General features: G+C 40.5%; 2 protein-coding genes across 3 annotated transcripts; one reads left to right on the top strand and one right to left on the bottom strand.

Moving 5' to 3' along the window:
• Positions 1 to 25,789: 25,789 nt before the first annotated feature.
• RIOK1 (RIO kinase 1) lies at positions 25,790 to 56,523 on the bottom strand. The gene is made up of 17 exons (XM_004450879.4): positions 56,238 to 56,523; positions 53,736 to 53,949; positions 51,182 to 51,272; positions 49,777 to 49,846; positions 48,571 to 48,613; positions 46,317 to 46,409; positions 44,372 to 44,484; positions 44,189 to 44,269; positions 42,509 to 42,595; positions 41,953 to 42,090; positions 41,574 to 41,677; positions 41,257 to 41,363; positions 39,322 to 39,387; positions 37,590 to 37,709; positions 36,545 to 36,598; positions 35,441 to 35,593; positions 25,790 to 33,569 (listed from the first exon to the last, which is right to left on the bottom strand). Exons 1-17 carry the CDS (start codon positions 56,306 to 56,308, stop codon positions 33,459 to 33,461), a joined length of 1,716 nt encoding a protein of 571 aa, XP_004450936.2. The 5' UTR covers positions 56,309 to 56,523; the 3' UTR covers positions 25,790 to 33,458.
• A 31-nt stretch (positions 56,524 to 56,554) lies between these two features.
• CAGE1 (cancer antigen 1) lies at positions 56,555 to 128,516 on the top strand. 2 transcript variants are annotated; one of them, XM_058285194.2, is made up of 14 exons: positions 56,555 to 57,193; positions 58,683 to 58,900; positions 61,055 to 61,142; positions 64,724 to 65,244; positions 67,324 to 68,382; positions 78,041 to 78,187; positions 80,819 to 80,929; positions 83,805 to 83,885; positions 88,084 to 88,191; positions 114,953 to 115,057; positions 115,736 to 115,806; positions 122,742 to 122,810; positions 126,111 to 126,150; positions 127,538 to 128,516. In XM_058285194.2, the coding sequence occupies exons 1-14, from the start codon at positions 57,178 to 57,180 to the stop codon at positions 127,601 to 127,603; spliced, it is 2,700 nt and encodes an 899-aa protein (XP_058141177.1). In that variant the 5' UTR covers positions 56,555 to 57,177; the 3' UTR covers positions 127,604 to 128,516. The 2 variants fall into 2 exon arrangements, with proteins under 2 accessions (XP_058141177.1, XP_058141179.1); XM_058285196.1 differs by lacking the exon at positions 127,538 to 128,516 and having other exon boundaries at positions 115,722 to 115,806; positions 126,111 to 126,242.
• The last annotated feature ends 1,510 nt before the right edge of the window (positions 128,517 to 130,026 follow it).

Genomic DNA, 130,026 nt, shown 5'->3' with positions numbered 1-130,026 from the left:
AGATATAGATCTACCATGTGCCCTGGCAAGACAACGGTTACTGGATTTTGTCTAGGTTCTTGGCTATGCTGCAGAAATGAATTTCAAGAGTGAGTTAGGCCAGTAATTTATTCAGGTAGGGAGGGAAGAGAAATGGGAGAAAATAACAGATCATGGATCCCAGGTAGAGAAGAGGGGACTGATGATTGATAAAGCAGGCTGACTCACAGGCTGCAATTTCCCATGAGAGATTATAAATCCCAGGGTTTTACTTGTGTGTTGATCCGTGCGGGGGAGAAGGCGGTCAGAGTCAGGGTCCAGAGAGCACGAGTTCAGGCCTTGCACCTGCTTTTTGAACCATTAATTATTCTGCCTCTTTGCTAATGGTGTAGGAGGAGTCCCAGCTGTTGGCTGTTTTGATTGATCACCCCACCCATCAATCCCCCGGGAGGGCCCAACGATAAAGTCCCCGAGGAATATCCGGCTTCCCGAGGAAGTCTTGTTCTGAATGGCAGAATCTTGGCGGGGGGGAGGGGGGGGCGGTCTTCCAGCAGCCCTCTTGGGGTTACTGATGTCCACGTGGACTTCTTGCCAGGTTTCAGATCCATCTGTTGATTCTCTATCTTACTAGCCTGCTTCACAACTACTAGGTATATACCCAGAAGAACTGAGAGCAGTGACATAGACATCTGCACACTGACGTTCTTAGTGACCTTATTCACTGCTGCCGAAAGATGGAAGCAACCCAGGTGTCCATCAACTGGCAAACTGATAAACTGCTGTATAGACACATGATAGAATATTATTCAGCGGTAAGAAGAAATGAAGTGGTGAAGCATATGACAACATGGATGAAATTGGAGGACATTATGTTGAATAAAGCAAGTCAGACACCAAAAGGCAAATATTGTGTGATTTTGCTATTATGAGCTAAATACAATGAGCAAACTCATGGAATTAATAGCTAGAATATAAGTCACCAAAGAATGTGGTTGATGGAAAGCTGAGGTTTAATCTGTGCGGAACTGGTAAAAGCTGTTTGTAAATGTTTGGAAATGAATTTAAATGGTGAAAGCATATCATAGGATGTGTAATCAGTAGTGCTAACATATGGCTATGATAGTGGTTTATTTTTTTGTTGTTTTACCTTTTTTTGAGTAATGAAAATGCTCTAATATTGATTGAAGTGATAAATGTGCAACTCAGTGATTATACCAAATGCCATTGATTGTATGTTTTAGATAATTTATATGGTTTATGAACAAAAAAATATAATAGGGTGGATTTGGGGGAAAATTGCACCAAACGTAAGATTCAGGCTATAGTTAGTAGTAATAGTTTGATGATTTCTTTCATAATTAGTTAGAAATGTTTCACCACGATGCAAGGTGTTGGTGGTGGGGAGATGTACAGGAGCCTTGTTTATGTTATGCATGTTTGTTTTGTTAGTTCACAACTTTTTTATACACTTACTGTTTGTGTATGTTCATGTATGAATGGTATACTTCAATAAATTATTTTTAAAATGAAAAAAACTCCCTGCTTTTTACTATCTCCCTGTGCAGACTGTTCTAAATGATGTTAGTGATAAAATCCTACTACCCACTTATATAAATATATGGTAATTCTGAGTGTATTATTAAATTTAAAAAGTAATCGTGTATCTTTAACTGTGGTGGTTAAAATAAAACATTTGTAAGTTACAGCCTAAAATAGCAATTTGACTTTTGTTTGCTCTTCATAAATAGCCAAAATAAAATCAAATAGTGAAATTAAAAACCCTACTACTGGGAAACAGGTGTAGCTCAGTGGTTGAGCACCTGCTCTGTATGTATGATGTCCAGGGTTAAATTCCCAGTACCTACTTAAAAAAAAAGAAAAAACAAGATAAAAATCCTACTATCCCTTCTGCCTACCAAGTAACCCTTTCCTCTTGTGTCTATTTTTCATTGCCTTAAGTGAGGGTCTGTATGATTTTTAAAGCTTTATTAATTAAAAAGAGAGAGACCAGATAAAGCTATGATTGACTTAATATTATCTTCTCTTTTTCTCCTTTATTTACCATTGTTGGGCTGCTTGACCAGAATCTTTTCTTAAGAGAATACAGAAATAATAGATTTAGACATTCATCTAAATATAATATTTTTTTATTTTCTTTCACTTAGGGGCATACACCAAAGGAATAAAAGTTTTGTAGGCCATTTCTTCAATGTTTGTATATCTTGAACTACAACAAACAATTTTGTTGGAACATGCAGAAATGACGTTCTGGGTAAAGATAGGTACTAAACACGTCCAATTTCAGCTACTCCTGAAACTCTTAAAACACACACACAGAGTCAGGGAGAATGAGCTAGGGAAGAAAAAAAAATCTTTAGAGGGTAGAAAACAGATGGAGCGGTGGTAATTGACTGAGCGGACCTGGAAAAGCTGAATGAATGCTAAACAAATGGGAGAAAGCTGAGAACAACTCAAGTTACATCAGAGAAGTTTTTTAAGAGACTCCGGAAATGGCAACCTCAAGCAGCTCCTGAATTAAGGATAAAGGAGGTAGGATTTCCACCGGGGGGGGGGGATTAGGGTGAAAGCTGCTCAAGCAGCAGGTGAATCCACAGATCTGCCCCTCACACCATGCCATGGGGGACGGCTCCTCCCCTCCGCGGAAGGCTGCAGATTGATTCTCAGGGAAGGGTAAAGGAGAGGTTCGCTTGTATTGGGGGACACCAGGCACAGCTGGGGACCTGGAGACGCTGCCGAAACAGGAGGACGGCGTGCGTGTTTACAAATGGAATGATCAGACCGGACAACCTCTCCCTGCGCTGGCCTTGCAGATGCCGGCAGCCAGGCTGAACCTCCTCTGCGTGTAAGTACAAGCTCAGGCGCCCAAAAGAGAGACCTAAAGATACTGATGTAAAGGGTGCCCCATCCAAAGGCCTATCTGTAACAAGGCGGCCGACGAGGAAGCCTCCACCAGGCCCAGCCATGCTCTCAGGTTCCGGTCAGAGCCGAGCCAGGGGCCAAGAGGCAGACAGACGTCGAGGAAAGCCTCTAGCATAAAAGACAGAGGTCACAGCAGACAAAAAAGCGGGGAGCAAACTGGGGAACTAGGAATGCTGCAGGGGAAGATAATTCTCAGGCACCGCTCTAGTATTAATTGACATCCTTCAAGATACAAAGAGACAAGAGTGGGCTCGTGAAAAATAGGATGATATATAAATTTGGGGGAAGCGGACTTGGCCCAGTGGTTAGGGCGTCCGTCTACCACATGGGAGGTCCGTGGTTCAAACCCCGGGCCTCCTTGACCAGTGTGGAGCTGGCCCATGCGCAGTGCTGATGCGAGCAAGGAGTGCCCTGCCATGCAGGGGCCTGCGTAGGGGAGCCCCACGCGCAAGGAGTGCGCCCCCTAAGGAGAGCCGCCCAGCGTGAAAGAAAGTGCCCCCTGCCCAGGAATGGCGCCGTACACATGGAGAGCTGACACAACAAGATGATGCAACAAAAAGAGATACGGATTCCTGGTCCCATTGACAAGAATGCAAGCGGACACAGAAGAACACACAGCGAATAGACATAGAGAGCAGACAACAGGGGAAGTGGGGAAGGGAAGAGAAATAAATTTTAAAAAATAAATCTTTAAAAATAAATAAATAAATAAATAAATTTGGGAAGAAAAAGCAGCATCGAGGAAAAAATGAAAAAGAAAGAAAAATTGGATACTACAAATATATCAGAAAAGAAGAATTCAAGATAAAATTGAAAATCTCGCCGAGCGAAATGGCAAAGAGGTGACAGATGAGTCGGGGAACCAATGCAGAGTCCCCACTCCAGGCTGACGGCTGTGCACCCCTAAGGGGCAGCCGGCCCGGAGCGTTTCTGAAGATGAAGCAAATAGGCCATCTGCTGGAGATGAACCTACGGAGAGGGGTTTTGGACAATGAGCAGAGAGTTTGGAGTCCACTTAGTCATGACCACACAGAAAAGGCAGCAAATAGAAACCAGTCACTGGGGGGGTTTTGGCTGCAGCTCAGTGGTTGGGCGCCTGCTTCCCACTAACAGATCGCGGGTTCGATTCCCGGTGCCGCCCTAAAACCCTGACTCACTGAGGCAGGCGTGCTCCACCTGGGCTGAGGCACCCTGGAAGGAAGCGCAGAGCAGGGGAAGGGGAAGACCGAAAACCAGAGGGTGGCAGAGCAGGAGGCGGGAGAGAAGGCTGGCACCCGCGAGGATACTGGTGGCGTCTACACAGCACGCCTGCGGGCGCGCGGGCGCAGCCCCTTCCGCTGAGGACGATGGACTCAGTTACGTGCCCGGGTTTTCCTGCGCCCACCTCAGCGAGAGCCTGAGGGCCGAGGTAGCTGGGGCTCAGCTCTGAGACTGACCTCTGGCTTCCAAGCAGGGCTGGACGTTTCCTCGTTTCCTCGCTGCTGTCGGGGATCCTGCCTGAGGGGCGGAGAGCCCCCCACTTTCTCTCTCACCTCACACTAGAGTGATAACGATGACCCGGGCAAGCACTTTATTGTGTCTCCGAGCAGGAGTCTCTTGTGAAGGCCCAAACATGAAAGTTCTCCTGTGTGTGCCGGACTGCGGCCGCTTATTCATACTAGCGTGGTAATGGCTGCTGCAGATGCCTGCTCTGTCCCCTTTGACTCGGGGCTGCCTGCCCTCTTGTCCAGCGGTCCACTAAAAACGCCACTTCTTTTTTTTTAAGCCAACTCGTTGCATGGTATTTGCTTTATTTTTTTCCATTTATTTTTTTTATACTTTTAAAATTAAAGTTAATAGATCACAAAGAACGCTACATTAAAGAAGATAAAAAATCATGAGGTTCTCCTATAACCCTCTTCCCACCCCCCACCCCACCATTTTTGTAAATTGTATATTTTTTGAAGATATATACATCACACACAAAAAGTTACGTTAAAAAACATGAGGTTCCGTATACCCCCAGCCCCCCCACCGCACTCCTCCCACACCAACAACCTCCCCCATCCTTGTGGCACACTCCTCGCACTCCGTGAACACATTTTGGAGCACTGCTGCACCACATGGGTGATAGTTTACCCTGTAAAAACTCCACTTCTTGGACCCGGGGATGGGTCTTTACCTCCACCTAGAGTGATAATGGCTACTCCAGGCAAGCTTGTCCTGTTTAGCCACAGGTGAGGGCAGCAGCACCATCCTTTTTATTGAGAGAAAGTAGAGGGGCAGGGGAGTTACTGGAGTGGGATTGAGTTGGCCTCTTTCCAAATGTATTTGTAGAAAAGAAAAAATTACACGTGTTTTTATATGCTTTTTAGTTTCTGGGGAGGAGGGGTTTTGGGGCACACGTCGACTTTGATCTCCTCGTGTCCCATTCACTCACCCCGACTCCATCTCCCTGCCTCGGAGCCCATCCCCCTTTCAAATTTACATCAGTCTGCCTGCGGTGGAGACCTCTGTTAAACCCATGTCCAGGGAAGCGATGTGGCTCAGGCCATAAGGCCTCCGCCTACCATATGGGAGGACCTGGGTCCAATCCCCGGGTCCCTCTGGTGAAAAAGAAGAAGAGAAAGCGTGCCTGCACGGCAAGCAGGTGCCCACGGGGCGAACCAAGTGCCCGCGCGGTGAGCCGACTGCCCACATGAGAGCCCGCGTGGTGAGCCAGTGCCCGCACAAGTGAGTCACGCAGCAAGATGATGAAGCAACAAAAGAGAGACAAGGGGAGAGTCAAGGTGAAGCACAGCAGAGACCAGGAACTGAGGTGGCGCAATTGACAGGGAGCCTCTCTCCACATCAGAGGTCCCCAGGAGCAAATCCTGGTGAATCTAGAGGAGAAAGACGAGAAGACAAAAAAAAAAAAGAGAGAGAGAGAGAGAAATAGATACAGAGCACACAGCGAATGGCCACAGACAGCAAAAACCAGCAGGACAGGGGAGGGGGAGGAGAGAAGAAAAACAACCGTGTCCAGCTCTTCGCCTCAGAGCCCTCCCTTATCCTTTCAGAGCTTCGCTGCCTCAGCCCCCTCATCCGCTGGGGGAGCATGAATGGAGCCGCAGGAGTCTCCCCCCTCCAAGGCGACAGGCCGAGGAGGCACCTGGCGGGCAGGTGGCCTGGGCACATGGGCGCTACGTAAGTGGGCAGGACAGGGCCTGAAGGTCCAGCTCTCAGGCCACAGACTTCGAGGTCCCAAATGAGCACAGGCTGTCCTCCAGACTGAGGTGGACAGCCGTGGGCAGGCACGCAGCCTGAAGCACCTCGAGGCCATGACCTGCAGCTCCGCGAGGAATGCGCCGCACCCGAGGGCCCGTTCCTCGGCTCCCATGCGCCGTCGCCCGTGGACATCATTCCAGGACATTCCAGCTCCCCTGCTGCTGCCTCTTACTTGACTGTACTTACTTGATGACGGGGTGGGCCCACTGGAGAGCCCAGGTGTGGGGGGCTGAGGGGGCCAGAGGAATGGGGGTGACCACCGAGCGCCCCCTTCCCAGGCTCACTATGAGTCTGCCTACATCTCTCCCATTTGGCTCACTGGTTCTCTGGCTATAGGCACCTCCCGTTAGGGGCCCGGAGATCAGCATCCCCACGGCTGAACCCCCACGTTGTTGGGGGACCCCTGCAGTAGCATGGGTGGGATGGGGCGACCGCCTGCTTCACCAGGTGTGAGGCCGTGACCCAGCTCGGGCTGGGACACCAGGGCTGCTGGGGAGGAGGCGAAGTCCCAGCACCTGGGTCCTGATCGTCCCTTGCCGGCGTGGTGGAGTGGCAGGTGGGGTCAGGCACAGCCCCTGGGGGCAGCTCGGGAAGCTGCCCTCTGCCTGCCTGGGCTTCGGAGCAGGGGCAGGGCGGGGAGTGCAGGTGGCATTAGGACTTCCCTTTAGACACGGGCACCGCACGGCACCGCTTAGATGGGCTCCCATCGCCCTATTAGTCACAAAAGCACAGCTTTCCCTTGTCCTATGGGAGCCCCAGGGCGTGGTCTGCCTCGGCCACACCTACCCGACCCTCCTGGCCCCTCCCCAGCGCCCTCCCCCCGGCCTCACCTGCGCCCTGGTGAACTTTAGGCACTGGCACCAGTGGCACTTTATTTTTATTAAAAAAAAAAAAGATTTATTTATTTATTTATTTTTATTTCTCTCCCCTTCTCTGCCCTCTGTGTCCATTCGCTGTGTGTTCCTCTTTGTCCACTTCTGTTGTTTGCTTCTGGTGTTGTCAGCGGCTCGGGAATCTGTGTTTCTTTTTGTTGCGTCATCTTGTTGTGTCAGCTCTCCGTGTGGGCAGCGCCATTCCTGGGCAGGCTGCACTTTCTTTCGCGCTGGGCGGCTCTCCTTACGGGGCGCACTCCTTGCGCGTGGGGCTCCCCTACGCGGGGGACACCCATGCGTGGCAGGACACTCCTTGTGGGCATCAGCGCTGCGCATGGGCCAGCTCCACACGGGTCAAGGAGACCCGGGGTTTGAACCGCAGACTTCCCATGTGGTAGGCGGGTGCTCTATCCATTGAGCCAAATCCACTTCCCAAGAGGCACTTGAGAACCTGTCATTGCTGCTGCTTGTTCGAGGAGGCAGGCCTGCAGCCAACCTGCAGCAGCCATGCCGACCGATGGCATGTACGGCTGCAGAGCGTGGGGCAGCAAGCCTGGCTCTCCCCGGGAGCTGGGGTGGCAGCACGGTGCCTTTGGACTCTGCGTCAGCCCCAGCCGAACCAGCACTAGTCCTTCATCAGACCCCTGTCGCTGGGCCTGCCCCACCCCATTCGTTCATCATTGTTTGCTCCTAGCCCTGCCTCTGCTACTCTCGATTAGCATCCGCTTGGCCATAGATGAGCCCGGGTTCCTGCCGATTCCTTATTAGCTCCCCCAGTGTCTACTCATTGGACACTAGTCACCAATAATGAATGCATCTGCTGGCCCTGCCAGCCCTGGCACAGCACCTGCACATCCTGTGTGAGGACAAGGCGCCATGCCTGCCAACTGCCCATCAGTTCCACTAGTGTCTGCTCGCATTGCCAGGCCTGGGGGTCCCCCCGGCCCCTTCCCCTTTTGGATTCCGGCACAGCCTACACCTCCCATGGGGGTCCCCATCATCATGGACAGAGAATCCTGGTTTTAGCAGGAATTTCTCTCCCACAGCTTCCAACCAAGAGGGCAATGGATTATGCGTTTATTTTAGAGGACTTCTTGGAGCGTGGGGTAGATTCAATCCTGCCCACCGCACAAGACGTGCTAAACCCTAACTCCAGGGCCTGTGGGTGTGAACTCCTTTGTAAAGGGGACCTTTGATGATCCTATTGAGAGGAGGCCAAATGGAATCAGGGTGGGCTTTTATCAATACGGCTGGTGTCCTTATGAGCAAAGGAGATTTGGACATGACAGTGCAAGGAAACAAGGAAACAGAGGCCGTGTGACGGAGCAGAGAGCGGCTGTCAGTGCGCCACCACGAGAACGCGACGGCTTCCGAGAACGCTTGGTGCCAGTGCCTGACTTTGGACTTCCGGTCTCCAAACTGGGAGCCAATAAATTCCTATTTAAGCCAAAAAATAAAAATTATTATTATTTTTCATTTTGGGGGATTTAATATCTATGCAGAAAAGAAGAAGGAATTGTGGTATACCCCAAGGCTCTGCACGGAGCAGCAAATCACATGGGCGTAAATACTGTAAATTGATGTAAAATATAACTGTATTGGGAGGATTAGGGAGAGGATAGGAAATATAAGTATTTGGATGGAGGCTGGAGGCGAGGCATGTCGCATAGAAGAAAGAAAATAACTAATGCCTTACACTGAAAAACAAATACCTATGCAAGCAAGTTATTTAGAGATACAGAGGTAAATACTAAAAAACTCCGCTGAAATAAAAAACATAGTTTCTACTAGGGAAGTTGAAATGGGGGTGGGGGGCAAGGGAAGTGGTCTAGAACTTTTTTTTTAGCTTGATGATTTAATTGGCTTTTAAAAATAAGTACATACTTAAGTTCAACAACAACAAAAAAAGGGATTTATTTGCAAGGGGAAAAATGTTTCTTCTAAACCAAAGAAATGTATTACTATGAAGTTTAGAGATCCCCTAGCTGACACTATTTCAGCCTGAGCAAGGCTGAGCCAAGGGTTACCAAAGGCTACCCAAAGCTTCTCCTTCCCAAAGCCACTAAGTCACTCTGTCTTTTGGTCTAGGTGAGAGTTACAGACCAGGCCTATTGGGCAAAAACACAGAAATAGTTTTATCCAGAAATTGAATGCTAACTGAAACGACTGAAGGCTCCATCCCAGCATCCTGCCGCGCTGACCCCGGAGGTCTGCAGCCGGCCGGGCATCCAGTCAAAGGTCATTGCCATCCTCACGTCCAGTTGGAGCACTGAGTAGACCCTCAAGGCTCCCAAAGGCCAGGGCCCGTGTCTCCAGGTGGCTTTCCAGCTGGGGACAGTGGCGTCTTCAGAAGGCAAAGCAGCACATTCATCCTCGCACAGGGATGGGCAAAGTGGACAACTCGTGTTCAGGAAGCCGAAGCGTTGTCTGGTTTTTAGCATCCTTCATCCGGCAGCAGTTCTAACGGAGCCTCACACTGACTCTGGACCACACATATTCATGAAAGCCTGCCAAAATGCAGGTGAGGTAAAAGTGTTAGCATAGGCTGTAAATAAATAGGATTTTATTTTAAGATGGAATATAAAATGGCTATATCCCTGTTAATGTTGAAAATCATCCCATCAGGAGGCGAAGGCAAATTATAGCACTCTCACTTTAATAAGTCAAGTAATTCCCAACAGTAAAAGGCACCTTGGGGAAGTCTTGCAAGGATTGAGATAGTTGCCTAGCTCCATGAAAGGTGTGCAATACATATTTATAGAAAAAAAACAATGATAACATAAAAATAATTTTTAAAAGAGATCAATGATAATATATCAGGTCAACTCAGCACCATGGTTTAAAAGTCTAGTTTTTGACCTTAACACATTTTAGGTCATGACTTCAAAGCTCTGGAACAACAAACCTTCCAAGAACAGGATACGTTTGATCTGTCTTACTGTCTTCCATCTCAGTAATCTAAAAGAACAGAAATATTTTCTTCATTAAACCACTGGTGTAGGTCTCTATGAAGACGAAATCAAAAGGGACAACTATCCTGACATTATTCTAGTGTTTGACATAATCACTTCCTTGCTTTTCTTTATTATTTACCACCTTCTACTAAGTAACACAGTAGAGTTTTGCATGATTTTGAACTTCATATGAATGAAATCATTGCATGATGATCCATCTCTAGCTATTTCCTCATGCCTTGTTTCTCTTGCTCATTTTTATGCATGTGAGATTCACCCACTTTATTGCAGGAACTTCTCTTTGCTCATTTTCATTTGCATAATATTTCATTATATGAATAAGCCACAATATAACTCTCCCATCTGCTGCTGATGGGCACTTAAGTTGTTTCCAGTCTTGAGCCGTTACGAGCAATGCGGCTGTGAGCCTTCCTGTACATGATTCCAGGTGCACATGTGCATAATTTCCTCTAGGCGGTGCTGTCTAGTAAAATTCTCTGCAACGATGGGAATGTTTTCCATCCGCTCTGATCAATTCAGTAGCCACCAGCCATATGTGGCTATTGTCCATTTGAAGTGTGGCCAACCGAGGAGCTTTTTATTCTGTTTAGTGTTACTTAACTCAAATTTAAATAGATCCAGGTGACTAGAGGCTACCATATTGAACAGCCCAGGTCTAAGGGGTACACGTCATAGTGAATTGGAGTCACGGTATCTTAGTTTCCCAGCTGCTCAAACAAATAGCACACAACGGGCTGGTTTAACAACAGGAATTTATTGGCTCACAGGTTCAGAGGCATCAGCAAGATGATGCTTCCTCCCCAAAGACTTACATGCTGGGACTGACTCCTGGCCATCTCTGGGGTTCCTTGGCTTTTCCATCACGTGGCAAAGCACATGGAGGCATCTTCTCCTTTTCGGGCTTCTCTTGACTTCCAGCTTCTGCTCTGTGTCCAATTTCCTTTGCTTATAAAACTTCAGGGAGCGGATGTAGCTCGAGTAGTTGAGCACTTGCTTCCCATATACGAGGCCCCGCGTCTAATCCCCACGACTTCAGCCACACTGGATTCAGGCCCGCCCTCGTTCAGCCTGGCCTCACCTCAACCAGTAACATCTTCAAAGGTCCTATTTACAGATGGGTTCACACCCACAGGACCAGGGGTTTGGCACCTTGATCATGCCTTTTGTGGGGAGCATGATACAATCTCCAACACATGGTATGGAAACTGCAACCCTACTAGTGCCAAACTGCTTTCCAAAGTTCCTGGTCCAACTATACATGTGTTTAGGTGCAGAAGAAACTTTGTAGCTTTGCCAAGCACTGACTTCTTAGGAGAAACCCAGATCTGGAAACCTCAGGAAACTCAAGTGATATGCTAATTTTAGTTTTTGAATGTTGTACTTTATTTTACTTTTATCCCCCCCCCCCCAGTTGTCTGCTCTCTGTGTCCATTTGCTGTGTGTTCTTCTGTGACCACTTCTATCCTTATCAACGGCACGGGAATCTGTGTTTCTTTTTGTTGTGTCATCTTGTTGTGCCAGCTCTCCATGTGTGCGGCACCATTCCTGGGTAGGCTGCACTTTCTTTCGCGCTGGGTGGCTCTCCTTACGGGGCGCACTCCTTGCACGTGGGGCTCCCCTACGCGGGGGACACCCCTGCGTGGCACGGCACTCCTTGCGCGCATCAGCACTGCGCGTGGGCCAGCTCCACACGGGTCAAGGAGGCCCGGGGTTTGAACCGTGGACCTCCCATGTGGTAGGCGAATGCCCTAACCACTGGGCCAAGTCCGCTTCCCATGAATGTTGTGTTTTAATAACACTTACTAACCCCCTTAGCAGGTTACCAGTATGTAGCCTTAACCATATTTAACAATAAAAATCTTTGAGAACCAAAGACAGGATTCAGGCTTATGGATCAGGAAGACATTTGAGAATTACATGAAAATCAATGACATAATAGAAAGAAATGTTGGGATGCAAGAGTCCTGAGCTAGAAATTCAATGTGGCCTCTTGGTTGTTGGACAGCTAACAAGCCATGTAACTTCTGAGGCCCAGTTTACTCTTGATTTCTACAAATATTCACGGGTACTGTGGTGGATGCTAGGGATACAAAAAAGACAGTATCTTGTATGTACCTCATTGTGTGTTTGACAATATAGCCATAAGAATAAATAGACGATTTCAGTAATAGTTTAAAAAGGATCTCTCTTCTGGGGAGTGGATGTGGCCCAAGTAGTTGAGTGCCTGCTCCCCACACGGGAGGGCCCAGATTCAGTTCCCACGCCTCCTTTTTTTTTTAAAGATTTATTTATTTCCTCCCCCTTTCCCTCCCCCCGCCCCGCTGTCTTTGCTGTGTCATTCACTGTGTGATCTTCTGCACCTATTTCTCTTTTTGCCTCCTCTTCTCATTTTTTCTCCTCTAGCATTCACCGGGATTCGATCCTGGGGACCTCCAATGTGGAGAGAGATTCCCTGTCAGCTGCGCCACCTCAGTTCCTGGTTTCTGCTGTGCTTCACCTCGACTCTCCCCTTCATCTCTCTTTTGTTGCATTACCATCTTGCTGCACGACTCACGCAGGCACTGGCTCACCACGCGGGCACTGGCTCACCACGCGGGCACTTGGCTCACCGCATGGGCACTGGCTCACCGCCCAAGAATGTTTTCTCTTCTTCTTTTTCACCAGGAGGCCCCGGGGATCGAACCTGGGTCCTCCCATATGGCAGGTGGAAGCCCCATCACTTAAGCCACATCCACTTCCCCCAGTGCCTCCTAAAAACAGAAAAATTAAACAACAAGCAAACAAACCAAAAAGCTCACCAAGGGAGCTGATGAGGCTCAGTGATTGAGCACCACCTTCTCACATGCGAGGTCCCGTGTTCAATCCCTGGCCCTGGTACCTAAAAAAAGAGAATCTGTCTTCTGAGTTTCCCTGCCTGTTGTAAGGAGGTATCAGAACGGGGTGGCTGAGCACAACATCAATTCATTATCCCTCGGCTGTGCAGGCTGGAAGTCTGAAATCTGTGTGGAGAGTGCCCCTTCCTAGCTCGGGTAGCTGCCAGCAATCCTTGGGCCTCAGCCTCAGCCTTAGCTGTCACGTGGGCTTCTCCCCAGGGTCTCTGCCGGGCCCTTCTCTTCTTCTCAGGACACTGTCAGAGTGGATCAATATCACCCTAACCCAGTGTGACCTCATCTCAATTAGTAAGACCCTCTTTGCAGTCACAGGTCAGGGGCTTAGGACCTGAACAGATCTTTTGGGGGGATACAATTCAACCCACACCACTATCCCACGGGATTCTTTTTTTTTTTTTAAAGATTTATTTTTATTATTTTGTCTCTTCCCGCCCGCCCTGCTGTTTTTGCTGTCTGTGCTGTCTTCTCTTCACATTTTCTCTCCTCTAGGATCCACTGGGATTCGATCCTGAAGACCTCTGGTGGGGAGAGAGGTTCCCTGTCACTTGTGCCACCGCAGTTCCTGGTTTCTGCTGCGCTTCACCTGGGCTCTCCCCTTGTCTCTCTTTTGATGCGTCGTCATCTTGCTGCGCGACTCACTCTTGCGGGCACTGGCTCACCACGCGGGCACTCACGAGGGCACTGGCTTGCGTGCGGGCATGTTTTCTCTTCTTTTTCATCAGGAGGCCCCGGGGATCGAACCCAGGTCCTCCCATATGGTAGGCGGAAGCTCTATCACTTGAGCCACATCTGCTTCCCCCCACGCAATCCTTCTTATTCCCGCTTGATTATTGCGAGAATTAGCTTAAATGATGAAGGGCTTCGCACATAACAGAGGCTCAGAATTTGATTTCATGGTGATCCATCTTTATCACTACACAGCTACATCATTCCCAGAGTTTCCTAACCAGTATCCATGTCACGGATCGGTCTCCCTCCCTTCCGGTCTATTCCACGCAGCACTGAAATTATAATGTCAGTTCCATTACCTTACCCACCCTTGCTCTGCTACTTCAAGCTGTGTGCCCTTGTGCAAGGTACATAACCTCTCTGATCCCTACTTCCATCATTTCGGTTTTTGTGAGAATTCAGTGAGATAACGCATGTAACATCCTTGGGCAGGACACACAGAATGTGTGCCTTAAATGGTCACCATCATGATGCTGATTGTTTTACTGATTAGGCCCAAACTTCCCCACCTGGCCAGGAAGGCCTCCTCTTATAAAACGGCTCTATCTTCGTGTAACCAGCCCTGTAGACACTGCTGCTTGCCTACCCCACTTCCTCATTCCTCCCGAGATAACTGTGAGTTCCTCCAAGCACACCTCTTCCTGGGGGATGCGGATGGATGGGGCTTCGACATTTCCCTCACTGATAAAGAGAAAAATTAAAAGAAACCAACTTTTCTTTTCCCTGCCTCTGGATGTTGTCATGAGAACGGCACGCTCTAGGGACGACAGGAGAGAACAATAGAGTCAGGCCCTTTGTAAACATCAATTGAAAGGAAACTAGAGAATAATCTAGGGACTGTGTAACACAGTGATCTGGGGGGTGGATGAAGACTGTGGTTAATAGCATAAATGTAAGGACGCTCTTCTTTTACAAAGTGCTAAGAATACAATGACACGTGGGAAAATTACAACTAATGTGACTTATGGACATAGCAGGAACATTGTAATATTTTGCAGTAATGGCAATCCTAAGGGAGTAAGGGGTCTGGATTTTTCCTTCTGGAGTAATGAAAATATTCCAAAATTGGCTGAGGTCATGACGGCACCACTCTGTGATGAAAATGAGAGCCACCGAGTGTGCACTTTGAATGGATCGTACAAAGCACGGAGCTGTATAACACAGGGAATCCTGTGCTGGAAGATGGACTGCGGGTAACAGGACAAATATGAGACCGTTCTCTCCGGAACAATAACAAATAGATACTGCTAACGTAGGATGTTAATAATTGGGTGGGTTGGGGGGAAAACACATCAAAGGTAGGATACAGGCTACAGGTAGTAACATTTTGGTGATGCTCTTTCATAGTTTGTCACAAATGTTTCAGAACAAGGTGGTGGTGGGGAGATGTATGGGAGCCTTGTAGGATGACATGCATGCTTGCTTTGTAAATTCACCACTTTTACTATATACTTATGTTTGCTCATGTATGAATGAAAAGAGCTAGGTCCTTTTTAAAAAGATATCTATCTATCTATCATCTATCTATCTATCTATGTATCTATCTTTCTGTCTGTCTGTCTGTCTGTCTGTCTGTCTGTCTATGTATCTATCTACTTCTCCACCCAGGTATCTGTCTGTCTGTCTGTCTGTCTGTCTGTCTGTCTGTCTATCTATCTACTTCTCCACCCAGGAACTGAACCCATGGCCTCCCACGTGGGAGGGAGGCGCGCACTCGCTTGATCCCCCTCTGCTCCCAGGGCCAGGTCCTTGAGGATGTGCTTAGACCATTGAACTAACCATCCAGAACACCCGCCTCTAAGCTTCTTGCGTGAGATGACACACGTTTCCCTCGTTCTGCGCGGTACTCCGCAGGTACCCACTTGTCCAGCCGGATCGATGGCTAATGTGCTGAAATATCTGTGCTTCGTTCACAGCTGTGTCGGGAGCCTCCTGGCTGCCCCTCCCACCCACCCCCAGGCTCCAGGGGAAGCAGCAGGTGAGCCTGCCCTGGGCCATCCCGGGGACTCCCAACCTGTCCCCAAGAGCGGGGTGTTGTAGAGAGATGCTGGGAGAGCCAGTCCCGCCAATGGCCCAGGCATGCTCACCTGCTTCCCGGGTTCATGTAGCCTAAAAGCAGCAGCTGGATGCTCTTGGCTGAACTGAAAAAGCAGCAGAGAAGCTGCCGCAGGAGGGGAGGGAAACCCTAACCCGAGAGCTGTGCTTTCCAAACGCAAGGCGGAGCAGCCGCCTTTTGACGTGACACACAGCTGGGTAACTAGAAGCGCCACAGGCGGCCGCGAACCTAAACGGGCAAAAGACAAAATGAAAAAAATCCCCCAAACAAAAAATCCGCTTGGTTCCACTGCAGAGTCTGAATGACTTGGCCCGCCCGCCCAGGGGGAGCCTGCCGTCCCGGCGTGGGGCGCGGCCTGGCGCGGAGCTGCTTGCCCGGCCTCTGCTCGCGGCCCTGGCCTTGGCCTTGGCCTGAGCGCGCGCCCCACCCAACTGGGCAGGCGGCACCGCCAGGTGTGGGCGGCCGAGGACGTGTCCCGCCCTGCCCATCCCACCAGCCCGCGCTGAGAGCCCGTGTCCCACATAGGGAGTGGTTTCCCCACGGAGGGAGGGACGGCCGACAGCCGCCTCCCACGGCTCGAGGCCAGGGCTGGCCCGAGTCACGCTGTGCAGTCAGCAAGTTTGGCTCTTGGGCTGGTCCGCCCTCCCCGTCCTGCAGTGTCTCTTCACTTCCCATTGTGCCCCTCTGGCCACTCCACTGACCGCCACTGCGTCCAGATCTGCTCAACAGTTTAGTGTGAATTTATGTCCAATTGAAATAAAACTCCTCGTAAAAACATATTCCCACAGTATGTTTGTGGCAGTGAAGGTCATTTTCACAGCACTCTCCACTGCCTCCCTGTGGGCTGAGCCTTAAAGAACTGTTTGCTCTGGAGTTCTGTTTTTAAGTTCCAAATGAGCCTCTGTTAAAGATATATGTATATTTATTTTGGAAGAGAGTAATAGAAATAAAGTGATGCCACAAGTAACTTATATAGAATCTTAGGGGAAGCAGATGTGGCTCAACTGATAGAGCGTCTGTTTACCATATGGGAGATCCAGGGTTCAAACCCAGGGCCTCCTGACCCGTGTGGAGCTGGCCCGTGCGCAGTGCTGCTGCGCGCAAGTAGTGCCGTGCCACGCAGGGGTGTCCCCACATAGGGGAGCCCCACGCGCAAGGAGTGCACCCTGCAAGGAGGGCCGCCCAGAGGGAAAAAGCACAGCCTGCCCAGGAGTGGCCCCGCACACACAGAGAGCTGATGTAGCAAGATGATGCAGCAAAGAGAGACACAGATTCCCGGTGCCACTGACAAGAATGCAGGCGGACACAGAAGAACACACAGCAAATGGACACGGAGAGCAGACTGGGGGGGGGGGGGGGGGGGGAATTAAAAAAAAAAACAACCTTGAAAAAAAATTCTTAGGATTTTTAGGGGAAACCCACATTTATCGAGTACTTTACAAAGGTAAAGCTTTGAACTTCTGCTGATGTCACACTGGACTTTCATACTACCCTCATTCTCAGATGAAGGAACAAATTCAGAAATTTATTTGCCCTAGTTCAAATACTAGAAATGGAATTTAACCCTTTTCATAATTCAAATTGGAGACTTTTTAAATTGTAGCAGGTGGCCTCCTACTAACACCTGCATAAATGTTCATAAAACTGTACATAATCTTGATACAGTGTAATTTAAAGTATGTTTCCCTGACATGATCAGTATCTTCCAAGTCTAAGACAAAATCCTTTAGCCCCATATCCTTCATTTTATAGAGTGGAACCTATTAGCAGCCCCTTGAAATAATAACCTCTACTTATATTTTATAAACATTTAATATGTGCTAAATGACCTACCTGCATTATATCTCACTTAATCCTAACTGCGATATCATAAAATAGATACTATATTCTCCAATTTACAAACGATGAAAAAAAAAAACACAAAACCCTGCCCCATTATACTCACTAGTTCCAAACCTTAAAATCCCAGGCCCAGGAAACCACAGGTTAAACACGGGCACAACTTTTTGGAGTATCAAGTGTACTTGGTGGTAATTGAAACTTCAAAAAAATTTTAACACGATGTAATATAAAATGGAATGAAAAATTTGCAGTTTTTTTTTTAAGGTTGAAACCAGCCATTTGAAAGAAATGTCCTGGAGGTGGAGTGGAAGGTCACTTAGGGTCCTGTGCTTCTGCCCTTGGGAGGACCTTCAGGAGAAAAGCTCGAGGCATAAACAAGCAATTAACGAACTACTGTTAGGGAGGATCCCAAGTATTTATGCCCCCCTTTCATTTATTTCTTAAGAAAGCCTCCTTTCCCTTGTACAGTTGTGTTTTTTCCCTCCCCAGCCCGGCCGCTTGTGCTTGCTATCTGCTCTGTGCCCATTCGCTGCACGTTCTTGTGTCTGCTTGTCTTCTCTTTAGGAGGCACCGGGAACTGATCCTGGAACCTTCTGACGTGGGAGAGAGGCACTCAATGGCCTGAGCCATCCTATGACCCTGGTTTGTTGTCTCTCTCTCCTCTGAGTCTTTTTTGTTGCATTACCTTGTTGCACCAGCTCTCCACACCGTGCAGGCCAGCTTGCTTTCACCAGGAGGCCCCACGAACCAAACCCAGGACCCTCCATTTGGTAGACGGGAGCCCAATCGTTTGAGCCACATCCGCTTCCCTGTACACTCTTTATATTGGCTGCATTTAAACCAAATGGAATGGCAATTTTACCCTCTCTTGCATTTGATCTTCAGGAATAATAAGGACTATGAAATAAATGTTGAGAAGATTGATTTAGACAAATGTAGAGGAAAAGTTTGCTCTTTTCTTCCTTTGTATGTTGCTCTATTCTGTGCAAGAGATGACAGGGAATGATATGAAGAAAGGAGGGGAGCAAAGGATAAGGAGTCTTGCAGGCATCCCCTCCCACAATACTTTTTAAAACCTGGAGGAGTGTGCACTAGGAGTGCCACTCAAGATAAATCCAATGCCAGCTGCAAAGCAAGCTGCATATGTAATCAAAACCGTTCTACAACCTAAAGCAAAGTAAAAATAGGTGAAATTATTTTATTTGCCCCAATCTATGCAAAATATTCTTTTCATTTATAACCAATCTTTCAAACACTAGAGATAATTTACATTCTTCTTTCTTCGTACTGTCTTCAAAATTCATTGTATACTTTACACTTAGAATGTATTAGCTACATTTGAAGTGCTCAGGTGTCACACGTGGCTGGTGGCTACTAGATTGAATAGTGAAGCTCTAGAACCATCAGACACTTTATCTATGGGTCCAATATCTGTGATAGATAAGGAAACTGAGGCCCAAAAAGATGAAGCGAGTTAATGGCATAGCAGATGCTCAAGCCATGTTCCTTTAGAAGTTTATATATTTTTCTATTTTATTCTTTTATTGAACTGCGTCTACTATTTTAAAGTAAAACAATTCCTGATTACAGGACCTACAGCTTCTAGAAAGTGTTCCTGAGGAGCTCCTCAGGAGTACTTAATGAGGGTTAGTTGAAAAATCGACCATCAACTTACCCTCCACCATCACCACAATGAGTTATTTTAACAGTCCTAAGGGGAGTGTAAAGGACAGATGAACTTGACTATTCTTGTGCACACTGTGCAGTCTTAACAGCTATGGCGATCAAAAGCCCACCACTCTTCATGCTGCATGCAGTGCCTGTTAAAAATTAGAATCAGGAGTACATCTCCCTCTAGAGGAACAAAACTTATTGTGAGGACAATTAACAGGATCCTATGAAAAAAACAAAACAGTACACCGTAAAAGTTGAGCTTGCATATTCTCTGAAATTTTCTTTGTAGTTACCATGGAGCTTAAATTTAACATCCTAAATATATAAGAATTTTGCTTGCTTTGATAACGTAATTCAATAGTATATACAAACTACGTTCCTATACCTCTTGGTCCCCCAACTTTCTGTAGCTCTTGTTGCAAATGACATACATTGAGTCCAAACCACTGATTCCTCATTGCATTTTATGCATTTGCTTTTATATCCTGTAGGATTTTAAAAATGGAGTTGCAAAGCCAAAATACCACTGTACCAATATTTATATTTACCCATGTCGTTACCCTTACCAGACATCTTTATTTCTTCATGCAGCTTTGATCTACTGTCAATTGCTCTTTTTTTTTTTCAACCTGAAGAATTCTCTTTAGCCTCTTTGTAGGGCTGGTCTTGTGGTGACAAACTCCCTCAGCTTTTCTTTATCTGGGAATGTCTTACTCTCTCTCTCATTTCTGAAAGAAAGTTTTGCTGGTTATAGAATTCTTGGTTGGAAATTTTATGCTTTCAGCACTTAAATATGTCATCCCACTGCTTTTCTGTCTTCCTGGTTTTCCTTCTTTTTTTAAAGATTTATATTATTTATTTATTCCCACCCCCTTGCTGCTTGCGCTGTCTGCTCTCTGTGTCCATTTGCTGCACATTCTTCTGTGTCTGCTTCTCTTCTAGTCTTCTCTTTAGGTGGCACTGGGAACCGATCCTGTGACCTTCTGATGTGGGAGAGAGGCAGGCAATCACTTGAGCCACCTCAGCTCTCTGGTTTGCTGTGTCTCTCATTGTCTTTCCTGTGTCTCTTTTTTGTTGTGTCATCTTGTTGTGTCAGCTCGCTGCATGGGCCAGCTCACCTTTCACCAGGGGGCCCCGGGAACTGATCCTGGGACCTCCCATATGGTAGACGGGAGCTCAATCACTTGAGCCACATCCATTTCCCTCTTCTTGGTTTTCAATGAGAAATTGCCACTTAATTTTATTGAGTCTCCTTTGTACACTACATGTTGCTTCTCTCTTGTGGCTTTCAGAATTCTCTCATTTTTGGCATTTGACAATTTGACTATAATATACTGTGTTCAGAGGGGATTTGGGTTTATCCTGACTGAAGTTCATTGAGCATCTCAGATGTGTATGTTCATGCCATTTGCTACATTTGGGAAGTGTTTAGCCATTGTTTCTTAGAATATTCTCCCTGCCCCTTTCTTTCTCTTCTTTCTGGCACTCCCACAATACATATAGTGGCCTGCTTGATGATGCCCTCCAGGTCCCTAGGCTCTTCATTTTTCTTTATACTTTCTTTTTCTCCTCAGACTGAATAATTCTAATTGTCATATCTTCAAGTCTTCTTTCTTCTGTCAGCTCCAACATGCTGTTGTAATTTAAAATTTTTGTTACTGTGGTTTTCAGCTTTGTTTTTCATAATTTCCATTTCTCTAGTGATATTCTCTTTGTGTTTATCATTTTCCTGATTTCCTTCAGTTCCTTGCTCATGTTTTCCTTTAGCTCTTTTAATCTATTTAGGACCATTAAAAATAATTTTTTAAAACAGCTTTATCTGGAACATCCCATGTCTGGTCCTCTTCACTGATGGTTTCTTATGCTTTTATCTTCTCCTCTGCCTGAACAATTATATCCTATCTCTTTGTATGTCTGTTAATCTTTTGAAGTTGGATATTTTGATATATAATGCTATCACTGGAATTTAGACTTCAAGACATCTGGTTCTTCAAGCTTGCATCCAGCTGGTGTTATGACAGAACCTTCTTTGAATGCCAGGAGCTAAAAAAAAAAAAAGGGTGGTGGTGGTGGTGGAATCACCTGATGCTTTCTGTGCCTTCCTCTAGTCTTGGCACCTGCCTGTGGCTCTGAGATTTCCTCCATTTATACTAATATGAAGCCCCCTCTCGCCTTGGAAACAGATTACTCATGGTCCCGGGCACTGTACTGTGTATGCTACCCCAGCAGCCCCTTTACCCCAGGCAGCCACTGGGCTGCTCTCCCCCAGCGTTGTGTAGGAGAGCTTGGTGAGTTCTGGGACAAGGAAGGCCAAGTTCTGAGACTGAGTCCTTCCAGCCACACCAGACAGACTTGGCCAGAGAGACATACTTCCATTATGTGCGTAAGGGTTCCTCGGCTTCCTCTGGGCCAGCAAGGAGACTCAAGAGCCTACCACTTTAAAGCAGCCTTTTCTTGATTCGGCACTTGCCCTGTTACTGCAGTCCTTTAACTGTTTTCTGGAGCCTTGAAAAAGATGTTTCTGCCAGTTCTTGCTGGTTGTTCAAAGCTTCTGTGGGGTGATGGAGCCTTGAGCATCTGACCTGATTGGGGTGGGGTTCTGATCTGACACTTTTAAGAATAACAAAATTTTAAAGAAGAAAACTTTATGACTATCTGGTCTAATTCCCTCAATTCATAGATGAGGAATTTTTCCAAAACTAAAGTGACTTATCCAGTTTGACAGCTGGATACCAGCAACAGCCAAGGGTGAGTTCCAGGGCTACAGTTGGCTCCCCCAGACCCCTTGAGTAAGTCTTGTCAGTGTGTATATGCTAAGGCAGAATGTATTGGGCCAGAGCAAATACCTACTAATAATCACACGAATCCCCCAGACCTGGGGCACTATTTCAAGCCCTGTTAAAGTATCATGATGGTTTCGCACTGCTGTGGGAATTGGTCAGCTGCTCAAGGAGAGGTCTTATTTAAATTCAGGATCATCTTTTGAAATCATCAACATATCTCAAAAATTTTCAGTCTGTAACATCTGGGAAGAGATGGAGAAATAGAAGCCTTTCAAAACGTTTCCCATTTGATTGTGGTGATTCGGGATTCAGTAATCCATTAGTCAATACACTTTTTTAAAAAAAATATTTATTTCTCCCCCACCCCCAATCCGGTTATCTGTTCTCTGTGTCTATTTGCTGCATCTTCTTTGTCTGTTCTTGTTGTTGTCAGTGGCACGGCAATCTGTGTTTCTTTTTGTTGCGTCAGCTCTCCGTGTGTGCGGCGCCATTCCTGGGCAGGCTGCACTTTCTCTCGCGCTGGGCGGCTCTCCTTATGGGGAGCACTCCTTGTGCGTGGGGCTCCCCTACGCGGGGACACCCCTGTGTGGCAGGGCACTCCTTGCACACATCAGCATGTGCATGGGCCAGCTCCACACGGGTCAAGGAGACCCAGGGTTTGAACCGTGGCCTTCCTATGTGGTAGATGGACGCCCTAACCACCGGGCAAGTCCACCGCCTCAACACACTTTTTGACAGCACTCTGAAGTACAGTCAAATGGTCTCACATTGTCACAGTCAAATTAACAGTTATATTACTTAGTCTTAGTCTAGTTTAAAATGCATCTGTTCTGATTTATCCCAAGTATGCAAGAGTAGTTCATCATAAGAAAATCAACATTAAGAGAAGGAAAGAAAACACACGATCATCTCAATTGACACACAAAAAAAGCATCTGACAAATTCTATCACCCCTTCTTGGTAAAAGCATTCAGAAAACTAGGAATAGAAGGAAACTTCGTCAATGTGATAAAGGGGATACATATGAAAAACACACAGCATACACCAAACTCAATGATTAAAGACTGAAAGCTTTTTCCCTAAGATCAGGAATAAGACCAGATGCCCGCTATAACCACTGTTACTCAACACTTACTGACAGTTCTAGCTAGAGCAATTTAGCAAGAAAAAGAAAAAGCATCCAAATTGGGAAAGAAGTTAAACTTTCCTAATTTGCAGATGGCATTACCTTATATATAGAAAATTCTGAAAAATCTCCAGCAAAACCACTAGAGCTAATAAGCAAAGTGGCGGCGTCCAAGAGCAACACACAAAAATCAGTAGTGTTTCTACACAGCAGTAATAAACAAGCTGAAGGGGAATTAAAAAATTCCATTTACAAGAGCGACGAAAAGATTCAAATACCTAGGAATAAATTTAACCAAGGATGTAACAAAGGACTTGTACACAGAAAACTACAAAACATTGCTGGAAGAAATCAAAGAAAACCTCAACAAATAGAAGTACATTCCAAATTCATGGATCAGAAGACTAAACATAGTTAACAGGTCAATTCTACTCAAAATGATTTACAGATTTAACATAATCCTGATCAAAACTCCAACGGCCTTCTTTGGCAGAAATGGGAAAAGCCAATCATCAAATTTATATGGAAGGGTAAGGGACCCCAAATAGCCAAAACTATCTTGAAATACAAGGACAAAGTTGGAATGCTCATGCTTCCAGATCTTAAAACTTCTTACAAAGCTACAGTAATCAAAATAGTATAACAACCTTTCACATCTATGGCCAATTGATTTTTGACAAGAGTGCCAAGTCCACTCAGTAGGGGAAGAAGTCTCACCTTCACAAACAATGATGGGAACATTGGATGTCCATATGAAAAAGAATGAAAGTGGATCTCTACTTCACACCATATACAAAAATTAACTAAAAATGTATCAAAGACCAAAATATAAGAACCAAAACTATAAAACTCCTAGAAGAAATATAAGGAAGCATCTTCAGGTCCTTGTGTTAGTCAATGTTTAGACTTTACATCAAAAAAGCCAAGCAACATGGGGGTGGGGGGTATACGGGGGCCTCATTTTCTTAATGTAATATTAAAAAAATAAAGACAAAAAAAAAAAAAGCCAAGCAACAGGGGAACAGGATGTGGCTCGAGTGGCTGAGCACCTGCTTCCCACATGGAAGGTCCCAGGTTTGATCCATGGTACCTCCTAAAAAAAAAAAGGAAAAACAAGCAAACAAACAAAAGGACCAACTTAAGGGACCCGATGTGCCTTACTGGTTGAGTGCAGGCTTCCCCCACACATGAGGTCCTGAGTTCAATCCCTGGCCCCAGGACCTCAAAAAAAAAAAAAAAAAGGAACAAAAGAAAAAAATAAGACTTCACTGAAATTAAAAACTTTTGCGTATCAAAAGACATCAGCATGAAAATGAATAGACAAGCTATAGAATGGGAGAAAGTTTTTGGAAACCACACATCTGATAAGCATTTAATTGCCAGAATAATGAAATCCTACAACTCAACAATAAAAAGACAAACTAATTTTAAAATGGGCCAAAGACTTGAATAGACATTTATCCAAAGAAGGTATACAAATGGCCAATAAGCACATAAAAGACACTCAACGTCAATAGCAATCAAAGAAATGCAAATCAAAACCACAATGAGATACCATTTTACACTGACTAGAATGGCTACTATCTAAACAAATGGAGAATAACAAGAGAGGATATGAAGAAATGGGAACCCAAATTAATCGTGGGAATGGAAAATGGTACAGCCACTGTGGAAAAGTCTGGCAGTTCCTCAGAAAGTTACGTATAGTATTACCATATGACCCAGCAATCCCACTTCTACATATATAACAAAGAGATGACAGGGACTTGAACAGATATTTGCACACCAAAGTTTATAACATAGTATTCACTATTGCCCAAAGATGGAAGCAACCCGAGTGCCCATCAACAGATGGATAAACAAAATTTTCGTTGGCCATAAAAAGGGAAGTTTTGATACATGAGACAACATGGCAGATGAAGACATCACATTGAGCAAAATAAGCCAGACACAAAAGGACAAATATTGTATGAGCTCAATGAAACAGAAGTACAGAAATTTAGAGTCAGAAACTAGAATACAGGCTACCAGCGGCCAGGGTGGGGGTAGGGAATGGGGAACGTTTAATTGGTATAGCTTGTTTGGGATAAAAGAAAAGCTTTGGTAATGGATGGTGGTGATGGTAGCACAAAATTGTCAAGATAATTAACCACTTAATTGTATACTGGAATGTGATTAGAGGGGGAAATTTTAGGTTGTATTTTATGTTACCAGAATTAAAATATATTTAAAAAAACATAGAACTGTACAATACAGTGAACCCTACGGTAAACTATAGATTATAGTTAGTGGTACAGTACTTCAACAATTGTACTTAGGTACCACACCAAGTGTTAGTAATAGGGTAAACTGTGCGTGAGGGGCATTTATTTGAATTCTGTACTTTCTGCATGATTTTTGGTAAACTTACAATTTCTCTAATAAAAAAAAAATAATGCATCTGTTCTGCTGGTGAGTGCTAGATGAATGTCATGCGGCTGATGACAAAACTGACTTGGGTGCGGGGGCATCCCTCTGCCCGACAGCTGCTGCAGAGGCTGGGCATTACAGAAGGGGTGGCCCACATCCAAGGATGTGGATCAAGAGATCCACATCTGCTTCTCTTCATTTTTATGATCAAGAGGGATGTGGCCAATTGATGCAAGAGGCTCATCTTGGTTCAAGAAACACAGCGTATTATTCATTCAAGTGTTTATTGAGCATTTACTATGTTCCAGGCACTATTGTAGGGTGCTGAGATACAAAATAAAGACAAAAATATCTGCTCTTATGGAGCTTACATTCTAGTCAGAGGTTGGGGGTTGAGGGAAGACACAGCATATATATAAATAAATTTAGTAGTCAAGTAGAATGTGAGAGGAGCTATAGAAAAATTATGTAAAGGTAGTAAGGCGTGTGGGTGAGGTGGGAAAGGGGGCAGGCTGCAATTCCAAATGGAGTGGTTAGGAGAGGTCTCACCCAGAAGGTGACGCCATTTTAAAACAAGCCATCAGATTTGGCAAAACTTAGTTCTACTGGCCATTTGCTCAATATGCAAATTCTCTAACTGGACCTGCTTAGCAGAATCTGAATTTCAGAACCCAAAGGGCCTTTCAAGGGACACGAAGCCAGGCCAGCACCAGTCGACATGACCATACTGCCCAGACACATCTCTTTAGTCCACAAAGTAGACAGCCACTCATATACTATGTGAGAAGTCCTGCAAGAGCGTAATATACCTTACACTTCATTTTTTCAGAACAATTTCTTGTAGCAATTTTTATACACAGAAATCGAAATATAACGTACCCATTACTCAGCTTTAACAGTTACGATTCTGCTCTTCTTGTTTCTTCTACCACCACTACTTTCCTTTAAGGAGGGATGGAACATTTTAAAGCTATTTCAGACATCCTATTCATTTCACCCACAAAAAGTCCAGGACTTCCTCTAAATACAACTACATCACCACCATATCCCATAAAATTCCTTAGTATCATCTAATACCCCACTTTAAAATTTTCCCCACTTGTCTAAAAGAAACCCACCTTTTTACCAAGGGTTTCATCCAGCTAAGATCCAAATGAAGTCCATGGCACTGGGATACATGTCTCTCACATTTCCTTAAATATTTTCATAATTGTTCCCCCTCCATTCCTTATTACAGAATTTCCCTTATTCTGGGTTTGGCTGATTGTATCCCCCTAGCATTGTTTAGACTCCTCCTGTGTTTTCTATGAATATATATAACATTTGTATATAATATCTAGAGAAGACACAAGTTCAGGTTCAATACTCCTGGGGAGAGAAGAGGTACTTCACCGTCCCCTGTACTTCCTTCGCGTCACATCAGGAGCACGTGAGCGTCTGCTATCCCATTCCTCCTGACCAGCAGCTCATGACCGGTGCGATCTGCCCACTAGGTCAGGTCCCTACCAGCTTTTCGCATTGTCCATCTCAATAACTATGAGATGGGGCTGCTATGACCACTACAGCAATCACAGCATTTGTCCACGTAATGGCATCAGGGTCTGAGAAACCAATGGGCCAGCACCTGGGGGCAAATAAAAAAGGAGACCGCCTTTTCTGTCTCTCCTGAAACCCCTCCATGGTGCCCTTGGGAACTTATGTTGGACACCAGCAGGAAAATCACCTTGTTTCCTCAACTAATGTGTGAGGGTTCCCTTTTCCTGACTCCACCCAACTCTGGATCCCCTCTGGGCCACTGCTGCCCCTACCATCCTCTTCATCTCACATCATCAGGCACCACTCATGTCGCCTCTTTGTGCTGCTCCCTCCTCAGGGCCCCCCAGTTTCCGTCCTCACTCCCTCTAAGCATGTGTCTCACTGACACTCTAAAACCATGCCTGCCACAATTCCTGGTGATCTAAACATCCATACAGAGGACCCTTCCCAAATCCCGGCTTCAGCTCCTTGACCTTCTAGGTTTCTATGCTTGTGGGCTACCTGGCTGTAGCCACTCACACACAAACTGCCCTGTCAACACTGCCCACAAAAGTGCAACCCTCAAGAACGGAAATTTTAAAGAGCCCACCCTCTGACCTCCTTTCTCTCCAGCTTAGTCTAGCATCCTGACTCCAACAATTCTTTGGTCCCAAAGGACCGCTTTTCACTGCCAAGTTATATGACCCCAAGAGAGCTATACCCAGGCTTTGTAAAGGCCACAAGTTCAACTGACGAAGGAAAAGTTGACCAGCCTTTAAATAAAACTAATATGAAGCACCCATACAAGCCATGCATACCTACCTCAGAGATCTGGAGCTAGATCTCCTCGTACATTAGAAGACAGCCTTACCATGCTGAAAAAACATTAGAGAAAGACCGTGTGGCAGCATGGCTCCTGGAACTGTAAGAGGGCTAGCTCCCCTTCGAGACCACAATCAATCTGTGGTCTCACAATCTGTGGGCAATCAAGGCAGAGGCATGTGGAGTGACTCAGAAAATGAAGAAGCAGAAAACCAAAGTCAAGAATTCTCCAAATTCAAGTCCAGATTCTCTAAATCCAAATCCAGAAGCTCCCACACCACCATCAACTGGGACTAAGATCTCTGGAGGATACAGATACAAGAGAGCCATCTTTCCCTTTGGAATTTCCTTAAATGATTTGACACCAGAAATTAGGATTTCCTCTGGAGCATTTATAAAAAGCCTTTTATGTCCAAGGCAACACAAACCCAAAGGATATGGAAGTTAAAAACTCCAACCAGCACAAATGTCACCTTGTTTGAAAACTATAGTTTTGGAATCTGTACATCAGTTTCAGGAAATATGATATGAATAAGTTAAAAGATTATTGCTGTGCAAGGGAAAAGGTTTTATGGTGGATCTGGGGAAATACTGTATATTGTATATATGAATTTCGGTGATCTAAGACTCTTCTGAAGCTGACATTATGTTGGGATTCACTTTACGGGAAGTTTTGGATCACAGAGTGGTTCAACAATGGCAGCGGAGGAATACTGATATGGGATGTTATTGACAGGATATATATGGTTGACAGGGAGTTATACAGGGCATATGCCCAGGGTATATGGTAATGTCTATATATACTCATAGTGGAAACAAAAACAACAGCTGGGGGGGTACTGGGCTCCTGGCCGGGGGGTCACTGTTGTGGGCCCTGGGAGAGCAGCGGCAATCCTCCAGGTGCAACGGCAAGAACCAGGAAGGAAGGAGGGCCCAACAGTGGGCTCGTGATACTAATGGTTACACTTTTGAGCCTATACACCTGCAATAAGAACAAGGCCTCGAGTAGCATTGTGCCTGGGGGTTTCCTCCTGACAGCCTTCATGTTACTCAAATGTGGCCACTCTCACAGCCAAACTCAGCGTGTAGATGCGATGCATTCCCCCCAGCGTGGGACACAACACCCGGGGATGAGCCTCTCTGGCACCGAGGGATCACTACCACATACCAGCTGAAGAAGCAACTAGAAAATGACCTTGAATTAAAGATTCAATGCGGAACAGCAGAATATACCTGTCTACATATAATAACATGACTTCGGGAAGCTGTTTGACCTAATGTAAGGGGGAAATGGAAAGGAGAAATGAGATTATAAGGCTGTGAGTCTCTAAAAAAGTCTGGAGGTTGTCAGAAGGAATACCCCTATGTACAACTGAACAGAGTCTAAGAGACAGATAAGGTAGATACAACCCCAGGTATTGGTTCTTTTGAGGGATAAAGAGACCCACGGGTTCTATGGTCATGGCAGAAGGGGTTCACTGCCATGACACATGGCCCTTCTTTGGAGCTGGTGTTTCTGCGTGATGGAATTGGACTCAGAGGGGATCTCTTTTCACAAGACTTGCATGCTACTTTATTGGAATTGTAGTTGGTGCTGGGTTTAAGATATATGTAGGGGATTTGAATCTCTGGACTGATAATATGACACCCAGGCCCACAGCCTCAACAGACTTCAGCTCCTACACTTTGATTTACTGGACTTACTCCACTCAGCTAACATGGAGTTGAAGAAGGTCAACCACCACAACATGGAGCCTAGAGTGTCTACAACTGGAAGCGGGAGGAGTGCATCCAGTACCCATGTGGAATCTAAGCCCTCACTTGACATAGATGTGCAATGGACACAACCAATCCAATGTCCACAGAGAAAATGTGGAATGGGTGTGGGAACGGTAGCCATGGTGGCTGCTGGGTGTGGGGAGGAAGAGATGAGATGTGGAGGCGTTTTCGGGACGTGGAGTTGTCCTGGATGGTGCTTCACGGACAATTACGGGACATTATAGATCCCCCCAGGGCCCACTGGATGGAACGTGAGAGAGTCTGGGCTATGATGTGGACCATTGACTATGGGGTACAGTGATGCTCAGAGATGAACTTACCAGGCGCAATGGATGTGTCATGATGATGGGAGAGAGTGTTGCTGTGGGGGGAGTGGGGGGCGGGGGCGGTGGGGTTGAATGGGACCTCATATTTTTCATAATGTAATTAAAAAAATAATAATAATAATTAAATTAAAAAAAAAAAAGAAACTGGAAAAAACAAAACAAAACTCCAACCAAAATGCAGGCAATGTGGTAACTTAATCCAAGGGGAGGAACATGGTGAGTACTTGTTATAACCACTGATGGCTGAAACCTCAGCCATTCCACGTGGTCACAAAAAATCTTCACGGGAAACTACGCATGAGGAATAGAATTTGCTCAAGCTGCTGATCCTTGCAACTCTTTCATCATCAAAAAGTAAATCTCAGAAGTCAAACTAAAGCTCTGAATGTTGAGGATCTTTACTATGCTTTAGACAAAAATTAGAAAAACTGTCGTGCTTCGAAAACGAAGGTTTTAGAAATGTCATCATACAGAGCCTATAACACCTGAGATCTTCAAGTGAATTTCCACCAGCTTCTGGATGGATTTTACTTGAATCCTTCCTTAATTTTCTGAACCATATGGTTAAAGAAATCACAGCCACAGAACAGGACAGCCCCACAGCCAAGAAGCAGAAATCTATTCGCACTGAATTCAACAGACTACTCTTGAAAAGTAGAGATCTTCTCAGACTCTCAGGACCAAGTACAAACATTTTCAACCTTGAGTTCATCTTCATCAAGTTCATCATGAGTTCATCCTCATCAAGTTACAGCTACAGCAGAAGATAACTTGATGTCGGTTGAGAACCATGGATTATTATTTGATCAGATCTAGGTAAGCAGGTGCCACGGTTCTTCTCTCCTCAAAGACAACGCTCAAATGGTGGAGCTCTGGGCTCCTCCTCAGGCTGACAGAAGGTCTGCTTTTATCAAAGAAAGAGAACTACCCCAGCATAGCAAGTAAACGATGCCTTGTGCATTAAGGAAAAGTATCCAGATTTCTCCCAGCAAACTTGTAGAAATATCAAATTTGGAGGGATTAGAAACCCAACAAAGTATGAGGAAAGATACATCTATACCTGACAAAATTATGTCCCAGGCTTTGGGCCCAGAAACCTTGTCTCAACAAATGGAAAATAACTGTACAGCCAATAATCCATTACCACTAATATCCTGTCCAGCAATTCAAGTTCAACTGCAATCCAAGTCAGTGAGTAGCCCTGGAACTCGGCCTACGAACAGACTACTTCTTCCAAGCCTTCTGGATGAGAAGGGTAGAAACAAGGGAAACGCAACCCTAGACAAGTTTGGCAAGAATTCTGCCAGAGATCATTACCAAGCCACAGCCTTATAGCCCAGGATTCAAATATAGCCCCGGAAACCCGACACATCAGCAAGAAGGGTATCATATCGCTCACGTTAAAATCACTCTACAACCCCATACCCTGACATTTTACAAGCAACTTTCCCTCAGTAGCAATGTAAAAAAGAATGAATTGTCCCTAAATCTTGACACAAATTTTGCTTAGTTTTGTGTTTGTGTGAAATTGACTCCAAAGTTAGAAATTGCACTTGGCTCACCAAAAGACAGCTCTGAGGAGCTTGAGCCATCTGATGAGGATACACCTTGTCAGAGAGTAAGACCGAACCAAATACAAGGTTTTGAGGATCTTGAAGACAGAACCCCAAATTTGAGCAGGATTGCAAAGTCTGTGTTTGACTTTTGTTTTGTTGTGTTTACTTGTAGGGTATTTTGAAGGGCCTACTTTAGTGTTTCAATGAAATTATATTTTGTATTTTTAACTTCTGTAAAGTCAGAAAGGGAGGATATTATAAACTTAATAAAATTTGACAAAATTTTATAAATCCAGTTGATGCCCTTTGCCCTAAACCCCACTAACACTCAAAGTGCAAGTTTCAGTTTAAGTGGAAAGTAAGGCTTATTTACAGTAATCATTTCTGAACGCAATGGCTAAAAAAAAACCATTTCTAGCATAAAGTATATAGTGAAAAAAAAAAGTTTTTAAATAGATCATTTCTTTCGACATGTGTGCTTTGTCTCGACAGAAGATTTCATCACTCTCCCATCCCCCAATCTGCTCCACCCATTCCTTCCCATCGTAGGTGGCAACTCCATCCCTTCAGTTGCTCAGGACATAAACCTGGAAGTCATCCTTCCCTCTTTCTACCACAGTCCTCAAACATCTCTGTAGCACATCCAGTAGATTGTGTAGCATATCCAGTAGTCAATCTATCTTTGGGCTATGTTTAGAAGCCAACCACTTCTCTCCACTTTCACTGCTACCATCCTAGACCAAGCCATCATCATCTCTCACTTGGATTACTATAATAAACACCCCACTGATCTTCCACCCTAGATCCTTGTTATCTAGAGGCCAGAGAAGTCCTTTTAATAAAGAGTCAGCTCATATTCCTCTGCTCAAAACCCTCTATCACCTTCCCAACTCAAACTCAGACCTAAAAGGCCTATGCTATCTGAACTCACCTACCACTTCCTCCCTTAATTATGATGCTCCAAGCCCTGATTCTGGAACAGTCAGTCACGTTTCTGCCTCAGGACCTTTGCACTTGCTGTTTACTCTGCCTGGAACGCTCTTCCTCCTGATAAGCACATGGCTTCCTTCTTCCCAATATTACCATCTTGGTATGGCCTTGCTGAGAACCCTACTTAAAATTGCAAGCCTTCACATCTCCTTGCATTATCTCTCGCTGTAGAATTTATGGTTTGCCAATACACTGCTTACTTATTTTGTTTAATGCTTACTAAAATGCAAACTACCTGAAGGCAGTAAATTTTTGTTTTGCTTACTCCTATATCCCCAGTACCTAAAAGACTCAAATATTTGATGAAAGAATGAACACACTAAATGGTTCTAAAGAACCATACTGAAATGTGAAATAGCTTACGAACTGGGAAGTCCTAGTTCAAAAAAGAATTACAGATGTAGAGTAAGTGTATTACAAATTATCGTCAATGGAACAGATTTTCAGCAGTTGATTAATCAATAGCCAAGGGAAGTCTCATATATAGGTGAAACTCCCTTACATTTAAAGTATGGTCTTATAATCAATTGATTTCAGAAGGGTCTTTGGCAAATACAAACAAAACAAAACCAATTTTTCCAAGTTTGTCCAAAATGCCTTCACACTTAAATAAAGGTTATGGGTAGTCACTACACTTACATATTTACAATGCTTCAAAATCACTTATCTGCAGGAAAAAAGTATAAAAATAAAAATGTACAAAGTTCTTCATTAAAATAGTAGCTTAAATAAATCTCTCATCAACACCAGGCAGAGCCAGGGACTGGACCTACACAATAGAGCTTAAAGCTTTTTACATAATTACATGAAAACAACTGAAATCAGTCTTTAGAAACTGTCGTAATAACAATTTGTCTTAAAGCACTAACTGATCTTTCAGGTGCAGCTCAAAGTTCAGGTAAGAAAAGTAACTGATGGAAAATGACTGTACACAGGACAGTTCTGGTTCTATTTGCCTTTTTTCATCTTGGCTGTCTTCTCCTTTCTTTTTTTCACATGTTTAGGAATTTTGCTTTTCCTTTTCTCTCTCTGCGCTTCCTTGAACATCTTTTTTCTTTCCTGTAAAAGTGCAAATTCCATTAAAAGCATTCATATAGATTTTTTTTTTACTTAAAAATATTTTTATTAGAGAAGTTGTGGGTTTACAGAATAATCATGCATAAAATACAGGATTCCCATATGCCACCCCACCACTGATACCTTGCATTGGTGTGGAACATTTATTATGACGGATGATAGCATATTTTTATTTATTCTGTTGTATTGTTTCGTTTTTTAACATTAGTAGCCAGCATTTATTGAGAGATTCTATGTGCTCGGGAATGTGTGAAGCACTTTACATGGATTACCTCATTTAAAATACCCAATACACAGGTCTGTAAAATATGTCCTATTTTTAAAAATAAATTTTAATTCAAGAAATTTTAAGTATGCAGGGAAAGTATACAGGAAAATCATAAAAAATACAGCATTCCCATAAACATCCATTGTTGACACTTTGCATTAGTGAGTATTCATTTATTTTATTAAAATTAAATTAAAAAGTATATAAAAGGATAAAAGGGGAGTGTAGTATGAAAAAATGGAAATAAGTACGGTTTGGTGGTGGAATTTCAGATGAAAACTGTCTTTTAAGCTTTCCTTGGTAGAAATTTGAAGATAACCAAAAAGAAATACCTTGGGGGATGTTATTAAATGGCTTGCAACTACTGTCCTTCACCAGTTCCATAGCTAACTGAAATATAGGTTGGAAAGAAAATGTTTCTAGTAGGTATAGAAAATGTACCAGTGAGTTGAGTATGCCCCTCAGAAGTCTCAGCACACACAAGGTCTAAGGTTTAAAGGGTAAAACTAAGGTGTAAGGATAACAGTTACACAGCAGTCAGGTGCACACTCAATCAGCACGGTCCCTTACTTCAACAGCTAATGGTTGAACAAATCGTGTTTGGTTGATTCTGGAAACTCGTGGCTACAAATCTTCACTGAAATGATTCTTTGGTATATCACCGTGGGTCAACTCCAGCATTGTTTTTAATTCGCATGAACGGTAACCATTTCTAATCAATGTACTGAATATATTGTGTTCTCTCTTTTTGCAGTGCTCAAAAAGCTAACAGAAAAGCCCAATAATTACCAAAAGCAAGGTTCATACTTAGGACTCGAAACTAAGATCACAGGCACTTACAATGTTTACAGCCACTGTAATCTAGCTGGATATCCAAACAAAAAGAAATGAAGAGTGACTGCACTTACAACAATGGAATAGTATTCAGCTGTATAAAGGAATGAAGTCCTGATATATATGACAATATGGATGAACCCTGAACACATCATGTTGAGTGAAATAAGACAGACACAAAAGGACAAATATTGTATGATCTCACTGATTGGAAATGATTAGAATAAGAAAACTCATAGAAACTAGAAGATAGGTTACCAAGGGACAGGGTGGGGACAGGGAATGGGAAGTTAAGCCTTCAAATGTACAGGGTTCCTATTTGGAACGATGGAAATGTTTGGTAATGGATGGTGGTGAGGCTAACATGCCATTTTGAATGAGATTAAAAACACTGAAATATATATCTCAATGTAGTTAAAAAGGAAAATGTTAGATTGTATATATGGTAACAGAATAAAAAAGAAAAAAGAAAAACCCATGGAACTATATATTACACAAACAATGAATCATAAGTTAAGCCAAAGACTACAGTTAATAGCAAAATACTAAAAATGTGCTTTCATCAGTGGTAACAAATGTTCCACACCAATGCAAGGCATTAAAAATAATATGGTAGTATATGGGAATCCTGTATTTTATGCATGATTGTTCTGTAAACTACAACTTCTCTAATATAAGAAAAAGAGAATAAAAAAAAGGAGTAGCCATGCTACCATGTGTACAAAAAAGAGAATTTAAGTTCTTAGCTAACCTTTTTATCAACTGCAGCGTCAGGGGTGTGTGTCTTGGAGCAGGGATGGTCTCCTCGCCCTTCCAAGTCTGTGTCGGAGCACTCAGAGCTTCCAGCATCTTCTGAATCAGAACTGGTCTTTTCCTTAACTTGATTTTCTAGGAGGGCAGGGACCTTGAAAATCATACAGAATCATGTTATTCTAAACCAATCAGCTACCTCCACATTTTGGTCTTGCAGAAAGACTTTGAAAAATAACATCCTGTACTGAACCATCAAAACCAGGGCATCAGCATCAGGGAGGCAGCCTGGAGGCAGCAAATCTTATGGTATTTATCTGTTACCACAACAAAACTTCTTTAAAAATTTACTTAGTGGTTAAAAAAATTTTTTTTTCTAGTCAGTTGCAACGAAATCTCCATGCTCTGGAATTCAAAACACAACTGCCCTATAATACCTATAACACATAACTCAGAAATGCAGAATACCGGAATTCCCACAGTTCAATTCTTTCCAGAGAAAAGGCACAGAAAATTTTCAAAAAAAACAAACCGCCATCTTTTATTTAAGACTTTAAGAAGATGGAAATAAATAAGAACTGCCTTTATTACTGGCTAAGTTTCAATTATTTAATTCTTCTATAATGTAAAACAAAAAAAGATCGTTTTAAGAAAAAAAAGCAGGCCAGGAACGTCCTGCTGGAAGACTGCTGCACTCACGAGGTTGCTCCACGCCATGCTACACCTGCTGAGACCATCTGCTCGTGTCTATAAAGGGGCTGTGACATCAAGACACACATGGCTATCATCAGTAACTTCACAGATGAAAGCCAGGACACAGCAGTAGTAAATGCCTCTCCTACCACAGCAGAACAATCCAGACAGAACAAAAATAAATGAAACACATCCATGCTTCTCTCTTGTGACTTGGAAGAGTTAACCCCCAAGAGAAGAAGAGTGGCTGCTCTGTGGTCTTTCTGAAAATGCTCAGGGACTTTTGAAAGCCTTCTTATTTAATAATATGAAATGCTCATTGTTAACATAATTCTAATACTTTTCATTAACAAAGATTTATACCATTAAAAGGGTTTTTACACAAATGAACAGTCATACATGCTCTTCATACCTTCTGGACTCCTGATAGATCTTTCTTCAGTCCTGTTACAGTTTGGTATAGAATCTTATAACCAAAAAGGAAAAAAAAGCAAAAATCAACATAAGATTAGATAGTGAAATAAATGCCTTGCAATATCAAATGGGCTAAACAATATCTTGTGACTGAAATTGATCTCAAAGTACCATAGTAAGTTTATAATTCAGTTGTTCTTCTTGCCCACCAGTTATAAGAGGGGTCAGCAAATTATGGCCACAGGCCAAACCCCACATACCACCTGGTTTTGTACAGACCATGATCTATTATAAAAGTTCTTACAGATGAATGTTTACAATCAATTTGATGGTAGAAAGCACTAACTTTGAAACCCATTTACGTGAAATGTCATCCTCTCCCCCAAAGAATTCCATTCTTCTCATTATCGATTTACATTGCCAAAAAACTGTACTCAATTATTATTTTTTTTTTGAAGTAACTGGAGGCCAGGGATTGAACTGGGGCCCTCATATGTGGGAAGCTGGTGCTCAACCACTGAGTCACACCGGCTCCCCTAAGTTGGTTTTTCATTTGCTTGTTTTCGTTGTTGCTGTTGTTTTAGGAGGCACCAGGAACTGAACCCAGGACCTCCCATGTGGGAAACAGGCGCTCAACTACTTGAGCCACATCCACTCCCCTAAAATATTTTTCATCTCAAAAATTTTCTGGAAATTTGTTTTCTCTTGTTATATGAGAACCTACATAATAGCCCCAATTTTGCTTCTTGGTTGACAAAAGCTTTAACAGAAAAAAAAAATTGCCTAGCCTTCTATTCACATCTTTTCTCTGTTAATTATAGTCTGTTGGACTGAGATGCTCGTTCCCTCTCATAAATACCAATGAAATCACTTCACAACCAAGTACACAGCATTACAGCAAAGTGTTAATGCAAAGAGAACCTGCCATTTCACTAGCTCAGAAGCCAAGACTCAAGGTCAGAGGAACTTTAAAGGCTCCACCAGGTTGGGGACAGTCTTGCTCGTTTGTAGTCTCACTTGCTAGAATAAACCCAGCTACTCACCTGGTCTTGCTGGGCATTCAGGGCCATGTCCTCTTCCTTCAATTTCATCATTATATCCATATCCCTCTCATAATTTTTGACTTCATTTAAGGTCCTGGGAATATATGCTCGCTTAAACACCTAACCATGATCCAGAGGAAAAGCAAAATTTAGAACGTTGTTCAAATAATTAGCAGATTCACTGAGCACCCTCAGCCCCATTAGGTCATGTGGGAATCTACCATCATCATCCTCAACACCGATTCTCAGCCAAGCTGCCTACATACGCTGGTGTCACACTTGCTGTGTTGTGTGCCAAAAGTAATTGGTTACTTACAAGAAAGCGCTCAATTTTGCACACAACTTGTTTTAAAGAAGAAAAAAAGTTAGAGCTGTTCAAGGTTATCCTTAGAGCAACATGCCTCTCCCCTCTGTCCCACCCTCCCGCGTTTTGCATTCCAGAAAGCTTTTCTCAGCAGGAGAGAAAGGGATGGCCTTAGCGGAGCAAGCATTCCCTGGCTCTGCCTTACACAGAAATGTGTTCTTACACGGGAACATCATCCCATGGTGCTATCGTGCATAACGGTAGAGAACTGCTGATGATGTAGCCTCAATTCAAAATTATTCACAATTATGAACTGATTCAATTATCAAATTAGCTGTGAGAATTTAAAAATAGATTCCAAAAATACCTATTATCGATCTGTTACAAAAAATACACTAACACTCCCTACACTAAAATTATTTTATCTTCAAAGAGTATCTAAAATCGACACTGTTGCTGGAATCAATATTTAAATCATTAAAAAATTAGCATTTGCAAACCAAAAACAAGCCTTTTCCTTCTTGAATCAATAGGCCCTTTAAATTTTTCTCCATCTAAGACCATGAGTGGAATGATGGAGCTGGAGATAGAAAGCCCTGGCTCAGTTAGCTTATGTATCTTACCAAGTCTCAAGGAATAATCTATCATTTTTAAAACATTGCTTATCAGCTGTAAAAAGGAATGAAGCTCTGATACATACAACATAGATGAATCTTGAAGATATGTTGTGTGAAATAAAACATAAACAAAAGGACAATTATTATGTGATCTCACTGATATGAATTAAAAAAGACAAACTTAGAGTGAGAATCTGGAGTATAGGATACCAGGGGCTGGGTTGAGGGTAGAGAATGGAGAGGTGATGCTGAAATTGTACATAATTTCTATTTGAGTTAACCATAAAGTTTTGGTAATAGATAGTGGTGATGGTGGCACAACATTGTGAATGTAATTAAACAACACAACACAATTAATTCACATACAATTATGTATGCGAACGTGGTTAAAGGGGGAAATTTGAGGGTGACATATGTTACTGAAATTTTTAAAAAATACATAGGATTGCACAATACAGCAAACTCTATTATAAATGAACTATAATTAATAGTACAATTATACTTAATAATACAATTATGAAACTGTTCTTTCATCAATTACAACAAATATACCACACTAATGCAGTGTTAATAATAGGATGATATAAGAGAGCTCTATTTTATGATTGATTTCTATAAACCTATAATTTCTCTGATTAAAAAGAAAAATTCCCTGAGATGGGGTGAGACTGGGAGAGACAGATGGGTAAACACCAAAACAAATAGAAAAACACAGCTTATCTATTCAAATCAAGTTCATGTCCTAAGCAATATAAAACAGACCTTGAAATCCAAGTGTGCTCTAAGGATGAGACTACATAATAAACCTCACCTCTTCATCCACTTGATCTTGGCTCGACCTTTCTTCCTCAGTCCTTTGTGAGGCTATTTCCATGGCCTTAAAAAGAAAACAGAATTTTCTTGTATACTCAACCTCTAGACAGTTCAATTCTCCAAAAAACTCTCTCCGCTCTTTTGGGACCAGCTCTTTAGCACATCCAAAAGAGAGAACTTGGTGACCTCTAGTGGCACAGGGAAGCATCCCACCAACAAGGCCAAAGTAACCCAGCAAATCTAGCTCCTCTTCTCTGGCCCAGGGGGGAGACCCTATCCCCTGCGAAGGAGCACTGTTTTCACTGATTTTTTAAATTAGCAAAAATATTTACTAAAGGAAAACTGTGAGACCAAAAGAACGAAGGAACCTTTCTTTAATCCCATAGTAGTCAAAGAGGAGAATCAAAGAGTTACCGTAAAACTGAAGATCTGTTCTCTGTTCTAGTCAGACTACGTAGAAGCAAAGACTGGTACTGGGAAGTGGATGTGGCTCAACAGATAGAGCATCCGCCTAACATATAGGAGGTCCAAGGGTTCAAACCCAGGGCCTCCTGGCTCGTGTGGTGACTGGCACATGCACAGTGCTGCTGCGTTCAAGGAGTGCCGGTCCACGCAGGGATGCCCTCGCGTAAGGGTGCCCCCTGCGCAAGGAGTGGCCCCTGTGCAAGGAGAGCTACCCCATGCGAAACTGCAGCCCACCCAGGAGTGGTGCCATACACACGGAGAGCTGACGCAGCAAGGTGATGCAACAAAGAGAGACACAGATCCCCAGTGCCGCCTGATGAGAACACAAGCGGACACAGTGAATGGACACAGAGGGCAGACAACAGGGGTGGAGGGGGAGTTGTGTAAAAATAAATAAATCTTAGAAAAGCAAAAAAACTGGTACTAGGGTTTTTTCCTTCTATTTTTATTTATTCAATTAACACATTTGGTTACCTCTTTGTGCCAAGTACTGATTTGGCACTGGCAACAGAGGAATAAACAAAACTCCTGTCCTTTAAGAGTTCAGGGTCTAGCAGAGTGATGAAACTAAAAGGAACTTAGTGGGAAGTGGGTGTGGCTCAAGCAGTTGGGCACCTGCCACCACACGGGAGTCCTGGGTTCAGTTCCTGCTGCCTCCTAAAGAAGACAAGCAAGACAACGAGCTGACGGGACGGGCTGGTGCAGCAAGCTGACACAGCAAGACGACACAACGATGAAACACAATGAGAGTCACAAAAAGCAGGGAGCCAACGTGGTTCAAGGGACTGGGCGCCTCCCTCCCATATGGGAGGTCCCGGTGCCTTCTAAAACTAAAACAAAAAAGACGACGAGCAGTCACAGAGAGCACACAACCAACAGACATAGAGAACAGACAAGCAGACAGCAAGGGCAAATAATGAGGGAGGAAGAAATAAATAAATCTTGAAAAAAAAAATAAAAGGAACTTAGTGAAAGAAGTGATACACTGTGACTATTTCTGTTCAAGAGTTATTTACTATGGAAATATAACTAAGCAAACAATTATTTCTGCCAGATTTCCCCGAGCTTTACAGTTCACGAGGCACAGGTCGAGCAGGGAAGGCAGCCCAGGGGAAGGAGAGTATGAAATGGTGGACTAGAGCCTGAAAACCCGGGCACAGACAGAAGTCTATGATTCAGACAGGCCTCTGGGAGACGAGGGCAAGGGATCAACGGCCAAATGGCTAACAGTCACAATTTTGGACAGTCTAGGTAAACCTGCCAGATGACTGAAGTCAGGAAACCTGAATCTGTCACTGGTTCTTTACAGTGTTTTTGACTCCCATCTGTGAACTCACTCAGAAGGGCACAGTCTCAGGAAGTTCCTCAAATGAATAAAACGCACGCTGAGCACTTGGAGTTCCTCAGAAATGCCAACAGGTGCAATTACTACCCTCTGCTGTTCCTTCCCACTCTAGCCCCAGCTAACCTTTGAGAGGTAGGCATCTATGTTTTCCTGGGTAATGGAAGGATCTGTGACAAATTCAAAGAGTTCCCGCACGGTCATCACAGCAACCTTGTGCTTCAAAAAAAAATCTGTCAGAAGGAAAGAGAGTAATGATATCTTTATGAGGAAAAAGGTGGTAATTCCAACTACTTTACAGAGAAATCAAAGTATACTATCTTCTGGCAAACGGATGAAGTATCTGCATAACGACTGATTTAGTGCCAAGATTTTATACCGATAGCGTGACTGAGGAAAGAAACAACATAGACAAACTATTAGAAATTCCAATTTCCACTCACCATTAACATTGGCACAGTCTTTTCTCAAGAATTCCAAGGCATGTGGGTGGTCGTGCTCCACAGACTGAGATACATCGATGATGTACACGTCCCCGTTATGGTACCTTGTGGATCAGAGATGTGGGAACTTCGGGAAAATGTTACTACTACTACTTTCCTACTTTAAAATTTTATTTCCAAAATCCCTAATTCTGATCATGATCAAAGTGGGTAATTCATTGACAAACTGAGAGAGCTCCCTGAAGGCAGAGACCACAACGTACCATGTGAAAGCCAATGTCAATACTTGACAATGAGCATGACCTTGTGGACTGGGATTTTATTTTTTAAAGAACATGAACCAACTTATGGGAGGTACCGATGGGACAAGCATACTTACAGCATGTTAAATTCGCTGAGGTCAGCGTGGACAAGCCTGGCATTCTGATACATTCTCCTCATGTACTGAATGACCTGCAGGTACAACTCCCGAGCCTTGGATTCTGATAACTGGACATTTTTCAAGAGTGGGGCAGGCCTTGAATAGCAATAAAATGAACGAAGATAAATGGACCCACAACAAGTTTTCTTGCTTTCACAACACTGTTACGTGCTCTTCTCTTCTGTAGCTCATCATGGGAACTGTACCCAGGACAATCTGTCTCACTACAGACAGACCATTCCAAAAGGCTGTCAACAAGCAAGCACTTTCCCAGCTTATTGTATAAATCATCCCTCAAAAACAGGGTTAACTTTATGTTATTCTGAGGCATTCTGAGACTTAAAAAGGTAGAATAAATTGAGAACGCTTATGCACTAATAAAGTGGGAAAGATTCACAAAAGAATACTCCAAGATGAAAGAAGCTATTTAAATGGGAAATAACATATTGGATAATTCAAAGCACTTACAAATATGGTTCTGAACATGCAATTATTAGGCCTTGCACATACTTACATGTCATCTTTACCAATGAAGCCCATGATGAGAACATGACTTCTTAGCATTATAGGTTCTGGACATGGTACCTCTGCTGTGTTTAACCTGTGATATTTTAACAGATAAAAGGACAAGTGAAAAATTGGAAAAGCATCTAAAATAAATTTAACAGCCACAGTATGTAAGATTAATATTGCTATTAGCAAAGAGCACCAAGGCCACCCAAATGAATTATATATTTCCATAAATTCTAAGATACCAGAGACTTTAAAGGGCACCATCATACACCACCAAAATGACAGAACATTGGCAATTAATTATATACCATAGCCCAACACACCCAAACTGATTCCACAGATGTTAAAATGTGACAAAATGTGCATCCTAGAATTGAGGAGATATGTCTTCAATTATCTTTTGATTTGAACAGCCTGAAAAATGCTTAATAAAAATAGACTCACACTGTAGCAGTTTGATATTACTGATGAATTCCAAAAAGAAATACAGGATAATGTTTGTAAACTGGTCTTTTCCTCTGGGCATATTAAGAGTGTATTAGATTCAGAGATTTTACTTTTACTTGATTAAATATTAAGGCTTTGATTGGACAATGTCAGTAGGAGAAATCGCATCACAGAGAAGGGAGATCGGAGTTTTGAGCTGGGAGCCCAAGAAAGTAAGCACATCGAGGAGCAGAGCAGCTGAGCCCAGAGAGAATCGAGCCCCGGGGAGAGACAGAGCTGGTCCCCTGATAGTCTACAGTTGGCCTTGTGGAGAGGCAAAGACTAGAGAGCTTCATAGTCTACAGGTGACCTTGTGGAGAAAACAGAGGAGCTGAGCCCAGAGAACCCAGGAAGCCTGAACCCTGGCAGATATCGGCAACCATCTTGCTCCAACAAATGGCAACAGACTTTGGTATGGGAAGTAACTTACACTTTATATAAGCTTCTACCCCAAATAAATATCCTTTATAAAAGCCAAAAGACTTGTGGTATTTTTCATCAGTACCCCTTTGGCTTACTAATACACACACTTAACTGCTATTTGAGCACAAAAAGATTTCCACCGGACTTTAAAAACGCATAATATGTGATTAGTACTAAAGTATCCAATGTCTACCACAGGTGTACAAATTTAAAAAAGTTGAAAGACATTGGAAAGAGACAAATATTTGAGAAAACTTGATCTCAGCTAAGAGGCCTTCCCTTGATACAAAGTTGTTAGAGGGAACAGAGAATATATAAAACAAATGTATCCAAAACTGGGATGAAATCAGAAAAGGAAACTGCTAAGCAAAGAGTGGGGAACTAAAAGTTGTCTGAAACTCCTACACCTATTAAAAAGTGATGCATCACCACCACCACCAGATTTGTGTCAACTGCCTACTTAAAATCCTCCAACAGCTCCTCATTATCCTCAGTATAAACCCCGAGCATCTAAGTATGGCTTACAAGGCTCTTGAAATGATCTCGCCTTGCTGCATAAATGTGAATCGTGGCAGAATTCTCCTGTAAGGGATTTCCAGAATGGAGCCGATAAAGGAGCTCCTACTTGTCCAGAAGGCTGTTCCGTCTGCTTCCCCTGGCACAGCTAATGGACAAAATGGCCCTAACGAGCCCTGCACTTAGGCAGAACCACACTGGGACCTGCTGAGAGCCACGGCCAGGGCAGTATGCAGGGCACAGCCTGCTCAGTCACCTGATTAAGTTCCTCATTTCTTTTTCTGCCCAAGTTTTCACCATTTTTCTGGGGTTTCCTTTACAATAGCCGTGTCGAAATCTTGAATGAGAAAAATATTTGTTATTTCAACCTTTCAATTATCATTTTAATTTTTTAGGATAAAGAAATTAAACCGACTGGGGGAAAAAAATCTGAGCTTACCTGAATTCCCCGCTTACATACTTATCCCGATCTTTGAACACCAAAATAGAAGTTTTATAAATTTTGATTGCTCTGTTCTCTCCACTTGTTGTGCTAGCATGGTATACATTAGCCTATTTTAAGTCAAAAATAAAGAAAATTAAGTTTGTGTTAACTACAAACAGTATTTTTTTCCCCCAGTCTATTAGATGCTCAAAAGTCAGTCTCAAGATGGTGCTGCTAATAAAAATGGCAGTTAACTTTTCCGACCACTTTCTATGTCAAGCACTAAACGAAGGACCATAGCTATTTTAATCTTCTCAACAACTCAATCCATGGATACTATCAATTATGTCCACAATGTACTGAAATGGAAACTGAGGCATAGTGACTGTGTTAAATGACTTACCCAAAGTACATGCTAGAAAACAGAAACGTCAGGAGTCAAACCTAAGGCTCTTCTGACCCCTAAATCCCAAATTAATCATTATGTATACTGCCTCCATGCAAATATAACAAAGTGTTAATATATGTCTCATAAATCATTACTTAAATTTGACCTCTTCTCTGAAACTTAAAGCAATAGCAGCAACTATTCAAGTTATTGTAAGATGAGAACTCCTTAAAAAAAAAGGGATTCCTGCTCTTTGCCTCTTAGTGGTAAGTAGAGAGTAAACATTTGGTGACCTCTCCTTGTACTGCATTAGGGGGAAAAGCTCAAAGTGTCAGGTATCCTGAGATTCTATGACCGTTTCCTTAAAGAGAAAGTCAGGAATCCAAATAGCAATTCTACTACTCTAATTGCTCTAAACCTTTAAAATCACCACTTTCCATCTCAGCCTCAGTTTTGAGAGAAGGAAAGGAGGGAGGGAGAGAGGAAGATATTAGAGTTTAATGGCCACTGAAATAACCTGCATAAGCAACATCATCATCTTGTGAAAATGTGAATTAAAATATGAAACATCAAACCAAAAAGCACAATAAATTTACCTCCAATTTACATATATAGTAAAACCTATTTAAATGTATGTATGAAAAACAATTTCATCCTTTTTAAAATACCTGAATTATATGGAAGATATGTGAAGACAGTCTTACATCTAGTGATTAATATATAGAATTCTCCTTAAATGCACTGCCCATAGAAATAGTTAACTGGGAAACGGAGTTGGCCCAGTAGTTAGGGCGTCCATCTACCACATGGGAGGTCCGCGGTTCAAACCCCAGGCCTCCTTGACCCGTGTGGAGCTGGTCCATGCACAGTGCTGATGCACGCAAGGAGTGCCGGGCCACGCAGGGGTGTCCCCCGCATAGGGGAGCCCCACGCGCAAGGAGTGCACCTGTAAGGAGAGCCGCCCAGCGCGAAAGAAAGTATAGCCTGCCCAGGAATGGCGCCGCCCACACTTCCCGTGCCGCTGACGACAACAGAAGCGGCTGAAGAAACAAGACGCAGCAAATAGACACAGAGAACAGACAATCGGGGGAGGGGGGGATTTAAATAAATAAATAAATCTAAAAAAAAAAAAAAGAAATAGTTAACTAAAAAGCACCATATCTGTGCTTCTCCATGTCCAGATATAAAGAAAAAATGAGAAAAGTATTTACCAATTCACAGAAATAAGACCGTAAAAATTAGTAAGCCTCTTCCTCGTCATCCCCCCCACCCAATATCTTTCTGATTAGGATTCAGGCCTGCTGAAATCTGACCAGCAGCGAAGCTCACCATTGGGCACAGCCAGTAAGGTTTGACAGTTCCACATAGTAAAAAATGGTAGTGAAAAGGTAAGAGTTATGTGCACAGCTTTCTACCTGGCCATAAGTATTAATAAAGCCATTTTTAGATACACTGTATTAAACCATCTGACCTGATGAGCCACCATTTAGTGACTAAGTGCTTTAGTTTCATTTGGTAACTGGATTAAGAAAACTAACATGAAAACATTCAGCCATCCAAAGAAAAGCTCACTTCTTTTCCTGTGCTGATGCAGCCATTTATCTCTGATATGATTCCTCTAGTCAACATCTTGAATAAAATCATTCGGGTTCTGGGATCCAACACCTAAAGAGAATGAAAAATAGAATAAAAAAATGGAACCAAATTATTTCTCAGTAAAGCATCTGACAATGAACTGAAGAACTTAACCACTACAGTACACCATCAAGGTTGACTAAACAGGAATCAATATCACGGTGTTTTTATTCAGCCTAATTTTTAGTAAATAAATGTGTGGTGAAGGCCAAAGGACCAAGAGGGACAACAAACCACCAAGTTCAGGCAGTCATGGAAATTAATGGTTTAATAAGTCCAAGGGAGGTAGCAATTGACTCTAGACCAATTTTACTAATAAAAATATAATACAAGTCACATAATTTAAATTTTTCTAGTCACAATAAAAAAGAAACGGTTGAAATTAATTTTAATACATTTAAAAAATGTATCTGAAGCAGTATCATTTCAATATGTAATCAATGTAAAAAGTTATTTAATGAGCTACTTTACACTGTTTTTCATACTAAGTCTTCAAAACTCAATGTGTACTTCACACTGACGGCAGACCTCAATCCAGACTGGCCACGTCTCAGGTGTTTGGCAGCCCATGTGGCCCATGGCTCCCACGCTGGACAGGCAGCTCTAAGCCAGGGGACAGCACACTATGGCCTGCAGGTCAAATCCAAGCTGCAGCCTGTTTTTGTACAGCCTGCAAGCTAAGTGTGGCTTTTACATTTTTAAAGATTAAAAAATAATAATAATAAAATTCAACAGACTATGTGGTCTGAAAAGCCTAAGATACTTACTATTTGGCCCTTTATAGAAAAAGTTGGCAGACACCTGCTATCAATGAGTAAACCAGGGTCAGAAGGCAAATGCATCTAAAGCCTGACCTGGAAGCAGCCCCATGTTTGTGTGCAATTTCAAGGGCTACCAGCAGCAGCACCATGTGGCTCAGGCAGCTTCCCAACTCCATGGAGTGAGAAAGCGCTAAGTGGCCCAAACTAAATAGACTTTTGGGTCTTTCCTCTAATGAGATGGCTGTGATCATATCAGAGATGTAAAGTTAAAATAAAACAAACAACCCTGGTAAATTGTAGGACTAAAACCAAACCACAACCACCGTAACTAGAGAAGAATGAAAGGAAAGGGATGGAACAGACATGACAGCTAGTTGGGGATAGGAAGGTGGGTACAAACCTGTGCTTCAGCAAAACTGGTAGTTATGGGGTACAAAAAAGAGCAACAGACCAAATGGCTTAAAATAAAATAGAGAAAGAGAAAATAAAAGCAAATAAACAAGAGACAAGTATATATTTTTAAAAGACAGCTAAAAACTCAGGATATGCACTCTATCATTAAAAATTCAACTTTAAAAATGAAAAAGAAAGGATTTCCCACTTAAATTATTTTAGTCTTTGAGAATATCTTCTCTCTGAGCTAGACCACACCTGGTTTTCAGTCACAAAAGGAAACTGCCAAGAATAAAAAGAGGACAATGAACACACGGACTGCAGGCAGTGCTCCTGCCTAACAAAAGGTGGATTTTATTCCTCACTGGCACTAATGGTTAGGCGCTACCACCTTGGGGGGGGAGGCGGCTGATAGGAGGGATGTGCTTATGCCACAAACCAAGGACCTGCAGGTGGAAGAGGCTGCTGGCCCAACTGTGTCTGTGCCTATGCACTACCTGGGTGGGGAAGGGGGTGGCAGGGCCGCAGGAGCAACGCTCCAACCCTTCTCATTTCCTTCTTCATCTGGGCCAACACTAACACCCAACCACCATCCTTTACATACGGATCAAATAGGGATCAATTTTTCCCCATTCTTGAAGAGAAAGAACAAGCAAAATGTTAAACAAAAAAGCCGTTTCTAATTGAAAATTTGAAAGCATTCCTCTCCCTCCCCACACCCCCAGTTTGTGGCAGATCCAACCAATCTCCCAGGAAAACTCACAAAGTTCCTGCAAACCTTGCCTAAGAAGAGAGCTAAGATTCCTAGTCTGATCTCTTCTGCTTCCCCTGAGAAGGGGAAGGCACTGCATGGCAGTTTCACAGGGTCACAAGGGACTATGACTTTATTTACATTATGAAGCAAAATTATAAAAATTATAAATAAGGAGTAATTTTAGTTAACACAGTACTAAGCAAAAAGGATGAAAGTAAATATGATTCAGAAAAAAGAAAAATGCTAATTTGAAACAAGAGCTTGCAACACATTTCAACTGTACCTGTTCTACAGTTGCTCTGTCTGCCTTATCTTTGATGCGATACCTAGCCAAAAACAAAAAAGTACAGCTGACATTTTCAAAATTTAGTGGGAGAAGCAAAAATAAAAAGCTTCTAAATGCATACCATTCCATGAAAATTCCTAAATAGATAGTTAATCTTTAACAACAGTTTTCATGATCTCTTCGAAGTTACATTACCCAATGAAACTTCCTTCACTTCCCCTTAATAAGTGATTCAACTCCCTAGAACACACAAGAACCTATTTTCAGTTAAGAAAAAGTATTTCTCTCTAGCAACCACGAGATATTTCAGAAGCAGTAAATAAAAGAGTAGCTGGTGAAGTAAGCTACAGCCTGTTTTTACTGTCCTCCAAAATCTTATAATGCTATTAGGACAGAATTAAAGTCATTTAGAAGGCTTTCTCCTTTGAGCCATCTTCTACAAAGACACAAGTTTGTATCATTTCATAATGGTGGCTGAGTTCTGCATTAAAAACATGCAACACTAATTAGGTCCAGCTCACTCACCGGCACATTAGCCTAAATGAGTCAAGATACATAAAGATGCAGATGCTTCAGGGAAATAACAAATTCCTAGGGCATGTTTTAAAATGTTGGTATCTCTTGGACACAGCAAAAAATCAAAAGAAAATTAGCTTTAAGTTCCATTCTAACAGTGCTAGTTGCCTGGTCTTAAGCATCATTGTCTATAATATACTATTAATGCCTTAGAGTTACTAGCATCTAAGAGAAGTTAACCAGACCTTAAACAAATGGTTTTCGGAATTGAAATGTAAATGAAACAATTCTCAGTTAAATCATTATTTAGCTTTTAGTCTATGAATTTTTAAAAAATACCTCATGGAAGGGAAGAATTCTTAATAAATCCTAAAACGAGCTTTTTCACATGCTAACATTTTAGTTTAAACTGAAATCAACAAACTCTGTTGCCCTCATGAGAGCAAATTCAATTCAATTCATGAATTTCACAAGATTACAGCTTTACTATTTATTTCTTGAGAAGGTTCATTTATTATTGTCAATTTATAAAAGCAGAGGTTACCCTCATTTAAGCTAAGAAAAAAAAAATTAAGCAATTTAAACATACAAATGAACATCCCTTGCAAAAGAATGATGACCAAGATACTACTTAATCTACCTAACGTTATTCCCGATAAGCCATGTTTTAGTTAAAGTATTACTTACATATCTGCTTCCTTTTGTCTAGACTTTTCAGTGACTTTATTTATGACAGAGTCAGTAACATTTAGCTTATCTAAAAATACAAAAAAGCCACAAGGTAAACAATATGTAAGACAAATAACAAAAAGACTATTAACATATTAACAGGATACTTCACCTTCTTCCTGCTTTTTTAATATTTTCTATTATAAATCGGATATATTTTCATAATAATTTTTTTAAGTTTTGAAGGTAACACCAGTTAGTGTTATTACTTTCATCACAACAGCTGTAACTTTAAGTCACAGAAATCTAGATGCAGAAATCCCTGAAAAAGTACTATATCTGCATATACTGAATTTCAGATAGATGTTAAAATTTTGTACAACCAATAGAGAATGATGTAACTTCCTGCCTTCCAGGTTTAATTCTTAAGGATATGGCTTCACGCCTAATTATAGGTCTACAATAGGCAGTGGAGACTCTAAAATGCCACATTCATCAATTTGTTACTGGTTGACAGCTTCTATGACAGACACTGTGCTAGGTTTTTAACAAGGAGCCTAGAGTTACAAAAAGGGAGATGGCCCTGCATTCTTCAAGTGGTGGTGGCTCAAATTAGCATTTTCATTCCTTGCATGTGCTAATTTAACAGCTCACTGTAAGGGAAGTAGACAGGCTCAACTGATAGAGCAACCTCCTACCACATGGAGAGTCCAGGGTTCCATCCCCAGGGCCTCCTGACTTGTGTGGTAAGGTGGACCATGCGCAGTGCTGCAGCATGCAAGGAGTGCCCTGCCACACAGGGGCGTCCCCACGTAGGGAAGCCCCACCTGCAAGGAGTGCGTCCCGAAAGGAGAGCCACCCCATGTTAAAAAAGCGCAGCCCGCCCAGGAGTGGTGCCACCCACACACACAGAGCTGATGATGCAACAAAAAGATGCAGTTTCCCAGAGCTGCCGGATAATGCAAGTGGATGTGGAAAAACACAAAGCGAATGCACAGAGAGCAGACAATGGGTGGGCCCCCCCACAGGACAGAAATAAATTTTTAAAAAAAGCTCACTATAAGAGTAACACTGAAATAAAGTCTCCAGTGAAACAAAATAACTATATTCTAATACTCCAGGATTTTCAACTTCCTACAAGATGCTCCTTTTACAAAATTTAATACAAAATGGACAATAATTTAAACGAGTATCTGTTAACTTCATGCTCCTATAATAGAACAAAATAAAAAAGTATGAAGTCTTTCCCTAAAGCAATTTTTAATTACTTAAAGCTTTTATTTTCTCTGGGAATTATTCAGTCTGCAACACTTAAATATATTCATTTCTTGATAAAATAAAATGTTAAAACACTTTGTGGTTTCTAAAGAATACTCTTACAGCTCAGCGAAGTGAAGTGAAGTAACATAGTCTATAAACTCACCGAGATTAATTTTATTCTCAAATTTCCGTAAGACCTTGTCTGCTGGAGTCGACATTCTGGTTGAACTGCAACTGGAAGTCTGTCGATTTGCCTAGAAGAAATGAGTTCCAGAGTTGAAGCATTAGTTGTAAATAAAAACCTAAGGTTTATGAACATGTGTTTTCTTTTCCACGTGGTTCATATTTAGCTTTTAAAGCATCAATATGAGGAATACCCTAAGAAGAGGTAAAAAATAGAATCCTACTTGAAATAGGACTATGTTGAAATTATTGGTTAGGAAAAATGTCTGCATGATCTGGCATTTTTTTAACTTCAATGTATTATTTCCTATTACAAATAACAAATTAAAATTAAATGCAATTTTCTAATTTGACTGGTCTATAAACTTAAAACTTCAGAATGTTCGTTTACTTCCAAAGTATACAATAAATGGCTAAGACCAACATCAGACTGCTGGTAAGACTTTCCCTTTGGCCCAGCACCTCAAGAAAGGGAAAAAGTATGCAGCTTTAGCACTTAGGCTGGGGCTATGCACAAACATAAATGATGACAAAAATAAAGACATCAACATGAAACTTTGAGGATGGGTTTTTAAATTTGTATAAAACTTTTTATGGGAGCAGATATTGCCCAGTGGTTGAGCACCTGCCTATGTATGAGATACTGGGTTCAATCCCTGGTGCAACCTAAAGAAAAAAAATTTTTTAAAATAAGAAACCTATTAAATTTAACTTTTAAAGTAATTTTTATTAAAAATAGTATGTGTTTATGGTAGAAAACACTAAGGCAATTTTTAAAATCACCCATAGTCTTGGCACCCAAAGATAATAGTTAATATTTAAGAAATACACATCCAGTCATTTATTTCCCTAAGCTTTTTTTAAAGGAATTATACTTTGTCAAAATTGCTCAAAGTCTTACGAACAAATCAATATACGCGTTACCAAAACAAGACCAGAAGTAAAATTTCTTTATTTAAAAAAGTGATACATTCTAGTCTATGATAAAGCTGTTTTAATATCAAAGAAATATGCTGTGTGTCCCCCCCCCGCCCCCCACCCCCATCTTTCAAAAAACCTGTTAGGAAGATGCCCCTGTCAACCCTCTGGCTCTGCATACAATGGACACACTCAGTACATTTTTTTTTTTAAGATTTATTTATTTTATTTATTTCTCTCCCCTCCCCTCCCCCCAACCTGGTTGTCTGTTCTCTGTGTCTATTTGCTGCATCTTCTTTGTCCACTTCCGTTGTCAGCGGCACGGGAATCTGTTTCTTTTTGTTGTGTCATCTTGTGTCAGCTCTCCGTGTGTGCAGGGCCATTCCTGGGCAGGCTGCACTTTCTTTCGCACTGGGTGGCTCTCTTTATGGGAGGCACTCCTTGCGTGTGGGGCTCCCCTACGCAGGGGACACATGTGGCAAGGCACTCCTTGTGCGTATCAGCACTGCGTGTGGGCCAGCTGCACACGGGTCAGGGAGGCCCGGGGTTTGAATGTGGACCTCCCATGTGGCAGACGGAGGCCCTAACCACTGGGCCAAGTCCGCTGCCCAGTACTTTTTTTTTTTTAAGGTACTGGGGCCACGGATTGAATCTGGGACCTTGTATGCAGAAAGCCAGTGCTCAACCACTGAGCCACATCAGCTCCCCTGAGATGTATTTTTCTTTTGTTTGACTATTGTTTGCTTTTGTTTTTAGGAGGCACCAGGGACCGAACCCAGGACCTCCCATGTGGGGTGCAGATGCTCCCTGATAACTTTTGCCCCTTGAACATGAAGGTAGATCACGAACATATTTCCTCCTGTTATTAGTATAGTCTTCTTCCATGGCAATATATCTTATGGCCACATAATATCCCATTGTGTGAGTCATCAGTCCAATGGCAAATTTTACCAATTTGCAATTGTAAGGACATGAGGTTGTTTCCAATGTTCCTCTTGATGGGAGCAGACATTCCCAGTGCCTTCTTGTTATATTTTTCCTCTTTCATCTCGTGTCATCTTGTTGTGTCAGCTTGCTGTGCCTACCCTTCGCGCCAGCTTGCCATCCTGCTCGTCCTCTTTAGGAGGTACTGGGAATCTCTGCTTCCTGCTTTGTTGTGTCTCCCATTATGCTTTTCTTCTTGTGTCTCCTGTCGCACCATCTTGTTGTGTCAGTGTGTCGCACCTGCCCGTTGTACCAGCTCGCTGTCTTCTTTAGGAGGCACTGGGAATCAAACCACGGACCTCCCATGTGATAGGTGGAAGCCCAATTACTTGAGCCTCCTCCATGTTCCTTAACTGTAGTAAACTGTCTATTCGTGGCCTTCCCTATGAAAATTTTTAAGCTCATAAATTTGACACTTTAAATAACTCCTTGAAGATTAACTGATTATAGAAAGAATCTACACCCAGGAAATTATCAGAAATACCGAAAAGACAAAAAATACAGAACATAACCTGGGGAGAATTTTTTGGTTAATTACAGCACCACATCAATGAGGAGAATTCAATGAAAGTCCTTTTAAAAAAGAAGGCATACATAGGCAAGTAAAGACATACAGTTCATTAATAAAATACCTGTGGGTTACTCCTTCCACTGGAGGGACAACCTTTTGTGAGTTTTCCAACTTCATCATCCCAGTCCCAATCATTTTCATCATCTTCATCATCATCATAGTCCTCCTCTTCCTCTTCTAGCTCATCTTCACCTGCCTTCACACTCACATTATTTTGAAGGTGTTCAAAGAGAATGCCATCCTCCTTTTTTACTGTCTTCAAGTCTCTATTTTCACTGGAAATACAAAAATTTGTCATGTTTACACATATTCTAATTGAACTCACAATTCAAATATGCATTTACTTACTATGTAACACACTATACTCTAAAAGGATAGATCTAAAAGGTTCCCTTATAGCAAATCTCCCAATAAGCTCAATCTTCTTAATAGCAAATTCTCCAGTTTTTCAGAGTTCTATTGTAGTTGTTTCCTTACTCTTCATGCCCAAGTCCTACTAGGGAAAGAGGATATCAAATGTTAAATACCGTTCTGCCTGAATGAAGTTAGATTTATATCGTTACACCATTATCTTCTCTGCTCAATGAACTGACTCATATTAACATTGAACTATCTGATTTGAAGAAAATCATTCACAGAGCTGCTTTAACAGAAAAGTTTTTTGACAAAACTCAAGAGTAAGTCTCAGGCAGATTTACCTTGAACTCAATTCCACCGTGCAATAGAGGGGTTGTATTGGGATTTCATGTGTTACACACAGAACTCCCAATCATCATGCTCATAAAGGCAATGAGCGGTGCACACAGGGGCCAAGCATAACAAACGAGTGAAATGGGTAGGGAATAATGCAGTAAGAGAAGTGAGGGTGGTCAAACAGAGAACAGCCCAGGGTTCAGCTGTTGGTTTGCATATCTGCTGCCCTGTGGGAACTTTCAGATCCAGCTGGGCAGTTCAGGATATTTTGCAGCATCCATGGCCTCTACCCACCAAATGCCAGTAGTACCTGCCCTTCTCCCTTCCCCCAAGAAGTCACAATAAAAAAATTGTCTCCGGAATGCCAAAAGTCCTTTGGGGGCCAAAACCGCTCCCAGTGAGAACCACTGGTTTATCCATACCACACTCCATGGTAGATCATAAACCAGAGCACTGCCACTCCCGCTGTGTTCCTTCTTCCCTAAGGCCTTTTGTACACTGATCTGTAAACATAAACTGGGAATGTCCTTCCTATTTCTCTTCTCTGGCTAGGTCCCATTCATTCTTCCCCTGTCACCTATCACTTGTTCAGGGGAGTCTTCCCTATTTCTCCTTTGTAGTGTTTGATTCTAATACAAACTAGTTAACATGTCCCTCCTGTTAGAGCCTAAGTCTGTCATCCAAGATGAAACTGGTTTAGCAATGCTTCCCTAAGAACACTAGATCTGGTACATAGAAAGTGATCAGCATGTATTTATTGAAAATTCCCTGACTGATGAAGAAAATCTACAAACTTTTAATGAACCCATATGAATTCTTACTGCAAACCAAGTAAAAAGCTGTTCTCTTAGAATTCCAAAATAATGGGTTCATTTTGCTTTTAAGGAGTTACCCTTCATTCTCTTCTCACACCCCACATCCAATCTACTGCCAAACCCTGTTACTTCCACCTATGAAACATACCCCTATGGCCCTAACTCTAGCTATCATCATCTGTGCACCAGATTATTACTTCTGAACAGATCTCTCTCCTTCCACTCCTTCCATCACCCCCATCTACAGCGGAGACAACTCCTTCAAATCATCAAATCACATAATTCCCCTGCTAAAAGTTCTCCTACAGCTTTCTAAGAGATGTGGAATAATACCTAAACTCCTTACCATCACTTGTACATGGTTCTACGTGATCTGGCCCCTTCTCACCCCTGTCATTGCCTACCAATCTTCTCAACTACCTTCCTGTGCTCTAGGCACACTGGCCTCTTGTGCTTCCCTTCACAACCCGGAGGGAATCCCATCTTCGGGGCTTTGCATTTTCTGTCTCCTCTGCCTGAAATGCTGATCCCTCAGCTCTTCCTGTGGATGGCGTTGTCTTCTAGATCTGGACACCCTCCCGCCAGACCAGCCACTTCTTATTTAGTGTATCACCCTATTTTGCTTCTTCATATAGCATATATCACTGATTTTTAAAAATCTTTCTTTGTACTTAATTGCCTGCCCCTCACCCCAGGTGGAAGGTAAAGTTTCACGCCAGCAGTAACTTGGTTATCTTGTTCACCACTACCTCCAGCACGGACGGCAGGAGGTGGCACACAGCAGATGTTGACTGTTGAGTAAATGTCGATAAAGCACAATTCTTATTCCCACCTCTATCTCTCAGCGAGCTTACCAAACAGGAAACCCTGGACCCCCGTAACATCATCGGACGACAGACCCCGGCTGAGAGGGAGAAAGAAGCAAAAGACTGAAGAGAGACCCTGAGTCATGAACTACCAGTTTCTCCCAGACCACAATAAACGTCAACCCTCGCAAAGGGGACGAGAGGAGAGAGCAGAATCTGGACAGAGTCGGTGTCCCCAAAGAGCGTCACCTGTCGGAGGAATCCGCGTCGTCGAACTGCCCAGGGACCACCCGGCTCATAAGCAGCCGCCGGTAGTCCATGACGCCAGGGCGGCAAGCCCCCAGCAACACCGAAGGCCCGCGCGGGAGGAGAACGGCACGGAGACGGTTTAACCGGCGGACGGGGCAACGGCGTCTGCAACTGCTCAGAAACCCCACGCCAACGGCCCACGCCACGTGCGGCGAGCTTACCAGACCCACCGCCCAGACACCGGGACTGCCCCGACCGGAAGCCCGACCCCGACCGGAAGCCCCGCCTACCCGGGAAGCCCGAGCGGAAGTCCCGCCCCTGTGCTGTGCCGGCTGCGCGCGCAAGGCTCGCGCGGGACGGTACTTGGGAGTCGCCCGGGGCGTCGGCGGCTACATCTTCTGCGACCGCGCACTCAGCCAATCCCCGTGCGAGATTTTCCGTCCCGAGCACTTCGTGCCGTACCCCGCTTTGTGTTTCCTCGGGCACAGGGACGCGACAGAGCACGGGCTGTTCACACCCGCGCGACCTCAGGACGCCGGGAACACGCCGCAGGCCCCCGGGGTTTTCGGGATCTGGCCTCCCGCCGCCCACCCTGGCTGGGTTCGTGCCGACGTCACAACCGGGTGGTTCCAACGCGCCTGGATCCCGACTGCGAGTGTTTAGAAGCCACCTGTGGAGAAGGTTGAAAAGCGTTCTTCTCCCTCCCGCGGAGCAGAGCGTGGAAGGAGGATCTCCTTGTGGTGGATCCAAGCAACTCTTTGGAGCCTGGACGTGAACACACTTTGCGTCGTAAAAACCGTGGTGTGTTGCTCTGAGGGGACAATGAGACCAGTGCTTTAAGCAGTTAAAGCTGCCATATGACTGAAAAAAAAATAAAGCAAAACCTAAAAGTTTTGCCAGTAGTCATCTCTTTAAAAACCTGTTTTAAAAGAACTTTAGAATGTCTCTGGAACATGGTATGTCCTACTTAAATGTTTGAACGAATCTAACATAAGAAAACTGGTAAGGACAGAAGTGAGAGATGGAAAAAGTATGCCTAACTTAAAAAAATAAAGGGCGGCAGATTGTGCAGTGCCATGTGAGGGGTGAATAAAGTTGTAGAAGTGTAATTAAAATTCGGGGTCACAAAAAAAAAAAAAACAACATAAGGCCTTTGTCTTTTTTTGCATTTGGAAAATGAAATAAGAATTTTCCAGGTCCTCTCTCCTACAACCCAGGCAACATTTATGTGTTCTCAAAATATAGAAAAGATGAGCATAAAGTTAGGTTAGGTTGCTTCTTGTTGACTTTTATACTTTACCAAATGATGCCATAGGTTTGAAAACAATTATGCTTTAGCAAATTGGGTAATCCAGGCAAATGGTGCCTGTAGTTTGCTTAAGAGGGTTGAATAGAAATAAATATTTGGAATGTAAGATTTAGTAATTACTGTGAACAACACAGGTCTTTGTTATAAGCAGTATTGAGAATCATAAATGGGCTTCTCACAAGATGTTTATAACCTGTAAGTACAAACTGATATACTTGAAACAGTGGTGAAGATTCAAAACAGTAAAGGAGTAAGGGCTGAATTGAGAGCTATAGGTTTAGAGACTGAAGACATTCTAGGAATTTGAAGAAATAGATGAATACAACTAGGGTAGGTTTGGAAGGTTTCAGGAGAGAGAAGCAGATACCAGGGCAAATTGCTGAAGAGGTAAGGAGCACGATCTGTTTGCAGGGAAAGGAACTTGATCTGGGTGGGTAATGGGGGCCCAAGTTATAGAAGGCCTAGATAGTTTAGCAGAAGAATCTGGTCTCCATTTGGATGGACATCCTTTCCACTCCAATCTCCTGGCAGACCTGAGGAGATCACCAGGGCATGGATCAGTGTGATAACAAAGATAGAAAGAAAAAATGGTTTGAGAAGAAATATTTAAAGGGGAAATCGACGGGTTAGTAACTAAATAAGCCTGGTTGCTGAGGTAGAGAGATGCCAAGAAGATACCTCTGTGTTTTCAAACCCTACTACCTGAGAAAATAGGTATAACTTATAAACATGAGGAGGGAAACTGATATGCATTGTTGAATTTGACTTGAGAATAAAGTGTTAGAATAGAAAGTATCAAGTAACAAAGTGTCTTATGGAACCTCTTAGATTTCTGATAGTATACTGAGAAGCCTTTGATTAAATAACTGAGAGATCCCTTTTCCTTCTAGGTGCCAAACTTTTTAGGGAATTACTGGATAGTTGTTAGACATATTGACTTATTTTTGTCCAAATTAGTATTCACCACCAAAGTAACCGTGGTACACTCAGATTAAAAATGTCAATTTTTCTAGTAACTGGACAAATGACATTTTAAAGTTTAGGGCAGTAAACTTTGCTAATTTCTTAATGTGAAGAAGGATAGGAGAATAGTTTTTTCATATACTAATAGGCATTAAAATTATGTTTTTTTAAAGAAGACTTCCATCATTCAGCATTTAGGAACAAGAACTATCAAACATTTTGGCCATCACCTTCAGATGCTGTCCAATTTGATGTGGATACTTCTCATGAAAAATTAGAAAGCCTGTCAGAAGCAGATGCCATGGATATCAGCAATCATTCTCAAGACTTAAGTCCCTCAGATTCTCCCTTCTGTATGGAAACCAGCGGTACCACTTCTGACTTGCCTCAGGTGTGCATTGCTCCTAAATTTTGGGGGGTTCAGATGTATTCACCATTCACATGATCTTCCAAAGGAAACTTTCTTCAAAAACATGAGATATAAAAAATTCTCCAGCGGAGGCATACAGAGGGAAAAGAAAGGTAGAATTTTTCAGACAGTTAAAAATGATCCTGTCTGGGAAGCAGATATAGCTCAAGTGGATTGAGTGCCTCCTTCCCATGTACAAGGTCCTGGGTTCAATCCCTGGTACCTCCAAAAAAAAAAAAAAAATTCTTTCTAGCTTTCAAGAGGGCAGCAGCTAAGGGAATGTCCATAACAAGTCAGTCACAGACACAGGAGGGCAGGCCAAGGGGCCTGATGCCTGGTTCAGTACATCTTCCACTGTCAGTACTCACATGTTGCACATGTCTTTCATACTGACCCAGCACCCTGCATTTAAATGACGTCATTCCTTCTTTAGAAAAACTCTCAGTGCCCATTCTCACAAAAGAAATGATTTTAATCTCCCAAGATCTTCATGCATGTTGTTCCGAATGTTTGACAAGTAAAGAGAAATGATAGGAATGTATTAGTTCATGCCACATGATAGACTTTTTGTTTGTTGAAAATGGACGAATATTGACATTTTCATATATTTCATATATATAAATTGGCATAATCTTTCCAAAGATTATGTTTGGTAATAGATCAAGAGTTTATCTGTGCTTTTTAAAAATTTGTCTAGCAAGTTTTTAAAAAGCATTGTTATGCTCCAGGAAGTATAGAAACAAGGATGTTTACAGAATCATCCATAATAACTAAACATTGGAAACAACCTAAATTTTCATCAGGAGTACGCTAGTTAAATTGTCGAGATGTGTAGTCCACATATTACCTTAAATATGATAATATGGGTATGTATTTGTTCAAATGGGAAAATGACCACATTGGTTCTCACTGATATAGTGGGTTTTTGAGTTTTTATCTTTTTTTTTTTTTCGGTAATGTTCAAAATTCTTTATTTATAAAAATCTATTTTCATTTTGATAAAAAAATGTGGCCATAATATTACAGTGTTAATCTGGCTCCAAGATAATGTTTACAGCATATTTTTCTTTATAAAAAATTTAAAGACCAAAGAAACAAAAATGCATATTTTAGTTAAAAATAATAATGTCATAGAAAAGTAGAGTTAGACGTGATCTGTTCTGTGAATAGGGGAGTCCCAAGAAGTTTGTGCAAAATAAAACATAAATGCATGTAAATAATGCTATTTTATTTTTCAAGTATATTATTTTTGGCGGATTTTTATCTGATTAGGAGGCATGGTCTGAATTAGGAACAAGTCTAAATTAGACTGTTATAAAATATAGCTCAGTTTTTATTACTTTCAAGTACATTCAATTAGTGGAACAATGCTAAAAAGCAGCAATTATCAAATAGAAGTTTGCAACCAGCTGACCAATAGAGTGATAATAATTTTTAGAGCAACTTTTAGGTCCACATACTTGATATACTGTTAATGATGAAGTCAGTATTTTCCTTAAGCATCTTAAACATTTTCCTATCTTATTTGTACTATTTACTTAATAAACCCTTTCATCTTAGATAATATTAAAGTAACGTTGAGAACAAGCACCACATGAATTTTTGTAAATTTCCATTCATTGGAGTCATATTTCACCTTACTACTGGACCCTGTTTTATATATTCTCGATGTTAAAAGACAAAAATAACCACCGTAATGTTGTTTAGGTCAAATTTAACAAACATCAAAAAAATGATGAGGGGAGTGGGTGTAGCTAAGTGGTTGAGTGCCTGCTTCCCATGTATGAGGTCCCAGATTCAATCTCTAGTACCTAAAAAAAAAAAATCAGGGATATATATGCTATTATGTAGACCTATGTTTGTGTCACATGATTTGATGTACTGAAAACCAAAATATGAAAATAGCTCCAGGAAACTTCTTTAATTGCCCTATAATATGTCATTTAAGATGTTAACATAGTTTTACCAAAGGGGGCTCTAATATGCATTGAGGAAAAGTACCGGAAAGCACATTCTTCCCATGCCACAAAAAATCCTAGCAGAAAAATGGCATGGCATTGTACATATAACTTCAGAAGTTTATGATAATTTTGTTTGAAGAGCTAATATTAATGCCTTGTTTTATTATTAATACAGAATGAAATAAAGAATGTAAAAGGGGAAAATAAGTCTCAATTCACACTTTCCGAAGATATTTATAATGCGCTAGACAATTTGATAGGTGGTGAGTATCTCTTTGTTGACAACATGCAAAACAGAAAAACTAAGAATTCTTGTGGTTTATTGTAATATCAGTGACCATAATAGCCCGGTACTGTGCTAGGCACTTTATATATATTGGCTCATTTAATCCACAAACAATCCTATGAAATAAGGACTGTTTTTATCTCCATTTTACCAATGAGGAAAGTGAGGCTCAGAGTAACTTGCCCAAGGCCATGTCACTTTCATGACATCATCTGATGTTCCATTCCCAGTCTGACACCAGAATTTTATACTATACAAATATCTTAAAATACATGTATTGATGTAATAAATCTCTTGTCTTAAACTGACAGATGAAAGCTATTTAGGAATTAGTCATATATTGAAACACATTGATCATATTAAAGCAACCCAAGTACTATGTATAAATAGCTCCTTATTTTTATTAATTATAAATAATATCTAAAATATTTGATAACCCCTATTAAAATTATGGAATTCAGTACATGCTGATATAGGAAATATAAGTGGCAAATAGATTAGAAAGGAATAAAAGAAATGATCATTATTTGTTAATAATATGATTGTCTACACAAAATGTGCTAAGAACCTGTAGACAAATTATTAGAACTAGTAAGAAAGTTTAGAAGAATGCTGGATACAAGATCAATATAAAAAATGAATAGCATTCCGAATGCATCAGCAAGAACCAATTAGAATAATTTTATAGATGATACTATTTTCAGTAACAACACAAATTAAGGAACTTAAAAAGAAACCTGACAAAAAGTGATTTCTGTGGGAAAAAATTATAAAGCTTTACCAGAGTACAAAAAATAACTGTTTCATGTTTAGCTTTGTAAAGATGCCAGTTTTCCTCAAATCTGTGAATTAATGAAATTTCTTTTATCCTTAGTTGATAACATTCCCAGTTGAAGTAAAAAGAGTTGTTCTTTTTTTAAAAAAAAAAAAAACCAAGACCCATTTTGAAAAAGATGTGAAGACATTCTATCAAATGACACAATTTATTACAACATTATAGTAATTATAACAATGTAGCATAGAGATAGAGTGAAAAAATAAGCAGTGGAGTAGAATACAAAGTCCAAAAATAGACCCACACATATGTGGACAGGTGGTACATGAAAGAGGTTATAAGTCAGGGCAGGGGCAATTGATGATTCATTAAATTGGGCTGCGACTGTTGGCTCTCAAGATGAAGGAAACAATTAGATCCTTAGCCCACATCAAATCAAAAATAAATTCTGCATGAGTTAACACCTAAACATGAACTGTGAAGCTTTCACTTATTAAAAAAAATCCCTTTATGATAACAGGAAAGGGGAAAGATGTACTAAGACATAAAAAAGTACAAATCATAAAGAAAATGATTGATACATTTGACTGCATAAAGACAAAAAAAACTTCTATGTGACTGAAGTATAATCAACAAAGTGAAAATGAGCCACAGACAGACAATATATGCAGTGCATATAATTGAAAAAGGATCGATATCCGAAAAAAGAATTCCAAATCAATAAGTAAAAGACAAATAACCCAATAGAGAAATAGGCAAAGTATATAACAGCCAGAACTCAGGAAAAAAACTTTACAAGTCCATTAAATACATGAAAATGTACATTAAATGTCCCACATTAAAATACCATTTCATACATAAAATTTTAACATGTGCTGGAGGGCTGTGAAGCAAAGGAACTCTCCTGCTACTGATAACAGTATTAATTGGTACAACTGCTTTGGAGACTACTTTTGCAATATCTAATAAAGTTTAGGATATGTATTTTTATAATCCACCAATTCCACTCTAGATATATACCCAGGAATTGTAATTAATATTGAGTAATTAATAGAATATTAATATACAAGGAAACATAAGAATGCTTACTGCAGTGTTTTTTTAATTGCAAAATTAGAAACAACCTAAATGTCCAGCAAAAAAGGAAATCAAGTATAGCCCTTCATTAGAATGAACTAAATCTATAATGTATTGGTTGACAAGGGAAATGTGTTACCTCACATGCAAGAATTTTAGAGGTAGGCGTTCTGGATAGTTAATTCCGTGAACTAAGGACATTGTCAAAGAACTGGTTTTTTCTTTTGTTCCTACATGAACATTCATAAATAACAAATATAGTAAAAGTTGTGAATTTACAAAGCAAATGCATATCATCATACAAGGCTCTCATACATCTCCCTACCACAAGCACCTTGCATTATTTTGAAATATTTGTTACAAACAATGAAAGAGCATCATCAGAATATTACTACTAAGTATACCCCATATCTTACATTTGGTCTATTTTTCCCCCAGCTCGTCCACTTATTAACTCCTATATTATGTATTTGTTATTGTTCAAGAGAGAACATTCTCATATTCTGTTAACTGCAGACCATCTTCCACCACAGGATTCCCTGTTTATACAATCCCATGCTTTGTACGATCTATTCAAAATGTACATTCAGTGGCTCTCATTTTCATCACAGAGTTGTGCTGTCATCACCTTAGTCAATTATAGAATGTTTTCATTACTCCAAAAGGAAAAATCTTCTTCCCCCTTATACACCACCCATAGTTGTCCCTTAGAATTGATATATCTTCCTTGCCATTGGTGCAAAAGTATTACAATATTACTGTTACCTCATACATTACTGTCATACATAAATTAGCTAAGTTGTAACTTTCCCATGTATCACCATATTCTTAACACTTTGTAAAAGAACATTATTATATTTATACTATTAACCACCATCTTCATTTACCACCGAATTGCTGTTGTACTTTAGAAGCATTTTATTTATTTTAAAGATTTATTTATTTATTTAATTCCCCCCTCTCCCCCGGTTGTCTGTTCTCTCTGTCTATTTGTTGTATCTTGTTTCTTTGTCCGCTTCTGTTGTTGTCAGCGGCACCGGGGAAGTGTGGGCGGCGCCCTTCCTGGGCAGGTTGCACTTTCTTTTGCGCTGGGCGGCTCTCCTTACGGGCGCAAGGAGTGGGGATCCCCTACGCGGGGTACACCCCTACGTGGCAGGGCACCCCTGCGTGGCAGGGCTCTCCTTACGGGCACAAGGAGTGGGGATCCCCTATGCGGGGGACACCCCTACGTGGCAGGGCACCCCTACGTGGCAGGGCACTCCTTGCGCGCATCAGCACTGTGCATGGGCCAGCTCCACCTGGGTCAAGGAAGCCTGGGGTTTGAACCGCAGACCTCCCATGTGGTAGACGGACGCCCTAACCACTGGGCCAAGTCCGTTTCCCTAGAAGCATTTTAAAACTACAGTACTAAAGGACTTCCAAGATGTCTTGGAACTTGTAAAGATATTTGACCTTAATTACATAAATTACATAATTAATTACATAAAAACAGTCTTCTTTTTGTAGCAGTCATTTGGGGACTCTTTCCCCCATGTAAAAAGTTGTTTTGTTTTGCTAGGGGAAAAACAATGCCACAATCTATACAAGTTTGAAATAATATGTAATTCTTAAAAGGCTCCAACAGCTTATTCCTTAAATGAAAATATAGCTGTTACCATGTAAAGCTATGGTCAACTAATTCTTATTTCTTTTTTCTTTCTAATGAGATGTCAACATTGAAAATTACTCACAGACTGTACTAAGTCAGCCATTTGACACAAGCATTTCTACCTTGAGACAATTCCAACCCCTTTGCAAATTTCACTGGACAGAAGCATTTAATGATGAAACAACAACTTTTCAAAATCCTAGGGAAGGCTTATCTTACACAAAGAAGCCAGAATTGCAAACGCATGTATTTAATTATGCAAAAGACAACAATATAAAGACTGACTTATTTAATGAAGAAAGTCCAGTGGAAATTAGCATTTCCACAAATAAAGACCTGCTTGATCATGAGTCTGCAAGTCAACCTTCTAGAAGCCCGCCTTTAATAGACTGTATTGAAGAGACACTGAAACTCAGGGAAAAGTCACTGGCTAAAAACACTGCCAAGGGATCTGCTCTCCACCATACTCAACCTCAAAGCTTCTCGTATACAGAAAGCATCCTCACTGATGTTGAAGGACCACTTTATAAAGAGAATAGCTTTAACTTGCTCGATCTGAGAGCAAACAAAATAGAAGAGGTAAGACTTTTGGTGGTCAGTGAAGCCTGTGGAGTATTAAAGGAAGGATGTGTTTTTAAAAATGCTTGTATATAATGTAAGTGCTAAATCATCTGATCAGCACAAATGACATTGCCTCTCTGGTGAAAATGCATTCTGAGACCTTAACCAATTCAGAAGCAAGTTTTTTGTTTGTTTGTTTGTTTTCTGATAAAATAGTTTGTACTTGGGCACTAGCTCTACCAAATGATAATTTTTTAAAAAATTATTTTATCTTGAATTTCAGTTATACTCCTTAGCATCTACCTGAACTTTGAATATAATATGCTTTGATGTTTATTGCATCACAGCTGGTATTCTTAGACTTTACTGTAAGGGAAAGGTTGAGAAGAAGAAGGAGCACTGGGTTATTAAATAATTTGACAAGAAAAGCTTAAGATTTTTCTATCATGTTGGGTTCTATTGACAAAAATATTTTTCTATCAAAAAAAACTATTTTTCCTTTGAATTGTTGATGCTGGCACACATGTAGCATCCTATGAGTACTAATAATATCAACAGTATAAATTCTATGTATTCTGAAAAAAAGGATTCTAAGAATTGGCAAATAGATATAATGCAAGAATAGCATAAATGCTAACTTTTCCTTGTGAATTTGATGAGAAAAGCTATGGCCATTGTGTTCCTTTTATAAATACAAGGAGTTGTTTTTGGTTTGTTTGTTTTTTTGAGGTACCAGGGCCAGGGATTGAACCCGAGACCTCGTATGCTGGAAGCCAGTGCCCAACCACTGAGCCACGTCAGCTCCTCTGAATAGGCTTTTTCGTTTCTTTTCTTGTTGTTTGTTTTTTTGTTTTTAGGAGGCACTGGGGACCAAACCTAGGACCTCCCATGTAGGAAGCAGACACTCAACTGCTTGAGCCACATCCTGTATGAGGAATTTTTGAATTCATTTATTTGGATGTAATGGCAGCATTTAGAAAAGAATTTTATTTTCCCATATTGATTTCTGAAAACATTTCTTAAATCTGCTTAATTAGGGTTTTTTAGGATTGCCCCTTGCTCTTTTCATTACTTTGATTCATCCATGTTGTCAGTAAGTCCTTTTGGGCATCTGCTTTGTGCCAGGCCCTGTGCTATGTATTGGCTATATAATGGTTAAAAACAAAGATGAGCTTCTTGTCCTCATGAAGATAACATTCTAGTAGAAGAAATATACATTAATCAAATAATTACACAAATATGTTTTTGAAACTGTGATAATTGCTGTGACTAAATGTTACATGTAGGATTGGAATCTACACTAGAGTTTGGGGAAAGCTTCCCTGAAGAAGTGGTCATTGAGCCGAGTACTAAAAAGAAGCACAGTGCCCCTGGCTTGACAGAACAAGAGAGAAATATTAGATGAAGCCGGAGAGAAAAAGTGAGTCAGGTATCAAGATCAGACATTGGGGCCTCGTATCCCAGAGGAATGAAAAACCATTAAAATACAGGAGTCCAACATTTCTAAATTCTAGGAAGTTATACAGCATACACTACAGATATTTTTTACTGGTTTTTAACGTTATATTCATTTAAGCATTACCGTACAACAATGCCCCGCCCTTTTTTAAAACCCCCAGAATCAGTACTGTTGGGACAAAGTCAATATGAGGCATATTCTTCTGACATTCTAATGTTTGTAGGAGTCATAGCATGTGAAGCATAGGTTTAAATAAGAAAATTTAAGAGTCTTGTAGAGATTGAAAAGCAATTGATAAATTTATTTTAATTCACTTAAGTCAAAGAAAGTAACATCTTAAGTTGTGTTCAGAAAGGTTTGTGATTATAGAAAATGGTGAGAATACCAAAGTTTAATTTTTCTTTTGTAAAATTACATGTGATACCTGTCATGTATTATATACCTATTTGTGCTATGCTTGCTGTGTTAGGTGGTTCATTTACATTTAGCAATTAGCACTTAGAAGACATCTACAAGTATTATTGTTGTTTTATAGCTGGGGAAAGTAAACTATGGCTATTGGATTTAAGGCTACCTCTATCTGACTCCAAAACTCATCATCTTTCTACTTTTAAGCACTTATTTACTATAATTTTCAGATTGCAGTTTCTTCAAAAGAAAAGGAGAACTCTGGGGAGATTCGTGAGATGTCATTTACTCACCAAAAGGAAATCAAAGTAGAGGGCATGGAGAGTCCAGAGCTTTTCTCAGCTTGGTCCCCTGTAGACATTTCCTGGAATGGGGTAGCATCTCGGGAGAGCTGCAGGACCCCTCACACAGAACAAAGCTTCGAAAGCTTACAACCTCTGGAAGAGGACATGGCTTTAAATGAAGTCTTACGGAAATTAAAATATACCAACAAAAAGCAGCAAACTCGAATCCAAGACCTACAGTGTAGTAACATGTATTTAGAGAAAAAGGTTAAAGAACTGCAGGTGAAGATTACCAAGCAGCAAGTGTTTGTCAACATCATAAATAAGCTAAAGGGGAATGTCGAAGAATTAATCGAAGATAAATACAAAGTAATCCTAGAGAAGAGTGATTCTGACAGGTCATTGAAGAATTTGCAAGAGATTTTATCTGATACCCAAAAACATCTTCAAGAATCTAAGAAAGAAAAGGAAACTTTACAGCTAGAGCTTAAAAAAGCCAAATTGAATTACATTCGCCTACAGGAAAGGTATGTGACTGAAATACAGCAAAAAAATAAATCTGTAAATCAGTGCATAGAGATGGACAAAACCTTAAGTAAGAAAGAAGCAGAGGTAGAGAAGCTGCAGCAACTCAAAGGAGAACTCGAAAAAGCCACCGCTTCTGCTTTGGACTTGTTGAAAAGGGAAAAAGAGACCCGAGGAAAAGAGCTACTGTCTTTACAGGAGGAATTCCAAAAGCGTGAAAAGGAAAACCTGGACGAAAGACAGAAGCTGAAATCTAGTCTTGGGAAATTGGTTGCACAAGTTAAAAATTTGCAATTCATATCTGAAAATGAAAGGGCTAAGAATACAAAACTTCAGCAGCAGATCAATGAAATGAAAAATGAACATGCAAAATTTCAGCAGCAGGCTGCAAGGAGTGAAGAACAAAATTATGTCCCTAAATTTGAAATAGCTCAGTCAAAGGAACAACCAGAGGGAGAAATCAAGTCGGATATTACACAGGTATGGAGACAAATGCAGAATCTCTAATGCAAAATTTCAGGAGTTTCTGATAGTCTAGTCAGGTAGTTTTCAGCCCCTATTAGCTGTATCGTTGTATTGATTATTCTAAAAGTGAATATGACCTCATGTTTTTGCATCTTTAACATTTTAGTCCTATGAAGGTGTGATATCCTCTATTTGAGAGTCTTCTCAAATTGGCTTTATAGTTCTTTCTGTATGCCATGATTTCAAGAATGGTATGGCCCTTACATATATTTGTTTGCAGAATGAATCATTAGCAAAAAAGAAGTGATAGAATGGAAAATGCACTAGAGATTTGGAGACATTTCTTTTGGTTCGTGGGTACTCACATTAAAGAACAGCCATTTCTGACCTCTTGTGATTGTTTTGGTAGAGATGACTGCTAACCTGAGAATTTTGAAGGTACTAGTGACCAATTACCTGAAGCAACTCCTAATGTTATCTGTGAGAAAGGATTTTCTAAGTGTGGATCTCAAGCTTTTCATACCATTCTGCCTATTCAATAATAAAACTAAATAGTGCAATTGCATTTTTGGTTCACAAGATAAAATGAACCTATTGTTTTATATATTAGTTTTGTAAGATTATAAAGCATCTGAAAACTGCATTAGAAACTCATATAGTATTTTTGAAGAGACAGTAATTTTTTTATTATCTGCAATTAATTCAAATGACTTTCTTGGCAGCCGAGAACCTGAAAGGATATCTGGCAAATAATTTTCTCAAGCCGAAGCAAATCTATTTCAGTTTTGTAGGCCTACCTTAAAATATGTGTAGAATAAAATCTTATGAAGTCTGATTAATTAAAAGACTAATCAGAACTTGAAAAAGGTAGAATTGCTTTTAGATTCAGTTTTGTTATAATACTTAAGCTGAGCTAAAATGTTGCCTTGAAGATGTCCTTAGTAGATCCACTTTCAAGAATCTTTAATCGCTGTATGTATTATTTATAAATAAATCATTCTATTCTCCTTACGGATCCTTAGGAAAATACTGTTCTCTTACGTTTAAACAATTCTCTCTATGATTTTTTTCTCTTGAAAGAAGAAAAGACTGCCTATACCAGTCATTCTCAAACTTGAACCTGCATCAGAATCACCTGGAGGGCTTGTTAAATCATGGATGGCTGGGCCCATCTCCCGTTTCTGATTCAGTGGGTCTGGGGTGTGGCCTGAGAAGTCCAAACAAGCTCCCAGGTGGTGCTGATGCTGCTGATCTGGGACCACACTTTGAGGATCATTGACCTGAGCAAAGATAACCTAAAGTTTAGCACCAAACCAAATCATGACACATTTTAGATTTGTGAACTCTGAGTGAGTTAGTTTAATGGTACAGAAACTTAGAATAGCATACAATTTTTTGCTTGAGCTTTCTTTTAAAGAATAGTAAAGTTCTTTGGTTTATCTTGACTCATATTTCTTTTTATAGCCCCCAAATCATGCTTATCCTGCTTTCAGTGTTGTTTTTTTTCATGAATTCTAGTTCACTGTTCTCCAAGTGTGATCATTGGGTGTCTGCAAGATCATAACTATTTTCATAATAATATTAAGACATTATTTGCCTTTTGCACTCTACTTAGATAGCAGTACAGTAGAGTTTACCAGAAGCTACATGACATGTGATGATGTAATTGCTCTCATGGCTAATGGAAGGTGTGAAGCAAATATGAGAGTCCAGTTGTTTTCTATTAAGCCAGCATTAAAAATATTTGCAAAGATATTCTGCCCCCACCCCCTGCCCTGAGATAGTTCTCTCATCTGTCCACTTGTTGTTTCCCCTCACTGTGCTTGTTGTCTGCTCCTTGGGTCCACTCATCTTCTTTAGGAGACACCAGAAACTGAACCTGGACTCTCCCATGTGAGAGGTGGGCACCCAACTGCTTGAGCCACATCTGCTCCCTGCTTGTTGTATCTGCTTGTTGTCTGCTCATTGTGTCTGTGTGTCTTCTTTAGGAGGCACTGGGAACCGAACCTGGGACCTCCCATGTGGGAGGCAGGTGCTCAACTCTTGAGCCACATCTGTTCCCAATAATGCCATTCTTCACTCATTTTTTTTGTTTTGGAAAATATGATAATTTTAAATAAAAAATTATGTTAACATGTAGCAGGTTTATTAAATGACTTAGCAAACTAACATTTAAAAATATTTGTTGTAATTTTAATACAGTAAATATTGATATAATCCACACGTTTTTAAAAAAGCCTTTTGGGGTCCTCACTGATTTTTACAAGTGTAAGAGGACCTGAGATCAAAAAGTCTGAGAGTTATAGCTCAAGGTTTTAAAGGATTTGACTTTTTTTTTTAAGTTTTATTTATTTTATTTATTTCTCTCCTCTTCCCTCCCCACCCCCCAGTTGTCTGTTCTCTGTGTCTATTTGCTGTGTCTTCTTTGTCCGTGGCACAGGAATTCTGTTGTTATTGCGTCATCTTGTTGTGTCAGCTCTCTGTGTGGGCAGCACCATTCCTGGGCAGGCTGCACTTTCTTTTGCGCTGGGCGGCTCTCCTTCTGGGGCACACTCCTTGCGTGTGGGGCTTCCCTATGTGGGCGACACCCCTGCGTGGCAGGGCACTCCTTGCGTGCATCAGCACTGTGTATGGGCCAGCTCCACACAGGCCAAGGAGGCCTGGGGTTTGAACTGCGGACCTCCCATGTGGTAGACGGACGCCCTAACCACTGGGCCAAGTCCGCTTCCCTGGTTTGGCTTTTGATTCAGGAACTTACTTAACAGGTAATCCAGAAGAACTTCTAGGACGATGGAGGATTAGAGAGGCAGAAGGGTCACTTCTTTCCCAGAAAAATATCTAGAGGACAGGTGGAGACTATCTGGAGGGCCATTCTGGGGCTAAGGATACCAGGGAAGGCTAGACACCAGCCAGAAGAGAGAATGATGAAGGAAAGAATTCTCGACTGGCTGGGAAAATCCCCTGAATAAAGCTGTAGCAGTAAACTGCTGGCACCCATTCCCCACCCTCAGAGAAAACAGCAGGAGGTCCTTAGGCCCCTGGCAGGCAGCTGCATACTGAGGCACCCTCTTCCCAAGAGAAGGGACAGGGAGGGACACAGCCTAGAACAAATTCAGATTTTGACCAGCAAACTTTGTCTGCCGTGTTGGAGGGGGCACACACTTTGAGGCCTGGTGGCGGCTGGGACGTTGCTTACCTTGATAGCAGGGAGCTAAAGATAATTTCCCTTCTCAAACACCCATCCTTCTGCCCTGGGCTAGTTGCTGAGGACAGGGAGGGCAGGTGCGGCTAGCCAAAGGAGAATAGTACCTGAGAAAGTTTGTTGTGAGGCTTGGCCCACCCGGAGAACATTGCTTCTGCACCACCCATCCATGGAGTTATACTGAATGCATTCTCCCCTGGCATCTGTGGTCTGAGCTGAGAGGTCTTTCTCAGAACACTATCTGCTTGCAGACCAGAAAAATGTATGAAAAGAAGGAAAAAATATTAAATAAATTACTAAGAGGCAATCAGGTGCCCTTACTGCCCCCCTCTCCAAGGCCCTTGGAAACTGGCCTATACCCCATTTCTGGGTCCTTAGCTTGGTTTGTGCAATTAAAGAGGGTCAATTCTACATATCTAGAATAAGCTGAACCAAGAATCAAAGAACAGTGATAGCGCAGAGCTACTAGGCAAGAGAGAGAAACTGAACATCAGAGTAAATGCACCATCATAATCAGATGCTTAGACGTCAGCAAAGAATTACAAACCATACTAAGGAATGGAAGATGACTCAGGCAAAGGAACAAATCAAAGCTCCAGATGAGACACAGGACTTGAAACAACTAATCAGTGAGGCTCCTGCAAATATCCTAAATCAAATCATGGAGGTGAAGGACAACTTGCCTGAAGAGATAAAAAACACTAAGAAGAACCTAATGAAAAAAGACACTGAAGAAAAAAGGAAAAAAAACACAAAAAACAATAAGGAAAATAAAACAATTTTTTTTAAATGAGGAAAAAAGCCTGGACAAGCACAAAGAAAAATTTTAAATCTTGCTGAGAAAAATTACAGAGCTTATGGGAATAAAAGACACAATAATAAATGAGATTAAAAATGCAATAGAGGCATACAACAGCAGATTTGAATGATAGCATAAAGCACATCAACATACATGTTATGGGACTTCCAGAGGGGGATGAGAAGGGAAAAGGGCAGAAAGAGTATTTGAGGAAATAATGGCTGAAAATGTACCAGTTCGTGAAAGGCATGAATATATGTGTCCAGGAAGCACAACATATTCCAACTAGAATAAATCCAAATAGACTTAACCCAAGACACATAATATTCAGAATGCCAAATGCCAGAGAAAGAGAAATTTCTGAAAGCAGCAAGGGAGAAGCAAAACACATATGAGGGACATCTAGTAAGACTTGGTGCAGATTTGTCTTTAGAAACCATGAGGGTAAGAAAGCAGTGGTACGATATAATTAAGGTACTGAAAGAGAAAAACTGCCAGCCAAGAATTCTTTATCTGGCAAGACTATACTTCAGATATGAGAGTGAGTTTAAAATATTCACAGATAAAACAAAAATGAAGAGTTTGTAAATAAGACTCCAGCTCTAAAGGAAACAAACACTAAATGGGCTTCTGCCAGCCAGTAAAGAAAAGACAAGATATAGAGGCTTGGAGGAGAGTGTAGAAGTGAAGGCTATCAGAAAGGGTAGGCAAAGTGTAAAAAGACAGACAAAAATAAGATATGACATATGAAAACTAAAGGATAAAATGGTTGACCTAATGCATTTACACTAATAACATTGAATGTTAATTGATTAAACTTCCCAGTCAAAAGACAAGGCTGACAGAATGATAAGAAAACATTAGCCATCCATATGCTGTCTTCTGGACACTCACCTTAGACCCAAGGATGCAAATAGTTTGAAAGTGAAAGGCTGGAAAAAGATATATCATGCAAACAGTAACCAAAAGAGAGCAGGGGTAGCTACACTGTGTCAGACAAAAGAGACCTTAAATGCAAAAAAGTGATGAGTTGCAGAAGACCATTATGTACTAATAAAAGGCACAATCCACCAGGAAGAAGTAACAGTCATAAATATCTATTCACCTAACCAAGGTGCCCCAAAATACATGAGGCAAACTCTGGCAAAACTGAAAGGAGAAATAGACATCTCTACAATAATTATTGGAGACTTCAACACACAACTCACATCCTTACAACAACTAGACACAAGATCAACAAGGAAACAGTTTGAATAATATGATAAATGAGCTGGACCTGAGAGACATATATAGAACATTGCACCCCAAATCAACAGGTTATACATTCTTCTCAAGTGCTCATGAATCTTTCTGCAGGATAGACCACACGTGGGCCACAAAACAGCTCTCAATAAATTTAAATTTAAGATGATTGAAATTATACAAAGCACCTTCTCAAATCATAACAGAATGGAGCTGGAAATCAATAATATGTGGGAGAGGGGAAATTTCACGAATATGAATTTGTCAAAATATGGAGGCAGAATAACACATCCCAACACATCCCTAAACATTCAGTGGGTCAAAGAAGAAATTTCAAGAGAAATTAGTAGATATCTCAAGACAAATAAAAATGAGAATACAACTTATCTAAACTTACGGGATAGAGCAAAGGCAGTCCTGAGAGGGAAATTTATAGCCCTAAATGTCTATATTTTAAAAAGAAAGAGCTATAGTCAAAGACTTAATACCTGCAGGAGCTAGAAAAAGAACAACAAACCAAATTCCAAAGCAAACAGAAAGAAATAACAAAGATTAGAGCAGAAATAAGAATGAAAAAGAAAATTAAGAAACTGGTTCTTTAAGATCAATAAAATCAACAAACCCTTCGCTAAAATAACAAGGAAAAAGGAAGATGCAAATTAATAAAATCAGGAAGGAGAGCGTGGACATTATGACTGACCCCACAGAATTTAAAAGGATCAAAAGAGAATATTATGAGAAACTGTGTGCTAACAAATCAGACAACTACATGAAATGGACAAAATCCTAGAAAAGCGCAATCTACATTGACTCTACAAGAAATATAGGAACTCAACAAACCAATCACAGGAGATTGAATCAGTCATCAAAAATCTTCCAGTAAAGAAAAGTCGAGGACGAGATGGCTTCACAGGTGAATTCTACCAAACATTTCAAGAAGAATCAATACCAATTCTGTTTAAAAGCTTCTAAAAAATTGAAAAGGAGGGAAAATTACCCAACACATTTTATGAAACCAACATCACCCTAATACCAAAATCTGATAAAGATACTACGAGAAAGGAAAATTACAGACCAGTCTCACTAATGAACATTGGTGGAGAAAATTCTCAACAAATTACTTGCAAATTGAATCCAACATTGTGGTGATGAATGCACAACACTGTGATTATACCAGAAGCCATTGATTGTACACTTGAGATAGATTGTATGGTATTTGAATATATCTCAATACAACTGCTTTTTAAAAAAATCGAATCCAAGAGCATATTAAGAGAATTATCCACCATGATCAAGAGGGTTTTATTTCTGGTGTGCAAGGGTGTTTCAACATAAGAAAATCAGTTAACATAATACATCATGTTAACAAATCAAAGGAAAAACACGATCATCTCAGTTGATACTGAAAAGGCATTTGGCAAAGTCCAGCTTCTGTTCTTGATAAAAGCACTTTGAAAGATAGTTATAGGAAAGTGGACTTGGCTCAACGGATAGAGCGTCTGCCTACCACATGGGAGGTCCACAGTTCAAACCCAGGGCCTCCTTGACCCGTGTGGAGCTGGCCCATGTGCAGTGCTGATGTGCACAAGGAATCCTGTGCCACTCAGGGGTGTCCCCCGCGTAGGGGAGCCCCAGGCGCAAGGAGTGCATGCTGTAAGAAGAGCCACCTAGCTCGAAAGAAAGTTCAGCCTGGCCAGGAGTGGCACTGCATACACAGCTGATGCAGCAAGATGATGCAACAAAAAGTGACACAGATTCCCGGTGCTGACAAGAATAGAAGCAGACACAGAAGAACACACAGCGAATGAACACAGAGGACAGACAATTGGGGCTGGGGGGAAGGGGGAAGAAATAAAAATTAAAAATAAAAAAAAAATAGTTATAGGAGGAAAGTTCCTTAACTTAATAAAGGGCATATATGAAAATCCTACAGCCAGCATTGTACTCAATGGGGAGAGGTTGAAAGCTTTCCCTCTAAGATCAGGAACAATACAATGATGCCCACTGTTACCACTGTTATCCAACATTGTGCTAGAAGTTCTTGCTAGAGCAATTAGGCAAGAAAAAATACTTAAAGGGCATCCAAATTGGAAAAGAGGAAGTAAAACTCTCAGTATTCATAGATGACATGATCCTATATTTAGAAGATTCTGAAATATCTACAACAAAGCTTAGAGCTAATAAATGAGTTCAGCAAAATGGCAGGATAGAAGATCAACATGCAAAAATCAGTAGTGTTTCTGTACACTAGTAATGAGCAAGCCAAGGAGGAAATGAAGAAAAAAAAAATTCCATTTACAGTAGTAACAAAAAGCCTGGAATACCTAGGAATTTAATGAAGAATGTAAAGGCTATGTATTCAGAAAAGTACAGGACACTGCCAAGAGAAAAGAAAGAAGACCTAAATAACTGGAAGGACATTGTGTGTTCATGGATTGAAAGACTAAACATCCTGAAGATATTAATACTACTCAAACTATAGATTCAATGCAATACCAATTAAAATTCCAACAGCCTACTGCACAGAAATAGAAGAGTCAATTACCAAATTTATCTGGAAGGGAAAGGGGTCCCGAATAGCCAAAAACATCCTAAAAAAGGAGCAAAGTCTGAAGACACATGCTTCCTGATCTTAAAGTGTAATATAAAGCTGCAGTGATCTAAATGGTATTAGTGTAAAGATAGACACATTGCTCAATGGAATAGAATTGAGAGTTCAGAAATAGTCCCTCACTTCTATGGTCAACTGAGTTTTGATAAGCCTACGGAGTTCACATTTCTGGGACAGAACAGTTTCTTCAACAAGTGGTACTTGGAGAACTGTATATCCATAAGCAAAAGAATGAAAGAGGATCCCTATCTCACTCCCGATACAAAACTCAGTTCAAAACGGATCAAAGACCTAAACCTAAAAGCCAGGGCCATGAAACTCTTAGAAGATAATGTAGGGAAACATCTACAAGACCTTGTAGTAGATTGAGGTCTCTTAAACCTTACATCCAAAGCACACGCTACAAAAGAAAAAATAGATTAATGGGGCCTTCTCCAAACTAAAGAACTTTGTGAAGAGGGTAAAAAGGCAGCCTACTCAATGAGAGATAATATTTGGAAATCACACATCTGATAAGAGTCTAATATCCTACAATTAAACAATAAAAAGACAAATGACCTATTAAAAAATGGGCAAAAGACCGGCACATTTTTCTACAGAAAAAATACAAATGGCAAAAAAAACACATGAAAAAATGTTCAACATCACTGCTTATTCAGGAAATGTAAATCAAAACTACAATGAAATATCACATCTACTAGAATGCCACATTAACAAAACAGAAAACTACAAGTGTTGGAGAGGATGTGGAGAGATAGGAACAGTTACACACTGTTGGTGGGAATGTAGAATGATACAGTCACTGTGGAGGACCTTTTGGCAGTTCCTAAGGAAGTTGGATATAGATCTGCCATGTGACCTGGCAATACCATTACTAGGTATAGGCCCAGAAGAACTGAGAGCAGTGACATGAACAGACATTTGCACACTAATGTTCATAGTGACATTATTCAAAATTGCCAAAAGATGGAAACCACCCAGGTGTCGATCAACTAATAAGTGTATAAACTATGACATATACACAAGATGGAATATTATTCATCTGAAAGAAGATATGAAGTTGTGAAGCATATAACAACATGGGTGAACCTGGAGGACATTATGTTGAGTGAAGCAAGCGAGGCACCAAAGGACAAATGTATGATTTCGCTGTTATGAACTAAGTATAATGAGCAAATTCATGAAGTTAATAGCTAGAATATAAGTCACCATAGGAAAAATGTGTTTAGAGAATGGAAAGCTGAGGCCTAATCTGTGCAGAATTGGTTAAAAGTTGTTTGTAAATGTCTGCAAATGAGTAGAAATGGTGAAAACACACCATAGGATTTATAATTATTGGCACTAACAAATGGGTGTTATAGAGGTTTTTTGTTTTTGTTTTGAGTAATGAAAATGCTCTAATATTGATTGAAGTGGTGAATGCAGAACTCCATGATTATACCATATAACATTGGTTGTACACTTTAGATAAATTATATGGTATTTGAACAAAAAAAATTAATAGAGTGGGTTGGAGGAAAATTACACCAAATGTAAAACTATACTAACTATAGTTAGTAATAATATTTTGATGATGCTCTTTCACAATTTGTTACAAATGTTTCACAATAATGCAAGGTATTTGTGGTAGGGTGATGTACAGGAGCCCTGTATGATATTATCCCTGTTTTTGTTTTGTAATTTCACAACTTGTACTATACAGTTATTGTTTCTGTGTATACATGTATGAGTGATATACTTCAACACTTTTTTTATGAAAAAAAATGGTAATGCGGGTTCTTAGTCTGTATTGTGACAAATGCAGATTTTGTGCCTGCAGGATGCCAAAGTGATACATTCTTGTTTGTTCCTGAATTGCCCACCTTGTGAAGAAGAGAGCCTGAATCCCTCAGATGCGAAAAAAACTCAACTGGCCTCCAAAATTCACAATCTGCTGGCTCTAGTGGTGGGACTTCTCACGTGCCCGGTAATTTTTTAAAAATCAGATTTTTTATCAGGTGGGAGGAAATATCAGGGTTCAACTAAACCAAGAGAAGCAATAAAAAGTGACAGAATGAAGTCTTGGCAGAAAAAATGGAAAATAAAATACCGACCCTTAAACCAACCAAACAGCTCTTCTTTCTTCCTACTGCTTCGTTCTCCAAACCTAATTCCCACAAGTCTACAGTAATATAGAAAAGAAGAGAAACTCTTCATTTAGTTCTTCCCAAAATTTATTTATTTATTTAGAGGTTTTATTTATTCATTTCACCCCACCTCCTTGTTGTTTGCATTTGCTGTTTCTGTTTGTTGGGTGCTGGTCTTCTTTTTAGGAGACACCAGGAACTGAACCCAGGACCTCCCATGTGGGAGGGAGGCACCTAATCTCTTGAGTCACCTCTGCTCCCTGCTTTTTTGTGTCTCATGATGCTTTTCCTCCTTGTGTCTCCTGTTGCGTCATCTTGTTACATCAGCTCATCACACCTGCCCACCACATCAGCTTGCTGTCTTGCTCATCTTTAGGAGGCACCAGGAACCAAACGTGGGACCTCCCATGTGGTAGTGGGAGCTCAATCGCTTGAGCCATATCTGTTCCCCCTTTTCAAATTTTAGCACAGCTCTCTCCATCTAGTTAGTGCTCTGGGTCATTCTACTCCTAGTGATTAATTATTGGTCACTTTTTTATTTTTATTTTTTAGTAATTTTACTGAGATATATTCATGTACCACACAAATGATCCAAAATGTACGGGCAGTGGGTTTTGATATAATCACAGAGGCATTCATCACCACATCAATAGTTGAGCATTTTTAAAATATTGCTCCAGAAAGTAAAGCTCCCCAACCCTTACCTTTTAATCCTTCTATCCAGCCCCCGCCGTCCATATCCTCTAATCTATTTCCATCTTGTTGTTAATCCAGTCTAAAATATAACTCTAGCAGGAGGTGTGGGGCTGTGCCATATGGAGCTACACACAAGAGTAGAATAAAAAAAAATAGTTTCATATGAATTCAAATCCTGGCCTCACCACTTCTCAGCTGTTGAACTTGGCTGAGTAATGTAACATTTCTCAGCCTCAATTTCTTCGACTGAAATAGGTGGAAGGATACTTGCTGCCAGGGGATTAAAAGACTGCACATTCAATGAGAGAGCATATAAGGGTACAGCACTTCTTTGGTTCCTTCCTTTTCCTTCTGCTACCTATCTTTGTTTTGAAGTGCACCCATCAAAGCTGAAATTTGAGGCATGAGTTTGTGATATTCCTGAACCAACACAAACTCTATTTTGTGTTTGTTAAAATTTGGGAGTGCTTACATTTATTGGATGCTCAAAATGGGGCTAAGCATTTGATGCAGGGATCACAAGACTATAGCCACCCAAAGTTTTGTTTCTAAAGATTGGAATTTGAAAAATGGGCAGACAGTCCTTTGCTGCAAACTCTTTTCACCCCACCTTTCTCCTTCAAATTTAAGTCTGTACCACATTACCTTGGCTTTCTCCTCTCCCTGGTGACTGCTCTTCTTTCTCAGCTTCTCTGCTGGCTGCTGTTTTCTCTACCAGCTTCCTCTTCGGTGGAGTCTGTCCTCACCGCTCTCCTCAGGAGGTCTTCTCTCATCCCAGCCACCTCATTTGTTTGTTTATTCTGTATTCCCACGCCCACACCCTCAATTAGAGCACAAGCCTTCAAGGCCAGAGACAGGATGCCTTGCTCACTGTCATAGGCCCACTTCCCAAAACGGGTCAGCTCCAGACAGGTATTCGACAAATATTTGACAACTGACTCATCTGTCCTTGGAGGCTTTTGAGTTTGTAGTCCCTGCTTTTCATGGATTATCTCATTTTACCCTGGCATCATTCTTCATATTATTGGGCTGTAAACACACACAAGTACACACACACACCGAGAAATAACCTGAGGCTTAAAATTGCTGAGTTACTTGCCCAAGTCTCACATATGGTATATTAGTTAAGGTCCTCTAGGGAATCAGAACGGACAGGAGATCTCTTTAAATATTATGAGATTTTATAAAATTGTCTCCACACAACTTTGGGGATGCATGAGTCCAAATTCCATAGGGCAGGCTGCACGCTGGGAACTCTGATGGTTTTCAGTGAATTCCCCAGGTCTATCCTGGAGAATGTCCCATGTGCACTTGAAAAGAATGTGTATTCTACTCTTGTCTGGGCATGCACTCTTGACCCCTAGGTGATATTGGTATCACTCTCTTCCTTCTGGGTTCCCTTGCTAGAGTCTCTGATTGTGTCAAATGTAACAATTTGTCTAAAATCTGGATTTGTAAACTAACTGGGCTAAGGGAGGGTATACATATGAAAGTATAAACAGAAATAGTTCTAGTTGAGTATTAACATCCCAGCAATTATACTAATCTGGTCCAATAACAACTTCTATACAAGTGTGAATCCATACTAACTTTCCACACTAACCCTTTATTAACTGTCTTGTCATAAGTTGAAAATTTGAATTCTATATTATTTTATCTCTTTTGGTTTATACACTTATTTTGGAAGGGAGATTTGTTTCTGTTTGTGCTTTCTTCCTCCATTTAGCTTTACTGAAAACTTTTTATAATCTGTTTTCGAAAACTGTTACCCTCAGGATGGCGCCAATCCCGATGCTGAGCATTTCAAAGAGAGTGAGAAAGTTAGTGATATAATGCTGCAGAAATGGAAGAGTTTCCACCTTAAAAAGAAAATTTTAGACAAAGAGGTACTATATTTATTCTTCATTCTAAAAACTGTTTCATTTTTAGTGAAAATTTAAAAATAGTCAAAGATAAAGGTAACAAGTATAAAGAATTTACTCAAATTTGGCTTTTTAAAAAAAGCATTGTTGTTGTTGAACAGATTAGCTTTACTGCGCCCCTCATTAAAAGATATATTATTCAACAGTTGGCTTGTGTAATAACTAATAAGTCTGTGTTGGAAAATTCACCCATCTACAAAAAGTTGGTATGATTTTTTTTTCCACTTTTGTGTGGTACTACTGATTCCTGAGGAATTGTTTGACATTCTGTAGCATTTTCAAACTTCATCACATGGAATAATGGAAATATTTAAAACAAATCATTGTACTTCTTAAGTGGGAGAAGGGTAAGGGAAGTCTTTCCTGGAACTTCTTCCATTATTCTTTTCTTGGTATGGTGGTACAGAAATTTAGGGGTAAAATTGAGACTTAGTACATTAACTAGTATAGGTGATAACAGGGTGTTAAATTGTGCCATTTTTAATCTGAGAGGAATATAGAAGTTACAACTTTTTTTGGCTAAAAGGAATAAAAACTCATTCGAACCTGGACCCCTGAGCATAACAAATTCAGCCCTCTGCTAGGAAATTACTTCTCTGAGCTAAGGTAGATAGGAAATGTGATGCAGGTGTTTTGGGGAAGCTCTGTTTCCTAGATCACCTGTATAGAAAAGGACCAAGGAATAAATGCAGACATGCTGTTGAACTACTGGCCACTACTTCATAAACCAGGGTTCAAAAATAAGCCCAGAGATCTAAGTCCCCTCTCAATAAAGGTGGACTAGACATCACCATCCCATAATCCTCAGGACTGCGGAAGGAATGATGGGCTAGAGTGGATTTACTGGTATTCTACTATAGACTTACTATGATTCTAGCAATGGAAGAACCATTAACATTGATGTGGAGGCAGTGGCCAACAGAGGTTCTGAGGGGAAAGATGGGGAAAAAAGGTGCAATATGGGGGCATATTTGGGACTTTGGAATGACATTACAATGGCAAATACAGGCTATTATATATCTTGCCATAACTACAAGATTGTGTGGAAGAGAGTGTAAACTACAATGTAAACAAACTATGCTCTGTGCTTAATGGCAGTGTTCCAAAATGTGTCCATCAATTGCAACAAATGTACCACGCTAGTGAAGGATGTTGTTGATGTGGGAAAATGTGGGAGGGGTAGGAAGCAGGGCATATGGGAATCACCTATATATATATATATATTTTTTTTTTTTTTTTAAAGATTTATTTATTTATTTCTCCCTCCCCGCCCCCCCGTTGTCTGTTCTCTGTGTCTATTTGCTGTGTGTTCTTCTTTGTCCGCTTCTGTTTTTGTCAGTGGCACAGGAATCTGTTTCTTTTTATCGCCTCATCTTGTTGTGTCAGCTCTCTGTGTGGGCGGCGCCATTCCTGGGCAGACTGCACTTTCTTTTGCGCTGGGCGGCTCTCCTTTCCACTCCTTGTGCGTGGAGCTCCCTACGCAGGGACACCCCTGTGTGGCACGGCACTCCTGCGCATCAGCACTGCACGTGGGCCAGCTCCACACGGGTCAAGGAGGCCCGGGGTTTGAACTGCAGACCTCCCATGTGGTAGATGGATGCCCTAACCACTGAGCCAAGTCTGCTTCCCATCCCTATATTTTTTATATAACATTTATGTAATCTAAGTATCTTTACGGGGAGAAAAGTACATTAAAAAAAAATAAGTCCAGAGGAGGGTCAGAGTAGGATGCTACAGAAATACAATTTCAGATATTTATGTTCTATTGGTAAATTTCTGTGTTACTCAAATACTGAAAGATTAAATGATATGGTATGTGTGATTTCATTCAATGAAGGCAGATGGAAGAAGAGAGAGTGAGTGTGGGGACATAAAGGACACGAGATTGGCCATTAGCTATTACATTGTAAGAACTGGATTATGGTTACAGGACGTGAGAGACATTATGTATTTTTTTTCTCTACTTTAAAAAATACCAACACTTTGATAATAAAAGGCAAAAAAAAAAATATTCAGTGCCACAGACTTTACCTTACTGAATGTTGAATATTAAAATTTATTATTATTCTGAAGGAACAAATGAACAAGTAAGAAATAATTATAGATTGCATCCAGACCACATTAACCAAATTTGTTTCTTTAAAGAAGAATTGTAATATCTGGACTTTAATAATCAAGATATAAGTTGGGGATGCCAGGCACCGCTCTCTGGGAGGACTTACAGGATTCAGCATATAGTTCTATTCATGGCTGCAAAGAATACCGGGCAAAATCAGCAAAGGGTAAAAGGCACACAGGTAAAGTCCAGAGAAACCAGGCACAAACTACCATGAGTCCTCTCCTAGTGGAGTCACCGAGGATACGCTTAATTCCTCCAGCATTTAATTGTCACCACAATTGTGAAATGTTGTCTACCAGAGAAGCTCATCAGAGATTTAGTGCCAAAGGTTTTTAATGGGAGGTGGTCCTGTGGGAACCCTCTGTCTTGCATGTACCATGATTCCAGACTCCCAGAAGGAAAGCCAGTGTACAGCATAAGCCATATTGCCCATGAGGCCCAGTGAGCCGCTTTTATCAGGGAATGGTGGGAACCCTCCTGAAATCAAGGTCCCGGAGGCCAGCTAAGGTCCAGCCTTTCAAGCATGACTTTCTAAGGATAGCACTCTCAGGCCTGCTATGTGAAGTCTTTTATGCACAAAAGGTATAAAAACAGTATATATATATTTCTATCTCTTGGAGAACAGGGTTTGTACTATGTGGTTTCATGATTTTATTATACATATTCTAAAATGTAGTTTTATTTACTTTCCTCTTAAATATAAAATTCCCTTTTTCTTAGCTACTGAATCATAAAGCCAGAATCACAACTTTTAGAAAACTAATTGCTAATGAAAAAGCTTTTCAAGATCAGGTTATTGAGGTGAGTTTAACATTTATTATGTACTTTCTTTACCATACATAAAGATACCTTGCTCCTTGTCAGCAGGATGTGAACTTTTAGTTTTACGACAAATTCACTTAAATATATTAATATAACCTAGAAAGACATAGGTTGTCCAAATCCTGGTTATTTTATAAAATGAAATGATCACAGTTCCATGATTGGCCTTTTTGTGGCAGAATTGAGGGCTAGTGGTAAGTTTTGTGGAGAAAAGTGCCTGCTAGTGATCTTTTGCTATTAATTTCTTATTTCTTTATCACTAGTAACAGAAAAGTTTATTAAAACTTTAAAAATATCAGGTCTTATGACTTCAACCTCCTTCCCCCAAACCTCAGAGTTAGGAGAAGTGAAGAGATTGTGTATCTGTGTGGCTACTGTATGACTCTTTGAACCCTAAAGTCCTCCTTTCTTATGTCACAGCCAGCTGGCAGTCACGCCCGTCCACAGTGTGCACTGGGTGTGGAGCAGCCCCAGAGGGCACAGGCAGGCAAGTGACCCAAGGTCCACAAATCCAGATTTCAGGCAGAGGTTTCCACTGATTAAAACCCGACAACTGGGACACTCACTGTCAATGTGGATATGCACTCTGCAAATCACTTAGATGAAAACAAGAGCCACTCTATTCTATGGAAACCATTTAAAATTATCTGATACTGAAGAGGTGGTTGGGGTGATCTGCCCAGATTGCCCCTTTCAGGATTGAAAACCCTTTATTACTACAGCCTCTGGGAGGGTAATCCTCTCTAGGGATTGCCTTCAGCTGAAGGCAGTTTGTCTTCAATGACTGGTTAAAGGGTGGGGGATTTATAAAGGTCCAGCACCTTTACCCCAATCTGGGGATACAGAAGTATCCTAGCTCCAGAGTTCCCGCTAGGAAAACCCAGGCCTTTTGTTGCCCACATCTCAATCTCTCTGCCCAGTCCTGCTCCTTCTGTTTCCCTGCAGGTGTTGACTCTGAGCAAATCCCTGGTAGATGTCCTCCACATAAACCTCCATCTCTTCCTGGGAACCCAAGCTGTGACAGAGACTTGAAACTACTGCTTCCTCTGGCTATTTAACAAAGCTTTTGTGTCCTAAGTAGTCCAGAACAATAAGGAGCAGATTTAAGAACTCAGGACAACTGGCTAATTTTCAGGAAGCAGAATGTGAAGAGTACTTTCTTGATTAGGAATAACTTTTAGAAACCTTAGGCACTTGCTGGTTTAAACACCTTCAGGGAAGCTATTTTTGTTTGGCATGGAATTTGCTCAAACTGCTGAAATCATCTTGATATCCCTTTCATGATCTAAAGGGGCCCCTCAAAGACTAAAAGTAAAGCTTTGTTCAGAGTCTCTAACTTGCTAATAGAGAAACAACAAATTGAAAAACATCACTTTGTTTTGAAAATGGAAAGTGTTTACTGGTAAATCAGAATTCGGTGCCCACAGGAGTCTGCACTGTTCCTAAACTGTACCCTTGCCGAGCCTCAGAACCTTTCCGTGTTACATCATGCCTAAAATGAAGCCACTGACCTTACAAAGACAAAAGTTGGTTCCAAAGTCAAGAAACAGTAATCAGAAAGATGCTGATGAAAGATTTTTTTTCAAACAATTCCTAAAACTGTGGTTTTTCAGCACCTTGTAGTATGTCGTCATTGAGTTAAGAATGTTTTCATTTCTTTGGCTCTGCTCAAGCAAATACCATGCGATGGGTTGCTTTAAACTATTAGCTCACAGTTTTGAGGCTTAGAGAAAGTCCAAATCAAGGCGTCGTCAAGGAGGTGTTTCTTGCCCAGTACTGGTGTTGTGGGCTGGCTGCCAGCAGGCCTTGGTCCTTGGGCTCCTCTGTCACACGGCAATGCACAAGCCGCCTCTCCTGGCCTCTCCCTTCTCCTCCCGGTTCCACTGAGTTTCAGCTTCTTGCTTCCCGTGTTTTTCTTCCTCTGAGTTTCATTCTCTTATAAAGGATTCCAGTAACAGGATTAAGCCCCATCCTGAATGAGGTGGGTCACATCTTAACTGAAGTCACCCTGTCAAAGGTCCTACTTACAATAGGTTCACACCTACAGGAATGGATTAGATTTAAGAGCATGTTTTTCTGAGGGGTATATGCAGCTCCAAACCACCACACAAGCTGAAGAAAACCTGAAGTCAGCCAAAAATGTTCAAATAATATTTGATTTGACCTAGGCAGACAGCCACAGTTACTATCGCTTCATTTATAGAATATGCCACTTAGTCTCAAATGGTAGGCATTCTCATAAGATGCTATGGGGAGAATTGAAACATATCCTCCCAGTCACTTTAACAACTCCTCAGCCTAATGACAGCTCTGTTACTAAACTAGATTTGTCAGAGGGAGAGCAACAACTGTAGCAGTGTAGAAGTCACTGTTAATTTTTACTTCAAAGGAATATATCCCAATCTTGTAATGAGCAAAATATTTCAAACTTATGTATAATTTAGAAGGATGGAAGCCTATGTATCTATAATTGACAACACTATTTTTGAAACTTCATTCTACCAAATAGAAAATAGTTATAGAACCAATAACCCATTAACGAAATTTAGCCACCGATTAAAGGTGATGGAATTGCCTAGGAGAAAGGAAGTTATTAGACCTGTAAGCTTGCCTGTATATAGTCCAGTCCCTCCAAGTTTCTGGATGACAGAATTAACAAAAACAAGAAAAATAAAATTCAGACAACCTTGCAAAAAACTTACCACTAAAGAAGTTAGTAGAGATGAACTTACCAGGTGCAATGGATGTGTCATGATGATGGGAGAGAGTGTTGCTGTGGGGGGAGTGGGGGGCGGGGGCGGTGGGGTTGAATGGGACCTCATATTTTTCATAACGTAATTTTAAAAAATAAATAAATAAATAATTAAAAAAAAAAAAAAAAAGAAGTTAGTAGAAGACCCTCCTCTATTTTCTGGCTCTGACCTGCAAACCTAGCCAAACCGTATTTTATAAGCTGCCTCCTCCTGGTTGCATTGTAAAGGAGAATGACTTGTACAAGTATGGACTTGGGCTTGTTTCTGAATTGTATGGTTTGGTTGGGGCTTGTAATATGGTTTTGGATGATTTAAACACAATTGGATAATAGTTTTTTGGCCCTTGGACTTTCTTATGTATAGGCTTTCATTTTACAGTCTCACTGCAACTCTTCATTTTAAAAAATATTTTGTGTAATGGTTGGATAAGGTTAAAAGTAAATTGTGAATTGTAGCATGGAAACTTGACACAAAAGTTGAAATGGGACATGAATGATTGTTGTTTGGGATCATCTGAAGCATGCACTTGCTCCAGATGGCAAGACCTTCCAACGATGAACTTGAGTATGTCCTCTCAATTGTGCAAAGTGACAATATATAAAGCTGTCAAAGGATGAGAACACGGAGGGAAATACATATAACACAGCTGTAATAAACCTTTTGATCATAATATCAATATTAAAAGATTACAAACTATCATGTTTTTATGCTTCTTGCATTTCTATTTATTGACAGTTTTTACATGTTTTCATCTGAATCATGAAAGAGGATTCATTTAAGTGTCACAGAAATGTCTTAGAAAAATTTATAAATCTTGAATGTGCTTTAGTCATGGAACAAGTAACTCAGGCTTTGGCATGCACTTGCCCGGATGTTTTCCTAGAGAAAGAACTAGGTATAGCCAGGGCCTTACTAATCTATTACTTTTGGAGGATTGTATTCTTATAGGGTGGTAAAACATGCTTGTAAAGTAAATCTCATTTGTTGAATTTTGAACCCTTGTGTTGTCATTAGGATTAGCTTCATTTTGTTTTGTTTTGTTTTCTGTTTTTTTTTAGAGTGCTGTGCTTCAGGTGGAAATTGTGGATTTCTTCCCTTAGATACCTTGAAATATAGTATATTGCTGCTATAGAAATAAATATGAAATCATATAGATAATTACACAATTTTAAATATGTATGAAGATCTTATTTGGCTATAAACTGTTAACCTTAGCTGTAAAAATGAGGCCAATAATTCCTTCCCCACCTGAGACAGGGAGAGCGCAGGTGATTTGCTGAAGTCCTTCTAGCTCTAAGTTCTATACTTCTGTGATTCTAACCGCAGAAGATCTCACTGATTTTTAGACCAATAAATGATTTATTGTCACATATTCCAAGGACTGTGAAAGTATTGAAATTGAGTGCAAATATATTTACTCTTAGGTCACAGACTTTGATCCAAATGAAGCCAAGAATGTCAAAGATGTACCTATCTTACTGGGAGCCAAACTGGATAAGTACCACAATCTAAATGAGGAACTTGATTTCTTGGTAAGAAAGACTTCTTTTGACTTTGCTATCATTTTTATACACAAAAATATTCTATTAACAAATTTAAGAAATTATCAACCTTTAAAAAATTTGCTCTTTAGAACAATCACACAATGACAATGGGACAGTATTATTTACCCAAAACGTACAGAATTAGAGTTTTCATTTTCAATTGACATTTCAAAAGTTGTCTCACATGATATATGTTTAGACTACTCACATTTCTTTCTTTCAAAATGCAAAGATCAATAAATCTGTGCTATTTTTCATAGGGGATGAAGCATATTTGTATTGTTCTGTACGCAACCACCGTTCTTAGAGCATACATAATTAAGGGTTGCTGTGGGAGTAATTCCATGGTTTATTTAATATGGCATCTAAAAATAAAAAAGGAAAAATAGGTTAGAAGAAAATGAAAACATATTCTTAGTGTCTAGATAGTTATTGAATAATCTAACAATCCAGTTGGATCTCACCATTGAGTAAGAGATTAAATAACATAATTGATTTTTTAATACCAGAGAAGTCTTATCATATTTCTAAATTATTAAAAAGTGGCATTCTGTACTAATTCACCACATTCCCATTCTACTTTAAGAGGCAAAAGAAAGTCTAAAGATGTGAGAGTTCAGAGGCTTTTTCTTTTCTAATTTATCCACTGCACTTAGCTGATTTGTCTCAAATCTCTATTGGCCAAAATGCATACAGTTCCTAATTTGAATAAACCAACAATAAAAAGATGTCTGTGCAATAAAGGCAGAAATTGAACACAGTCTGAGTTATAGATAATATTAATGAATTATCATCAGTTTTAAAAGATGTGATAGTGATATTGTGGTCTTAAATGCTCTTATCATTTGTGATACATACCACATAATTGAAATAATGTGGTAACTAGGTTTGCTTTAAAAATACTCTAGGAAAATAAAAAAGTGAGGGCAGGAAGTGAAGAGAGATGAAATAATAATGGAAAATATGTTGATCATTATTGAAGTTAGGTGGTGGGGTACATGGAATTTCACTATATTGTTTTTTCTACTTTTGTATGTGTTTGAAATTTTCTGAAATCAGAAGGGTCTTGTTTTTTATTTTCAAGTGGAGAAATTTGATGGTTCATGCCTTTCCTGATGCTTCTCGGTGGTCCTTCTGACCCCTTACTTCTTTCCAGTGCTGATCCTGGGGTCGGCTGCATTCATCTTTGGACCTCCTCCATTATGAGGTGGGGTTCCTTGACTCAAGCTTTGCCTTCTGGCAGGCTCTTGTATCCTGGGTGTTTAATGATCAAGTGAAAACTCTCTCCTGGTTCTAGAAATTTGACAGGTACACCAAAGTCAGGAATTTGATCAGAGGGAATAAGGAAAGAGTCCAGAACAGTATTAATGTTTAAGGTTCAATTTGGGGTAGCCAAATGATATTTCAGGTCTGATGCTGGACTTTATATATCCTGCCATAACCCACTGAATGTACTGGGGGAGAGTGTGAACTACAGGGTAAACTATTATCTGTGTAGAGAGCAGTGCCCCAAAATGTGTTCACCAAGTGCGATGAGTGTGCCACAGTGATGAGGGAGGTTGTTGGTGTGGGAGGAGTGGGGTGGGAGGGGTGCGGGGTATACAGGTACCTCTTATACTTTTTAATGTAACATTTTTTTGTGTGATATATCTTCAAAAAAATACAATTTACAAAAATGGTGTGGTGGGAGTGGGGAGTGGGTTATATGGGAACCTCTTATGTTTTTTGTTTTTTATATTTTTTAATGTAACATTCCTTGTGATCTATTAACTTTAATTTAAAAAAAGAATAGGGTGATATAGGGGGAAAATGAAATTAATGTAATGTAATTAATGGACTATAGGTAACAGCAATATTGCAATATTCTTGCATTGAAGGCAAAGAAGGTACTCTATCGAGGCTAAGGGTCAACAATAGGAGGGTATACGGGGGTATGGCATTTTTCCTTTTGGAGTAATGAAAATGTTCTAAAATCAATGAGGTGATGGTAGCACAACTCTATGATGAAAATGAGACCCACTGAGTGTACACGTTGGATAGATGGTACAAGGCACGGACTGCATAACACAGTGGGCCCTGTGGCGGATGACGGACTGTGGTTAACAGTATAAATATGAAAGTTCTCTCATGAACTGTAACAAAAGTACAATACTTATACAGGGTGTTAATAGTAGGGAGGTTTATGAAAAAGAATGTACCAAATGTAAGCCATGGCGTATAGTTAGCAGTAATATTTTGATGATACTCTTTCATCATTTGTAACACATATTCCAAAACAATGTAAAGGGTTGGTGGTAGTGTGGTGTATGGGAATCCTGTATGTTATGCATGATTATTCTGTAAACTCACAACTTTTCTAATAAAAGTTGGAAAATTACAAAGAATAGTTCAAAAAATAAAATAAAATAAAAGCGATGAATGTTTAAAAAAAAAATTGGGGGAGCCACAGGGATCCCTCAAAATCCTCCCTTGATCCCATCTTCAGTAAGATAGATACCTTTCCATAAAATGAGATATTTTTAACCAGTATTATGGAATGATTAAAGATTAAGACCTGAAATGCTACCCAAAGCAACTTACAGATTTAACACAATCCTGATAAAAATTCCAGCAGCCTCTTTTGCAGAAATGGAAAAGCCAATCATCAAATGCGTATGGAAGGCAAGGGCTCCTTGCCAAATAGCCAAAAACATCTTTAAAAAGAACAAAGTTGCGGACTCACACTTCCTGATTTTAAACTTCCTACAAACCTACAGAAATCAAAAGTTTATACTGACACAAGGACAGAGAAATATACCAATGGAATGGAATTAAGAGTTCAGAAAATAAACTCACATACCTATGCTAGTTGATTTCTTTAAAAGATATATATTTTTTATTAGAGAAGTTATGCACCTACAGAACAATCACACACAACCTGCAAAACTTCTACACATCACCCCTCCATCAACCCCTCCACTGCTGTGGGACGTTTGCTACAAATTATGAAAGAACTATGGTCAATACCTTACATTTGGTATTTTTCCTTACACCCTCTATTATTAACACCGTGTATTAGTATTGTACATTTGTTATGGTTCATGAGAGAATACTGTCATATTTGAATGGTTAACCACAATCCACCTACCACCACAGGTTCACTGTGTTACACAGTCTTATGCCTTGGACAGTCTATCCAAGTATACAGTCAGTGGCACTCACTTTCAACATGGAGTTGTACAGTCATTGCCTCAGTAAATTTTTGAACATTTTCTTTAGTCCAAAAGAAAAAATCCCATACCACCCTATTATTGACGTTTAGCATTAATATATTACCTTCTTTGACATGGATGAAAAAATATTACAGTATTATTAACTATAATCCATAAATTACATTAATTGTATTTTTCCCATGCATAACCATATTCCTACCATCCTGTAATAGTGAAGTACATTTGTTCTAGTTTCTAGAAGAACTTTCTCATGTTTGTGTTGTTAACCACAATCCTTGTCCATCTCTGGGTTCAATTGATATTTACATCCCTATACTACCCCTTTCATATGGCTAATTTATTTTTTTTTGGGGGGGGAGGTACCAGGGATTGAACCCAGGACCCCGTACATGCAAAGCAGGTGGTCAACCACTGAGCTACACCTGCTTTAAAAAATTTCTTCCTCCCCCACCCCTATTCCCCCTGTTGTCTGCTCTCTGTGTCTATTCACATGTATTCTTCTGTGTCTGCTTGTTTTCTCATTAGACGACTCTGGGAACCGATCCTGGGACCTTCCGGAGTGGGAGAGAGGTTATTACTCTCTTGTGCCACCTCAACTCCCTGTTCTGTTATTTCTTCTTATTTTCTTTCCTCTGTTTCTTTTGTTATGTCATCTTACTGTGCTAGCTCCCCATGTCAGCCGGCACTCCTGTGCAGGGTGTATTTCCCACACTGGGCAACATTCCCAGAGGGCCAGCACTCTGCATGGGCGAGCTTGCTGTGTGGGCCAGCTTGGCCTCACCAGGAGGCCTAGGGTATTGAATACTGGACCTCCTATATGGTAGACAGGAGCCCAATTGGTTGAGCCACATCCGTTTCCTGCTGATTGATTTTTGACAAGAGTGTCAAGTCTACTTAATGTGAAAAAATAGTCTCTTCAACAAATCATCCTGGGAGAACTGAATATTCGATAGAAAAGAATGAAATTGAGGGAAACAGACTTGGCCCAGTGGATAGGGCATCCGTTTACCACATGGGAGGTCCGTGGTTCAAACCACAGGCCTCCTTGACCCGTGTGGAGCTGGCCCACGTGCAGTGCTGATGCGCGCAAGGAGTGCTGTGCCATGCAGGGGTGTCCCCTGCGTAGGGGAGCCCTACATGCAAGGAGTGCGCCCCATAAGGAGAGCTGCCCAGCGGGAAAGAAAGTTCAGCCTGCCCAGGAATGGCGCCGCAGGCACGGAGAGTTGACGCAACAAAAAGAAACACAGTTTCCCATGCCACTGACAACAACAGAAGCAGACAAAGAACACGCAACAAATGGACACAGAGAACAGACAACACGGGGGGGGGGGGGGGCGGGGAAGGGGAGCGAAATAAATAAAATAAAATCTTTAAAAAAAAGAAAAGAATGAAATTGAAATGCTCTAATATAAGTGATGAATGCACAACTATGTGTTTGTACCAAATACCATTGATTGTACACTTTGCATAGGTTGTACACTTTGGATAGATTGTATGCTTTATTTATATGTATCAATTAAAATAGATTTTAAAAAAGAATGAAATTGGACCTCTGCCTCATACGATATACAAAAATTAATTCAAAATGGATAAAAGACCTAAATGTAAGCAGGAAAACAATAAAATTCCTAGAAGAAAACATAGGAAACATCTTCAGGACTTTTTGCTAGGCAGTAGGTTCTTATACTTTACACCAAAAGCACAAGCAACAAAAGAAAAAATAGATAAATAGAACACATCAAATTTTAAAACATTTGTGCATCAAAAGACTTTATCAAGAAAGTAAAAAGGCAACCAACAGAATGAGAGAAAATATTTGGAAGCCACGTATCTGATAATTATGGGCTCAATACTGTATTAGTCAGCCAAAAAAGGTACTGATGCAAAATACCAGAAATTGGTTGGCTTTTATAAAGGGTATTTATTTGGGATAGGGGCTTAAGTTACCAGGCCATAAGCATAAGTTACTTCTTTCACCAAAGTCTGTTTCCACATATTGAAGCAAGATGCCTGCTGACGTCCGTGAGGGTTCAGGCTTTCTGGGTTCCTCTGGGCTCAGTTCCTCTAGTTCCTCCACAAAGTCAGCTGTAAACTATGAGGCTCTCTAGGCTTTGCCTCTCTCCACAAAGTCAGCTGTAGACTATCAGGCGAATGGCTCTGTCTCTTTCCCCCGGGCTCCAGCTTAAGACTTCAGCATCAAATTCCAACATCAAAACTCCTTTGCCATTCCTTTTATCTGTGAGTCCCCACCCACCAAGGGGTGGGGACTCAACACCCTAATCATAACTCAATCATGCCCAGGTACAGATCAGATTACAAGCATAATTCAGTATCTATTTTTGGAATTTATAACCATATCAAACTGCTACAAATACCCACAATTTATAAAGAACTTCTACAACGAACAATAAAAAGACACATGACCCAATTTATAAATGGGAAGAAGACGGACCTTTCTTCAAAGAAGATATAGAAATGGCCAAGAAGCACATGAAAAGATGCTTACAGTTATTAGCCATCAGGGAAATGCAAATCAAAACTACATTGAGGGGAGCAGATGTAGCTCAAGTAGTTAAATACCTGCTTCCTATGTACAGAGTCCCGGGTTCAATCCATGGTACTTCCTAAAAACAAAACAAACAAATGAAAAAACCAACTCTCATTGGGGAACAGAAGTAGCTCAGTGGTTGAGTGCCTTCCATGTACGAGGTCCTGGGTTCAATCCCTGGTACCTCCTAAAAACAAACAAACAAACAAAACCCTACATTGAGATACTGTCTCACACACACTATAAAAGCTACCATTAAAAAATAGAAACTAACAGGTGCTGAAAATGATGCAGTGAAATAGGATCACTTTCCATTGTTGGTGGGAATGTAAAATGATGCAGCCATTGTGGAAAACAGTCCAGAGAGAATTACAATATGACCTGGCAATCTGACTTCTACATATATACCCAAAAGAATTGAAGCAGGGACTCAAACAGACATTTGCACATGATGTTCATAGTGGCATTATTCATAATTTCCAGAAAGTGGAAGCAACCCAGTATCCATCAACCAATGACTAGATAAACAAAATGTGAGATGTATGTACAATGGAATATTATTTGGCCATAAAAAGGAATGAAGTTCTGATTCTTATGACAGCGTAGCTGAACCTTGAAGACATCATGTTGAGTGAAATAGGCCAGACACAAAGGGGTAAATACTGTATGATCTTGCTCATATGAAATAAACAAAATAAACATATTCATGAAGTCAGAAGCTAGAATACAGGTTACCAAGGGCCAAGAAGGGGAAGGGTGTTGGGCATTAATATTCGGTTAGGGGAAGCTAATTTGGTTTAACTGATAGAGTATCTGCCTACCACATAGGAGGTCCAAGGTTTAAACCCAGGCCTCCTGACCCATGTGGGCAGCTGACCCACGCACAGTGCTGATGTGCACAAGGAGTGCCGTGTCATGCAGGGGTGTCCCCCATGTAAGGGAGCCCCACGCACAAGGAGTGCGCCCCTCAAGGAGAGCAGCCCCGTGCGAAAAAAGCGCAGGCTGCCCAGGAGTGGCTCCGCACACATGGAAAGCTGATGCAGCAAGATGACGCAACAAAAAGAGACACAGATTCCCGGTGCCACTGACAAGAATGCAGGTGGACACAGAAGAACACGCAGCAGATGGACCTGAGAGCAGACAACGCTGGTGGGGGGATGTTGAGGGGAGAAATAAATAAAAAATTAGTAAATTTTTAAAAAAAATTCATTTGGTATGGAGATTCCGTTTGGGGTAATAGAAAAGTTTTGGCAATGTGTGATGGTGATGGAGACACAACTTGGCATATGTAATTAACCCTCTGAATTATATATTCGAAAAAAAAGGGAAAGTTTAGGTTACATATGTTACCACACACACAAACCCAAAGAACTAGACAACACTCTGTAAATAGTGTGCTAAAGTTAATAACATAATTATAATATTGTGTCATAAATTAATGCAAAATGTTAATAATAGGGAAACTGTGTTTGTGAGAGTGGTATATGAGAACCTTGTACTTCATGCATAATGTTTCTGTAAAGCTACAATTGCTCTAATAAATTTTTTTTTTTTCTCTCCCTTTCTCCCCCCACCCCGTTGTCTGTTCTCTGTATCTATTTGCTGTGTCTTCTTTGTCCGCTTCTGTTGTCAGCGGCACGGGAATCTGTGTTTCTTTTTGTTGCATCATCTTGTGTCAGCTCTCCATGTGGGTGGCACCATTCTTAGGCAGGCTGCACTTTCTTTCGCCCTGGGCAGCTCTCCTTATGGGGAGCACTCCTTGTGTGTGGGGCTCCCCTACACAGGGGACACCCCTGCTTGGCAGGGCACTCCTTGCACGCATCAGCACTGTGCATGGGCCAGCTCCACACGGGTCAAGGAGACCCAGGGTCTCCCATGTGGTAGACAGACGCCCTAACCACTGGGTCAAGTCCACTTCCCTAATAAAAATTTTTTAAAAACCCGAAAAACAGAAGTCTCACAGTCCTGCTGAGGTGTGAAAGATACATCCCAGTTCCTAGATTTGGGAGCATTTTTACCTTGGATCTACTTTGTGGTTTGTTGGCCTCAGCCACTGATTGACCTGAGGAAGATCTTTAGCTTCACTAGAACCCAAGTCATTCAGGTGGACGTCCACCCAGCCAGGCAGAATCTTAGCTCCTTAGTTCCCATAGAAGCCTTACCATCTCTTCCTTTTTTTCTCAATTATCCTGGGCATTTAACAGTAGTTCTTCTAAGACTGCTGTCACCCTCACCCTCTTGGTTTTGATTTTCCTAAGTCCTGTTTTAAAACCAGTGCAAGAAACAATATTTGCCCTGCAGACCCTTGTCGGAAGATATAACATCTTCCCTCACACAACCAACCCTTACACAAGCTTATTTAAGAGCTCTTGCATTGCTGAATTGTCCATGCAGTCCTTTCATTCCTCTAGTGGTAACCCACGGTAAAAAATACATATTGATCTAATACATATATTCATATACACTTACAACTGAAACTCTTTTAATGAACCTGTTTTTATATTTAAATCATTAATGAAATGAGGGAACTGGTAAGATTTTATAATCAGTTCAAAGAGAGAATCCAAAATACAGACACATTTATGAATCAGAAAATCCACAGTGGAGGAGGGAAGCCACTTGAACCACCAGCAGACAGAATTTGCTTGTCTAGAGGCAAGAAGTATTTTGCACTGATGCCAGTTTTCTACAGTAAAAGCTAATAGGGAAAATTGCTTAACAACAACAACAGGCTATGTATTATACAGGGTTCTCAAGGGAAACAGAATCAACAAGAGATGCCTGTCAATAATACATTTTATCAGAGTCTCTCATACTACTGTGGGATGCACAAGTCCAAGTTCCGCAGGCAGGCTTCAACCAGGGGCTCCGATGAAAGTCCAGTGAAGGTCCTTGATGAGTTTGGGGAGACGCTGGCTGTCCAAAGACGAACTAGGAAATTCTCACTCAATGCTGGAATCACCTTCCCTTTTAAGGCATTTGACTGATTGGATAAAGTGTCACTCATTGCTGATGGCAATCTCCCTGATTGATGTAATTGTAATCAGCTATCTATGATTTACCACTGCAGTAAAGTCAATGGTGACTAAAGTCCATAAATGCCCTTGTATTACAGTTAGCCCAGTGCTTCCTTGACCAAACAACTGGGCACAATTACCTGGTCGAGTTGACACGTTAGCCTAACCCATCACAGGGTAGAATCTGATAATTCAGATTATGGTCTAAGGAGTGTATGGTTAAACAAAGCATAGCTTTCCGCTAAAGCACACAGTTCCCCCTACAATACTCATCTAGCAAAGTTTAGATTTATTTTGCCTTCCCTTGTAAACTTATCTATACAAAAATTCTGATTGAAATTGATAAATTGGTATTCTGAGTTTTTTCATTTGTTTGCTAGGTTGCTTGCTTATTGTTGTTTTTTAAAGCAATTTTACTGAAATATATCTTATACCATACAGTTCATCCAAAGTTTACATTCAGTGGATTTTGGTATAATCACAGAGTTGTGCATTCATCACTATAATCAATATTAGAGCATTTTCATTACTCCAAAAAGAAACCCCCTCTTAGCAGTTAACTCTCAATCCCACTTTTCATCCTCTGCCATACATATCCGCTAATCCAATTCCATCTCTATATATTCATTTATATTTTCAATTTATATAAATGGAGTCAAACAATATACAGTACTTTGTGTCTGGTTTCTGCCGCTTAGGATAATTCTCTTTTTTTACAATTGATGAAAAAATATTAATTTTTTACAATTGATGAAAAATATAAATATTAATGAATATTATTATTCACTGCAGTCCATAGATTGCTTTAGGTGCATTTTAGCTCAGATACTACCTTATTATTAACATTATGTAAAGTAACATATACGTATTCTGATTCGTGGAAGAACATTCTTATATTTGTACTGTTAGCCACACTCGTCATTGGCAACAAGGTTCACTATGCTATACAGTCCCATGTTTCATACTTTAGCTTTTCTTCTAGTGACACGCACAACTCTAAACTTTCCCATATTGTTGCTGCTACCTGCAGTTGCTTTAATGTGCTGTCATCACCTTTATCCAATTACAAGCATTTACAATCAACTTATTACCATTTCTACATGTATTAATCCACTGCTCCCTATTCTCTATCCTCATTCTATTTTCTGGTGCCCAGAAGAGAAATAAACTCTATAACCTTGCTCATTATGTTTAGTTCTTATCAGTGAGATCATACAATATTTGCACTTTAGTGTCTGGCTTGTTTCATTCAGCATAATGTCCTCAAGGTTCATCCATATTGTCATATGCACCGTGACTTCATTTCTTCTTACAGCTGAATAATATTCCATTGTATATATATACACACTCTTTATTTATTCATCAGTTGATGGGCACCTGGTTTTTTACATCTTTTGGCAACTGTGAATAGCACTGTTATGAATATCATGTGCAAATGTCTGTTCAAGTCCCTCTTTTCAGTTATTCTGAGTATATTCCTAAGAATGGAATTGCCTGATTGTACGGCAGTTCTATATTTAACTTCTTGAGGAACTGCCAGTCTACCACAGCGGCTGCACCATTTTACGCTCCCACCAACAGCGAATAAACATTCCTATTTCTCCACATCCTCTCCAACACTAGTGTTTTTCTGTGTTTTTAAAAAAATAGTGGCTATTCTGTAATAATAGGTGTGAAATGATATTACATTGTAGTTTTGATTTGCATTTCCCTAAAAGCTAGTGATGTTGAACATCTTTTCATGTGCTTTTTGCCACTTGTATTTCCTCTGGAACACATCTATTTAGGATCTCTTTCTCTTCCAAATAATTTGATATTTGACTTTTCATTTTCTGTAAACTAGGTTGTTCAAATTTTAATTGTTATTGTGTAGAATCTGTACATCAGTTTGGGTAGATTTGACATCTTCGCGATGTTCAGTATTCCAATCTGAACACAGAATGTCCTTCTATTTGTTTAGGTCTTCTTTAATTTCTTTTAGTAATGGTTTGTAGTTTTCTGAGTACAGATCATTTACATCCCTGGTTAAATTTATTCCTACGTATTTTATTCTTTTAGTTGCTATCATAAATGGATTTGGTTTCCTGATTTCCTCCTCAGATTGTTCATTTCTAGTGTATAGAAACACTTCTGATTTTTGTGTATTGATCTTGTATACCATCACTTTGCTGAATTAGTTTATTGTCTCTAGTAGTTTCATTGTTGATTTTGTTTTTTAAAAAAATATAAGATCATGTCATCTGCAAATAGGAAAAGTTTTACTTCTTACTTTCCAATTTGGATTCATTTTTTTTTTCTTGCCTCATTGCTCTAGCCAGAACTTCTAGTACAATGTTAAATTACAATAGTGACAGTCAGCATCCTTGTCTTGATCCCGATTTAGAGGGAAAGCTTTCGAACTTTCACCACTGAGTACAATGTCGGCTCAGGGTTTTTCATATATGCCCTGTATCATGTTGAGGGCATTTCCTTCTGTTCCTATCTTTTGAAGTGTTTTTATCAAGAAAGGATGCTGCATTTTGTCAAATGCTTTTTATGCATCAGTAGAGATGATCATGTGATTTTTCTCCTTTGATTTGTTAATGTGGTGTATCACATTAATTGATTTTCTTGAGTTGAACCATACCTAGGATAAAACCTATTTGACAATGGTGTGTAATTATTTTAATGTGCTGTTGGATTCTATTTGCAAGCATTTTGTTGAGGATTTTTGCACCTATATTCATGAGAAAGATTGGTCTGTGATTTTTTTTTCTTGTAGTATCTATATCTGGCTTTAGAATTAGTATGATGTTGGTTTCATAGAATGAGTTAGGTATTGTTCCCTTCTCTTCAATATTTTGGAAAAGTTTGAGCAGGATTGGTATTAATTCTTCTTGAAATGATTGGTAAAATTCCCGAGGGCTTTTCTTTGTTGGGAAGTTTTTATGACTGAATCAGTTTCTTTGCTTGTGATCAGTTTGTTGAGACCTTTTATTTCTTCTTGAGTCAGTGTATAGGTAGTTTGTGTGTTTCTAGGAAGTTGTCCATTTCATCTAAGTTGTTTAATTTGTTCTTATGATCTTTCATATTTCTGTAGGACCAGTAGTAATGCCCTCCCTCAATTCTGATTTTATTTTTTTGCATCTTCTATCTTTTTTTCTTTGTTGGTTAGTTATGGGTTGTCAATTTTGTTGATCTTCTCAAAGAACCAAGTTTTGGTTTTGTTGATTCTCTGTATTGTTTTTGTGTGTGGTGTTGTTCTCAATTTCATTTCTGTCTGATCTTTGTTATTTCTTTCTTTCTGCTTGTTTTGGGATTAGTTTGTTGTTTTTTTTCTAGTTCCTCCAGGTGTACAGTTAGGTTTTTGATTGTATCCCTTTTTTTTTTTTTTTTTTTTGTAGATGGATGCCCTATCAATTGGGTCAAGTCCACTTCCCTGAATAATATATTTTATAGTTTTCTCACTTCATCACAAATGGAAGACTCATCCCCACAGATGGTACTTTTTGTGTTTATTTATTACTTAGGTATTTATTTTATTACAACGGCGCATCACTAAAACCAAAACAATGCACATGGTCCTTTGTCATCTGGAGAGATACCTATTGCTGTTTCTGCAGGAACAATTGCAAAGAGTGGATGCTAGAGGCTTTTTCTCTTCTAAAGGGGCTAATGGTACCATTTTAAGAAATATCAGTTTAATGGTTCAAACATCAAAATAGGAGTCACAGGCATTCATTCCTTTGTCCATTCTTTGAGTCAACCTGAGTTCACTGGTGACAAGCCCAGTGCTGAGTTAGGTAGGAATTGGGGTTGTAGAGGGTGGGGTGGGCATATTGTGATGAATGAAGCAGAGTCCCTGCCCTCATGGAGTCCAGGGATTTGACTCCTTGCTCAGTCTGTCTGGGCAGGCAGCAATTTCTCCTCTTGTACCAGAATGTGATGCCAGGCATTCCTCAGGGAAAATAGGAATAGAAAGGGAACCCCATTTCTGCTCCTTCTGCCCCATTCTCACACCATTCAGTTCTGCCTCTCACTGCCTCACACTTGGCTGAGCCCCTGGGACCTCAGTTCTCACACCTGTAGAACTGGGATGATGGCAATTGCCACTCTACCTCCTTCAGAGACTGTTATGACTTGTAAAAACTTAGAAAACATTTTAGCCTCACAAATGAAATGAAAAGCAGAGAAGTGGTTCAGGTGTAGTTTATATACTGATTGCATCTGATAGTTTTCTTTCAGATTTTTTCCTTCAAAGCATGCATGAGTGTTTTTTATTTCATAATTCAATCCAACCATATTTATTAGAAAAAAAGCTAGGGAGATAAGTAAGACTCCATCTTTGCCCTGCGGTTGGTAAGTTAAACTACCTTCAGATTTTACTTGTTTACCCATAATGGGACATGTTTGTCTAGTTGAAAATATAAATTAACTTTAGTATTACTAATTGTGTCTTTAACCATTCTTCAATACATACCACGCCGACAGGTTGGAAAGATTTTAATTTTTAACAACTGGCAATTTTTTTTTTGGAAGATACTGGGGAGCGAACCTGGGACCTCATATATGGGAAGCAGTGCACAACCACTTGAACTACACCTGCTCCCCAACATCTGATGATTTTAGTCTAGATTTCTTTTTTTTTCTTTTCTTTATTTTTTAATGTTACATGAAAAAAATAAGAGGTCCCCGTATACCCGCCCTACCCCCCTCACCCCACTCCTCCCACAACAGCAACCTCATCCAACATCATGGGACACTCACTGCACTCAGTGAACACATCTCTGAGCACTGCTGCACCACATGGTCAATGGTCCACATTCAAGTTTACACTCACCCCCAGTCCACCCAGTGGGCCATGGGAGAACACACAGTGTCCAGTAACTGTCCCCGCAGTACCACCCAGGACAACTCCAAGTCCTGAAAATACCTCCACATCACATCTCTTCTTCCCACTCCCCTCCCCCAGCAGCCATCATGACCACTTTCTCCACCTCGATGCCACATTTACCTCCATCACTAATCACAACAATTCCAGAATAGAGCATCAGCAAGTCCACTCCAATCCATATACCACTCCTCCATTCTGTGGACCCTGGAATGGCTATGTCCACTCCACCTCTCTATCAAGAGGGTGCTTAGTTTTGTATAAGGTGTGAGTTGGTAATCCTCTTTCATTCTTTTATATATGGATATCCAGTTCTCCAGGCACCATTTATTGAAGAGGCCATTGTCTCCCAGTTGAGAAGGTTTGGTGGCCTTATCGAATATTATATGACGGTATATATGAGGAGCTAGATCAGAACTCTCAGTTTGGTTTCATTGGTCAGTGTACCTATCCTTGTGCCAATACCATGCTGTTTTCACTACCGTAGCTTTGTAGTATGTTTTGAAGTCAGGTAGTATAATTCCTCCAATTTCATTTTTCTTTTTCAATATGTCTTTGGCTATTCAGGGCCTCTTTCCTTTCCAAATAAATTTCATAGCTAGTTTTTCTATTTCATTAAAGAGTGCTATGTTGATTTTTATTGGGATTGCATTGAATCTGTAGATCAGTTTTGGTAGGATAGGCATCTTAATAATATTTAGTCTTCCTATCCATGAACAGGGAATTCTTCCATTTATTTAAGTCTTCTTTGATTTCCTTGAATAGTGTTGTGTAGTTTTCTGTGTATAAGTCTTTTATATCTTTGGTTAAGTTGATTCCTAGGTATTTGATTTTTTTATTTACTATTGTAAATTTTATTTGTTTCTTGATTTCCTCCTGAGATTGTTCATTATTGGTGCACAGAAAAGCTACTGATTTTTGCGCATTGATCTCACAACCTGTGACTGTACTGAACTCATTTATGAATTCTAGAAGTTTTCTTGTAGACTTCTCAGGGTTTTCTGTGTATAGGATCATGTCATCTGCAGATAATGAAAATTTGACTTCTTCCTTTCCAATTTGGTTGCCTTTTATATCTGGTTCTTGTCTCAGTGCCCGAGCAAGTACTTCTAAAACAATGTTAAATAAAAGGGGTGATAGTGGGCATCCTTGTCTTGTTCCTGACTTTAGAGGGAAGGATTTTAGGATTTCTCCATTGTAAATGATGTTGGCTGTGAGTTTTTCATATATACTCTTTATCATGTTCAAAAAATTTCCTTGTATTCTGATCTTTTGGAGTGTTTTTATCAAGAAAGTGTGCTGTATTTTGTCAAATGCTTTTTCTGCATCTATAGATATAATCATGTGATTTTTTTCCCTTCAATCTGTTTATATGGTGTATTACATTGTTCAATTTTCTTAAGTTGAATCATCCTTGTATACCCAGAATGAATCCCACTTGGTCATGGTGTATAATTTGTTTAATGTGTTGTTGAGTATGATTAGCAAGTATTTTGTTGAGGATTTTTGCATCTAGGTTCATTAGAGAAATTGGTCTGTAATTTTCCTTTCTTGTGGTGTCTTTGTTTGGCTTTGGTACTAGGGTAATGTTGGCATCATAGAATGAGTTAGGCAATGTTCCTTCTGTTTCAAATTTTTTGGAAGAGTTTCAGCAAAATTGGCATTAGTTCTTTATGGAATGTTTTGTAGAATTCACCTGTGTAACCATCTGGCCCAGGGCTCTTCTTAGTGGGAAGGTTTTCAATGACTGATTCTATCTCTTTACTTGTGATTGGTTTGTTGAGATCATCAATTTCTTCTTTCGTCAATAGAGGTTGCTTATGTGTTTCTAGGAATTTGTCCATTTCCTCTAAATTGTCCTTCTTGTTGGAATATAGTTTTTCTAAATATCCTCTTATGATAGTCTTCATTTCTGTGGGGTCTGTGGTGATATCGCCTTTCTCATTTCTTATTTTGTGTATTTGCATCTTCTCTCTTTTTTTCTTTGTTAATCTAGCTAAGGGTTTGTCAATTTTATTGATCTTCTCAAAGAACCAGCTCTTGGTTTTGTTTATCTTTTCAAGTGCTTTCTTATTTTCTATTTCATTTACTTCTGCTCTTATCTTTGTTATTTCTTTCTTTCTTCTTCCTTTCGGGTTACTTTGTTGGGTTTTTTTACTAATTTCTCCAAGTGTGCAGTTAGTTCTTCGATTTTAGCTCTTTCTTCTTTTTTAATGTATGAATTTATGGCTATAAATTTCCTTCTCAGTACTGCTTTTGCTGCATCCCATAAGTTTTGGTATGTTGTGTTATCATTTTCATTAGTTTCAAGGTAGTTATTAATTTCTTCTGAGATTTCCTCCTTGACCCACTGTTTTTCTAAAAGCGTGCTGTTTAATTTCCATATCTTGTTGCAAAATCTGAGCCTCTGGCCCTTGTAGATTTCCAGCTTTACTCCACTGTGGTCAGAGAAATTATTTTGTATGATTTTGATCTTTCTGAATTCACTGAGAATTTCTTTGTGGCCTAACATATGGTCTATCTTGGAGAATGATCCATGTGCACTTGAGAAAAATGTATATCCTGCTGTATCTGGGTGTAATGTTCTGTATATGTGTATTAGGTCCAGCTCCTCTAATATACTGTTCAAAGTTTTTGTTTCTTTATTGATTCTCTTTTGAGATGTTCTGTCCAAAGTTGATAGTGGTGTATTAAAGTCCCCCATTATAATTGTAGAGGCATCTATTCTTTCAGTTAGTTTTTCCAGTGTTTGCCTCACATATTTGCAGGCACCCTTGTTGGGAGCATAAATGTTTATGATTGTTCATTCTTATTGAAAGATTATCCCTTTCACTAATAGGTAGTGTCCATCTTTCTCTCTATCAATTGTTTTGCATTTAAAGTCTATTTTGTCTGATATTAATATAGCTACTCCTGCCCTTTTTTGGTTATTGTTTGCTTGTAAGATTGTTTTCCAGCCATTCACTTTCAACCTCCTTGAATCCCTGGGTCTAAGATGAGTTTCTTGCAGACAACATATAGATGGGTCATTATTTCCTTATCCAGTCTTCCAATCTGTGTCTCTTAACAGGTGAGTTTAATCCATTCACATTTAGTGTTATTACTTTCAAGGAATTACTTATATTAGCTAGCTTTGCTGGATAGAGTATTCTTGGTTGGAAATTCTCTTCTTTTTGTCCCTTGACTATGTCATACCACTGCCTTCTTATGTCCACGGTTTCAGATGAGAGATCAGCACTTAATCTTATGCAGCTTCCCTTGTATGTGATGGTTCTCTTTTCTCTTGCTGCTTTTAGTATTTTCTCTTTGTCTTATGCATTGGATAATTTGACAAGTATATGTCTTGGGGTTGGCTTGTTGGGATTTATGCTGTTCGGGGTGTGTTGTGCTTCCTGGACATGTACATCCATCTCCTTCAATAGGTTTGGGAAGTTTTCAGCCATTATTTCCTCCAACACCCCTTCTGTCCCCTTTCCCTTCTCTTCTCCTTCTGGGATGCCTATAATGCGTATGTTTGTGCGTTTTGCATTGTCACTCAGGTCCCTAAGTCCCTACTGAATTTTTTCTATCTTTTTACTGATTAATTCTACTATCTGTTTGATTTCAGATGTACTGTCTTCCACATCACTAATTCTTTCCTCTACCTCTTCAAATCTGCTGTTATTTGCTGGGAGTGTATTTTTGATTTCTCGGATTGTGCTGTTGATCCCCATCATCTCTGTGATCTTTTTGTGCATGATCATAATTTCTTCTGTATGCTCTCCAAGTGTTTTCTTAATATGCTTAATCTCTTCCTTCACTTTGTTGAATTGGTCCATGATACATGTTTTGAGAGCTTCAATTACTTGTTCGGTGTTCCACTTCTCTTCCTGGTTTTTAGTTTGTTCATTGTATTGGGCCATGTTTTCCTGATTATTGGTATGGTCTGTAGTTTTTTGTTGCTGTCTGGTCATCATTTTATCTTGTTGGGTTTATTCTGTTGATTATCTTCTTATTCTGGCCTTAGGGTTTAATTAGTTGTTGTTTTTGCATGCGTGTTAAGTCTTCTCTTTGTCACTTTTTTCTTCTTATTCTATTTCCTTGTTGTTGGCTAAGTTCCATCAAAGGAAAATTTTAGGTCCAGAGAAAGCAAAAGGGGTAAGAAAAGAAAAATATATTAGTAGTATTGATAGTGAGTGTTAGCAGAAGAACCATGCAAGATCTAGGAGAATATATATAGAACTCACAGAAGCTGTGTATAGTTATGACCATAAAAGAGTGGAGTACCTATAATGAGATATTAAACTGAATATGGGGAGGAATATACTATGAATTAAAAGGTCAGTGTGGTCAGGAGAGAGGGAAAATGAAAAGAGAGGACAATAGCATAAAGAGTGAATAAATGATAGAAAACAGATTAGAGGTATTAGAGATAAAAAGTCAGAAATATTGGGGGTTAAACAGAGAGGTGGAATGTAAGAGAAACAATAAATGATGGAGGAGAGAATGATGTAAAGGAAAGGGGATAGCGTTGGTAGCCAAAATCAGTACACATAGAAAAGAGAAAATTGAGGATGAGGAAGCACAACAAAAAAGAAATGTTTCCTGCAGCACTAATATAAAAAAAGAAAAAAGGAAAAAAGGAGAAAGAAAGAGAGAAGAAAAATAAAAGCAGAGAGCGGGGAGGAAAAAGAAAAAGAAAAAAAAATGGCAGTGGGGGGGATAAAGAGGAAGAAAAAACAAGAAAACAGACCAACAGAAAAGACCAGACAGGCCCCAGGCAAAGAATCCTCTTTGCAATAGAATAAACTGCTTAGGAGTCTGACCTTCCCCCTTTCTCCCTTCCTCACTTCCTTCTCTCCCAGGGCAGCAGGAAGGCTGCGTGAGGGCTCCTGTAGGAAATTCAAATGGGTCCCTGGTGAACCAACTCACCTGAGAAGATAATGACTCTTAATTTCTCAAGAGAGCACCCGCCCCTTGCCAGGAACCCTAAATAAGCTCTTGGTAGTTGAAAGCATGTCCTACTGTCCCTCTCCCTTAGGTGTGCTACAAGGGGGCTGGTTAATTTTCTGACTCCACCGTCTCCCAGACCAAGTTTCCTATCCCTGGATTCGCCTCTTTTCTATTCCTAGGCTCTCGCCAAGTCAGCTAATATCACCTCCAAAATCAATAAAAGGGGGTTAGTTCAGAAAATTGAACTTGCTGTCCTTGGCCCCTCTGCACCTCCCTCCTAAACTCTCCCACTTCTGGAGTTAGTCCACGTCCAGAGGGGTAGGGCAATGCCTGATTTTCAGGAGTGCTGGGCTCAGGAAACAGTGGCCCAAGAGGATGTGGACTTGGGGTATTTAGCGTGGGCTGCAGGGGTTCAGGGGACACAGGCTTGGGGTTCACATGTTTGGGGGACACGAGGCTTGGAAACTCCACCCCACAACCGGCAGTTCTCAGTGAACGCCGAAGCTCTTAGTCCTAGAGGGGGAGGGATTTACCTTCCCATGGCTACCGCGTTCAGTGTTAGAAACCCACAGTTCTACCTTGAGCAAACACCAATTCTGCTGGAGTCTCGTCAGATCGATGTCCAGACACCTCCCACCCTGTAGGTTCCCGAAACAGCCTGCTCCGGTAGGACTCCGTCACCACACAGCCGGTCTTTTGTAAGAGAGATGACGACGGTGTACTTACTCAGACAGCCGGTCTTTTGTAAGAGAGATGGTGACAGTGTACTTACTCAGATGCCATCTTGCCCCGCCTCCTTCCCTTTTTTTAAATGTAGGCACTGAGGGCTATAAATTCTCCTCTCAGCTCTGCCTTTGCTGCTCCTCCTAGGTTTTGACATGTTGTCTTCTTATTTTCATTTGTCTTGAGATATTTACTGATTTTCCTAGCAATTTCTTCTTTTACCCACTGATTCTTGAAAAGTGTGTTGTTTAACCTCCATTTATTTTGAAATTTCCCCTTTACCCCTTATTATGGATTTCCAGCTTCATTCATTATGATCAGAGAAAGTGCTCTGTACAACTTCAATCTTTTAAAATTTATTGAAACCTGTTTGTTTGTTTTTTTAAAGATTTATTTATTTATTTAATTCCCCACCTCCCCCGGTTGTCTGTTCTCTGTGTCTATTTGCTGCGTCTTGTTTCTTTTGTCTGCTTCTGTTGTGGTCAGCGGCACTTGAAGTGTGGGCGGCGCCATTCCTGGGCAGGTTGCACTTTGTTTCGCGCTGACAGCTCTCCTTACGGGGCGCACTCCTTGCCCGTGGGGCTCCCCTACGCGGGGGACACCCCTGCGTGGCAGGGCACTCCTTGCGCACATCAGCACTGCGCATGGGCCAGCTCCACACGGGTCAAGGAGGCCTGGGGTTTGAATTGCGGACCTCCCATGTGGTAGACGGATGCCCTAACCACTGGGCCAAGTCCGTTTCCCAAGACCTGTTTTGTAACCCAACATATGATCTATCCTGGAGAAAGATCCATGAGCACTTGAGAAGAATGTATACACTGCTGTGTGTGGGTTCAATGTTCTATATATGCCTGTTAGGTTTAGTTTGTTTATCATATTATTCAAATGCTCTGTTTATTTATTAGCCCTCTGTCCAGATGTGCTATTCAGTGATGAGAGTGGTATATTGATGTCTCCAATTATTATTGCAGAGATGTCCCTTTCTTTCTTCCGTTTGCCAGTGTTTGCCTCATGTATTTTGGGGCACCCTGGTAGGTGCATAAATATTGATTAATGTTATTTCTTCTTGGTGAATTGTCCCTTTTATTAATATATAATGTCCTTCTTCATCTCTTCTAACAGTTTTGTGTTTAAAATCTGTTTCATCCATTATTTTTTTAAGATTTTAAAAAAATTTCTCTCCCCTTCCCTGTCCCCCACTCCCCAGTTGTCTGCTCTCTGTGTCCATTCACTGTGTGTTCTTCTGTGTCTGCTTTGTATTCTTGTCAGTGGCATCTGGAATCCGTGTCTCTTTTTGTTGCATCATCTTGCTGCGTCAGCTCTTGGTATGTGTGGTGCCATTCCTGGGCAGGCTGCCCTTTTTTTACGCTGGGCAGCTCTCCTTATGAGGCGCACTCCTTGCGCATGGGGCTCCTCTACGTGGGGGTCACCCCTGCGTGGCACAGCACTCCTTGTGTGCATTAGCGCTGTGCATGTGCCAGCTGATCACCCGGGTCAGGAAGCCCTGGGTTTGAACCTTGAACTTCCCATGTGGTAGGCAGACGCCCTAACCATTGGGCAAAATCCGCTTCCCCATTCCAATATTAATGTAGCAACTCCAGCTCTTTTTTTTTTTTAAGATTTATTTTTTAAATTTATTTCTCTTCCCTCCCCCCTCCCCATTTGTCTTCTCTCTCTGTCCATTCACTGTGTGTTCTTCTGTGACCACTTCTATCCTCATCAGCGGCACCAGGAATCTGTGTTTCTTTTTGTTGCATCATCTTGCTGTGTCAGCTCTCCGTGTGTGTGGTGCCATTCTTGGGCAGGCTGAACTTTCTTTTGTGCTGGGTGGCTCTCCTTGCAGGGCGCACTCCTTGTGTGTGGGGCTCCCCTACGTGGGGGACACCACTGTGTGGCACGGCATTCCTTGCGTGCATCAGCACTGCACATGGGCCAGCTCCACACGGGTCAAGGAGGTCTGGGGTTTGAACCGTGGGCCTCCCATGTGGTAGGTGGATGCCCTATTCATTGGGCCAAGTTCGCTTCCCATCCAGCCCTTTTTTGGTTACTGTTTTTGTGAATCATCTTTTCCAAACTTTCACTTTCAGCCTATTGTGCCCTTTTGTCTAAAGTGAGTCTCTTGTCGACAGCATATAGATGGCTCATATTTTTTATCCATTCTCCCAGCTTGTGTCTTTTGATTAGGGAGTTCAATTCATTAGCATTCAATGGTATTACTGTAAAGGCATTACTTACTTCAACAATTTTATCCTTTGGTTTTCCTATGTCATATCTTATGATTGTCTGTCTTTTTATCCTTTTCTTTATCCTTACTAATAATCTTCATTTCTACACTCTCCTCCAAGCATCTCTCTCCTGTCTTTTTCTTTTAGGCTGTGGCACTCCCTTTAATATTTCTCTTAAGGTTGATCTCTTGGTGGCAAACTCTCTTAGTTTCTATTTATCTATGAAAACTTTAAACTTACTCTCATTTTCAAGAACAGGTTTGCTGGATAAAGAATTCTTGTCTGGCAGGTTTTTTTTTCTTTCCTTTTTTTTTTTTCTTTCAGTATCTAAAATATATCTTAACACTGCCTTCTTGCCTCAGTGGTTTCTGAGGAAAAGTCTGCACTGAATCTTATTGGACATCCCTTGTATGTAATGGATTGCTTTTTTCTTGCTGCTTTCAGAATTCTCTCTTTATCATTTGACATTCTGAATTGTTTATGTCTTAGAGTAGATCTATTATGATTTATTCTGTTTGTCCTTCTTGGATTTTAATATTTAATATTTATGTATAAGGGTTGAGAAATTTTCAGCTATTATTTCCTCAAATATTCTTTCTCCCCTTTTCCATTTTCTTCTCCTTTCAGGACACTCATTACACATATGTGTGCATTTCATGCTGTCATTCAATCCCTGAAAGACTGTTCATTTTTTTCCATTCTTTTGTCTTTCTGTTCTTCTGTCTTTCCAGTTCAGATGCTCTGTCTTCTAATTTACTTATCTCTTCTTCTGCCATTTCAAATCTGCTGTTGTATGCCTCTAATGAATTTTTGTTACTCTTACTTATTTTATTTTTCTAATGAATTTTTAATCTCATCCATTGTGTCTTTCATTTCCATAAAGTCTGTTACTTTTCTTAGCAAGTTTTCGAATTCTTCTTAATGCTCACCCAGCGTGTTCTTAATTCTTTATCTCTTTAGCCATAGATTCCTTCAACTCCTTAAATTGACTTAGGTGATTTGTTTAAACATCATTGATGAGTTGTTTTAAATCATGTGTCTCATCAGGATTTTTTGTTTGTTCCTTTGGCTGGGTGATATCCTCCTGTTGTTATTATGGCTTGTAATTTTTTGCTGATGTCTAGGCATCATTATGTTGGTGAGTTTTCTCTGGTGGTCATTTCTCTCTCTTGCCTAGTATTTTATTTTTGAGTGGTTTTGTTTTATGGTTCTTTGATTTTTATTATTCAACTTATTCTTATTTGCTGTTTAAGTTATCAAGACAGGGTCAGGGACCCCTAATGAGGCACAGACCAGATCCAAGGGGCCTGGGGTTAGAGGCAGGAGAGATGCCAAAATCCCCTTTTATCCCTTCCTCTTCCCAGCCTGCCAGCAGATGGTGCTCTTCAGTGAACCTTTCCACAGAGGTGTCTCCCTCCACTGGATTGTGTTTCCAAGCCTGTTAGAGTCATGATTCAAAACTGGGCCCTGGGCCCTGCTGTTTAAACTCACTGCGGAGAAACCACACTCATCCCTCTGTGCACCCTCCCTCTTCCTAGGGAGGAAAAGTCTGTTTCACTCTCAGTTGGCAGCAGTCAGCCATGGGTTTTACCAAGAATGTTTACCTTGAGGGTGGGATGGGTGCCATCTCCTACCACGGGGTGATTAACTGACAGTTTGTTTTTTTTACCTTTTTATCTCTCATCCCTCTCCCTCCTGGACAATATATGAGGCACTTTTTGTCAGATCCCCAAAGCAGCTGCTTCAGACAGCTTCTGCCCTTCCTCCACTGTTTTTGTAAGAGAGGTGAACCCTGCTGACCTACTGTATCATTATCTTCCTGGAACTCTCTGGTATTTTTAAAACTTAATTCTTTTCTATTCCATTTCATTTATTGTATGCTGATCATGGTATACTAAATTCATTTCCTTACTTAATAGAGAGTCATACCATATTGTTGTAGTCTTCACAGAATTGATTTTACTGAATTGTACTTTGGTGTTGTGAACTCAACTTGCATTCATCCCATACTCCTAGGAAATATCTCTCTCTCATAGCTATAGAGAGATTATTTTACTTAGTGCCACTTGGATGAAAACTTCCTTTGTGACCTCAGGCCTACTAGTAAAAGCTTCTCTTTAGAAATAGGTTTGTATTCCTTCCATTAACAATGAAAAGCATGTAACCAATCAGGTTTCCATTTTTGTTTTAGCTTCCAGGAAGTTCAGTGTCAAACATACAGCACTGTAGTGCAGATTTTAACTGTATTCATATCTGCCTGTTATTTCTTTCCCTCGTCTATGCATCCTTGTTTATTATTTTAATTTATATTTTATTGTACGTGCGCAATCTCAAAACCTTTGTGTAAAGAATTGAGAAAACAATCAGTTAGTCAATCTTCATATATCCCAATATGCAAGGCCTATTTATAATGACTAACATTCATCATCATGTTGAAAATTATTTCTATCTTGGCATACTTTCTCCATAGATTGACAATGGCAAGAGCATAAGATAACCCCAAGTGTTACTGTCTATAACAGTTTAGCCTGCTATGAGTCAAACAACTGAAAAGTTAGAGCAAACAATCCCCACAAAGCCACCCTCACTTCTGACACTAATTGCAAGTTCAGGGGTTCCACGCCCACCCTTACTTCTGAGACCAGTTTTAACCTTGGGGGTCCACAAGGCCACCCATATGTTCAATAATTGCCTAGAAGGACTCACATGACTCCCTAAAAGCTGTTATACCAACAGTTACTGTATATTACAGGCAGAATGAAATCAGACAAAGGAGGAAGCACATAGGTCAGAGACCAAGAAAGTACCAAATATGGAGCTTCCTTTGTCCTCCCCACAGGCAGTCAGGGCAGCATTACTTTCTCGGATTTGATTTGTGGCAGTATGCATGGCGTATCACTAACCCGGGAAACTCGACTGAGCCTCAGCTTTGAGAGTTTTTATTGGGGTTCCATTACTTAGACATGACTGATTGATGGATTGTCTGTGGTTGATCTCAGTATCAGACTGACTGACACAGGTGATCCAAAGTCCCCACTTTACGTCACTTTGTTGGTCTTTCTCTGATGGCCAGCCCCTACCCCAAATCATATTGTTAGACTATCCAGGGTGACCCAAAACCCCTAGGCAAGTAGATACTCTTTTCAGGCATGGCATTCCAAGGGTTTAGAGATTACCTCCCAGAAGCCCACGACAGAGGCCAGCAGGGAAGGATTCCGAAGGACCAAGAGAAAACTTTGGGGACAGGAAAGGTGATGGTTATGTGCATTGTCTTGATTGTGGTGGTGGTTTCATGGGTGTATTCAGATGTCAAAACTTATTAGGTTGTATACTTTAAATATTTACAGCTTATTGTATGTCAGTTGTACCCTGTAAAGCTGTTAAAAATTTAACACCTTGACAGAAATTTAAAATTTATATTCCTTTTTCATTATAATAAAAAACTCAGCTTTGCAGAGCTATGCCTTTATCTCTAAAATAAGTATTAATCTTTAAGATATTTTTTGCTGTTCCAGTCTGAAGATAGAAAATTAAAAGTCGCTCTGAGGACTTAAAGGGTTATTGCTTCAATCTTGAAAGCCATTTTTTAAAAATTCAAAATGTGCCATGAGAAGAATTTCCATGTTGCCTTGGTGAAAAGTCATGATGTGGATGTCCACCCTCCTAAATGTACTGAGGAGAGACAATGGAATGGAATGGAAAAGTCCTACATGAATGACTGATAAATACAGATTCAAGTCTTTGCTCTTCCACTTCTAGTCTTGTCCTTTACAAAAATCTTTTAGATTCTCTTTACTTCAGTTCTATCTGTTAATTTGAATTAATATCTGCACTGCCTATCTTAAATAAGAGAAGTAGGACTACTGATTTGGTTGTCCCCATTAATCTATCCATATAAAGGAGAAAGAACAAGAAAGTTACTATTTCTGTGAAAAATTTGCTTCCCCATTATTTTCTCTAGAGAACTTCACCCCAGACACATAAGTATATTTTAAAAATTAGAGGATTGATGGGCTTTCTTAACATTGTTATTTAACGGGAAATTCTTCTGTAGTTTTTCTTCTGTAATTGCTTTGAATATTAAGGTAACTGCTAAGGGAACTTGTGAATACTGTTTCCTGATAATTAATCCTAGATGTCTAATTAATCTTAGATGTCACCTTTAGAAATACAGTTTTAAGGTGTTTTTTTTTTTTGAGGTACCAGGGCCAGGTATTGAACCCAGGATCTCGTATGCGGGAAGCCACACTCAACCACTGAGCCATAGTGGCTCTTCTGAGTTAATTTGTTTTTGTTTTTAAGAGACTCCTAAAACCTCCCATGTTTTAGGTGACTCCTAAAATCTCCCATGTGGCAAGCAGGTGCTCAACTGGTTGAACTACATCCACCCCCAGTTTTAAACTTTTAATGATTTTCCTAGAAATTATAAAATTTAACCATAGGTCAGAACATGAAACACATTCAGCTGAAACTTTTTCAAAACTTGTAGTCACATATGCAAATGAGAATAGTTATCAAACCTGAAAATGCATCATCAAGAACCTCATCAGGGAAGAGGTGTGGCTCAAGCAGTTGGGTCCCTGCCTATTCCCTTGGGAGGTCCTGGGTTCAGTTCCCAGTACCTCCTAAAGAAGATGAGTTGACACAACAAGATAATACAATGAGGAAGCACAATGAGAGACACAAAAAGCAGGGGGCAGAGGTGGCTCAAGCAATTAGGTGCCTCCCTTCCACCTGGAAGGTCCAGGGTTCGTTGTCTAGTGCTACTAAAAAGAACATGAGCAGACACAGAGAGCACACAATGAACAGACACAGCAGACAGCGGGCACAAAACAATGAGGGTAGGGGAGAAATAAGTAAAATAAATCTTAAAAAAAACTGCATCAGCGCTTTACTTCTATGCATTGGTGATCTATGGAAAGGAGGGACTGAAGATTTGGAGTTTATAAATATTTGTATGCAGTCACAGATGCTTAATTATTTGCAAAGCTATTTTCTAGTCTAAAATAAGAGAAAAGATAAAACACCATTGTACTTTCTGCTCATCTGTCTCTAAGTACAACCTGGTTCATACCAGCTCATAATTCAGCCGTAAACAGTAGAACTCAGTTTATGAGATTATTAGAATAAAGTATAGCTCACTGTGCTCATTTGTTCTTAGCAACCATGTTTTGGCTTTCACGGCAGTTTCCAAGTTAATATTTTTACTGATGTTTTCATAGATTGGAAAATTGGGAAACCTCCTAGAGTCCAAAGAAGACCACTGCAATAGGCTTATTGAAGAAAATGACAAGTATCAAAGACACTTAGGCAACTTAATAAATAAGGTACAGATTTTCTTACAGATATATTTATCTTTTACACATTATGCCAGATATTAAAATAATAGAATTTTGGAGTTAAAAAGAATCTGAAGTGTGTGGTACACTTACAAAAATCCCTTTTACTTCATAAGGACATTATAAAAAGCCCCCATTAGCCTTTAAGCCAAAAGGTAGTGAAGAACATTATGTGTCTACCCATTCTGCTGCAAGCAATTTAAAATCTTAGTATTGTTACCTAATTTTCACAGTAATTGTAAATCTTGCCAACTTAATATTCTAGTTTACATTCCTAAAACTGCATTAATTTTTTTAGGCCAATAGGCTAATAATTTGTTGCTAGCTGTACCACTTCTTTTTAATATTAAAATAATATTTCTTAAGCATTATATTTTTTTGTGTGTAAGACTACTGTATTATTAGAGTTGACTTACTACAGTAGTCCATGTTTGGCCACTTGAACTTTTTCTTCATGATGACTAGTCATGTTATAATTCTATGTTGATTCATATTCCTGGTCTCAAAATATAAGGAAGATATTTTGCTTATTGTAAAACATTCATTGATGGGAATCATATCATGAAAATTCCATTTGTAGAGAAAGAAACAAGCAAAAAATAAACAAAATTAAAGAAAAATTATAAAATTTATCAGCGAATCATTTGTTTAGTGTATTTTTTCAAGGTTTCATCATACGAAGAAATTATTGAATGTGCTGACCAAAGGCTTGAGATATTTCACTCCCACATTGCACAGTAAGTTGAAAAAGCTTAATCCTTAATTTGTGGTGAACACTTAATAATATCTTATTCTGAGCTCTGATTTGCTAAGTTCATTTTCTCAGACGAGTAGAAAGAAAAAAAAAGCAGAATTTGTAATTCTGCAAATTAATAATATTTGCATTTAATATATCTAATATGCTTAATATCTGGACTACTTGAACAGGGTTGACCTACCAGAGTTTCATTTTCCTTTCCCAGAGATCATTTTGATTTCAGAAATTAGTGAGACTCACCCAAAAATTTTAGAGGACACTCTGGTGTCTAAGTAATATAACCATGCAACACATAGAATTTTTTCACCAAATATTTTTGAGTGATCACCAAATTAAACCTATCCATACATATGTCAAGTACCAAATAAACTCTTATTGGCTTGAGATTCAGCTTGAAAGACTCCAAATTCGGTTTTCTTAAGTTCTGAAAAGTTTTTCTGATTTATTATCCTTGTTTCCAATATTCTTCTTCCTTTGTCCTTTGCCCAATTTAAAAAATTCTCTACTGGCTATCGTTAGAGTTTAAATAAAAAGTCTGATCTTATCTAGAAAGCACCCATCCCTCCAATTATGAACTTTCTATAGGACCAACTTACCACAAGATAATTGAAAGAGCATAGGTATTAATAGCTCCTTTTGTTCTTCTCTATTTTTTTTCTAAGCAGAAGGAGTGGTTAAACAATTTCCCCAGTTTTCAGACTGATGCAGGAAAGTTTTAAATTTAGAGGGGGAAAAGGATGTAGTTACACATTCAAGAGAAGTAAAATTTGTTTCCTCCCAGCTGATAACCAAGAAAATTCAGCCAGTGCTCAATTATCATGGGCTCATGAAATATCACAATAAAAAATAAGCTAATATTTTAAAAACAACATCAAACCATGCCTTTACCCCTATTGCTTTGTCCCAGTTATTCTTACAATTCAAAAATTTAAAAGCTTATATTTCAGGTGAGCAGTTAATTCCGTTTATATTCAAGAAGACATCTAGCACCTGAATTCTATAAGCTTTTTAAAAAGGGCTGTCAAGTGTGGCTGCTTGTTAGAATTTTCTAGAATGCTTTTTAAAAATACCAGTGCCAAGGCTTCCAGATCAAATAAGGTAAAATGCCAGGTGGGGTCTGGGCATCAGTATATTTCAAAAGTTGTCCAGGTGATTCTAATGTCTAGAAAGGATTGATAATCACTGTCAGATACCATATGAGTTGATTTAAGAAGTGATCAGGATTTTGATTTATTTCTTATCAAATAGTCTGTTTTATCCATGAATAACAATTTTTAAACTGTATTAATTAGCTTTGGCCTCACTGAAAGGTATGTGCTGCTTCATGATATATCCAATACACATCAATTCATATATCATCAGAATAATGTTCCTTTGAATTGGTACTGGTCTGTTGTTTTTGTTAAAACTTAGCAGTGTAACCTCTGAAATGAACTCCTGACTCACTATGAAGTCTCTTAGACACACAAATTCATTTGTCTTTACCCTTTACCCTTTTTGGTCAAGGTCTTTTTCCAGTTGCATTGCTAGTTGGTGCTTAGTAGTAATCCCTTGGTGCCAGGAAGGCTCACCCCCGGGAGTCATGTCCCATGCTGGGGGGAAGGTAATGCATTTATATGCTGAGTTTGACTTAGAGAGAGGCCACATTTGAGCAACAAGGAGGCTCTCAGGAGGTAACTCGTAAGCATGCTATAATACGAGGTTAAGTTTCGATTTCAAAATTAAAGGTTTATAAGTACAGTCATCAATACCAAGAGCCTGTCAATGGTCCATCCTCCTTCACAATCAGTGGCCCTGTACTCAGGGAATTCTTGCTGTCCCAATAGAGAATGTGACAGAGCGCCCCAGGATGGGAATTCAATATTCCTAAGGTTATTGTGTGAATCTCATTTCACTGTGACAATGCCCCATGAACACTTAAACACATTCTTATGCCTTATAAGTATGTCCCAGGTAAACCTCCTCCCATGCGTCCACTGTCATTGACACCCTGCCTCAATGATCCTCCTCTGCCACAGTTGTAACCCTTTTGTGATCCAAAACTTCTTCAAAAATAAAGCCAACGAAATAACCAAATACAATTAATAAGAAAATGAAATAAAAATGATGGTTTAAAAGAAACAAATAAAATACAAAAACTTTAAAAATAAATTTGAAATAATAAAAAAACTTAAAAATACAAAATTAAAAATATTTTTTGACATTGTCTTTCATCACTGTAAATCTGTTGTCTTGTATGTACAGTGACATTTTCTTCCATTATTTCCCCAGTATCTTATTTTTTTTTCATTTTGTCTTCAAAGGAGCTTTAAGTTACAGAAAAGTGATGTACAGAATATAGGGGATTCCCATATACCCAACATCTTCCCCCAATCCCCTTTCCCCTCTTAATAACATTTTACATACGGGTGGTACATTTGTTACAATTGATGTACAAATTTTGAAACATTGCTATTAACCATGATCAGTGATTTACAAGGTTTACATTTTGGACCATACACTTTTATAAATTTCGATGAAATTTAACATGACCTGTATCCATCATTGCAAGATCATGTCAAACAATTCCATCACCCCAAAATACCCCATGTTCCATCTATTCTATTCCTCTCCTCCCCTCCCCTCAGGACCCATGGAAGCCACCAAGCTTAAGCTTTACTCCTTGAAGAACAAAATATTCATAGTTATTTGCAACAACATTGAGGGCTTGACCTCTGGCCTGTCCTCCCCTATTAGGCACTGCCTATGCTCTTGAGAGACTCCTGCCCCTCTATTTGAGAACATAGCAGGACTCCCTAGAATGGGAATCCAACACCTTCCCACTCATTTTGTGGGTCTCCACCCATTGATACAAGACACTATGACAAGATGAGCACTCACACACTCCCTAGAGGCCTGCCCAGGTGCATACTGTCCCACATGCCCCCCACATTCAACACCCTGAACCAGTAACCCTCCCCTGCCATGTTGCCAAAAGAACACACCTCTCAGCAGGATCTCATTGACTGCCAAAGTAAATATTGCCTCAAACAGTGGGGATCCTGAGGGCTCTGGAGACATCCAGACATTATAGGCAGGACTGACAACTCAGGAGTTTGGTGCCCTGCCAGTGGGCCCTACTTTGGAATTTAGGCTCCCCAGTGTGACAGAGTTGGACTCAGTTGTGGTTTCCCTACATATGGCTCTTCTGCCACTTCTATTTGAACCTATAGTTGTACTAGACATGATAGGTGTGTGTGTCCAAGAGACTTAAATCTTTGGGCTGTCCATGTACCACTTGTAACAGAGTTGCAACAGCCACTCTCCAGCTCATTGGACTCACCCAGGACAACTAACAAGGAGATAATGATGGACAATGACCATCTCAAGGAACAGAGAGAGTCTGCAGCTGCAAGCAAGATATTCCCATCCATCTGCCTCATGGGATCTAAACCCCCTCTCAGTTAGAGGTGGAGTGGGCATCATGATCCCAGAATCCTCAAGATTGGGGAATGAACGATGGACTAGAGTATAATTACTGGTATTCTGCTATAGACTTAATGTGATTCTAGCAATGGAAGAACTGTTATCACTGATGTGGAGGCAGTGGCCACTGGAAGTTCTGAGGGGAGGGAGAGGGAAAGATAGGTGTAATTGGGCTTTTCGGGATTTGGGAATTGTCCTGAATGCCACTGCAATGACAGATACAGGCCATTATATATCTTGTCATAACTTACAAAAAATGTGCTGGAGAGAGTATAAACTACAGTGTAAACTATAATCCACGCTTAGTGACAGTGTTCCAAAATGTGCTCATCAATTATAACAAATGTACCACACTAATGAAGGATGTTGTTAATGTGGGAAAATGTTGGAGGGCTAGGGAGTGGGGCATATGGGAATCCCCTGTATTTTTTACATAACGTTTATGTAATTTAAGTATCTTTAAAAAATAAAAACATATTTTAAAAACTTAGCAGTGTTTGAGGTATTACTCTTCAGCTATTAATACATTCATAGGCTATGCTATAATTTTTCAATTCACGTGTCTTGGATTTTAGAAACAGCTGATTACTACAAAAGCCACTAGTAATATTTGGTTTTTCTAAATGCTGAGGGAAGATAATTGATGAAGTCTATTTTGTACATGCGTTCAGAGTGATCTTTCTGAAATATAAATCTGATTATGCCATTTTGCCCCTTAAAACACTTTTCATGAATTTAGAGCACTTCCAGGTAAAGGTGAAAATCCTTCCCATGATCTGTAAGTTTCCTCATGATCTGACTCCTGACTACTTCCCCAGTCTGATGGCTGTCCTCCAACCATACAGGAGATATTATTGTTTCTCAAATCCATCCCATTCCCTTTTGCCTCAGGGCTTTTGCAGATTTTGTTCCACCTGGAATGGCCAGGCTCCCCCCACCCGTTATCACCTACTATCCTTCATATTTCTGCTCAAATGCCATTTCCTCAGAGGTGCATTCACTGTCTCCCCACTCACTGTCTGAGGCAGCTAGCTTTCCACAATGCTACAGGGATTCAGGTGGTCGTGCACCTCTCCCCAAACACCCCTTTCTCTGTAACATCTGTAGCCAGGCCAGGGTCAGATGTAAGAGCCCCTGCTCCATGCATTCCTGGTTCTGGAGTTCAAGACTTGTCCTCCACCACCATCACTACTCGACTAAAGTAGTACTGGATTACAACCAAAGTATAAAATAAATACCCATGAGTCCATACTGATATAAATTATCAAATAAATAAGTGAGAGAGAGTAAACAAATATTCCATGCTTAAGAATTCCAAACAAGTTTTGTAAATATTTCACTCTCAAGGAAGTGGAGCAAAACTCCTCATTTCTTAAGTGTGGGCTACACATAGTGACTTTCTTCCAAAGTGTAGGGCATAGAAAAGGGGGGAAAGGGTAGTTTTACAGTAATGAAACCTGACAAAACTACCTAGCTAGGTGTATTAGTCTGCCAAAGGGGTGCTGATGCAAAGTACCAGAAATCTGTTGGCTTTTATAAAGGGTACTTATTTGGGGTAAAAGCTTACAGTTACAAGGCTCCAGAGAGTCCAACTCAAGGTGGCTTTCTCACCAAAGTCTGTTGCCACATGGTGACTCAAGATGGTCGCTGATCTCTCCAAGGGTTCACCCTTCCCCTCTGGGCTTCCTTTTCCTCAGCTGGAGGCTGGCATAGCCTTGCCTCTCAGGGCTTCCTCTCTCTCTTGGCATGGGGCTCGTTTCTTTCTGGGCCTTCTTTATCAGTCTTGGCTCTCTTCCCAAGGTTAGCTGCAAACTATCAGGTGACTCACTCATCTCTCCCCAGGGCCTGAGGATTAAAAATGACAGAGCTCTCTCTCCTCCTGTGTGTCGTCTTGAGTGAGCATCCATTTATATTGGCTCACCAAGGGGGCAGGGACTCAACCTGAGTCATGCCTTACTGAGGAGGTTGAATAAAGCCCTGATCTTAACAGGTAATTTAATCAAAGACATTTTAGCTGAATCTAATACAATCAAAGGGTATTACTCCCAGAGGAGTAGGATAAAGTGAAATTAGCAAGATTGCAGGATACAAGATAAATATACAAAAAACATTTGCATTTTTAAATATCAGCAATTTACAACCAGAAAGTTAAATTTTTAAAAAGTTTATTACAGCATCATAAATAAGAACTACATTGAGGGAAGCAGATGCAACTCAAGCAGTTAGGTGCCTGCCTACCACATGGGAGGTCCTGGGTTTGGTTCCCAATGCCTCCTAAAGAAGACAAGCAAGACAGCAAGCTGACGCAGTGGGCTGGTGCAGTGAGCTGATGGAACAAGATGATGCCATGAGATAACACAACAGGAAACACAATGAGAGACACAGCAAGCAGGGAGCAGAGGTGGCTCAAGCCATTAGGTACCTCTCTCTCACATGGGAGGTCCCATGTTAAGTTCCTGGTGCCTACTAAGAAGAAGATGAGCACACAACAAGCAGACAGTGAGCACAAACAATGGGGGAGAGGGAGTAAATTTTTTTAAAAACTTTTAAAAAAAAGAATTACGTAAGGATATATTTGACAAAAGACATGAGGGACCTGTACACTAAAAAGTACAGAACATTACTGAGAGAAAATAAAGAAGACCTAAGCAAATGGAGAGACATACCTTTTGCTTGGTCTGAAGACTCAATATTGTTAAAATGTCATTTCTCCCCACATTGATCCATAGATCCCAATAAAAATCCCAGCAAGCTTTATTGTAGAAATTGATTCTAAAATTCATAAGGAAATTCAAAGGACATAGAATAGCCAAAAGAACTCTGATAAGACAAAACTAGAGAGCAACCCTGATTTTTTAAGACTTTTTATAAAGCTGCAAGAATCCAAACAGTATGGCACTCATGTAAAATAGAAAAAGAAGAGGAATGGAACAAAATAGGGAGTCAAAAGACATAGACTCATGATTTAATCAAAGTCATCTCAGCTACATCTAATACAATCAGAGGGTATCCCGCCAGAGGAACAGACAAGTTTACAAACATAATCAAATATCTCTTTTTGCAATTCATGAATAATATCAAACTGCCACTCACATTTTCCCCTGTAAAAGCAGTTCATATTTCAGGGTCTTTATTTTTTAATGTTACCCCCAAGATCATGCTGTAGTTTACCAATTGTGTTAATGAATAGAAAAAAAGCTCTAAATGTCATTTTATATATTTATTTCCATCTACTTGCCTTTTTCACCAGTGGCACCTATAATGGAAAACATATCAAATAATTTGAGTTGCTAGGAAAGAATCTCAAGATCTTACATGGTAAGAAGGATACATGATATGTAGATAGCTAGACTACCATTTGAATTTATCCCAATCCTCTAATGAATCTAGCAGAATATCAATCTAGAAAAATCTGTTTTAGACGTAAAACTTAAGTGTTTCTTCTTTCAGTTTGGAAGAGAGAAATAAACATTTGGAAGACTTAGTTAAGAGGCCCAAAGAGAGAACCAGAAGACTGAGGTAAATTTTTCTTCTTCTAAATAATAATGTCTTTCATATAATAAAAATAAATAAACTACAAAACTTCTTTCCTTATCTCAATTTAAGATAAATTAGATGAGTTAGTTATATGAATATTCTTGGTATTTTGCCTGGCATAAAATAGTTGCTTGATAATTGTTCTTCGTAGAATCTGAATTGGAGAGCTAGATACTCACGTCTAAGGAGGAAAAATAAATATTATGAGTAAGATTTTATCTACACAAAACTGCTTGCCCTACTATATGTTTTATAATGAGGGTGTTTTTTAGAAGACTCTCAGTATTTGATGCTACAAGGTATATGCACAAACATTATGGAAATGATTTAAGAACATAGTAGGGTGTTAAAATGGGACCTTTTCTTCCTCAATTCCTGAGCTGCTAATGCAAGAGTGAGTTTCCCCATATGCAGAATTTATGAAGGAGATTTCAAAGAACCTGTTCCACAACTCTTACATCCCTTGCCCAGATCCACAGTATGATAAGTGTAGAGGGTGGGGAAGATCGGAGAAGAGATCTTGTTGAGTTTGTCATGTGTGAGTGCCCAAATAATTCTACCTCTTTTACCTAAAGCCTAGTAAGGGAGTTTCTCAGAAATCACTTGTGGAGATTTGGTGTGTGTTCCATAAAAATTAGGAAACACAAAGGATCAGTGACTCATTCATGCGTGAGAAAATTGAGAAAGTAGGTTGTGGCAGCACAGCAGAGGAGCTTGTGTTGGAGCTGGTCAGGACAAAAGATGCATTCATTCATTTCTTGAGAATCGTGACGGGCAGATTGAGCCATTCTGGGCTCTGTCCAAGGTTGCCTACAAGACTGGAGGATGCTGGGGGAGAAGAGCAGGTTTTTAAGGACTGATGAAAGAGTGTTGAGTGGTGAATGACACCCAGAAGAGAGATGCATCATCCTGGGTCAAGGGAACGGCGGGAGAGTGGTTTCTAGCAATGGCGAGTTCCAAAGAGACAGAAGAAAATAGTCTTTGACAAGTCCATAGATGCCGAAGTCACCCATCCCCTACTTCTCCTTCCTCCTTCTGCAGATGGAAATGGAGGAAAGCAAAGAGAGAAGAGAAACTGACCCCTTAAGGCAGGTGGCATCTACCTACTACACATATGCCTTACCTGAGAGAGGAAGAGAAAACTCCCTTTTTAATGAAGATTAACAGATTGATTAGTACTTAGGACTGGACATTCTATTTACTGAGTACTGAGACTGTGTTTATGCCTCAAAGTAAGGACTGACTCCCAAGAATGAGCAGAAAAATCACTGCATATTCATCTTATGGCTAAAGAAAAGCTCCTCTGAGTGAGGGAAAAAAAGCTTAAAGTAGCAATGGAAGATAAAAATTAATGTGGCATTTTGTTTATGTTCTGAGTCATATTTGTTCAACATCCCAATTGCAAATACAACTTGGTTTTGAAAATCAAAACCACTCAGGAGATTTGTGCTAGTATTTGTAAAGTGATACGTTCATTCTATTTTTTTTTCTACTATGAAATAATATAACCTGATGCCTGGCATATCACAGATGCTCAGTAAGTGATATTCTAAACTGAATAGAAATCTTTTCTGAGTTGCTGAGACTTGTGAAATGTTGTTCCTAGGATTATTTTAAAACACATTTTCCATATGCATTTACATGTTTCACCAGGTCAGGTTTTTGTTTACTTATACTTGGCTCATTTTCACAAAGGATTTGAGGCCTATTTGCATGTATTTAGATTGACCTTGATGCAGGCGTGGTGGGTTGAGGCAGATGTGTTCTCCAGACCCTCTCCAGCTTATAAACCCAGTCATTAGAGGGAAGTGGACTTGGCCCAATGGATAGGGCGTCTGCCTACCACATGGGAGGTCTGTGGTTCAAACCCCAGGTCTCCTTGACCCGTGTGGAGCTGGACCACACGCAGTGCTGATGCGCGCAAGGAGTGCCCTGCCACGCAGGGGTGTCCTCTGCGAGGGGAGCCCCACACGCAAGTAGTGCACCCCATAAAGAGAGCTGCCCAGCGCGAAAGAAAGTACAGCCTGCCCAAGAATGGCGCTGCACACACACAGAGCTGACACACCAAGAAGACGCAACAGAAAAAGAAACAGATTCCCGGTGCCGCTGATAAGGATAGAAGCAGTCACAAAGAACACACAGCGAATGGACACAGAGCAGACAACCTGGGGGTGGGGTGGGGGAGGGGAAAAATAAATCTTTCAAAAAAAAAAAAATAAACCCAGTCATTAGAAAACTAGAGAGATCTGCCACAGATGTCCACCCCCCATCATCCAATCTACCTCTGTAAATTCATGTGAGCAGGCTTTAGACAACCTCTGTGCCATTTCAAAATCATGGTAGTACTTTGGCCAGTTTTCCTCATTAGTGGAAGTATTGGGAAACAAAAATATAATGGTGAGCACATGAATTGTATCAGATGTCTTATTTTTGCCTCTAGCTCTTAATCACTTTCAAGGAAATTCATTAGGTTTTCAAATTATAACCAGAATCTTATCCTATATAAATCTATGCAAGATTTAAAGCACAATGAGACTGTTTCAATATTTTTATTTAATTTCAGCAAGAATGATCTGTATACCATATACTGAAGAAGTTTTACCTTAATCTTTTGGGCACTTGTGGTTCTATCCTAGATGACAATTTTTCCTTGGGAAGTGTATTAGTCAGCCATAGGGGTGCTGATGCAAAATACTAGAAATGGGTTGGTTTTTATAAAGGGTATTTATTTGGGGTAGGAGCTTACAGATACCAGGCTATAAGCATAAGTTACTTCCCTCACCAAAGTCTATTTTCACGTATTGGAGCAAGATGGCTGCCGACGTCTGTGAGGGTTCAGGCTTCCTGGGTTCCTCTGGGCTCAGCTCCTCTGTTTTCTCCACAAGGTCAGCGGTAGACTCTCAGGTGAACGGCTGTCTCCCTCCCTTGGGCTCCAGCTTAAGACTTCAGCATCAAACTCCAACATCAAAACTTCAACATTAAAAGCCCTCAAGTCTCTCCTTTGCCATGCCTTTTATCTATGAGTCCCCACCCCTTGGTCCCAATGCCCTAATAAAGGAGCCCAATCTGAGCCCGAATCATAACTTAATCACACCCAGGAACAGTCCAGATTACAAACATAATCCAGTATCTGTTTTTGGAATTTCATAACTGTATCAAACTTCTACAGGAAGTGAGGGAAAATATGTTAAATAATGGTGTACTCATTCACTATTTTTACTCTTTTATCCTTGACTATTACCTTTTCTGTTTTTCACATTTTTTTCTTTCTGTTTCCTACAGACCAAGAAGATTAGAAAATCATCCAAAGTCCCTGACTGTGGTAGGTCATACTGATGATCATTATAAAGAATGTTTTATTTCCATGTAAGTTGACAGTTAACAAAAGATTAAATATGAGTTCCTGTAGTCACATTTCAGTGATGCTCAGCTTATATTTCAGCATATTTCCTGAAGGACGAGTTACCTCTTCTGCCTTCCCTCATAGCTTGTCCTGAACTTGGAAGCTCCACCCTCTAAATCAGGGGTTCTTAACCTTTTCTGTTCCACGGACCCCTTTGCCAGTTAGATGAAAACCATGGACCCCTTACTAAGTCCACACTATCCTGTGTATTATTCAATAGATATATCACACCCACACCAACATGTCCCCACAAGAATAATGTTCTTTTGAATTTCAGTTCAAGCTCATGGACCCCTGGTTACTAACTCCTGCTCTAAATCTTCTCCCTTCAGTCTCTTTAATTCCATCCTTCCTGCTACTGCTTCATTGCAAGCCCTCAGCTATTTTCATCTGGATGATTGTAATCATCTCCCAGTTTTTCTCCCTTCATTCCACACTGCACTCACTAAACAATCATCTTTCAAAAGCATCATATGTGTCTCTCTCCTACATGAAACCTTTGAGTGGTTCCCAGTTGCATTTGGGATCAAATCCCAGCTCCTCGACATGGCATATAAATCCTCTGTGATAGCCTCACCTTCCAATCCCATCTTATCACTCACTGCTGTCCTCTTCCGTGGTACACATGAACTCTCTCTAGCCACTTGAAATTTCCTAAACATGCTGTAGTATTTTTATGCCTTCCCTTTGTTTCTCATACAGTGCCCCCTGCCTGGAATGTTCTCCAACTTCCTCCCCCTGCCCCCACTTCAGTTCCCATCCCCCAAACACCTGCCAGCTCAAGCTTCATCTGCTCTACAAAGCCTTTCCTGCGCTATCTCCCAGATTCGCCTCCTGTGTGCCCACAGTGAACCTTTTGATATCCTAGCACTTTTAACCTGTCACCACAGTTCTCTGCTGCATGTCCCTTCACTGCACTAGAACTCTTGTAGTGCAAGCATGGTCTCCTACTCAGTTTGGTATCCCTGAGCACCTGTCCTGTGGTAGGTACTAAATAGGAAGGAATGTGAGTTAGGCTCGGGACCCAGCACCACTGCAACGCTTGCTGGAGTGATTTCTAATAGAAGATACAGCTGCTGCTGTCCTGTCCAATCCCAGGCCATGAGTCTGCGGCCCCTTTGTGACACTGTTTTGCAGCAGGAAGGTGTAACTAAAGGGCTCTGCTGTTTGCGTGTCTCTCTGTGCTCCCTTTGAGATGCCGCTTCTCTAGCAGTTATGAGGGCTCTCCCCTGCTGCACCAGGCTGCGAGTAACCTGATAAAGTAGTCAGATTTTTCACTTCTATTCCTTTTACTTCATTCTGCCAGCTGGTAACCAACCCACAGAAGATGAAACACAACAAACTATTCTCCTTTGTAGCCTTACTTAATTGAAGAAAGGCTGAAGCAAACAAACAAAAATGTTAACTAAATGTAGTATTTCTATTCTCTGTGGAGTTCACCTATCTGCAGGCTTTTCCTGGGCCCCTTTTCCAAGTGTAACCAAGAATTAGCTGTTCAAGAGCTCTGTCACTGAATGCCTGTCTTTCCCAAAACAGAAGAAAATTTTTTCCTTTCATTTTTAGATGCCAGATATTTTAGAAGGAAATTGAAATGCTTTAGATTTAACAGAACTGAAGATTAAACATTAATCATTCTTGCTAACCACTCTAGGAATAGTCATTGCTAAGTATAAATCAATCCATACAAATGACGGGTTAAAATCCATGTAAACAGTGAAGTTTTACATTCCAAAAAATATGATTACTTTTTTTCTAATTTCCTTCTGGGCAGAAACAAATTCTACTTTAGTAGAAATAGATGAATACAGTGCCTACTTTTCCAATATCTGTCTGCTTTCATTCTCACAGAATACCACTCTCATATTATCTTTAATGACACACACTTTAATTTTTCGTCTTCCTCTGCAGGACAACCTTTTTCTCTCCAGGCAGGCAGTCAACCAGATTTTAAAAGACACTAACTCTGAAATCCTTTGAAATTAAAACCCAGATGAAAGGAGAGTACAGGGCTGTTAAGACCTAATCTTTATAATTCCTGCCTTAATGTGTATTGTGGTGTTCTTAAGTTAAACAAAGGAAAGAGACTGCTGGTTTTGTGAAATCAGTCAGAAAAAAATAACATACATATCATACATAGTGTCTTTTTGGCAAACACCAGAAATAGCCGAAGATGTAACTATTGAATCAAAATGTCCCTTAAGTGCGGGAGTGGGGAGTGAATTATATGGGAACTTCTTATGTTTTTTAATGTAACATTCTTCCTGATCTATTAACTTTAATAAAAAAATGTGTAAAAAAATGTCCCTTGAGTGGAAGCCGTATTAGTCAGGGTTCTCTATGGAAACAATCAATAAGAGATATCTGTCGATAGTAAGAGATGTTATCAGAGTCTCTCAAGTGACTGTGGGGATGCACAAGTCCAGGTTCCACAGGCAGGCTGCAACCAGGGGCTCCGGTGAAAATGCGTGAAGGTTCTTGATGAGTTCTGGGAGATGACGGCTGTCCAAGGACAACCTGGGAAATTCTCACTCAATGCTGAAATCACTTCCCCTTTTAAGGCATTCAACTGATTGGATAAAGCGGCACTCATTGCTGATGGCAGTCTCCCTGATTGATGTCATTGTAATCAGCTATCTACGATTTACCACTGCAGTAAAGTCAATGGTGACTAAAGTCCATAAATGCCCTTGTATTACAGTTAGCCCAGTGCTTGTATGTGCAAGTATGGTCTCCTACTCAGTTTGGTATCCCTGAGCACCTGTCCTGTGGTAGGTACTAAACAGGAAGTAATGTGAGTTAGGCTCAGAACCCAGCACCACTGCAACGCTTGCCTGAGTGATTGCTTGACCAAACAATGGGGCACAATTACCTGGCCAAGTTGACACATCAGCCTAACCATCACAATCCCCCACCCCTTGTCAACTTGGCAACCACACACATTACCTTAAACCATACTTAGTCTCTAAGTAAAAACAATAAGAGACATGCATGTATATATATTTCTGCCTAACAGTGTTCAACTTTCCTGTGTACAACCGGAAGCACATTAATTCCATAAGAATAGGGTGCGAGTTCTTGGGTAATATTCACTCTTAATCTTGACATCCTCAGATATTATGACATGAAACTGATAAAACTTGGTATATGATAAGGAAAAAGTTTGGGGAAAAAGACAAAGAAATTCATTTTGTGTACATATCCAATCCTTATCACAATGAAACAAAAAAGAAAGATTCATGACCATTACAGTCCTCATTTCTGTAACTGGTCAGGTGGTTGAAGTTCGTATTTATCACTACCTTCTTCGACTACCCATTCCATGTTTCCATTACCCTCAGCAAGCACTTCAGCTGGCCATTGTTCTTTGTCTGGTGGGGTGATCCAGACTTTCATTCCTGAAAATTCCGGGCCATTGTTAGTCCTGCTTAGATTGGGTTGCAGCAATTTTCCATTGACTTTAATCATAGGACATGGCAGTACTAAGAGATGCCCTAGAGGATCTCCTGTATTCCAGGCAGACTCTCTTTACACCTGTTATGTAGATGCAGTCCTATTTCCCCTTGCTAGTTAGGATCAATCACCCCGGCCAGTACAGTAATTCCCTTCTTTGACTGTTGATTCAGAGGTAAGAGAGCCCAAAGTGGCCAGGTGGCAGTTTTAACTTCCAGTTCAATGGAATCGTTGTGTTCCCTGGTGACAGCACTCCTCCTTTTGGGACTAAAACCTGTAGACCAGCAGAGTTTGAGGTTGCAGGGACAGGAAGTAAATATTTTCCTAGTGGGTCACTAGGGGTAA

This window comes from Dasypus novemcinctus, chromosome 22, assembly GCF_030445035.2.
Source record: "Dasypus novemcinctus isolate mDasNov1 chromosome 22, mDasNov1.1.hap2, whole genome shotgun sequence".
Lineage (NCBI taxonomy): Eukaryota > Metazoa > Chordata > Mammalia > Cingulata > Dasypodidae > Dasypus > Dasypus novemcinctus.
The sequence above is the reverse complement of the archived record's forward strand: the minus strand, read 5'-3'. Positions and strand labels throughout refer to the sequence as shown.

Bases quoted from the DNA above. Each gene is read 5' to 3' on its own strand.
- RIOK1 (XM_004450879.4), bottom strand. From the start codon at position 56,308: ATGGACTACCGGCGGCTGCTTATGAGCCGGGTGGTCCCTGGGCAGTTC. The intron at 49,847-51,181 runs GTGAGTTTATAG...TTGTATTTTTAG, and splicing joins TGAGAATAAAATTAATCTCG to ATAAGCTAAATGTTACTGAC. The intron at 41,678-41,952 runs GTAAGTATGCTT...CTGATCCACAAG, and splicing joins CTCAGCGAATTTAACATGCT to GTACCATAACGGGGACGTGT.
- CAGE1 (XM_058285194.2), top strand. The intron at 78,188-80,818 runs GTAATTTTTTAA...TGTTACCCTCAG, and splicing joins TGGGACTTCTCACGTGCCCG to GATGGCGCCAATCCCGATGC. The intron at 126,151-127,537 runs GTAGGTCATACT...TCATTCTGCCAG, and splicing joins ATCCAAAGTCCCTGACTGTG to CTGGTAACCAACCCACAGAA.